General features: G+C 36.0%; 1 protein-coding gene across 2 annotated transcripts; it reads right to left on the reverse strand.

The window, feature by feature from the left end:
• Positions 1-19,994: 19,994 nt before the first annotated feature.
• On the reverse strand, positions 19,995-109,124 carry FRK (fyn related Src family tyrosine kinase). 2 transcript variants are annotated; one of them, XM_019741331.2, is made up of 8 exons: positions 108,314-109,124; positions 61,635-61,756; positions 37,592-37,755; positions 35,193-35,361; positions 30,674-30,832; positions 22,541-22,722; positions 21,213-21,381; positions 19,995-20,831 (listed from the first exon to the last, which is right to left on the reverse strand). In XM_019741331.2, the coding sequence occupies exons 1-8, from the start codon at positions 108,661-108,663 to the stop codon at positions 20,620-20,622; spliced, it is 1,527 nt and encodes a 508-aa protein (XP_019596890.2). In that variant the 5' UTR covers positions 108,664-109,124; the 3' UTR covers positions 19,995-20,619. The 2 variants fall into 2 exon arrangements, with proteins under 2 accessions (XP_019596890.2, XP_019596891.2); XM_019741332.2 differs by having other exon boundaries at positions 20,485-20,831; positions 21,213-21,378; positions 108,314-108,804.
• Positions 109,125-143,565: the final 34,441 nt, after the last annotated feature.

Here is a 143,565-nt window from a genome sequence, read left to right on the forward strand (position 1 = left end):
AAAATGTGGATTTTTAGCTTCTCTTGGCATAATTCAAATTGCACGGCAACGCTGGAGACTCCTTCTCATGTAGTAACAAAATATGAAAACAAGCAGAGGTTGTCACAATCCACATGTATCTCCCTATGACACTGTGCCCCCCACACTCACTTGATTTTCCTGGCTGGCCTTAGCACACATTTGAATTTGAGATCCCAAGTTTAAGCCGTATTGTTTATAAAAGTCTATGTTGGTCTTTGGGAGAGGTGTGTGTGTGAGTGTGTGTGTGTGTGTGTGTGTGTGTTCCTGTAGCTGTTATTTTGACAATGAGAAAAACTAAGAGACATAAACACAACTTATATTGATGGACAGACCTCAAAGGAGAACTGAAACTGGCGAGCACATGGTCACTCTAATGAGTTCTAAAAGATTTGAAATACCAAGATCTTTTCTCCCATCCCTGACTAGACTGAGGTGCAAAGAGTAACAAAAGCCACCCTAGACTGTCTTACTGGAATTCCCAGGGCATTATTCTAGACTGAATTATGCAGACACAAGAACATGTTATGTTTGGGGGGAAAATAGATATTGAGAAAGAACAATAAGTCCTAGATCTTTTTCATTGACTGAAATAGAAGTGATTCTGAAAATGAGTAAATACCCTAGGAGATTGATTACTATGTACTTTTTTAAAACATTGATTTCTCAGTCTTTAATTTCAGATAAATATTGGCTGTTTCTTAGTGCTGAGAAGCATAAGTAAAGATGAAACACTGAGCCAGAGAGCAGCTTTGAGCTAGAGGGAAAGAAATTCAAACTCCATTTCAAAGTAGTGAACCCAAATACTGAATCAATTAATGAGTGGTTTTCACCTACGTAGGTGCCTGGGTTCCTCCTACAACTCCTTCCGTTATTCACTAGTAACCCTCCAAGGGAATGTATATAACTTCATGTTAAACTCTGATGGTCTCTAAGTTCCCTGAAGGAAAAAAGCATATCATATTTTATTCCCATAGCTCTTAAAACGGGATTTTCACAAAACAATAGCTCAATAAATATATATGAAATAAATAGACTTAATTTCCTTCAATATATTCCTCATAGTTGAGTACAACACTTAAGTTAGCAAAAGAGCTGCTGACTAAAGGAAATGAAATTATGATAGGTAATCACACACACACAGAGTTAAAACACCTTCCCTTGTTTTTATTTAATCAGCATGGTAAATGTAGGAAGAGAGAGTCGATTCTCATATTTATAAATTTGTTCTCGGTCACATGTCCATAATCCTTTTGTAATACATACTAATTGAATTTTCCAAATATTTATAGATTCATAAATTAACATGTTCCCCCACGCACAACTAACATGTTCATCCAATTCATAGGTGAGGGCAATGATACACATGGCATCTCTGATTACTCCATGTGCAGAAAATAGTAAAAAAATTAGAAAATCAGGTACAGAAGACCCACATTGAAAAAATAGGAAATTAAGGGTAAAGAGAACAGAGCTAGATTGCAAAGCACTCTAATGATATTGTTTTCTTGGTTGGAATTGTGAGGACTTCAGTAGTTTTGATAAAAAGGTACTAACATGATGAATTGGTTTTCTAAGGAAGAAATAATCTGGCAGCTCTTTCAGACTGTTGCCTTCTGAGGCAGAAAGGAGAGTAACCCAGTGATGGGGGTGGGGGAAGAAATGAGTTTGCATTCGGGTATTGCTGGTGAGAATAGAAAGGCAGTCACACATACAAGAGATGGTTTGAAGGGACAATTGACAAGGGTTCATGCCTGAGAAAGGGAATGAGAGAAAAAAAGGATCGAGTATAATATGGAAGTTTCTACCCTGTGGGGTTGAGATTATGAGAATCCTATTGATATAATAAGACTCATAGAATTAGAAATGATGCAATTGGTCCTGGATCCGCCAAATCTGAGATGACAATATGACATAGCTTCTCTCTGCTCCAGTTTCCTCCTCTATAAAGTGGAGAAAATAGCATCTGTTTTTAAGATTTTAATGAAAATCAAATGAGATAATGTACAGCATTTACAACAGTGTCTGATACACGGCAAGTATAACCTAAGTCTTTGTTCAACATATAAATGTGCATCTATAAAAACTTTCAGATATAAGAAGGGGATTTAAATATGAGGTCTTCTACTTAGATATAGATTTAAGTATCCTGCCTTAGGCCCTTGGTATTTGCTGATTTTTTTCTCCTGTCCTTCAAATGGCTAGCTTACTTCTAATCATTGATGTCTTAACTCATTTGTTACCCTCACAGGAAAATATATCCATATCTAAATTAGCTCACCCTCCAATCCCCACATCTGTCTGTCCTTTATACCATCCTATTGCTATTATAAATCTCACCACAAATGGTAGTTGTTGTTTTTACTATTGGTTTACAGGCTTATTGACTATGCCCACACACTAGGATGTCAGCTCCACAAAGACAAAAACATTATCTGTTTTGTTCACCACTAAATCTCTACCACTTAACATGATTTCTGGTACTCAGTGAGAAGTTGCCTCCGTCAGGATCCAAAGTGTAGGCAGGATTAAGGGACTCAAAGGGACAGAGTTGGGGCAGCCAAATGGCTCAGTTGGTTAGAGCGAGAGCTGTGAACAATGGGGTTGCTGGTTCGATTCCCACATGTGGAGAGCTGCGCCCTCCACAACTACATTGAAGACACCTAGCTGCCTCTGAGTTTCCGGAGGGGCTGCCGGATGGCTCAGTTCGTTAGAGTGTGAGCTCTTAACAAGGTTGCTGGTTCAGTTCCCACATGTGTTGGTGGGCTGTGCACCCTGCAACTAAGATTAAAACTGGCAGCTGGACTTGGAATGGGGCTGTGCCCTCCACAACTAGATTGAAGGACAACCACTTGGAGCTGATGGTCCCTGGAGATGCACACTATTCCCCAATATTCCCCAATTAAAAAAAATAATATTTTTTTAAAAAAAGGACAGTCACACAAACTAGCAACAGAAGGAAGCTGCCGTTAGTTAACGCCAGATGCAAAGGAGCAGGAGGAGGAGATGATGTTACCTGAGCCAGAGGTCTGTGGTGGTGGAGAAGGAGCCAGCCTAAAGAGCTGAAAGAAGAGAAATAATTATCCCAACTCACTTTCCTCCCATCCTTCCATTGTCTAAACCCAACCAAAGCAAGGCAAACAGCCAGGGTGATGCAGCTTATGGAAACCCGTCTCCTATGGCACAAAGCAGGGCAGAGAAGAACCTGAGGACAGGCAGATACTAACCAGCACAGTATTCAAAGAATATACCTAGTTGTGAAATCCCCATAGTGATGATATTTCAAGCCAAAATGGTGGACCAGAACTTTAGCAGAAGTGTATTTAGAAATGAACAGAAAATGCACAAACAAATCTTAAGAAATGCCAAGTTTTAGGGAAAAAGAAAAGAAAAAAGAGTATGAAAAGAAGAAACATGACATTTGCTGAGGGCCAACCCATTTTTTCCTTGCTATTTTTCATGTGCTGGTTCTGTAATTTTATTAGTGAATATTTTCAATAACCAACTTTCCTATCCCACATTTTAATTGAGACAAATTTTGCATCTGTTTTGATGCTTATGCTATTCATTTGACTTCATTAGGAGGTAGAGATCTGCCTTTGAGTCCATTGGTTAATAAATAAATAAATAAATAAATAAATAAATAAATAAATAAAATAAAAAGGGAAAAATTTGTTCATAATCACTATATGTCTAAGCAAATTACTCTCACTACTTTTAAAGGCAAACTTGGAAAAAGGTGAAGTAATTAAATATCAAAATATACTGCTTTATCAGAGAAATCAGAAAAGCAAGAGAGTGAAAAATCACGAAAAACTTTTAAGTATACAAAAGAGGGAGGTCAATTTTCAACCTGAAGATTTTAAAGAGAAACTTCCCTGGTCTGAAATGGAGTAGGCTATACACTGAGTAATTCTAGGGGAATCATACCTATAGAGCACAATTGCTATCTAGAGCACAATCCTTACACAGAGTTAATTAGAAGTCCACAAAGTGTTGGAGACTCACAGTCCAAGATAGGCTCTAAATTTCTTAGCAACGAGATCTCATAAGGCCCTTCTCAGCTTTGGTCTACTAATCAGATGTTTAAAAGATCACAGAGATTTGTTGTGGTTGTTGTTGTTGTTGTTGTTGTTGTTATAGCCACAGAAATACTGCAGTTGGTAAATCTCAGATCCTCCCAATAGAACTGACTGAAAAGCTTGACTAGACATCAGTAGGGTTGGTATTTTCAGTTTCTCTTTAAAAAGACCTAATTGCCAGCAGTGCCCTAGTAGCTCCCTTAATGTAAACTATGATAAGCTCAACTTTAAAACATTACATTTTTTGCAAAACTATTAAACATAGGCATTTAGATCATTTCACATGAGCTCTTTTTAAAATGTTTCTAGAAATTTTCTAAGATGAGAAAAAAATCTGGTAATCTTTATTTAACCAAAAGATGGAATTGTCAAGTCTCTGTTTTCAGGCATAGGGATGGTGAGACTGACTTTAAAACAATCATCCCCTTGAAATTTGGTTTTAGAGAAAGTTCACCCATATGGCAGTGTGAGTAGACAGAGTCTTTTAGAACTTAGAAGATTGACTACATAATTAGAAGCATTTTAGCTCCATTTCACCTTTATATACTCACAATATTGCCCTTCTGGTTATGGAAAGTACAGGATTCAGGCATGAATACTGGGTCAGAGTAAGGTTAACATATAAATAACCTTTGGAATATGGGGCCGAGACTTTTTGTTTGCCCCTTTAGTCTCAGGGCCTAGAAAACACCTAGCACATAAGTACTTAATAAATAGTTCCTGATTGAAAAATGAATGAATGAATGATCACTTTAAGTTTCTCTAAAACATCCATCTCCAAAATCGGGAAGCACTAAGAGTGAATCATCCTGGGACCTTGAGTGAAGATTTAGCCTGAGGGTAGCTGAATTAGATTATAATGATACATTTATTTGACCTGAAATTTTATTTTATGGTTCAGGAAGTACTGCTTATAAAACCAGCCCATAGTGTGGAAACATCTCAGTCTAAGATTTGACAGAGTATTTCCTATCCTGACTTTTAAGTCTCCTTGAATTATTAAATCACAAACCTGACAAGATGATATCAACAATAGCAGGCTTCACGTGTACTTAATTTTTTTCTTAGCATGAATGAAAATTGAGACAACAAATTTCTTCTTTTATCTAGTTTATATAAGTGACACCATCCGTCTTCACACTAAATTCTGTCTCTGTTGATTCCAAGAACAGGTAACTTCTTTGATTTCACATTGAGAGAAGGGAATGGAGAGAAAGAATCCTTGAAATATTCAGCCCTGAAAAAAAATGAATTTAATCCATTTGTTTTTATTTATCGTGGAAGCCTATATTCAGATGAATGAGTCAGGAACTCTATCCTGTCTTTTCCTGTAGAAAGTTTTCAAGGAAAGATTCAGTACCACTGGATTATTTGTAGAAAACAGAGCTGTGAGTAGATGACTAGTGGAGATTATTTTTTGGTTTGGTTTTCAGGCTACCTTCTTCACATTTACTCTATGGCACTAAATACATGATGTCTTGAGGCAGAAAGTTACACCACTTGGCCACCAGACACCAACTGATGTGGGTATAAACAAATTACACAGCCTTCAGAATTCCCTTGGGGAAATGTTTAACTGGCCATCGCTGAGAAGCCAGAAGCTGTAATTTTAGCTGTGAAACTTTTTCAGTTGTCTCACTCCTTCATTTATTCATGCAAATAGTATATATTGATTGCCTACTATGTACCCGTATTATGCTAAAAGTTGATTCACCTGTGATGTGTGGCTAGCTCCCTCTGGGACAAGGAAATTGCTGCAAACTGCAAGGGGGTTCTGTTCAGGAGCAGGAACTAGATTCAGCTTAATGTTGTTCATAACCTTCTGTGTGCTGGCCATTTCATATTCACTGTTCCATGTGATACCCCCATTTTAGGAAATGTTAAAATGTGATTAGGGTAATCAATTAGTCAGCTTTATAACAGTTAGAGAACAGGCCTTCTCCTCCTCCACATACTGAGTTCTCTCTACCAAACCTCATTCTGCTGCATTTATTGCCCTAGGCCGGCCTCCCTGAATCAGCACTTTCTCTGCCACATTATTTGCCAGACTTGCAGAAAATGTGAGGCAAATAAACATATGTTTTGAGGGTCAAAAAAATTCCAAAAATCTGGAAAGAAAGATTAAATTTTTAAAATAGGAATTCAAATTTTTAAATAAGAATCAGAAAATCAGTATAATAATTTGAGAAGTATGGCAAATAAAGGTAGGTAAAAATAAACACAAAACTATTTTTTAAGATTTTGACGAGATAAAGGGATCCTTAAGAACTAAACCAAATCTTTAATAGACTGAAAGAGTTAAAAGCTAAAGATGTAAAACTAAATTCTTTCATGTCTTAAGAGAGGGGTCACAGGTTGAAAACCCTAATTAGAATTTCTGGGACAAAGATCTTCGGAGCTTGAACTCAGATTAGAACCTTATACAGAGTATACCAATATTTTTTTCAGACTAGAATATAGCTCCTTGGCTTAGCATGCAATTCCTTTCAAAAGCTGGTGTTAACCTTCTCTTCCAACTTGGATCAACCCTCCAATTTTATTTCAGTATGTCTCCAGAGCCCTCATAAAGGCCCATGCCTGTCTGGTCACAGTACTTGCCACACTATGTTATAGTCATTGGTTATTTATATATATTCCCCATAGACACATGACCACCTTGGAGGACAAAGACTGGATCTTCACAGCTAATATGTGTTGAGTGCATATATATCCCCATTTTTCACGTAAGAAATAAAAGAGATTAAGTAATATGCTCATGGCTAACAACTAGTAACTAGAATCTAGAATTCAAATCCAGTAAGTCTAGCTCCAAAGCTTTACCATGTAACCACACAGGGCTTTTTCTATAATTCATATTCTTATACCCAAGCCCTAGCCTGGTCCCTATATGGAGCAGGTGCTGAATAAGTGTTAGACTGATGACTGAGTGAGAGCCCAAGCCGTTCCTCCTCTACCACTCCCCTACTGCGTTATATCTCAACCTTCATAGCAGATTTACTGCCAAGACTAAAATTAAATTAGATTGCTTTCCTTAACTACACCCTGACTAACTTGTGAAGGGAGACAGCTCAGAAATATATGATGTGGCAAGGGGATAGCAGTCCAGAACTAAGTTCTCCACACATAATCCACTGAGTGGTATTTGAAAGTCGGCTGTCTTTGATAACATATACTTAGATCCAAATATCCCAAGATCTTCATGAAATATTCATGGATTTATGTTCATGAAACCTTCATTGCAATTCATAAATACTAACAATAATATTTTACCAAGAGCAAAAAAAGACTTATAGAATTAAGTGATTTGATTTGGCAAAGATCTGTCAGTAAATCTCTGGCTAAGACTGAAATAGAGACTGTAAATCTTACTATGTAGTCTCAAGAGGGAAGAACTTGTTTTCTCCCACTAGCTCACCATCTTGCTGCCTAACTACATTTTTCTTCTTCCTGGTTCCCTTTTTCTATTTTTCTTTGATCTCACTCTACCCTCTGCCAAACATAGGGAATATGAATTAGGGAAAACAGGACAACTCCGATAGGGTCCATAAAGAAGAAAATTCCTAAATTCCTCAGAGAACATCCAACCTTTCCCTTTCTACTACCCTTGTCTTTCCTAAAACTACTTAGTAGTTATAATGGTGTTATTGAAAACTGTAGGGTAAATAAAGTAGTCTCTTAATGGGCCAAAGGCAAATTTTCTCTATGCACAGCAGTTGTCAGAACCATGCTGGGATTCTAACATTCTCTATCTTCTCACCCATCTCACCCCACAAACATAAGACCAATAAGGTGTAAAGCCAACCTTCTATTGGTGTTTTTCCAATATTAACCAAGTAGTACTTTCCTTTCTTAAAAACCTTCTCACTATGTAAGAGATTGACAGAATGTAACCAAGTAATGTCAAAAATGAAAATATATATAATTCTGTTATTGATGCAGGAAAAGTGCATGAATCTTTCCAAGTTTTCTTCGCAGTATTAGAAAACTGATTATCATAATAAAATGAAACTTCTGGCCATAATCCTTCTTTAGTCAACAAATTAACTTAAAATCACGATATTGAGCAGATAATAAAGTACAAATCAACTAGTTTTCAGATCCACCAAAAAGAATCAATGTGATTTAGATAGCCTTAAATTGTTAACACAAAATCAATATTTAGCATATTAATATATTTAAATTTTATGCTGAGAATGCATTAAAGATTTAATGAAAGAAAATAAAATCATTTTAAAGTTCCAAACCAAATTAATACCACAAACAACATGTCATTTTCACTGTTTTCTGAACTAAAAGTTCTAAAGCACAATAGGAAAAAAACTGCACAATTTTTCACTGGTATAATAATAATTTAACTTTCCTATGATTGAAAAAATGAACTATTATTAGTTGTCAATTTTGTGAGTTAATATTGAAAATATTTTACATTTTCTATTAATAATCAAAATACGCGTAATTTTTAAAAATTAATTATACATAAGTCTACTCATACTTCTTTGTTAAAAGAGTGAATAAGCAAAGAAAACCAGTAAAGATATACAAAAGTATTTCAATGCTTTTGAAATATAATTGGGCATATAGGAAGATATTCAGTGTGCATTATAAAAATACATATGAAAATAACAGCTAATATTAGAATATTAAAATCTGTATATTAAAAAAGGAACATTCATGAGAGCTCTGTACCATTAACTCTACTTCAGTGAGGAGCCCTCAAAGTTACTTTCATAATTAGAGTTGGAAGTAGGAGTTGGAAGTAGTAGAGTAGAAGTAGTTTCATAATTAGAGTAGGAAGTGAACTATGCAAATTTGCATTTCTCTAAAACTGGAGCACTGCATTGTAATCTACAATCAATGCTTCACTACAGGTTTGAACGTAGTCATTTAAGATCAAGTGAGCTTACTCCCAGTATTTTTTTTTTACACAAACTGAATATTATATGAGAATTATTGATTATTTTTAAGGTCCTTTCCTTTTTTTCTTTCAATCATAAGCTCTTTGGCAGCAATCTGGGCCCCCATCAGCTAGTCAGCTTGAGAACTCATGAAATTAATTTATTCTGTTGCTTTGATTTTTGATTTTCTACCGTGTTTCCCCAAAAACAAAACCTACCCGGACCATCAGGTCTAATGAGTTTTTTGGAGCAGAAATTAATATAAGGTCTTATTTTAATATAATATAAGACCGTGTCTAATATAATATAATATAATATAATATAATATAATATAATATAACATAATACAATATAATACAATACAATGTAATATAATATAAGACTGGGTCTTGAATAGAATAGAATAGAATAGAATAGAATAGAATAGAATAGAATAGAATAGAATAGAATAGAAGAATAAAATACCGGGTCTTATATTAATTTTTGCTCCAAAAGACACATTAGAGCTGATGGTCCAGTTAGGTCTTATTTTCGGGGAAAACATAGTGGTAGCCTCCCATTATTTGTGGTTTCCGCCATTTTCCGCAGTTTCAGTTACCCACAGCTAACCTCAGCCCTAAAATATTAAATGGAAAATTCTAGAAATAAATAATTCATAAGTTTTAAATTGCATGCCATTCTGAGTCGTGTGATGAAATCTCAAGCCATCCAGCTCCATCCTACCCAGTTCGTGAATCATCCCTTCGACCAGCATATCCACGCTGTATGTGCTCCTAGCAATTAGTCATTTAGTAGCCAACATATCCCCCGTGAATAAGGGGGGAACCACTGTGTTTGATGTTGGCAACTATTCTTATTTGCACATCACACATCTTGCATGCTTTAAAGTATTTTTAATGTGCATCCACAATATCAAATCTTGAGTTTCATCTTTGCTATTTTCTCAATTAAGTGTCATAAGTTTCTCTAAAATACACTCAAAAGACAACTTGAGACAACCTTATTTATGTCAAGTCTTTTCTTAAAAATTTGCAAATAATTCTGCAAGGATTTAGAGTCTGTGAAACAGTTTTATTTGGGAAAAGAAAATCTCTCAAATGACTAAACACCCCTTGCTTTTTTTATCATTTTTACTTCTGAGTTTTGTTCCAAAAGAAGGGGGAGAACTCCTAAGAGACTGACTATAAGATCTCCAAGGTTCCTACCAGCTCAAAAATTATGTGGTTCTATGAAAATAAATTGATGAAGATAAAGCCCAAGAAAGATCTTATTGCAAAATCTCTTCCATCTGACTCAAGTCTTAAAACCTAGGGTTTGAAGGAAGGATATTTTAAAGCCAAATAAGAATGTTTGTGCATTGTTCATAAACCAATTAACCAGATAAATGAAGAAACATTCCTCCTCAGACTTCGAAAATATTTTCACAAAATAACTTTGTCTTTTTTTGTTGTTTTATTTTTCTTTCTTTTTCCTTTTCATTCTTTCTTATAATTATATTTTTGGGTTGGTTCAAATGTCTTTGCCCTGAAATATTAAAACTCCAGCTTCTTATCACCTTCTTGACACTATTTTAATGTGCTCTTAAATGAATTTCATAATTCATCTGCAATGAGCCATATTATTTCATTTTGAACAATTAGACCTGACGTCTATATCCTAGGAAAATGAATAGATATTTTACTTGGAATTACTTGATTTTTTTCTTTTTATTTCTGCTTCCCTAATCTAGATAAAACTTACATTTCTAAAGAAAAGCTACCTATCTACTCATAGAATATTAGCAAACTAGATCAATCTTGGTAAGAAAATTTCACCATGAAGAAAGTAGATGGTCCTAGAATAAGAGATATATCAGTTCAAAATATGTTTTTGCTACATTCCAGGTTTTAGTTCCCCTAAGGCAAAGATATTTAGCTTAACAACTAAATATCCATATTATATAATACATACAAATTCAATGAGCAAGACAGAAGTTATTCAGATTTATTTGAGTCATAAAATGTTCCTATATTATGTACTCCACTTCTGCTGAAATAACTTCCAACGACCTTCAAACATTGAATGCATATCAGAATTCAAACAAGACCTAGTCTCTCTGATTCCCACATTCCCTCTGAATCCCACATTCACTGTTAACTGCTGCTTGTCTCCTCTTACATTCACCGCCACATACTGGAAAAGCTGTCAGGGCCATAAATGTTGTCCCCACTCATCTCTTGTTTGTGCCCAGCCCACTACAGTCTCACTTTTGATCCCACTTCTCCAGTTAAAATACACTTCCTAAGAACCGCCATGTTGCTAAAAGCTAATGGAAAACTTTCACTCTCCTGATTTCCCACCCACTTTTCTGCCTTCTTCTCCACCCAACTTTAAACGTCCCATCTCTTCACAGACTAATGTTTCACATTATCGGCTCTCTCCCTCACTGGTCCTCTTTGCTTATGTAGTTTTCTTATGCCAACTCCTAAATTTACAATGGGCTTTGTATGTCACTTCTTAACTCCAGGTAAAAACATTCATCTCCTTAATTATCATGGATAATTCATAACAACTGATCAGCTCATTAGCTCCTATGAGCATCATCCTTCTATTGTTCCATATCTAGTTGCTCCTAGAGAACACACGATGTCATACTTCATACCTAATTATTCCTTGCCCACATAGCCAGTTATTAAATGCTACTTATTCTGCCTCTAAAAGTCTCACAAGTTCATTGTGTTCTGTATCTTCTGCCATCCACTCATATAACCCACTATTATCTCCCCCTCAGACAATAGGTCCTTCTAAATTGTCTCCCCATATCCATGCTCCATAGGTTAGTGAAAATAATATTTCAAAAAATCCAAATTAGGTCAATTTAAAAGCTTTAAATCTTTGCCTATTAGAATTATGAATAAGATTACTAACCTGAACTACACCCCCCCCCCATGATTGGGACAGGACTTACCTGGCCAGCCCTAACTTGTGCCTTTTCCCCTCACTCCACACACTTCAGGCAAACTGGATACCTTTCAGCTCCTCAGTTGTGCCACGCTCTTTGTCTATACAGAGTGTTTGTCTTTGCTGTGCCTACCTTCTTCCTGGAGATAGTGAACGCCTTCTCATCCATCAGACCACAGTCAAACATTACTTTCTCCATGTCTCCCAACCACCTGGACCTGGTTATGGGTACTTGTTATTCACTCCCACAGCACCACATATTTCTTTTACAAAATACTCAGCACAACCATAGTTATTATTTGTGTAACTTTTGTTGAATTTCCATGTGTAGCAGGATACTATTTTAAGATATTAATTGATGTTTTTCCCAGGTATTTTGCATTATGCTTTGGTCCCCCTACATCAGCCTACTAGATCATGAGGCATCTGTTATCTAAAGGGGGGGAATTATTATAGTATAAAATAAAGAAACAAGAGTCAAATTCTTGTCTTTAGAGTTTTAAAATCCAAAGCTTTTGCAATGCAGTCATCAGTCTTCTGGTTTAACCCACCCACCCTACCACCCTAAAAGACTAACAATTCTAAGGATAGGGAAGAATGGAGCCAAAGGAATTAACTTTATGTTGTCAGGGCCCTACTCTGAGATGTGAGAATGGGAGGACTGCTAGCTTGTTTGAGGAATCTGAGAGCAGTATTCCCAAGTAGATCCCGGAAAGGAGGAAAGCTTCAGGGTACTTCCTGACATATGGCAGGGTGCAGGGGAGAGCAGCTCTTGGCCAAGGGAGCATCTAGGCAGAGAGGTTAATGCTTCTTTCAGAATGCAGAAATAGATGAGAAAAAGCTGAGACCAGATGGGAGAAAATATATCTCAGTGGATGGTCACATGGACAGGTGATGACCCAAGAACACCAGCCAATTTGCCCTTCCCCAAAGCCTTAACATATCATAAGCACCTAGTACTTAGGGGGGAAAAATACCATAAATAACTGAAACTTATTATTCAGCAGTTGGTGGAATTGATGTTTTACTATTCAGAAATATGTACTATTCAGAAATTGAGTGTTCCAATCTTTAGAGGTAAGAGACTGGAAATAACAGTTACTTAAATAACATAATGCTTTTTTTTCTCCTATAGTACAATTTCTGTTGTTTCTCCTATAGTACATCCAAGGCAGGCATGGCAGCTTCCCTTTCATCAAGGACCCAGATCCTCCTGAAAAGTGACTTCCATCTATAAGGTTTCTTCATTATCTAATATGGCTACTGAGTTCCAGGCCTAAAATAAAACATGTAGATTACTTTTCCATGGGGTAGATATTTTTCCATGAGGACAAAGAAGGGTGTTACAATGAAGTCTGTTGCTTTAGATGATCAGTGGATAAACCCAGGCAAGAAGAGTAACTGGAAACAAGTGGGTTTCTCTTTCCTTATAACCTAATCTTATAAAACCTACATAGGTAGTGCCATCTGAGTGCAGATTGAAGCTAAACTAGTTAAAGGCTCTGAAATTCAGTGTTTACATACTACTTTTATCCTCCAGTTTATTCATAAATATAATAAATAACTTAAGAGGTTTACTATCACTTCTTTAATACAAAAAAGGAAGTTTAGTCAGGCAACATAGGCAGTGAAAAGGTGACACTGTGGAGAGAAGGATCCAAGATAGCAGAGTAGGTTAAACGCTCTGCATGCCTTCTCCCATGGTCACATTAAAATTACAAATAAATTATAAAACACCCAACCTGAACAGGCATCTGAAGTCTAGCTAAACAGAAGTTTAATAACTAAGGATATAAAGAAGAAGCCATGTTGAGACCAGTAGGAGCTGAGATGTGAAACAGGCCAGTCCACACTGGTCCACACCTGTGTGTGATAGTTAAGAATCAGGAGGGATATCTTGGCTGTGGATGTTCCCCCTGGAGGAGTGAGGGACCCCAGCACCACACCAGTCTCCCCAGCCCGGAGTACTGGTGCTGGGAAGAGACTGCCCCATGACATCTGCTTGTGAAAAACAGTGAGGATTCCAACCATCCGAGCGGGATGAAAAGCTGCAGGAAACCCAGATGTCCTCTTAAACGGCCCGCACACAGACTCATTTGCTCACAGCCACTTACCTTGGGCTCCAGTGGAGGGAAAGTGATCCAGGAGGTGTTGCAGACATTGAGGGATGGGGCAGATTGAGGTATGTGTCTTTGGGGGAGAACTGAAGGACAGCTGGCATTTTCCTGTGTGATATCCTCCTCCTGTGCAGCCTACAGGCAGGCACCATCTTTCCTCTGTTGATCCCACCCCCACAATGGCCAAATCTGAATCTGATTGGTCTGCTGAGCTCTGCTGATCCATCCTGCTGACTCACTGGGACCCTGCCCCACCCAATTCTCCCAACACCAAAGGCACTTTTTCCATGAGCATCCAACGCCACCTGCATTGCACTCTTTCTTGGAAAACTATGAGAGTCTGCAGGTCGCAGGTGGGCAGAAACTGGCCTCTGTGTGCTCTGACACTTTTGCTGAGTAGATCCAGGTTAGTACTGGTGCCAAACCAGAATCTGCATTAACTTGGCAAACAAAACTCTTCCCACTCTAGTGATTCCCTGAGGCTCTGCCTCACCCACCTGGTGTACTGCATGAGGCTTTATTAGTGGCTGAACCTTAAGGGAGCCGGCAGGTGGCAGCAAGCCTCACAATGTTCTGGCTTTTTGTGGAGCTACCTCAGGCCTGTAAGTGGTGGCAGCCATCCTTGGTTTGCAGAATGGACTCTCTCACATGCCTCCAGATTTAGCACAGGTAGTGAACAACCATGTATCTCTTTGTAGCTCCTCCCAGCAATCCTGAACACTCACAGGCAGACCTTAGCCTGCACCAGAGCACCTCCCAAGAGGCCCCAGAACCAACATCTTGGAGGATGGCTTCAGACCACAGCACAGCACTGCCGAAATAGTCCCACAAACTGCACACACAAAGGGCGATCTCAACAGGCACCAGATCCCACTGGGGCAAATCCCACTCAGTGGGGTAAACCCCCCGAACAGCAGCCCATAAGCTGTGGATGTGAACAAACACCACAGCCAATCAGCCTGAGGGTCAATCCCACCCACTGAAGTGCCAATAGCAATCAAGGCTCAACTATAACAAGAGGGCACAAACAACCCACACAAGGGACATTCCTGGAGCACCCAGAGCAGGTGACCAGGGAGACTATGCCAGGGCTCCACAGGCCACCTGGACAAGACTGGAAAATGTAACAGATCTACCTAATACATAGAAATAAACACAGAGAGACAACCAAAATAAGGAAATAAAGTACAGGAGAAAACTCCAGAAAAAGAACTAAATGAAATGGAGGCAAGCAACCTACCAGATACACTGTTCAAAACAATGGTTATAAGGATGCTCAAGGAACTCAGTGAGAACTTCAACAAGAGATAGCAAGGATAAAAAAAAAAAAAAGGACAAATAAAACATAAAAAATAACCAGTCAGAAGTGAAGAATACAGCAACTGAAATAAAGAATGCACTAGAAGGAATCACCAGCAGACTAGATGGGGTAGACGATCAAATCAGTGATTTAGAAGACAAGGTAGCATAAAACACCCAATCAGAATAGCAAAAATAAAAAGAATCCAAAAAAATTAGGGTAATTTTATTAAGACCCCTGGGACAACATCAAGCATAACAACATTCACATCATGGGGGTACCAGAAAGAGGAGAGAGAAAGCAAGGGATTGAGAACCTATTTGAAGAAATAATGACTGAAAACTTTCCTAACCTTGTAAAGGAAATAGATATACAAATCCAGGAAGTGCAGAGAGTCCCAAAAAAGATGAACCCAAACAGACCCATACTAAGACACATTATAATTAAAATGGCAAAGGTTAAAGACAAAGAGAGAATCCAAAAAGCAGCAAGAGAAAGGCAGCTAGTAACTTATAAGGGAGCCTCCATAAGATTGTCAGCTGATTTCTCATCAGAAACTTTGCAGGCCAGAAAGAATTGGCACAAAATGTTCAACATAATGAAAAGCAAGGACCTACAACCAATGGTACTCTACCCAGCAAGATTATCATTTAAAATCAAAGGGCAGATAAACAGCTCCCCTTTGTATAGGTGGGTACTAGACAAGAAAAAGCTAAAGGAATTCATCACCACCACACCAATATTACATGGCATGTTAGAGGGGCTTCTTTAACATGTGAAAAAAAATAAACAGCAAAAGCTACATATCTATCAAGAATTACTTTCAATGTAAGTGGATTAAATGCTATAATCAAAAGATATAGGAAGATAAGAATGGATAAGAATGGACAGGATGGATAAGAATGGATAAGAATGGATAATGAATGGACTCTTACATATCCTGCCTACAAGACACTCAATTAAGATTATAAGACACACATAGACCAAAAGTAAAGGGACGGAAATTGATATCTCATGAAAATGGAAACAAACAAAAAAATCTGTAGCAGCAATACTTATACCAGACAAAATAGAATTTAAAAGAAAGGCTATAACAACAGACAAAGAAGAACCCAGCAATCCCACTTCTGAGTACTTATCTGCAGAAACCCAAAATGCTACTTCGAAGGGACATGTGTATCCATATGATCATTGAAGCATTATTTACAGTGGCCAAGATGTGGAGGCAGCCGGAGTGTCCTCTGATGGATAAATGGATAAAGAGTAGGTGGTACATATACACAATGGAATATTGCTTGGCCATGGAAGGGAATGGGTTCTTGCCACCTGTGACAGCATGGATGGAACTGGAGGGTACTGTGCTGAGTAAGCATGTCAGAAAGAGAAAGACAGATGCAATGTGACTTTGCTTATATGTGGAATCTAAAGAACAAAATAAACCAACAAACAAAACAGAAACAAACTCATAGATACAGAGAACATTTTGATGGCTTCCAGATGGGAGGGGAGTTTTGGGTGTGGGTAAAAAAATGGGGAGAAATTAATAGTACAAATTGGTTGTTACAAAGTAGTTATGGGGATGTAGGGTACAGCATAAGGGACATAGTTAATAATATTATAATAACTACGTATGGTGTCAGATGGGTACTAGATTTATCGTGGTGATAGATGGGAGGGGGTTGGGGGGTAGGGTGAAAAAGTACAAATTGGTAGTTACAAAATAGTCCTGGGATATAAAGTAAAGCATAGGGAATGTAGTCAATAATATGGTAATAAGTATGTATAGGTGGGTACCAGACTAGTCAGGGGGATCACTTCTTAAATTATCTAATGTCTAACCACTATGCTGTACACCTGAAATTAATATAAAATAATAATAATAATAATAATAATAATAATAGACACTGTGAAAATTAAATTATTGAATTATTGTTGGGGTCATAGATTTAAAAGATTTGTAAGTATTCACCAAACTATCCACCTTTTTTATCCTACGACACTGAATTTTTGGATCACGTTTAAGGTTATAGACCAAAATTTCTCTGTAATGATGCCAGGAAACACAAGAACCAAATATTTCCAGATGAGCCCACAGGCAATTCCAATACCCATGGTTACAAAACTCATCTACATTTTTTAAGAGTGGCTTTTCTTTATGGAAGAACACAATGACACAATTTTAATAAATACCCAAATCACCACCATTCCAGTTCATATAATGTATATGTGCAGAGTCCTGAAAATGCAGCACACACACACTACCCACAAAGCTGTTTGGTCCAAAACCCATATGCTCAGTTAGACCATGAAAAGCATTATTGCATGTAGGGCATATCTTTGGCAAAGCCATGGCTCACCACCTGGGCCCTGCTTTTTCCAGGAAGCTCCAGCTGGGTGACAGTACGTCATCTTTCCAAGACAATTGATCCCTTTAGGCCATCATAGAATCGAAAGAGTTTGGGCCTCTTTTGGTTCAGTCAGTCCATGCAGTCGCCATGCAGACACATGTTGTAAGCAAACGGTGTGAATGGGCCCAGCCTAATATTTCCCCATGGCACGTTTTTTGGTGTCCTTTAAGCGTCCCCACTGCTATAGTGCAGTTTGCAGATTGCTGGTCACTTTGACTTTACCTGTTTCTCATGACACAATGTTCAGGTTCCACAACTATTAAAAGTCCATTCTGTGCCTCCTTTGATCTTAAGTAATGTAAACTTATTTCCTTCCTAACCTGAAAAGAGGCTTAGTGGAATTTTGAATTTTTCCTGTTATAAAAATTCTTAGGTTTTGTCAAAAGAGATTTGAAATACCACTTGAAATCATGTACTCACATCCCTCACCACCACTTCCAAATAACTGAATTACATAAATAAAACATTACACAGAAAGTGCTTTGCTACAATTTATGGGTGGTAAATTTAACAAGAGCTGGCTCATTGTAGGGAAATTCAACTTATCTTTTCTGGATCCTTTTATTCTATACGTGGAAAGAAATTCATGTCAGTTAAAAAAAATCTATTACTGCTTCTCATAACTGAATCCATTGTTTTTCACCATGATCCATCAGGTAAAAAACAAGAATAATAGATTGCTTTGACAGAACCTTGAACATAAACATCTCCAAGAATCAAGCATAGAAAGTTAAATGGGTTTCAGGTGGTATTAAAAAAAACAACGATCATCTTTATACTTTTGAAAAATCAGATCTTACTAAAAATGTGTTATTATTATCTGCTACAAAAAGATAAGTTATATAGAAGTTGAACTTTCACAATTAGACTTGATGATTTTAACTAAATAATTGAAGTCCTATACATAGTCAACTGATTACAAAGATTAGTGTTTACCCTATTTTACAAATATTTTCTGTTCATAAAGTAATCAAGAGACTCTATAATTATTAGTTCTACATGACCCATTTTAGTTTCAGAAAAGTTTCAGTGAACGTGCATACACCTACTTTACACACACACACACACACACACACACACACACACACACCCCTACCACATCTCAGGTGATTTTTCTCCTTAACTGACACCTATCTAGCATCTAATCTTTTCTAATTTTATTTAGATAATCAACCTCCCAAACTGTCTCCAAGAAAGATGACTACATTGCCAGCTACAGTGGCAGAACTCACCCTAAGTCAATCAGCACATAATATTCACATTAAGTCTATTATTGGCACAAGGCTGGGCATATGACCCCAATTTGTCCAAACAGAAAAATAGAATGATTTTTATGCAAGATGAAAACGCAGAGAGCTCGGCTTCCCATTTTCTCTTATCAGATGAAGAGGAGAGAACAGGGAGCTCCAGTTGCTAATGACAGTCATCTGTGACCCCGAGAATGAGGACCATGCTTGTGGCAGAGGCTACGGTCAGAAAGGATTTGAATCTTAGTTGACATCATTGAACTACTAATGGCATTGTGCCTGGAACCCTTCCTACTCCTGTCTTCCAGTTAGAGAATTTACAAATTGACTTAGTGTGTAATCCACTTTGAATGAGGTTCTGTAACTGCTTATATATGTTCTTCTTTCCCTTTAAAAAGAAATGACAGAATATACTCAAAATAATCTGCTTTCTCGTGGCTAGTTTCATTCATATTGCTTTACATCAGAAGATCATTGAATATGTATTTGATTTTGAAACTACCTTTGAGAACTCTCCCTAATCATCTAATGAGGCACAAAATTTGATACATCCATTGCTTAAAAAGACGATTAATATTCTTACAAACGTTAATGCAAATTTAAAATGAGTAAAAACCCTCTTGACAAAAAGTATAGTTTCACAATCAAGGTCAAACATTATTCCCAGCCTCAAGACCTGAAACAGCTTGACCTGTTTTGTAGTCAATTTTAAACTCTGGCCTATAATGCCAAAGGTATATTATTTTTTTAATTACTCAGAATTATTTGTAGGCCATAGCAATCCTATTGCTCCCTTCTCATTTTCCTAAACTATTTTGATACTTACTTCTAGATCTTGCTGGGTATTAGATGTTTCTTGCATATGTCCACAGATAATAACTCATCAGCTTTGCAATCTGATTCTTAACAGTAAGAGATTAAAACTAATGTAGATGATTCTCAGATGACACATACTGAGGTAGAGAAAAATTCCATCATTTCCTTCCACAAAATGAGAGAAATTTTAATTCTTTTTCTCAACAGCTGCTTCATATTTTTATGCATAGGAAAAAAATATGTGCAATTACTCCAAGTACAATCAAGTCATTTAACATGGCTTTACTATCATTGTAGTTGCGGGATATTTTAAAAGAGAAAAAAAGAATCTCAAAGCACAGGTCCTGCTGTGCAGCAAAGCAATCAAATTCCTTCATAATAACAGCCTGATGGGATTCAGCGATCTGAGGAATAATGAATAACCACTTTAATCAGTAAACAGGAAAGTGCTATAACAGTCACTGAGTAAAAATTGACTATCATTTGTTGATCCTCTTGATGAGCATTTCAAACAATAAATAGAATTGTAAGTATCTTTTAAAAAGAAAAATAACTTTGGTTAGTGCGGTTGATTTTGCCAGGCAATGAGAAAATGATAGACCATCTTAGATTGTCCTGCAGTGTAGCCCTATCAATAAAATGCACACATAATTTTTCTAAAATTACCTGGCCAAACTGACCCTATCACTTGAATATGTCAAGATGAAGTCATTTTGCAGTTGGTTAATAAGGTTGTATTTCTGGACTGATTACTGAACTTCATTCTATTTCATTAATTAATTCTCTTCTTCGCTGTTCATCTTATGAAGTTATTTGCATCTGAATATGAAGAGTCTGTTTCAAAATAGTCTTCAAGTTTAAAATGCAGTCTCTCAAATGTTGGCCGTTCCTTAGGCTCTGCATTCCAGCATTCCATCATGATGTTATAGAATTGCAGTGGGCAATTAGGTGGTTGAGGGAGTCTGTAGTTTTGACTCAACTTGTGGATTACCTGAGCACCTGTCATATCTGAAAATATAGAACGAAATCAACAAAAAACAAGTTTAAAAAAAAAAAAAGAGTATTAAATCCAGAGATACTTACACTATAGGAAATTGATTTTCTTGGTGAAGTTATGAGATCTTCCATCCCCTTCCCAGGCTGCAGAGATTAAACTAAATCCTGCATCAAGTAATGTCTATAAGACTGAAATTCAAGAGCAAAGGAGGAGGCAATAAACCACCTCATTAATGCAAATCATCATCATCAAATTTTATTTCTTATGCTCCCAAAGGCACATGGTGTGGTCAGCCTCATAACTCTGCCCTCTAAGTCTGGGCAAAGCAGTTAAAGTCACACCTAAGTAAGTGACCTGCAGCAGAAAAGTCCACTTCAGAATTAATTACTCACCACTATAAGGCATTTTGCCATAAGTAATGATTTCATAAAGAAGGATTCCAAATGACCACACATCGGACTTAATGCTGAATTTATTAGTACGAATAGCTTCAGGCGCAGTCCACTTCACTGGCAGCTTTATTTCGTGTTTAGATTCATAGATGTCTTCATTATCTACCTGCTAAAGCATTAAGAAATCAAACCAACTTAAAGTGATATATATATATGTGTGTGTGTGTATGTGTATATATATATATATATATATATATATATATATATATATATATGTTTGTTTTTTTTGCCACCCTCATTCATCTGTTACATGCTTCACATTAAAATTTAGAGGAAAAAGATTCAAGGTAAGCTCAGTTCAATGGATAGTTACAGTAGCAAATTCCAAATATGACATACAAGACTGAAAAATCTGTGAGAAATCATTAATAGAACATTATTTGAGAGCCTACTGTGTGCTAAAAATAGCACTGTTAGTCAATTCTACTGCATATGGAAAAATTCATGTGCGATGATACTGGCTTTTGATGTGGGCTTTAGTAAATTTAAAAAAAAAAAAAAAAAAAACGAAAGCAAAGCCTGTCTGTTTTCTGATTTACTGCTGGTACTAAAGAGCCACTGACTTTGGTAATTATCATGTAACCACTTTCTAATACTCAAAAGTAGGATCCAAATGATATTAATATATCATTCACTGGGGTTCTAATTAATCTACAGAAAGAAAAGATGATGAATTCATGAAATTCAAAAGAGAATCATTTATTTGTTGTGTTTTATGCCCCACACCTACAATTTTAGGATATAATGTAGAAATTAAATTTAGAAAAAAGACAATGAATATTATATCTCCTATATCAGTGTCTGTTGACATAATATCATGAAATAGGACATGGGACAGGAGGTGGCAGGAATTAAAAATTCCATGATTGCTGAAGAATTCTGGCAGCATGCATGTTAGCCTGGCATAAAGTGAGCAAATGCTGGTAGGGTAAATGTGTACAAAGTGTGACTACTTTTTGTAAAGAAAATAGAGGCAGACAGAGGCTACTGGTATTGAAAAGTAGATCATTAATTCAACCACAAACTTAATTTCATACTTTTCCATCTGGTTGGTCATCATGTTCTCAGTTTCCTTCTCCTTAGTGAAGAAACAGAAATGGGAGGTAGAGTGAGCCTTGGGCTATTGAAGGCCTTGGGCTATTGAAGTGTTCTATGGGCCACAGAACTTGGAGAAACATTATTTTGAAGAATAACAGTAAATCTATTAGTCTACTGGTGTGTTAGGATTTTGACCCATTACAAAAACTAATTAAAACAAACAAATTCACCTTAAAAACTCTTGCAAGTCCAAAATCTGCCACTTTGTAGATATTATGTTCACCAACAAGGACATTTCTGGCAGCCAGATCTCTATGTATATAGTTCTGGGACTCCAGATAGGCCATTCCAGAGGCAACTTGTGCCGCCATGTCTACCTGCTGAGGCAGATGGATTTTTGATCCAGCATCATCTAGGCAACAAGAAAAAATAAGAGATTTACTTTGGGGAATATTTCAACTATTGAAGTGAATTCTGAGAATCTTGATGAATGAGCTATCAGTTGTATTAAGTGCCATAGCACTGATCTGTTACGAAAAAAATATAACCATACAAATGATTTCACTTCCTGTAAAGGGTCAATGAGGCAATGATTTTCAGAGTCCAAACACATTTCAATGCCCTTCCCTGAATAAACATTACACAGAGAAAGAAGCAACAGTATCACATGATCCAAACACAGCTATAGCCATCTGAAAGAGTTGGGCATCGCCTTTGTCCATAACACATATCACCAAGCTCATCTCTTCATGAAAATTGTTACTTGCTCAAGTCTGGATTTCTTTCAAACATTGAAAAATTTCTTTTAGTCTTTGATCTTAAAAACAATGCTAATTTGCATGTCTGAGCAAATGAAAGTTCTCATTATTTCACTGTACTATTCTTCAAAACTAGCTCACTAACAAAAATGAAGAGTCAATCAGTAGTTATAAAATGTGTATATTATATTTGTACTCCATTAAGCTTGATACATTTTTTTTATTTCCCATTCTTAGCCTATTATTCTTAGAATAGGTTGTTCATCTCTGCAGGCATGGACATACATTTAATAAAAATAGTTTCTCCTACTGCTCATCCTGTATAACTAAATATAGGAAATTCACATAGTAGGGTCAGTGTGATCATTAGGAGAGAGGTTAGTTATTTTGTGATGACTTTGTGAAATGTGAAATGGAGTCAGCCATCCCTGGAGAGTGTTTAGCTACCACATTCTCAGTCATTGTCTTCAGATTTCTGAAGCATTAAAAAGGTTTCATATAAATTCAAACTATCATTATTCCCGACTAAGCCAAATATTACAAAAAGTGTTTTGGACTCATGGTCAAGAGTCTTAGGCACAACTTTTGCCTTGAGAGGCAACTATACAGTACAGAGGTTAGGAAGACTGGTTTGAAACTAGAGTGCCAGAATTTGGATCTGGGCTCTCTCTGCCTCAAATTTCTTTCCTGACTTTGGGCAAGCTTCTAAACACTCCTATGCCACCGTTTCCGCATGTCTATAGCAATAATTGTAATTATGGTATTAATTGTTAAAAAGAGAATTAAAATGAGTTAATACATGTAAAGCACTTAGGACAGTGCCTAAGCACCTAGAAAGAACTCAGTAAACCCTACCTGTTATTGTTATCATTGCTGCTGCCTAATCAGAATTAAATAGTTTAGGACTTGTTAAGCTAGAGATGCCTGTGGATTACCCAAATGGAAATGACTAACAGAAAAACAGTATATGGGTCTGAAGCTCAGGAGAGAGCATGCAGCTAGAGGTACTGATTTAATAGTGATAGTTTATGAGTGGGAGTTAAACATTAAAAGTGTCTGGGGTTGCTAGAAAGTGATAGAATCATGAAAAACCCCTACATTTAGGGAGGGCAAAGGAAGATAAACCTGTAAGAAAACTGAGAAGGATGAGAGGAGAATCAGAAAAGAACATCATTATAGTTAAAGGTTTTGAGAAAGAGAAAGTCACCACCATTGTCAAACTCCACAAAAAAGTCCACCAAGATAAGGGCTAAATGGCATATGTTAAATATAATAAGTAGGTACTCATTGGTTGCCCTGGTGGCAGGAAGAGCAGTTTCACTGGAGATGGACTATAAGGGGCTGGAGGCTGGAGGCTAGACAGGAGCTGAAAACATGGAGACAGTAAGAGGAGATGTCAATTCCCAAAACTCTAGTGAAGAAGGGAAGACCAAAAAAAGGGGGGGGGGGGGTCGTGGTAGAGGAAAATGTAAGTCAAGGGAAGCAATTATGAAATTTATGATAGTGAAGGTTTGTCACTGACAACATACTCAGGAGGTTTTTGGAGTGCTGGTCATGTTCTCAAGTCTTGTACAGTGGCTGCACAGCTGTTCACTTGCTCATTTTATAATTAATAATAAATTATACTATATGATATATGTACTTTCTACAAATGTGCTATCTTTTTAAATTTTAAAAAAATTAAAATAAACAGAGTCAAGGACATTTTTTGAAATGGTAAGGACCTACGCACAGTGTATGTGTGTGTATATGAATATATATTTATGATTTTAATGCAATCAGCATATTTAAATAGGATGTGAGGTGAAACTAACTAAATGCTCACTGATCCATTTGTCCTTTTATTCCTGGGCACACACAGAAAACTATATTCCCCATTTTCCCTTGCATTTAAATTGGACCATGTCACTAGTTCTGTGGACTGCAGTGTGTGCAGAGATATTCATCGTTTACAGGCCTGATTCTTAAAATCTCCCACATCTTTGTAGCTAGGAGAGATGAATTTTGAAATGACAAAGATGTGATGAAAGGAGCCTAAATTTCTGTGCCCTAATTTAAAGCCACCCAGAAGAGGTGGCTGGGGTATATCAACAATGCCTATTTTTATTATGTCACTGAGATTTTTGAGTTGTATGCTATAGCAGATCACGTTAATTATTCCATCTAAAATGACAAACTATAAGCAAAAAGACAAACTCTAACTTAGTATGCAGCATAAGGGTAAATCATTGTGGCACTGAGCTCTGATGGACAAAATAGCTAAGCTTTTTGATATCAAAGTCACTCAATAAAAAAATAAACATTAAAAAGTTTAAGATAAGCTGGTGATAAGTCCTAGACTACGTGGTAGGCAGCCTCAAAAGTAGCATCCAATATTCTCTGCTTCCTGGTATTCACACCGTTGTGAAATCCCCTTCTATTGAGCATGGTCTGAACCAAGTAACTCATTTTTAACACATAGTCTATGACAAAAGTGATGGGTATCACTTCCAAGAGAAGTTACAAAAGACGGTGACTTCATCTTGCTGGAAGTTTTATCTCCCTTGTTCTCTCGCTTGCTCACTCTGCTATGATAAAGCCAACTGCCATGTTGTAGAGGTCCATGTAACAAGGAACTTAAGGCTGCTTCCAGCCAATACCAGCAAGGAAATGAGTTCTTCAGTCCAACAGCCCCAGAGGAACCAACTTCATGCCAATAATCATATGCATAAAACTGAAAGTAAATCAACCTCCTGCAGAAACTTCAGGTTACTGGAGCACCTGGCAATGCTTTCACTGCAGACTTGTGAGAAACCCTGAGCTGGAAGGCCCAGCTCAACTCCACCTGTGGATTCCTGACCACAGAAACTGTGAGAAAATAAATGTTTGCTGCTTTAAAAAGCCACCAAGTTTTGGAGTAATTTGTTGTGCAGTAATAGATAATGAATACAGGTTGGTGTTAGGAAAATAACATCAGTCTTATGCATTTCATTAAAAGCTTAGACTATGAAGCCAGATTTCCTGAGTCTGAATTTTAACTCAAGCACCTTGGATAAGTTACTTATCCTCTCCATCCCCTAGTTTCTTCAACTATAAGCTAGGGGTGATAATAATAATAATTCATGAGGTTGTAAGAATAATGAACTACATTAATATTTGTAGAGGACTTAGAAAAATGCCTGGCACATAGTAAGTGCTATATAGTACTTTTTACAGAAAAAAATTAAAATGTGCATGCTCCTCTCTCACCACTATCCCATGTGGTGGAATTCTAGTAAATCACCTCACTTAATAACTCATAACAATTATATGAAGTAACTATTATTATTTGCCCCATTTCACGGGGGTTCCTGCTACTCTGAGGAACAGGTAATATGTTGTAGAGTGGAGATTGAAATCCAGGTATGTTTTAGGTCAAAATCGTATTCTCTCAAGAACTATTCTATACTGCCTGCCGAAAACTTACCTTACACATCACTCCTGAGCACCCTAATGTCAGGGACGATGAAGAGACTTCCATTCACACAAATGGCAACTCGTTATGTAGTTGTATTCAGTTAAAGGGTATCTCAATGGAAACACCCCTGTCCACATCAGTCCACTTAAGTGAACTGTCAATGAGAATGATGAACAATAAGAATGACACTAGAACTTGATTTATATTTTTTTAAAGGAAATATCCTGACATATGTCAGATGCTCTATAGGTATTTATTGGAAAGAAAACAAGCCCAACTAAACTGAAAAAAAAACAAAAAAAACTGCAAATAGTTATCCTCTTTAAACTTCAGTAGGAATTACCTGTATCAATTACCCTCAATGCTAACATTTTTTGACAAGCTTCTCCCATTTTGGAGAACTGTATTGCAAAAAAATATTCAGCCAAGCTTAGAGATTACAAAGATGGTTCTATAGGAAAATATGTATGTTATTTCAACTATCAAATACAATATCCAATCCTATTACAGTGGATATAAAAGGTTTTCACTGACAGGCACAATAGAGAAGGAAATTGACTAATAACACATCTCTTGCCCTGAAAGAGTGCAGTAGCTTAGGAACTGCTTAAGTCGACCTCAGAACACACTTCTAATAAAATAGCCAGATGTCAAAACTGATGTAAAGGTTGTTCACAGACTTGTGACAATTTACATCTGCAGCAAGAAAATATTTTCAATTATGTCCCATTACTCAAGAGTCTTTCAGCTTAATATTTATCATGATAGGCTGTTTAAGAGTGGCAGATTCATTATAAGATCACTTCGTTGAATTTAAACCCTCCTGATTGGGAAGGGATTGTCTATAGTGGGCATATTTTCATTACTCCTCCTTGCTGCTAAGTGTCCTGGAAAATGGTAGCTTTGGTAAATTGACCTTCATGTCCCTACCCAGAAGATGACAGGATTCATGCTCAACCCTGAGTAAAACACATCAACAAGCCACAGAAATCCTCAGAGGAGTTTGCAGTGTAATAAGGGATCTTTTCAAGCAGATACCAAAAGCCTCAAAACAAGCTTGACTCCAAGTCCCAATCTTACTAGGTTCAGGAGCGCCCCAACTTAATCTCTCTTTCAATTTATTCATTCAGTCAGTCAACGCATAATTAGTTCACACCTCCTGTGTGCCAGACACTGTTCTAGCACTAAAACAAAGAAAAATCTCTGCCCCCGTGGAGTTGTACTTTACAAGATACTAAAAATAAGCTACATAAATGTCGTGCATTATCAGATGATTAACAGATAAAAGAGAAAACAAAAACCAGAAAAGAAGAATATGAAGAGTCAGAGGGAGATTAAATTTTAGAATTTAGAGGGTGATCAGCAAAAGACTCACCATGATGAGGATGTCTGAAGATATTTCCAGAAGACTTTCAGGAAGTGAGGAAGCACACTATGTGGGTAAGTAATGGGAAACAATTCAGATCTAAAAATCAGCAAGTGTGAAGCACCTGAAGCCAAGCACATCTGGAAGATATGAAGAGCCGGAAAAAAAAAAAAAAAAGGCAGTGTAGTTGACACAGAGTGAACAGGGGACAGTGGTAAGAGATGTGGTCAATGGAGAGTCAGATCCTGGGGACTTTATGGGTCCCCAGAGAGAAGAACAAATAGGAGTCATTAAAAGTTTTGAGCTAAGGAGGTACAAGATCTGATTTACATTTTAACAGGATCTCTCTAGCTACTATATTAAGAAGAGACTGAAGGAGACAAGCACTAAAAGAGGGAGACCAATTAGGAGGCTATTACAGAATCCAGGAGGGAGTTGATTGACAACTTGGACCAGCATGGGAGGGTTGAGAAGCGGAAAATTCCAGGATATATTTGGAAAGCAAGATAATGGGATTTGCTGGCGGCTTAGAGATAGGATGGGAGAAGTAGAAATGACTCCACGATATTAGGCCTGATTGTTGACATTGTCAAAGAAAGAAGGACCACAAGAGTAGCAGATTACTGGAAATAATACAAGAAGATCAGTTTGGGTCATGTTGTTTTAAAATGTCTAATAGACATATGTAGTAGAAATTAGGGCTGTTCTCAAACATGTATTTTTGTCTCCTTTCAAGCTCTTTAGAGAATTGTGCTCCCCTACTCCTTTTGACTTGATTAGGCTGGATGGAAAGGGTACAAAAGTCACCTCTGTCACTTGTGGTCAGAAACTTTAAGAGCCAGAATAAGGTTAGTTATATCTCGTGCCCCCGCCAAGGTGATCAAAAGAGCTGAGCCACCAGTCAATCTATTTTTGTACATGTACCATGAGCAAAATAAATACTTGAGTTAAGTCTCTGGGACTTCAAGGCTGTTCCTTACTGCATCATACCTACATTATCCAGACTGGCATAACATTTAAGTAGAGAAGTTAAGACGGCAGTTGGATATATGATTCTGAAGTAATAGAAGGATATAAATTGGGGGAATTGTTGATACACAAATGTTAGTAAACAATGCAACTGGTTGAGATTATCAAGGGAACTAGCAATGTTGCAAAGGAGTCCTGGAAAATTGCAAGATACTGAGAGGTCTTGATACTGAGGGAAATGAGGGAAATCACATAAATTGAGAACCAGCGAGAAAGATAGGAGGAAAAGCCATTGAGTGAAGTGTCCTGGAAGCTAAATGAAGGAACTGTTACCAGAAGGAGATAGTGTCCATCAAATAAAATACTGCTGATAGGTCTGAGAATTAAAAATTGACTATTGACTTTAAAACTGTGAATGTTATAAGTGACCTTGACAAAGTACTTTTATTAGAGATGACCTAAGATGGCTCCTGTACTTTTGTCCCTGGGAATAAGGACCAAGGGGTCAATGGTTAAGGTTGGTATTCCTATGATGGATAACATATTCTGATGCTGTTAGATTTCATATCTTTTTGGAAGGGAGCTAGGTATATTTTTGTGGGTTTTCTGTTTTTTAAAGCATTTAACAGGCCTTATGTTTTTGGTTCTTCTAATCTAGTTGTACAACTTAATATCACCAATTTCACAAGTTACCCTGAAATAAGAGAATACTCTTATCTTTCTGATATCTTTGTTATATTATTCTCACCTACCTTTACCTCCATACACTATATCACTCCCACTCTGACATTTCAAGAAAAGATAGAAAAATCTCTTTTTTAAGTATGAATTACAGTTGACCCTTGCATAGCACAGGTTTGAACTGCACGAGTTCACTTATACATGGATTTTTTTTTTTCAATAAATACCTATACTGGTTTTGATCTGCAGTTGGGAGTCAGTCCACAGATACAGAGGGCCAACTAGATGCATTGATCTATGCCATTTTATATAGGGACTTGGGCATCTGTGGATTTTGATATCTGCAGGGGGTCCTAGAACAAATCCCCCACTGATACCAAGGGACAACAGCAATTGTTAAGTTGGGGGGTGTCAAAAGTTATATGTACATTTTCAACAGCCCGGGGGGTGAGCACCCCTAACCCCATACTGTTCAAGGGTCAACAAATGTATTTTCTCAGTACTTGATCTCAACTAGTTTTAACATTTCATTTTAATGCTTATTACATCATTGCTTATGACATTATTTATTAATAAACACCAAAATTTTACAATGCACTTAAGTCTTATCTGACTAGAGTAAGCAGATGTAGAAATAAAGCAATAGTACATTTCTGCTTTTTAGTCTGAAAATCCTAATATTGCCTAACAGTGAAAGTATTTTAAACACCAAGTACAATGTTGTCAAACACTGGCAAAGAAAAAAAATGATGGTACCTCTCCCTCTCTTTTCCCAAAAGTATTTTATGTCCCCTAATTCTCAGCCATAGAAAATATTGGTCCATGACTGATATTATTCAATTAGTTATTGTAGGAAACAAAGCATCACGCAAAACATTTGTTCTTCAATCTTCCACATTACGTTTAAGTACTCCAATATGTCCATTGTGAACAATTTGTTCTTCCACTACATAAATATTTTCCTCCCTTTGAGTACACAGTATATATCCTATAAAAGAGTAGTTAAGCAATTTAATGTTAAAACATTCATTCTCACAGATATACACATAGTAAATATCCTTTGGGTTATAGAAAGCTTGCTAAATTGACATTTATAGGACTTACTAAACTAAATGACTCTTTTTTTCTCCCTTTTATTAAGTCTTTAGCTTACTTTGGAGATATTCTTGCAGACTTCCATGTCTCATCAACTCTGTAATAATATAAATTGGATCTTCTAAAGTGCAAACAGCATAAAGCTGGATGAGCTTTGGATGTCTTAGGTTCTTCATTATCTGTGCCTCCCTCAGGAAGTCATTTGGATCCATTGAACCTGAAACAAGAAGAGGGGGAAATCACTTTCTGCTATTGAGACATTCCTATCCTCACAGCAGCCTGGTGGGAATCACCAAGATTGCTTCCTGCCTCTCAGTCAAGTAAGAACATCAATGTCGCAAATCTTCAGATTTATCAAAGAGGAGAATCAGTTCAGCCAGGGCAACCTAATAACTGATGTGCTGGTGCATGAGAGTGTGCAGTTTATGTGTTATGACCTGTAGGTGAAGAAAGGTTGATTCAGGTTCACATGAAAAATGAAGAAAAAAGGAAAGACTGACAGTCTAATTGAAAAAACAAGGCAGGCATCTTAAGAACACAAAGAGAAGACATTCTAGTAACATGAATGCTGGAAGACACTGAATGTTTAATTACTGCAGCCAGAGCTTTGTGGTCCAGGATCCAGGGAAGACCAATAGCTGCCCTGTCCTTAGTACCCACTGTGGTAACAGCTGAGTAACAATCCTAAAGTAATTACATTCGGCCATATTTATGCCCTTAATTCTGTAGGGACATACAGTATAAACTAAGGAGAAAATAATCAAAACTTAGTGTTTTTCCCACCAGTCTTTTGTGTCTAACTTGAAATTGATATTCAACATTTTCTCCTGTATTAATACTTCTGCAGTCAGAGTCTTAATAGATTGACCAAATGATAAGGGAGACAGTACTGGGACCTATTCTGAAAACTCATCTACAATTAAATTGTATTTAAATGGCTCATCTCAGACTCACCATGCAAAGTGGTTAACAGCAAATCAGATCTAAGAGGAGGAAGGATATCTGGAGTTTACATTTCATCAGTAATTTTTAAATCTTTCATTTCTTTTAGGATATGATGTTTTAGAGGTATTATTGTAATTTCACATTTCAGTATTTACTATGAATAGTGCAAATATTTCCATTGATGCCCAAAGAGAGTGTTCCATTTCATTCATCATGTTCTCATGTTGAAGACTTCACAATTGATATTTGAACCCAGGCATGGTCAACCTTTGACATTCTAAGGTAACATTCTGACTTATTTACTAATGTGAAGAAGAGTTATATGTTACCTGCAGATCATTTCACATAAAACATTTAGGCAGTCTATCCTTTGGTATATCCTTTACAGTCTAGAAGTCTAGAACCTAGGCTCAATCAAACTCCAGATTCTGAACAAACCCTGGCTCACTGTGTGATCTTTAGCAAGTTACCAAACATCTCTGTACTTCAGTTGCTCCATCTGCAAAGTGTGGCTAATAACTTACTGACATCATAAAATCATTATCAGGATAATAACAATGCCTGGCACATATGTATTCAATGACTGTTGACTATTATTTGTATTATTATTAATATGCATACTCTGGACTAAGCCAAACAGATCGACTGTATGTACTTTTTCACAGGCTGAAGAGGGGAATCGGTGATGACTTGAAGAGGGAAGATAAAGGGAAATGTCCTACTCTCTTTTTCATCACTTTTTGCTGAGCTCCCTCAATTTCATCTCTACGATTGGTTTGCTCCACATAATCAAATAGGATTGAAATCTTGAATCATAGTGGCAAAATGGATCTGAATACAAATGAGGCACCCAAACCATAATAAAGGACTTTGTACTTGGTTGGTACAACTAGTTTGGCATATGGTCAAATATGGATATATTGGGATCCTCCCAGCCCCCCCCCCCCAAAAAAAAAATAATCTGACTCATAAAACTTCCAGTAATGGCAGAAATTATAATCACCATTCAGACAATTTATATGTTTAATATGTTCTCTGTTGATACTTTGGGTGGGCATCAGACTCATGAAATACAGGACACTCAAATCACTGCCAAATTAGACTATGCATAATAGCTAGAACCACAGTACGTTCGGAGCCTCTGCAAGTGAAGGCTGGCTATGCTGGTTACAGCTGACCAGCTGCACAGCAGAGGAGACCCAATCTCAACTCAGCTTGTAATGCAACATTAAATATTAATTTTTGTCTGTCAAAGCTACTGTGGGAGTTGATTTCAGGCTCATCTTTATTGCATGGTAGTCTGCTAAGCAATAAATAGCTGCTAAGATTGATTAATGGCCCCAGTGAAGTGAAGACATTTAACCAATCACCAAAGCTGTTTGCTACTATCACACTGTAAATCAATAATAATCATTTCTGTTGGAGAGAAAACTATCATGGCATTTCTTTTTTTAATATAAGAAATCTGATTTTTTTTTTTTGTTCTCTTTTGACCTCCAGAAGGCCTTCCTTAGAGAGCAATGTTACGATAGATAGCTAGCTGCTTCTTTTTGGAAAAGAATAATTAGATTGGACGATAAAGTTGAGTCTCAGTTGTCAACAAGATTAGGATTCAAAATCACATACACACAGTGACTATGAAAATCTCAGGTGTTGGAATAGATTGTCCTCACCTGAAGTATTCACATGGCATCTGGGCACTTAAAAGTTCTGCTCCCTTGTTTCATGTGTCAGGTGTAAATGCCCTGGGCTCCTGCTCTAGCAAATTTGCACATCAGTGGACATCTGTCAGGAACTTATTAACATTTTTAAAGAACGCACTATTTACATTTTATGTACATTGAATCCTTATAAAACCCTATGAAGTAGGAACTAATATAATTCCCACTTCCAGGTGAAGAGATTCAAAAGGTGAAAATAGTCAAAGAGGGCAAAGCCAAGTTTGGACTCAGGTGTACCTCACACCAAACTTTATGCTCTTAACTTTTATACCAGAAGATCCCAAACTTTGTCAGTTCATGGCATACTCACTGTCTCAGTAACTTTTCTCACTTTGCCCCTAAGCTAAAATGAATACCCAACAGTTCTACTGATTACTTGGCTAAATCCAAACAACTGAAGCAGTATTTGTGTCCTAATGACTTAATACCCCTTTTTGAAAAGTAATACCAATCAATTGAAAGAGAATAATAATTGTTTATTTCATTCTTCATCACAATTACTTACTACAGAGATATATTCATTAACTGGGCATTGTACAATTTCTCAAGTCTTGGAAGCAGATAGAACACTGCTACCCAGAATTCCTGTTATTTTACACACTGATTTTTAGATGGAACTTGTATTTGATCACAGTAACCACCAAAAACCCAACTTCACAAAGATATGATGTCAATAACATGATCTAATGCTGAAACTTCCAATTACCTTACTGTATAGCAGTTTGTGCAGTATTTGAGGTGTTTACCTCAAAACTTCAAAATAACTGAGACACCCTGTGAATTCACTGTGGTGCCCCAATGTGCCTTGGCACACAGTTTGGCAACCATGGCATTACACTAGCCTGGAAGTCAGCAGTACCCAAGTGTTCAAGTGCTGCTACTAGGTGGCTTAATAAACCTCTAAGAATTCTGGACGAGGTCAATAATGGAGCCCCTCCCTCCCTAGAGAACTATATTCTAGTCTCTGGTTATTATTCTTACCTATGTTAATTAGAAATAGATATGAAGCTATTCCAGTAACATTACACTTTCATAGAATGTCACTTCCTTGTGGTGTGATACTATAGTAGCAGACGTGAGTTCAAATTCTAGCTCTGCCTCTTACTGATTTTGTATTAATAATAATAATGGTTAGCATAATAATAGTTTTTATTTGTCACATACAATGATCCAGATGTAATGTAAAGCATTTCCACTAATGACCTAATTTAATTTTCATAACAACCTTGCTAGGTTAGCGTTAGTATGAACTCTATTTTGTAAGTGATGAAAGTGAGGCATACCATGATTTGCCTCAATGTTATATGAGTAGTAAGTCTCAGGAAAGTTACTTAATCTCTCTAAATTTTCCTATCCCGCCTTTAAAATTGAGGAAATAATGTCTGGCAGAATGAATATCGATTTTAGTATACTTTCAATTTTCAGTACAGAGAGGAAAATGGAAAAAAAAAATTCCTACATTTTCAAATATGAGGTCTTTTAGGTGGACCACTTTACCTTCTGATCACACACAATTAATATATAATAAAATTGTTGTCCCCTTAATAACTCCAAGGTTCCACTGACTTTTTTTTTAAGTGTTTTCCATAAGTGAGTATTTTTTACCCAAATCTAGGGGAGAAAGGGAGAGAAGGGCACTGGAGGATTGAATATTTATTCTAGAGAAGAAATTCCTTATTGAAATGTTGCCTTGGGGATATCTTAAGACTTAGCTAAGCCAGGGAACATGCTCTTGCCTTTACATTCCAAAACCTTGGCTACAGGTTATGGTTACGTGGGTCAGACAGAGTGATTACATTTGCTTGGTTCCCACATTGGCTGTCCTGTGACCTCTTGGACATGTACAGTTGGACGCTGAACTGATAAAAATTAACATATGCCATTTAACTTTTGACAGTCTCATTTTTGTACCTGGTTTTAACGTTTTTACTGCTACTGAAGTGGTATTGTTCCAGAGGCCTTCCCACACTTCGCCAAACTGACCAGATCCTAATCGCTTCAGAAGCTGTATAGAGTTGCGGTCTATCTCCCACTGGTCCACAGTTTTGTAAGACAAATCGAAAGGGGCTGGTACTTGTATCTGTTGCACAGAATAATTAAAATGCGTGTAAGAAAAAAGATTTCACAATGTTTTATTAAAAATAATAGTCTACTTACCTTTAAAAAGATAGTTTAAAAATACAGAAGATTGTAAATTTTATTCTAATTACTTTCAAATGGAAAGCAGTTGTGGCAAAATCTGTATCATTACCTCTTCAAGCTGATCTCTCCCCCAAATCCTGCTAACTGAGGTACCTTGTTGTCCATCTGTCCCACCCCTCACCCAGTGCCTTCCTTGTACAAACAGGTTTGACGTGATTTCTTTCTGCCTCTTTGCCTAGCTAAATCCTCCAATTTCAAGGCCAAATTGAAGTTCCCACCTCATCCACAATTACTTCCCAAACTCTCTGGCCTATAGCATTTACCATTATGCATCATATATTTTTACATAATTAATCTTTTCGTATTTTTTGAAATTCATTTATTTGTTCATTCATTCATTTACTTGTCTATTTAATAAATAGATATTTTTCAAGCACCAAGTAGGTTCCATTGTGTAAACAAAACAGGCAAGGCCTCTGCTCTCCTAGAGCTCATAGTCTATTTTATGATTTACCATTGGATATTTATCTTATCTCCTCCACCAAGTCATCAGCATTTTGAGTGCATATAAGGCTGCCTTTGCTTTTTTTTAATTTATTAGTTTCAGGTGTAGAAAACAACATAGAGATTAGACATTTACATACATCACAAAGTGAGAACCCAATAAGTCTATTACCCATCTGACACTGTACATAGTTATTACACTATTATTGACTATATTCCCTATGCCGTACTTTATATCCCTGTGACTATTTTTTTATTATAGTTGACATTCAATATTATTTTATATTAGTTTCAGATGTACAGTGTCATGGTTAGATATTTATATAATTTATGAAGTGATTTCCCCCCCATAAGTCTGGTACCCATCTGACACTATACATAGTTTTTACAATATTATTGACTATATTCCCCATACTGTACTTTATATCCCCGTGACTACTTTGTAACTACCAATTTGTACTTCTTAATCCCTTCACTTTTCTCACCCAACCCTCCAACCCCCCTCCCATGTAGTAACCAGCAGTTTGTTCTTTGTAGCTATGAGTTTGTTTCTGTTTTGTTTGTTCATTTATTTTGTTCTTTGCTTCTTTGTAAACCCTTTTCCTCGCCAGAATTCAACAATACCTGTTAAACAGTATGTATTTTGTAAGCTGTATCTTTGTATATAAGCTTTGAATATAAACTATTATCTTTGAAGCTGTTTTTTAGAATGAGCCTAGATACTCTTGTGGGGTCATTCCTGCACCAACTAAGATGTATATACTTATACCAAAATTGCCTAGTAACTTGGCAGGATTTAACTCAATAAAGTTTGCACATACTGGACAAAATTCTTCAGCTTCTACTTGTCCATATATTTCTGATCAGGCATCACCATGACACTTTCACCAATCATCCAGGTATGGTATAAACCACAGGGCTGGCTGTCCCACTGACAGTATACGAAACCTGAGCTCTGAGGAGGAGCTGAGGGTTTGCCTCACTACAGTATATAACTACTACATAATTTTAAGTACATTTAGGTAAAACATGCAAATAACTAAATAATGGCAGGTGTGGATAAATTATATGAATGATATCTCCTCCCACCAAAAAGGCCAGGCCAAAAAATCAAACTGTTAGAACAATTTGTTAAATGATACCTATATGCAGAGAACTGAACCTGGTAATTTTGTATTAATATTCTTTAATACAGATCTAAGGAAGAATTATATTCTGGCACTTATTTTTCCTCCAGCCATATCATTAAGTGCTCCAATGGCAGGATACCAGATTAATTTATCAGTGCAAAGGATGAATATTTTCTGTCTTTAGGGATTGCCTTAGGTCAGGGATTGGCAAACATTTTTCTGAAAAGAATGAGGTAGTAAGTATTTTAGGCTTTGTGGGCCATACAGTCTCTGTTGCAATTACTAAACTCTGCTATTACAGTGAAAAAGCAAAGCCAATTTGTAAATAAATGAGCATGTCTATGTTCCAAAAAGACTTACTTATAAAAATAAGTGTTAGACAACATTGGCTCATGGGCCTATACATGCCTTAGGTAATCAAATGACTTTTTCTTTTTCTTTCTGAACTGACATATCACATGAAAAATACTCCGATATCTGAAGGAAGAAAACTTAACTTTAAAAATAAATGAACATAGCTTTAAAGCATTTCACCTTTAAGCATGGTTTTCCCAGCTTGACACATAGGTCATCACTTGTCTTGGTGTAGTGGCTCACAAACTCATTCAGTGTTAAAAAGGTTCTTCTCCGAACAAGGAAAAATCCCCCTTCATCCAGTCTTCTGATTCTGTAGTGTTTCACAACCCTTTCATCTAAAACTGGAACACAAGATAAATCCTGTTAAACTTCTTGCAAAACCACACAAATTTACTTATTTTGTGGTGATACTTTCAACGCATGGAATAATATGTGCATTTATATGCATTCAACATTGTTTCAGAAAAGACTTTGGGAAATTTACAAAGGACAACAGCAGAGTAAAAAAGAAAGTGTTGGGAAATCATATTTGAAAGAAAATATAAGATAAAAATAAAGGAGTGAGGTTAGCACTAAAAAAAAAAACACCTATGCTTTGAAGCCTACTATACTTGACTAACACAAGCCATAAAATTGACCCTACCATTCTATCAATGCAAAGAAGGAAACATTATCAGTTTCAGAAATCACAGTGTTCATAAGATGAAATCACAAAAGTTGTTTAGAAACAGTTCAACTCTTCCACGTACAGAGACCAAGGAGAATTTCATCCCTTGAAATCCTATAATGTTGACACTGAAATAGAATAAACAGTGTCCTCAGTACTATCCTACAATAATATAAGAAATTCTGCAGGGCCATTCATTATACTGTCTCTCAATGCAGGCTGATGACAGAATGTTCCAGCACAGTTCAATAAAAACAACTCCACAGGACCTAACATGATGCAGTCCATATATACAATTTTCCAGCAGTTTTGCTTAATCCAAGAGTAAGTCCTATCGCATCTAGAGGAACAGACTGCCTGCCCTTTTTTAAGTTGCCTGACTTGTAGTGGATATTTTGTTTCTTTTGCCTCACACTAACCATTGTCCCTTCTTCTGGTAATGGCACCTCAATATGAAGAATCATGTTTCTCTAAGAGCACGTGGCCCAGAAGGACCTAGTACCAACCCTGAGCCAAGGAATGTACAATCAAAGCCAAGAAGACTGATTCCAGGACTTGTTAGAGAGCTCTAGAAAGACAGGAAGAATTTTGTTGTTATTGCTGTTGTTTTGTTTTTGTTTGTGTTTAACAGCTGGAAGTTTGGAGCTAACCCGCCTAGCCCCTCCTCCCCACCGCGCAAAATTCTTGTCCCTAGGCAAAGAGAGAGATTGAGAAGAATGATTGCTCCTTGGAATAGCAGAGTCTTGATAAGAAAAGTGAAGCTTAACCCATGGAGCCAGCCAAGCCTTACTTGTCAGCTACAAGAGTCACTTAATGTTTTGTTTTTGTTTGTTTGTTTTGCCTTAAACTAGTTTGAACCAGCTATTCTGTATTTGTATTCAAAATATTGACTGAAGCACTTCATAGCTACTCCTTCACTGCAAAATTATGGATAAGTACTGAGCAGAATTTACCAGGAGTACAGATATTCTGAATTCCTTGCTAAAATAGAAATGTATGTTTCAATAATCAGTAGAGCCAGAGCAATGCTTCATGAAAGTAAGAAGACTGAGAAGAAGACATCCCAGTCCCAGACTAGAGGTTTACTAAGGGCATGCCAATAGCTACGACAATATTTTCCTCAAAAAATAACTGGCACACACCAGAGTAACTATAAAGAAAAAAAGACAATATCAAGTATTGGCAAGAAAGTGGAGTACCTGGAATTCTCTCTTCCTACATGATGAAAGTATAATTTTTACAACCACTTTGGAAACCTGTTTGTCATGACCTACTAAAGTTAACCATAATCAGACTTACAACATAGTAAGTAATTCTACTCCAAAGGGGAATTCAACAAAAATGCACAATATATTCACCAAAACACATGTAAAAAATGGTTTCAGTGGCATTGTTTGAAAGAACTTAAACCTGAAAAAAAATCTATATGTCCATCAATTGTATAATGGACTAATAAATTGTTATAGATTTATTAGTCCAGTACGATACTATAAATATTTATAAATAAACAAACTATACACACAATAACATGAATGAATCTCATGAACACATTATTTAAAGACATAAAAACAAGAAAAACTATTGATATTAAGAGTCAGACTGGGGTGTTGGTAACATTCTATTTCTTGACTGGATACTGGTTACAGGGGCATGTTCACTTTATGAGTGTATAACAAACTAAACTCTTATGAATTATGCACTTTTATTATGTGTGTCATAAATCAGTTGTTTTTTTAAATATAGGGGGAAGGGAAGTTTATTTGTTCCAGTTCATTGACAAATGGAAGATCAAGTCTCCAAAGTGCTACCTCACAGTGCATGCTGAATTATTTCAGTGTGGCAAGTTATTCAGGTAAATGTTATATGTTTATATAATGAAATGGTACTCAGCCTTAAAAAAAGAAGGAAATTCTGTCATTTGCAACAAATAACATGAATGAAAAAGGAGGGCATTGCGCTAAGTGAAATAAGCCAGACAGAGAAAGACAACTACTGTAAGGTATCATTTATATGTAGATTATTAAAAAAAAAAAAATTGAACTTCTACAAACAGTGAGTAGAAAAGTCATTGCCAGGGGCTGGGGAGTGGGGAGAATAGGGAGTGGTTGGTAAAAGGGTACAAGCTATCAGCAGCTATAAGATGAATAAGGTCTGTGGAACCAACGTATAAGATGTACAGTTGATAATACTGTATATTATAACTGAAATTTCCTAAAAGAGTTGAACTTAAATATTCTCATCAAAACAAAAAGATAAATACAATAGATGTGATGGATATGTTAATTAACTCAATGGGGAAATTCACAATGTATACATACGTTAAATCATGTTGTACACTTTAAATGTCTTTACAATTGTATTTGCCAATTATACCTCAAAAAAACAGGAAAAAATAATGATCTCCACATACAGGAAAATGCTTTCAGTTCTTTATTTTAAAATACATTTAGCTCCTCCAAAAGCCATGTAAGTTTCTTAAATTACAATTTTTTAAGAATCTGGAATACATCCTTGTACTCCCTGATTTGTCGAGTTACCATTCCCTTTGACTATGAATTTGGGGCAAGGTTAATTGCCCTGTACAATCATCACTATGTAGAGGGGTTTTATTAAAATATAGAGGTAAGTTCAGAACAGATTATTGTATATGGATTAAAAGGCTGATAAAAAAATCAAAGAGAGCTATAAATAATATTAGCCCCAATTCATTTCTCCACAAAGTAATAAAAATATTGGAAGTGGAATGTAGCTAAATACAAGTATAAAGTACACCTGCAGTTTATATAAATTATTGGCCTGAAAATTCAATCCTCGCCATTTATCAAAAAGAAAAGTGCATAAATTATAACTGAAATGTCTAGCAAGCCAATAGGTCTATAATTGAAAATGATTAAAAGCAATTTTTAAAATTCCCCCTTTTGAAACAAGATGGTTCTAAATTGAAGTGGACTACATGGGAATTAAACATAAATTTAAAAATTCCTTTTTAGTGCACCACAAAATACCTAATAAGTTTCAAGGTAGAGACTAAAGTCAATAGATGACTGAAGGGTTAAAATATTCCTTGTGATTTTTCTTAATAAGGAATGCAAATCACAATGATTAATATTGATTATAAAGAAAGACTAAATAAATGTTTGCCAACTATTTGTAGATAAAGGTTTAAACTCTCAATTGTAAAAATCAATACTTTGCAATACATCCAGAGTTGTCAAGCACAATAAAAGTAATTTTGTTTAATTGGAAAGGCTATAGATGGGAAAATGGGTGACCCAGGTTACAATTTAACTAGTATGTGACCAAAACATGTGAATTTCACTGGGCCTTGGTTTCTTCATTATTAAAATAAAAGAGCAGCCTTTAAGAAATCTCCGAATTTCCAAATGTTTCCACCTTAGTGTTCAAACATTTCCAATGGCTGTTGTTTGCTCTCTCTGAGTTCTCATTTCTATTTTAGTCCTTTTCACAAAACTTAATTCTCACCTCAGAGCCTTCAACACCACTTGAATGCTTTTCCTTAAATCTTCTAGTAGCCAATCCCTTCCTTCAGGTCTCAATTTAAATCCTCAGAACCAGGCTTCCCCACCCACCCTATGAAATATACCTCTCCCTAGCTCCTTTGTATCACATCACCCTATTTAATGGTATTTATGTATTTATAATACCTTGTGATAGTATTTATCTCAGTAGAGGTAGTTTTGTGAAGGGCAGGGGCTATGTTGTCTTAATCCAATACCTACTCAGAGTTTGGCACAGAATAACAACTAACTTAACCATCTGCTCCCGTGTTTCCCCAAAAATAAGACCTAGCTGGACAATCAGCTCTAATGTATCTTTTGGAGCAAAAATTAATATAAGACCCGGTCTTATCTTACTATAATGTAAGACTCGGTCTTTAATATAACAATATAAAATAATATAATAATATAATAAAATGTAATATAATACCGGGTCTTATATGATATAATAAGACCCGGTCTTATATTACTTTTTGCTCCAAATAACGTACTAGTGCTGATTGTCCAGCTGGGTCTTACTTTCAGGGAAACACAGTAGATGAATGAATGATGTTTCCCTGAAAATAAGATCCAGCCGGACAATCAGCTCTAATGCATCTTTTGGAGCAAAAATTAATATAAGACCCAGTCTTATCTTACAATAATGTAAGATTCGATCTTTAATATAACATAACATAACATAATATAATATAATAAATATAATATAATATAATATAATATAATATAATATAATATAATATAATATAATATAATACCAGGTCTTATTATATCATATAAGACCCGGTCTTATATTACTTTTTGCTCCAAATGACGCATTAGAGCTGATTGTCCGGCTGGGTCTTATTTTCGGGGAAACACAGTAGATGAATGAATGATGTCATTAAGTCTTGGATTTGAAGTGCAATATAAACTTCTGAAATGTCTGCTGCAAAATCAAGTAGGTAATTCTACAAATACTTTCAAGACAAGACTTCCCTGGAATTTTATTTTTAAAGGGAGGAAAGCAAACTTAGCCTCAGGATATAAATACTATTCGAGTACAGTCATTCATATTTATATCTAATTTCTTGATTTTTTGCTCTATAACACAGAAATAACTACTCCATCTCTTACTGACATCAAGGATATTTATATGTGGTTCATTCAAGTTTTCAATCTCAACAAGATTGAAAGATATACATAATTTAAAAATTAGACCACAGACGCTACATCAGGGAAATTCAATGCATTATAGTCAGGATGAAGGTACTTTTAATATCGTATTCCTGAGTAATCAAATCCAAAATATATGAAAATATATGGTTGCTTTCTAAAAGTGGTTTTAATTTTTTAGTAGTGAGTCCACACATTTTCATTGACATTCCTAATAAAGATTGAATTCAGGAGGTCTCAGAACTAGGGAGAAATAAATTTTATATTTCTTTTCTGGCTCACTATAATCTTTCCAAACCTATTCCAAATTCTATAGACTGTAAATGAATGATAATGCTTGTGTCATTCTTATTGTGAATTATTATGAGTTCAAATTAGTTAAGCATTTTAGTAGTTCAACTGCAAAAAATATATATAAGGCTAACTATAAAATATAATGAAATCATCCATCATAAAACTTAGTAGTACCATGATTGAATGAATTGAGTTAAAAGGCCAGGTATCCTGAGTTTACATCTTGACTCTCATTTATACTGCTTGACCTAGGGGACAATGTTTCACCTGTCAACTGATTAATCTACCAGAACATGTCCAAGAATTAGGATATATTGCAGAGATATAGGTAAGCATGTATGAGGAGTACAATAAAGATTTGTTCAACTATTTATTCCCATAAACTTCTATAACAACCACAACACAAGTTTCCTAATTATTTGGCCACCTCTACATCCAGAGTAACTGATTTGGGGCGAATTTATGTGATATCGATGGAGTCTTATTATTTCAGTCCTATTTGCCAGGCCTAAATGCTTTTTTTAGTTGTTGACGGCAGACATAGAAACCCAGCTTTCTCCTAACGGAGAGATCTTATTTTACGTTGTCTTTCCTGGTAGAAAAGGGTTTGTCTGCCACTGTACAAAGGAGTGCTATGAGATTTCATCAAAAACCAATTTCAAAGAGTTCTGTCTCCACTCTACCACATGACTAACATATTATTCAGAACGTTAAGTTGTTGCTATGAAATCCAAGCTATTCCAAAATTAGGTTTTTAAAAGACAGAACTTCTAGAAATTAACTTTTGAATGAAATATAAACATAGAGTTTGTGCCTGCCTGTGCCTGGGACACACAAAGACAACCCATGAAGCTCTGTGAAAAATATCAGTGTAACAAGGATTTTGGCATTTTAGAGATAAACAAATGGTTGATTGAACAGGTTTTCATTTTTCATCTGGTCTTTTGGCATCATTTGGGCACAGCCTTATTTCTACTGACTGATAATAATCTATTCCCATACTGAGTAAAACAATATGACTTAGATGATTGAACAAAGGATTGAAAATCAAGAACTCACTTCCCTAATCTTATTCTGCCAGTGATTTGTTCTTTGACCTTAGGCAAGGAATTTCATTTCAGTTTCCTTATCTAGAGAATGAGAATAATGATCTTATCTATATACCCCCACAGGGATAGTTTGAGTGTCATTATTCACAAAGGATGATAGATACATCTAAATGTGCAATGTGTGAATACTACATTAGAATATCAGTATTATCAAATAACATTGTCAACAAAAGAGACCTACTTCCAAAGTAAAAATCTCCACTCTTTGAACAGTAATGGCTACATAACATAGTAGTAACCAAATATATAAAGTGAAGAACTGGCTTTTTTAATGCTCTGTGAAAGAACGCCTGCACTTGTAAACTCGTTTATTTTGTTTCTCTGTGGAAGGTTTGTTTGTACTTTTTAAAACTGTTACATAGATAATCATGATAACTCCTCTCATACCATTGCCTTAGAAATCATGTTAAGATGGGTCTACACCAATAAGTAAATAAGACTTAATTGAGTTATTATATTTATCCCCCATCAAACCAGAATTCAAGACACACACATTTTACACTGCATTTTGTTCTGAAGCAAATGGTAGGATTCCGATATGAGTAGTTTTAAAAGAAGAAAGTACATCTATCTTAAAATGTTAAAGTATGTCAGGTAGAAGAGTTTTTCTCTCCTTTTCTGGGGGAAAAAAAATAATCCACTAAAACAGAAATGAACAAACAGAACTCTTTTTATGCATACAACTCAAATATGGGGTCCCTAAGGGCACCTGCCTCCCTTCCAGGCATACTCAGTGTGCTATGGACACCAGTCAGTAAGTCTGACTATTAAACTGGCAGGCCGAGTTAAGTGAAGACCCGTTAAGAGAATGTCTACATTAGGTGAGTCAAAAAGCTTACTAAAAAAGCTCTTTGAGGAATCATCTGATAGTTGTTACTGATCCAGGAGACCAGCTGAGATATCTTTATAGTAAAAGACTGACTAATCAAACCCTTACACACAAAAAGCAACTATCTCTTTCACATTATAAAGCACAGGAATCATGAGCCTTAACCATATATCTGTCCAAATAATAATGCTATTTTTGAGAAAAATGTTGGTCTTATCCTCAAGATCCTCATGGTCTAACTTCCTACAAAAATAGACCAACTCCTATCAAAGCTAATTCTTAAATTTCCAGAACAGAATTTCAATTTTATTGTTTATGCATATGATATCTTAAGAAGATGAGTAGCTCTTTAATTAACAATACATAATTATAACATTCAATATTTTATCAGATAATTTAATTGAAAGCATCTACCACAGTTTCACATGAAAATAGCATTTGTAACATCTGATATTACATAGAAAGTCTCTGGGAAACAACTTGACTCTTCATTCCTCAGGAATCTTACTTCTCACTCAATATTATATCTGCAATAAATCACCAGGAATTTACATACTTGGCTTATATTATCTCGGTTTCCTACAGAAAATCCTTCACTGAGTTAAGATTTAATGTAATATGAAGGCTAATACTTCTACTTTTCAAAACTTACCCTAAGGAAATAATCCAAATGTTTACATACATTTATTTAGTTATATGCCTGCTTTGTTCCAGAAAGATTCAAAGGCTTGCATAAGTTATCAATATAAAAAAAAATTTAATATGTGGATGAAGAAAATAGTGCAAAAAGGAAAGGGGAGGATGATGACTCTCAGAGCCAGGCTGGAACGCTTTATGTAAGATATTCTTTAGATTCCAATCCATGTTTGTTAAATGAGGGCCGAAGATTCGGCTGTCTGCATTTCTGGCAGCTCACAGCCATGAGGGAAAGATATCAGATATCAAACTCCCTGAAGAAAAATAGTAATAAACTGTTACAAAAAAAAAAAAAAAAAAGACACACACACACACACACACAACTATTGCTGTTACTGAAATGGCAATACATTTCTCACATAGGTCCTCATAAAGAAAACACAGAAAATGCAATGAGCAGTATCATCAACATTTGTAGTAGTAACCACACCAACACATTGCAAAGGGCTGGTCCTTATAATGTCCATTAATGTAGGCTCATTTCCAACATAAAAGTCAATGAAAGCATTTGTATGGGAAACTAAACATAGTTCATCGTCCAAAATAGGAAAAGCAATATGTATGAGGATGTTCACTGCAGCATTTTCATAGCATTAAATGACTGTTAAATTGCAGTAAATCTGAAAATTGAGTTAAAAACATAATCATAAACATAATGTAGTAACAAGAAAAAACATATGTGTTAAGTGATATAAGTGGAACCCCCAGCTAAACTGACTGCTAAACTGATAATTATCTCCCATTAGAGGCTTAGCAAGATCTATCGCTCTGTTCTTTTTCATTGATTTTGTCCTTTTTATGTTTACTTTTGTACTGTTCCAGTAATGTAACCTAACCAAAAACATTTTGCAAAAGTAAATAAACACAATCACAAATGAAACGATAAATAATCAAGTGAAATGACACATCTATTAAACGTAAGAATTTCTAATGAAATGACCTGCCCAACAATGGAACAGGCGGGTTCTCTTGGGTTTCTCTTCCCCAGAGGTATGGCACTACTCTTAGGAGCTTCAAACTTTAAAAGATTCTTCAGAAAGAGCACTATTAGGCTAAACAATCTTTGCAAGTCCTACTATTTGTCAATGAAAAGACAGAGAAAAGATAATATAATATGTAAATGATCCGTAATTTTAAAGACAATTTAGTCTAAACCTCTCTCTCTCTCTCTCTCTCTCTTTCTCTCTCTCTCTCTCTCTCTCTCTCTAATTCAAGTTTATTGGGGTGACAACAGTTAGTAAAGTTACATAGGTTTCAAGTATACAATTCTATAACACATCATCTATATATCACATTGTGTGTTCACTATCCAGTCAGTTCTCTCGGGGTGGTAAATCCCTCTTTTACTGATGAGAAAAACAAAGCCTAGGGGTCTGAAATAAAGTGCTAGTTGTTTGCAGGGGGAATCCATGTCTAGCTATCTAGGGTAGGAACAGTAGAAACATTTAACCACTTATTTCCTTTTTTTAAAGAAAGTAATGCTTTACTAATTTCTCAGTAGAATGTCTTAGAACTCAAAGCTTTCTAAATGCCATCTTTCCCCTCCCTCTCAAAAATCCCTAAACCCACATGAAGCCCTCCCTGAATTCCTCTTTTCCTTCTCCCTACCCAGTTTCAGTAATTAGCAGACATGTTAAACAGAGCGAACAAGAAAATCATTGAGAAATGTAATAAATGATCATTAAAATACTGTGAAATCAATTTTTCTTGTGAAAATACAATGGATTTTTTGTGTATTAGCTAATTTATTTTCATAGCTAAATATTGTCCCCTTCCATTTCTTCACTGTTTTTACAAGACAACTATTATGCAAGACAACTATTGGTAATTTGCTCATTATTCATTTGCATTTCCAAAAGCAGATATCTCTCATTCTTGGAAATGTCTTCATATTGAATGAGGACCCATGATATAAGATATGTTCCTGCTTTTTATTTCAGAAAAGTATTAGATGAAGCTTACATAAGGCAGGCTCTGTCTGATTAGAATCAGTTTGGTTTGTCATGGCTCAGTGCAAATATAGTTCAGGTCATGTTCGGGTAAACATTTCAATAAAAACAAACCATCTCCTAATCACAGCCTGCACTTCAAAGGCTAGCCAACATCTTCCTAGTGTCTCTTACTAGTTCAGGGGTGAACTAGGTGAGCAACCGAATACTCAGCCTGACCCATCACTACTCCCAGAAAAATAATTCAAAGCACATGTTTTAATGCAAGGTGGACCAATGCCTGTGTCTTTCTCTGCAAAAGGTAGTGCTCTTTATGCAATAATAATAAAAACAATTGGATTTTTATTGAGCATCTACCTTAAGCAAGCACTATGCTAAGTGCTTTTTTATGTAATATTTTCTTTAATCCTCATAACAACGCTGTGGAATATGGGTATTATTTTCATCATTTTACAGAGGAGAAACTAAAATATATAGAGAAAGTCATTTGCCCCTAGATACAAAGCAGGTAAATATTAGTGCTATGATTCAACACCAGGCAATGAGACACTGAATCCCACAGTCTGAGTCCTTATTCCAAATGGCTCCCTCTATTGCCAGACAGCCAGTATTTTCAGGCAGCTCTCACAAGGCACTGACCGATTACAGCTGTGGAAGCAAGTAAACGTATTGCTACCATTTAATAATAAGATGATGATAACACGGCAGATAAGGTTCTATTTCCGCAACTGACACCTTTTAGAGGGAAACCATAGGTTGAGTGTTGAAACATTTGAATCCTTCTTGAAATATTTGAATCCTTCTAATACTATGACTCTACTTTTCTTACTGTTTCTCAGGTTCTCCACCTCCATCTGCTTCTTCCATATCGAGTCTGACCCGGGACATCATATAACCTCTTACAACCTGTTCTTGGTAGTATGCAGATATTCAGCTTCTGATGACTGTAATGAATATGTGATGACTCCCCAGTATCTCTCTGCAATGTGGCCCTCACTCTTGCCTTCGACGTCCCTGCAGGCACCTCAAATGGACCAAGTCAAAAATTTAATTCACATTCTCTTATTCCCCAAGTTTCCTCCCCAGCTTTTATCTATCTCAGTGAATGGCACTTCCATCCTGATTCCCAGACAGTAAAGCTAGAGATTTGGGGGTCACCCTCAATTACTCTCTCTTCCTGACATCTCATCTCTGAGCATTATGTCCTACCATATGTAGTCTCTATTCTCCCGTTGTGGAGGGCCACCTCAGTTTCTCTCTCCTGGATTATTGCACTAAGCTCATATGCTGCTTTTCCTGTCTCTAGCATCATGTCCAGAGCCATCAGAGTAGTCTCTTAAAATGTAAATCTAAACTTGTTATTCTCCATTTTAAAGTTCTTCAAGTGTTTGCCGTTGCCTAGAGTTCAGATGCCTTAACAGAATTCTTTGCAGCATCCTACCCTCAAGGCTTACACGCAAGGCTTATCTGTAGTTTCCTGACTGCACCATGCTTTTCCTGTTTCTGAGATTTGCACAAACTGTTAACTTCAACTAGAATGCCATTCTGTTTATGTATTACTTGCAGATTCAATTTTCAAGGCCCAGCTCCAGTATCTCTCCTCCATTAGGCCTCCTGGCCTAAGCAAGCAGAGCAGCTCACTGGGGCCTTAGTATCCCGCTGTACAACTTCTACTATTGAATTCATTCCATAGTATTGTTCCTATATATTTACACTGTACCTCTCCTACTGGATTTTGAGCCCTTTGATTGCATTTATTCATATGAGACATAAGGTCAATAAATCATTTTCTCTTGGCCTCAGCCATGGCTTCCAATAGACGAAACATCCTTCCCCATCCCACTGACTTAGGACGTGGCTATGTGACTTGCTTTGAAGTGGGATTGAACATAACATTTGGCACATCCTAGCAGAGCTTTAAATAGTTTGATCTTCCCCCAGGCCTTATCTTCTGCTGTCCACCATGAGAGTGCCATACCCAGGACAGTGGCTGCTCCTTTGGCTTGAGTCCTAGGGTGGAAGATTCATGGAGAAAAAACGATGCCTGCTATCCCAGACAGATCCCAGCAGAGCACAACCAACTAATAGCCCTCAGGTAACATGAGTATACCACTGAGATTTAGGGGCAAAAACTGACTAATAGATGACATTGTAAAGAAAGCAGCATGACTTCTGAATAATATTTGAAAGGTGTCAAAGGATCCAATTTTGAAGCTAGCTATGCTCACACCTAATTGCATTACCTTGAACAAGTAACTTAATCTTATCTGGCCTCCAATTCACACAATTATAAAATGAGTGTTTTGATGAGATGATCTGAAAATCCTTTCTAGTTCAAATTCTCTAATTCTACTATTCTAGCAAGGTGCTTTACAGAAATATAGTCATCCTAACATTCGAATGTAGAAGAGAAAAATTCTGATTTCTACTTTGTGAAAGAGAAAACTAAGACACAAACATTTAGATGAAAGCTGCAAATTCTGGAGACTCAACACTGTGACAAAGGCACATCCAGAGAAACAAACATGGTGGGTTATAAGTGGAGTAAAGTGCTTGACTCTTGGGATTCTGTTCTATTCATTGGGCATTCTTCCTATCCCTGATAGCAGCTTCATTAGTGTACCTAAACCTTGTTTTTTTGATACCCAAATGACCAAAATAAGCAAAACAAAATGCTGAAGCTACACCAAAAATCTCAAAGAGAAAAGACCAAACCAGTTTCTTCTTTCTTCCATCACACACTGCAATTACCGTAGTTTCATAAAGTCCCTTCGTTATGCCATGACCCCAAGCTAGGATCATAGGACAAGCTCTCTAAAGGCTCATTACTGCTCAGGTTTTAATACTAATGACAATCGCTTATTTTGTTTCCAGCAGTGTTCTAAGTTAAGCAAGTCCTTGAATAATGTGGTTTCATTAAATGTCGTTTCATCATAACATTGATGAGATGCTGTAGCAATTTAACTCTTGTTTATATCAAGTACTCTATGGTAAAATTGTTTTCATTACATGTCGTTTTGCTTGAAGTTGCAGAGCCTACTGATGATAAGTGAGGACTCACTATACTTTTCACGTATTCATTCATCTAATCCAAACACCACCACCAAGAGGTAGATACTATTTTTAATGTTCATTTCGTGGAAGGAGAAACTGAGGCACGTGGAAGCTAAGTGATTCATCCAAAGTCACACTGGTAGTAAAAGGAAGAACCCAGACCCAAGCAACCAGGCTTCGGAGTTCATTATTGTAAACTGCAGTACCATTGATGGGAGAATCCAACTGAAGCTCTGAAGACCTCATCTCCCAAACTAGATAATCTTAGCATAAAATTCTACTTCTAGCTTTTTTTCAAATTCCAACATAAGAAAGCAACTCTCATTTCTACTTTAACCCATCATTATTCTGTATAGAAAAACAAAGTGTTTTCCTTGATTTCAATTATTTGCTTACTCTTGTAAAAACTAAAGTAATCCAATAAATAGATATGTTTCCTATATGAGTGTGTCTTTTCTAATTAGTGGACATCTCCCCTCCACTGCCAATTAGAATGTGCATTTCATGAGTATAGAAACAGTCTTGTTTGCCAAGGTACCCCAGCCCTCTCAATGCTAACTGTACATGGTAGGTATTAAATAAGTATTTGAGGATGAATGAATGAATGAAGTTCTTTAAGGCCTGGGTCATCATTTTGTTCAGGATTATACACATAAAAGATATAAAGAAAATGATGCTTACTAAAATTGCATGAAAACAAGAATATAATTTTTGCCTTTTTCATTCTTTTATGCTTTTGCCTCCTCTATATTTTACTTCTAGCAAAACACTTTTAAAAGTATCTGCAGGTGATAAGGAGATAACTCTGCAGAGAGAGGGAATTTAAAGAAGTCCCTACCTTGCTGAAACAAATATGAAAATAAATTTAGTCCCTGCCACGCATAGGCTTTTAAGACAACAGAATATTTTCTCAGATTGTAGTTCCTGTGCCAAGTGTCTAATAACTTAATGCAAAGCACGTTTCTGAAGTGTATTAGAAATGACTTCATGATTGATGCGATGCTGAAAAATAGTTATAAAGTAGCTAATATGCATATATCGGCTTAAATACATAGTTTAAAATTAGAGCTACTAATTTATTAAATTGAAATGCATTTATTTCATTCACTTTTTACATCATGAATACATTTTGTGTAACAAACACCACATAGAAACTAGATACCTAAATCATTAATATTTAAATCCTGGTCAATTTTTTGACATTAATAAAGTTACTGCCGAGTGTGGTTTCATTTATAGCACAACTTTCTAGAGCTCTTTTAAAATCATAAACTTGTTTTCAACTAAAATCAGATATTCGTCCTCTTCCTATAAATTAATAAATTGATCATGAAAACAAAACAAAGACCTGTATTGTTTCCATAATGGCATGTTGTTTCCTGAGGAACCACAAGAGGGAGCACATGTTTGATTGAAGCCCTCCAGTGGCCAGCAGTTGTAAAGAGAGGGGAGCGGAAAATTAAAACCAGCATGGTGTTTTGGTTTTAAAATAAAGGTACACAGATAGTATTCAGCGTTGCAGACAATGTCCTTGTTTATATAAATACCATATGAAATTTACTGGTTAGGCTTAGTTTTACAGTATTTTTTTAAATAACACATTTTTGCCACTTGGAGTAACAAAAAGAAATTGTTTAGATAATTTATTTGATTTAAGAATCAGACAGCCTTGAGATGCAAACGTTTATTTACTTATTATTTCCCTGAAGTATAAACTGGACTAAATTGCTCAAGGCCAGTGGAAAGGATGAGGAATTGGAAGGCCTGTGGGTCACTGACTTTTCATTTCCAGGGCCAAGATGTGTTAATTTTCTGTTCAATCCAAAACTCAGCACCAGGCCTTCTCAAATGTTCTTCTTTCTTCCTTTGTCTCCCTCTATCTTCCACCGCTCAACTCTTATTTTAATCCTTTCCATTTTTCCCAGTTTGAAATTATTAAACTTATATGTTATCTGGGTCCAAGACACAGAGAGACATGGGTTCAAATCTCAGCTCTGTCAGTGTATTGCTATCCAAAAATATACCCCATATTAAATTTATTATATTTATAGTATGTACAACGCAGTATTTTCTTGGTTATTCAAATATATTGGTGGTAATAGATGAACAATTTACAGATCTCCATTTTATTTGTTAAAGGGTTCCAACATGCATCACAGAAAAATAAATCCTCATTTTTAATCTAAGGAGCATCATCTGCTTTTTCAAAGTAAGAAAGGTTCTTAAGAATAGACATTATCTGAACAGAAAAATAAATTTTGTGCACACCATTTTCCATTTACTTTTACTCAATATTAAGTATGGTGTTAACTGTTGTCTCATTTCCCTGGAATGATTCCCTTATTAATCTCTTCCAGAAAATAGTTGTTTTCTTTCTGAGTTTTTAAAGCACTCTGCATATATGTGCTTTACATGCACTATAAGCAATTGCTTGTCATAGTGTAAACTAGTAGTTGTCCATACAATGATGCCACAACAAATAAAAGCTCTGCGATGAATGGGTGAATGAGTGAATAAGTGCAGAGTGAATAAATGAATGGTTAAAAAATAGTTCAAAATATTCCTTCCAACATTTTTGAAAATCACCTTTCTATATAAAGAGAAGGTGAAGCGAGGGGGGAAAAAATCAGTAGCAAACTATTAAAACAATTTAACCTTCAGTAAACAAATATTTATTTTAAAAAAAAAGTCTTCATGCCAGACACTGTGCTAAGTTCTGAGTACCTTGCTCAATGAAAGTGAAAACGAAGGTTAGGAAGACAGGATGTACAAGGCATGTTCATAATAGCTGGTGTTCATCTTGCAGGAAGCACAGTTTGACTTACGGGAGAATGAAAGATTAAGCGGGAAAATGAGTTTACAGGGCTATGAAGGGCTGAAATGTCAAGATAGATAAGAATTTATGTGGTTTGCAAAGGAAAGTTATTAAAGACCTTTGACTCTTCTAGATAAGAGACTAATGAGATACAATAACCAAATGCAATGCACAATCCTTTATTATATCAAAAAGCAAATAAACAGAGTTAGCAAGGACATTTGGAGAGATTTGAGTAGGCACTCTATGTAGATAGTATTATTGTATCAGTGTGAGATTTCTTGGATGTAATAATGGCATGTGGTAATGTCGGATAGTGTCATTATTCCTGGGACTTACATACTAATCCTAAATTTTTAAGGTGAAGTGATATATGTGCAACTCCAACATATATGTATATGTATGTCTATATAGAGAGGTACATACAGACATATAAATGATGGAGAGAGAAAGTAAATGTCACAAATTGTTAACAATTGGTGAATTTAGGTGAAGGTACAAAGTTATCTTTTCAATTTTAACAATAACGTTAGGGGAGAAAAGAAGAAAGATTCTCAAAATGTTTATATTGAGTTTGGGTATTTAATCATGTGGAGAAGAATTCTGAGACCACCTCACTTTTCATTCTTTTGTAATTTTTTTTTCCTGGATGCTCACAGACTTTTCCATTTATCCTTGATATTAAAGTATTTTGAAAAGATACCTTAGGTATGCATCTTATTTTTTCTATGGTTCTATGATCAAGCAGTTTGGGAAACTCTGGGTTGACAAGCTAAATTTCTTTGTTCTGGGACTTCTGAGACTGTAATGTGCTTTGTCAAATCAGGGTAGAGAGAATGTAATGTGAGGTCTTCAAATGCATTTAACTCCTGAAATCTCTGTTCTATGAAACACTTTGACTTATCAAAAAATTTATGTTATAGAACATAAGTCAGGAAATTTTGTTATACAGTATCCAGAATCTCATGACTTCTTTTTCATTCATTATATTCATTAAATGAAAAGAAACTTGGCATCTAGGAAGAAACATACGCACTGTCCTCCTCTCCATCCACTTGGATGAGTGTCCATTTCCCTCTCTTAACTTAGCACACACACCACAGGGCTGCTGACACACCAAACCTCTAAACACACTGCCAGTGTCTAGCCAATGTTCAGCCCCCACCCCTGGCTTTGCTGGAGGAAGGTGGGGGTCATCTCCTACACCTGTGGCATGCCTGCTTACAGTAAGAAAAAGAATTCAGTTCTTTGTAATTGTTATAGACTGAATGCTTGTTTCTCCCTCAAATTTGTTTGTTGAAGCCCTAATCCCCAATGTGATAGAATCAGAAGATGGGCCTTTGGGAGGTTATTAGGTTTATGTGAGGTCATGAGGGTGGAATCCTCATAATGAGATTAGCGCCGTTGTCTAAGAAGAGGAAGAGACCAGAGTGACACTTCAGTTTCTCTCTATCTATCTATCTACCTCTCTCTCACTCTCTCTTTCTCTCCCCTCCCCCTCCCCCCCAAAAAAACACATGGCAGCCATCTGCAAACCAGGAAGAAAGCCTTCATCAGACATTGAATCTGCTGGCACCTTGATCTTGGACTATCCAGCCTCCAGAACTGTGAGAAATACATGTTTGCTATTTTAAGCCACCCAGCCTTTGGTATTTTGTCATAGCAACCCAAACTGACAAGGACAGTGATGCTAAATTGTTTGTTTAACCAGAAGAATGTGTGAAAAACACAATCACAAGTTCGTATTTACTTCTTTCTATACGGTTAACTTCACCCAGTTTGCAACACAGTATCATCACCTGTCATCTTCTTCCCTTACAACATGTACTGTGCTGCAAGCTGCTGTCCCACATGGATGTAGAAAAGGAATGGGTTACACATGGATGCCTAAGGAAGGCTCAAATCACTGAGCCGGTGCCACACAGGAGACAGTGGCTGTCTGGCTTCCTGGTAGCTGTACTCTGCCTCGCTGAGACAGGGGCACGCGCCAGTCACAGGTCCAAGCACCCTCCCATCTGCTTCCTGACTAGTCCTGATCTAACATGGAAGTCAAAGTCAGCTCCAGCCACTTACTTAGTCCTATTCAGTTCACCTACATTTGCTCTGAAAGTAGGGGAATATTTACCCAGAGTCTTAAAAATACTCTGGTTCTCTGTCTCTAATGTATGTTCTTGAATAGAAAGTAGGGAGATGCTAACTCAAATAATTGTTACTTAGCACTATCTTCATCTAGAAGGACAACATGGGACAAAAGTAAATAAAGATCAATTTAATTCAGCAGCCAATAAAAAAAGAAAAAAATAACAGAATGGAACATGTCGTAAATTCCAAAAAGGTAGCAATTTCACTGACCTCCACATGACTTATCAACTTCCCACTTATTTATTTAATATCTGGAATTGATTATTATAAAGTTACATTCAAAGGGCAATAATATGCATCATTTATTTGTTGTGCTATTCTCCAAATAGCACAAAATACTCATACAGAAAAAAAAATTTAATAGCTAAACGAGGTAAGCAAAACCAGGAAAGAAAATTTAGAGGAGTCAATTTGTGGTGTTCATAGACAAGTAAGAAAACAACAAACAAACAAAAATCAGAATACAACCCCCTAAAGAGTACTATGGCTTCTAGAAATGCTAGTCATGGATTTTCAACAAGATAGTAGATTTCTCCATGAGCCAGTGCCTAAGGAAAACGGGTTTTTTTGCCTGTGGATCTGTGTGAATACAGACACAAACACAGAAATAGGTACTATATAATATAAGGTTAATTTAACTTTATAGGATATTTAAAATGTCTGAAATATAATTTATCAGTAGTTATGTTAAGAAAAGGCAGTATATACCGTAACTCATGAAAAAAGCCACTTGCAATGATATTTGCAATTCGTAGGCAATGATATTTGCAATTAAGCTGAACACAACTAAATTATGACTTTAATTAAAAGGCATTTTGTAAGATGGCACCAACATGTTTAAAATTTAATACATTTTATATGAGATACTAGAGTTATTAACATAAAAATTTCTTTCTGCAGCATGTGCATTTTTTTAAAAGCAAAATATTTTTAACCAACATAAAAATGCTTCCAGACTCCACAGAAGTTCATTGTCTAATAAATTCAAGGAGCAGTGTTTTCCAGCCATTCAATACTTGCCCCTACTTGGGATATACAATCGTGTTTATACTCATGATTAATAGTAATAGAGCTATCACACTCTTGTGGCCACGATGTCCACATTAATTTTAAATGAAGAATGAATGGATGGCTTAGGGGACTGATAATGAGACATACATCCTTTTGCCATTGGGCCAGTATCAGATTAGAATAAGTCAACAGATCTCAAAAAACTGGAGGGCAATAATGGTATCTCAGTCATCAGTGGAGAGTGAGTTTGGGTCTGAACCCTGTGCCAAGAAGACAGATAGAGGACCGCACTGCGAGTGATGCCCTTCTCCAATTTTGTCTACTCTACAAAAGTTTTATTACCTGGACACAACTAACCTGTCAAGGTGAGAAATTCTCTTTCTAAAACAAGTCTGAAACACAGAAAATCAGAGAACTGCATGGTCCAGACTTCAGAGGTTTAAGAAAGTGATGATGGCCTTGCTTATCTTTGCTCCTGCTGGAATACAGGGTAAAGAGATGAGTGTTTGAGCATCTATTTTCTTTATAACTATACTGGAAACTATGGAGATAGAGAAGAAGCATGAAACAAAAGTAATAAAAGTATGTTTCTTCTGCTCAAGGAGTTTATAATCTAGTTTGAGAAGTGCAATTTACCTATGGTGAGAGAGTTACTCATAAATATAAATGAATCTTTGAATAGTTAAGTTCAATATGAAGGATACACACAAGGTCTACATGAACAGTCACACATCTTCCCTAAATAAGCTGCTGTTGTTCTTATTACTTTTTTCATTGCTTTCAGAATTAATTCATAAAACATGCAGAAATATTTATAAAGTTATAAAGTCCATGATATTGCTCAGGTGAATTGTCCAGGTTATTCAGAAGTTGCTTCAGATAATTCTGGCCATTTTCAAATATCAAAGCTGCTCTTAATAAACACATAATTGCCCCAGCTAAGGTCCTTTAACATAAAGTGGTATCTTTTCTATAAAGACAGTTCTACCATTTGTGTACTACTTTGAGCAATGGCAATCTATTACTTTGAAGGATAAACATTTACTTGTTTTGAAAAATTCTAGTATGTTTATTTAAAAATTAAATTATGCTACTACAGAGGCATATCTTATATTCTCAAGAAGGGGCTTCATAGCAATCACAAAGTATTATTATAAAAGTCCTACATATTCTATGGGACCTGCATGTTCACTGTAGTGGTCATTTATCATAGTAAATACTCTGCTCAAAACCAGCAGAAACAAGTCAAAAACAAATTTCTCATTCATTCTCCACACTGCTATGAAAGGTCACACCAGATCACTTTCTGCCTAAGACATTCTTCTGTAGATAAAATAAGGTCCAAATTCCTCCACCTGATATGCAAGGCCCTGAACAGTCTAACTCCCACTTTCCTTTCCAGGCTCATTTTCTGCTATTCCTCCCCTCTTTCACCCCTGCTACACACACACACACACACACACACACACACACACATGCACACACACACGCACGCACACACACACGCACACACACCCCTGCGCTACCCTCCACTCTAGAAAACACCAGACGTAGTCACAGCTCAGTGCACTTACCTTACCAGAAATAATCGTTCCCACATTGCTACCTCGTAACACAAATTGGTACAGAACCCAGGTGCTCCCTGCTCTGTGAAACCTTCCTGACTACCTCTCAGAGACCTGGCCTCTGCCCTTTCCTGTCTCACAGCAAAACAGCTGTATTATAATCCCCCTGCCAACTGAGGTCAGGGACTGGGCCTGGCTGACTTGGCTGCTCTTCACCTAGCAAAGGCCTGGTGCATAGTAGGCACCTTGAACGTTTGTTGAAGAAATAAACAAAGGCATAAATAAATGATGTTGATTCCTAGGTGTATCACCCTGAATATTGCTGATGGGCATTTTTGCCTCATGTCCTCAATGTAGTGATTTTTCAACTACCTTCAATGTATCATCACTTTCTCTTGAGAGAGTTTCACTGAGGATGAATGCAGAATTCCCTCTACTACTCTGGAGGTTTTTAAATGCAGAGTTGTCTAAAGTAAACTGATAATGTGCAATGCAGAATCTCTTCTGAAAAATTCAACTGCAGCTCAGTTCCAGTCCTCAGAGTCCTTTTTCCTTAAAGTGTACTTTAAGCAACAATGCAAATGCTTATAGAACACCAAACAATTAATATTAATGGTAACAACAATAATAATTTCCTTTAAAGTAATTGACTGAAGTCAAGAAATAGCTAAACCAGTTGACATGCAGTCATAATTTTATATTTTTCATCAGAAAAACAATTCACTACCAATGACAAATTACAGTAGGGCCACTAAATCTACTGTCATGCATCTAATGAAGACAGATTCTGTGGCTGCCACATATAATATGTAATATCCAAAAGGGCTGCTGTAATTCACAGCTAATTAGTGTCTTGTGTTATGAGAGGTGTCATGGCCCTAACTTTCTCTCCAGATCTACTCAGACCTCACAAGAGCCGACAGCCATGCGAGGATCACAACAAGCCAATTAGCACCCACCCAAACTTTGGTCTGCTGCTTCTGGAGCCCCTCCTCCCAACCTCCATAAATCATGCTCCCTCATGAAGCTTTTTTTCTGACAGCTGCAAGCCATTGCCGCCCAAGGAATAAAGACAATACTTCTAAGGAAAAGTCATGTGGGAAAAACAGAGATAGAAAAGGGATGTTATTTGCCTTCCTTCAGCAGCACAGCAGTCAGCAAAATTGAAGCTCATCAATTCTGACTGATTAAGGAGACAACCGCACTAAGAAATAAAGCCATGAGGGGTATATCTGAAGATCCTTAATGGTAATCAACTGTCAGCAATTGGGTTTTGTTTGTTTGTTTGTTTGTTTTAATGTAGATATACTGAAAACCTTTTTCTTTCCATTTTTCTCCTGGACAGCCCTCCTTCTGGCTAATAAGAAAAATTTCCTTTCAGTGGAACTTAATGGTCTGCATTTACTTTGTCCCCCAGTGAATACACAGAAATCAGATAATTTGTTTGAATGACTCTAAATTGTTTGACTTCATTAAAAAGGATCTATAATGGTATGCTGGTCTCCAAGTAGTGCCTACAAAGCTACTAAATCCATAAGTAAGTGCTAGAGTATTCTCTCAGCACATAACAGCCAATATCCTTGTAAATTTCTTCTAAGCCTGTAAAGCTGTTTTGTTCCATAATGTTCTACTTAGAGAGTTTTCAGAATAGTCATGGTAGCCTGGGCATTATTCAAAGATATGACTCAGGTAATTCTACTTAGTTTGTTTTCCTCATGGAAATATTACTCTTCTATATTTTAATGCTAATCTAAAACATTGAACCTCACTTTTGGCTAAATAACGACTATCTAATTTGATATGTAACTAGGTAGGGTGGAGATGAAACCACACAATTCTGGAATACCGTATTGATTTGGTGCCAGAATAGGCAGGAACTGAAGGATAAACCTTTTGAAAAACATGTCTCAACACCACTGCCCTTTAATCACTTCAGTTCCAATCCATGTGTCCTGATATCTCAGCCCATCAGGTGTAAGGAAGAAAAATGGGTACTACCGTGTTTCCCCGAAAATAAGACCTAGCCAGATCATCAGGTCTAATGTGTCTTTGGAGCAATAATTAATATAAGACCCGATATTATATTATATTATATTATATTATATTATATTATATTATATCCGGTATTATATACATTATGTTATATTATATTATATTTTACCCGGTATTATATTTTATTATATTATACTCTGTATTATACCCAGAATTATATTATATTACATTATAACTATATTATATTATATTATATTATATTATATTATATTATATTATAACTATATTATATATTATATATATTATTATATATATAATATATAACTATATTATATGTATATTATTATAACTATATTATAACTATATAAGACCCAGTCTTATATTAAAATAAGACTGGGTCTTATATTAATTTTTGTTCCAAAAGACGCGTTAAAGCTGATAGTCTGGGTAGGTCTTATTTTTAGGGAAACACGGTAAAAACACACAGTCTGGCCTGAGTTCAGGTCAGGTCAAAGTTCCCAGTACATGTGGGCTCAGGGCCTGTTTTAGTATTGTGCCATGCAGACTGTCCTCACTTCCAGCTCAGTGAGCAGGCAGATACAATAAGGTGCACGGATGTCATGTTTAATAAACATTTACTGCAGGACAACAGGAATAAAGGAAGGCAAACTCTCTTCTCCCAAAAGGTTTACCTCTAGTTGCAGAAAGAAAAAAAAATATGTGCTTAAAAAGGGACAGTAACAAATGATTAGACAACACAGAGATCAGAGAAGGGCAGGAAGAAGGTCTAACATGAGAGACTGGAGTAGAGTCTTTAAGAAAGGACATTCTGCAGCATTGGATCATACACTGAGAAGCATAGAGTCATGCATGCCCCTGTCCCTCTTAAAGATAATACTCAAGTCCCCTGTGCTTCTTCTCTAGAGTAGTGTAAAGTAAATATGCACTTGACTCTTAGCTGGAAAACTACACTTGACAAAACATTACATGTCATGGAGTTAATTAAATGTATTTGCATTCGGCATTTCAACTCATTTTCTATTTACCAGGCAAAGACAAATGAAATGCAGAAAAGAACATGTATTATGGCAAGATCAAGTTTGACAACAGTGTAGCTTTTGCTTCTTGTTTATTATTTCCCATCAAGGATAGGATCCTTGATAATGCAAGTGAGAAAACACAGCCCATATGCTATTTTTATTTCTAGGGTGCATGTATTTGAAACTTTTATAGACTTCTAGGCATAGATAGAAATTTCTTGCTAATTTTTATATTACTCTGGAGTAGCTCAGTAGATACAATTTTGGTGCTATTGTCAAGATAAGAAATAAGGCAAATTTAAAATTAACATGTCCATATTCACACAGTAGGTTCATGACTACAGACTCTCAAATCTGTACTTAAATCATACAAAACAATACCCATACCTGAAAGGGAGAACTCTCCTTTCTGGCTTTCACTTTCTCTGATTAGAAAGGCACCCGTCTGATTTCCTGAATATAATAGTTGTTTTTCTGCATCTGCTCTCTTGATTGTGCCAAAGAACCACCTAAAAAGAGAGAGATGTAAACTTTAATTAACCAATCAACATTCATTTTTTAAGGAGCAGGAAGTTTGGCAAGAAAACATTCTAACATCAAAAATGTTTTATATTCACTGGTGAAATCATTACATATATAAATAGTAGCATTTGACACTAAAGATAATTTTTCAGGATGTCTGTAACTTCCACGAGAAGTCTTAAAAAAAATCACAGAACAGAAATGTGGCTGCTGCCATCTCCACATCCCTTGTCACACTTGTATTCTGTCTGAGAAGTCCTATGTCCTTCTTCTGCCAAATCCAAAGCCTCTAGGATGGGTCCACCACATAAAGCTGCTGCATTTCATGCTCTAAAATTACTCATCATAACCATCTAACTGTTCACGGCCTCACCTAACACCTCCTAGGTCTTAAGAGGCAAACATTGCAATCGAAGGATTCATATATTTCACATTAAAGTGTGAACGATTAAAAATGTATTTCTCTGGATATTAATTCCCTTCTTCCCCACCTCCATCACTGCCCAACCCCATGATAATATGGATGATTTTTCATGCTTAGGGGTAACTTATTACTATAAAGGCAACTTGTACCAGTGGAAAGATTATGTGAAAAAGATACTTCTGCCAGGGAAGTATCTTCTTAGTGCCACCTCTACTTAGCTTTACCCCCTTATTCTTTCAGATAATAAATAAACATTCCAGAAACATAAGAATCAAATAGTGAACACACAGATTTGTGAATGGGATTAACCAAACCCAACAAATGATTATGAACTTTAATGTCAGAGCCAGTCTAAGATGTATATCAAGTAAGTAGGCACCAATGGGATAAGGGGAAGATGAGAAAGCCCACTTTTCACTAATGACACCTCACGATCCAGTCATAAAGTTGATCTTTGTCATTAAAGATTGTAGGTAAAACATTGATCTTTTCAAATCATCTTTAAAAATGTAAACTCTTCAAGAAAGGAAATGCTGGCTCGAGAGAAGAAATACAAGCTGGGTTAGGAATTGCAGGCTGGGAGAGGAAATACATGCCATGAAAAAAATGGTTCCAATTGGTTTGGCAGGCCATGTGCATTGGGGAATATGAGTAACACAGTTGGAAGGAGGAGGGAGAAGGAGTTGAAAAGAAGAAGAGACATTAAATATAAATATCACGTACTAACAAATGCAAGGTGTTTGTTTACCATTTCCCCAATCATCTAACTGCAGTTGCATATTAACTGTTATCAGTCAGGATATGCCAGGTTATGTTGGAGTAATGAATAACTGCGAAAACATCAGTGATTTAAGACAATTAAGATTTGTTTTTCGCTCAGCTCCATGTCCATTGAAGATCACCTTGGGTTCTGTTCTATATCCATCTCTGTGTCTACCAGAGAATTTCCCTCTCCATGCTTCCATGATTGCCAAGGCAGGACTGAAAACTATGGCAAATCCCTGGAGCTTCTATTTAAAGCCTCTACTCAGGAATGAACCCATTGGCAAGTAAGTCATGTTGTTATGCCTAAGTGCAAAGACAGGAGAGAGTACAATCCCACCATTTCCTCGAAGTCAGAGAACTAGAAATACTTGGGAGATTACACTAATGACTACCATATTGGTTAATATGGTTAATATCAAGGGCCAAACTTATGTCCATAGACTACTGTTTATTCAACTGAAATTATGAAAGGCATGGAAACATTCTGAGGTAATCATGTAATGAATTTATAGAAAAATAGAAATGCAAGTTTTCTACCACAGCAAAATAAGTCAATAGAATATTGGAGCATAATAAAATATTTAGACAGACTCAAACATGTGAATTAGTGATGAAAGGATAAATTATTCAATAAATGATGCTGGTACTATTAATAATCTATATAAAAAATGAATTGATGCTACCTACAGCATACACAATAATTCTACATAAACACCTAATGAAAAATGCAAACTTTAAGACATTCTGAGGATATTGGAAAAGTTTTCTTAGACAAGACAAAAAGAAAATACATACAAACCACAATTACACCACAATTAAAAACTTCTGCAACAATAATATTGCCAAGAAATAAAATTAAAATACAAGCCACAGACCTGGAGAAAATATTTGCAAAGTATATAGCCAAGAATAGGATTAGTATTCAGATCGTATAGAGACCTGTAATCAATAAGAAAAAGACAACACAGTAGAAAAATTGGCATACGACATAATTAGACAGTTCACAGAAAAGGAAAACCCAGTAACTAATAAAAAATAAAGAAAAGAAGCACTGTTTCTATCTGTGCGGGTAATTAGGAATATTAGGTATATTAAATATAAAAACAAGAAAATACAATTTCACATTTTTCAGTCTGAACAAAATTAAACCTCACATTCTCAAAATTAAAAACTCTCATTAAAGTATTGGGGAAAATGTGAAACAAGAACCTTAATACAATACCAATGGCAATATAATTTGGCATAACTTATTCAGAGAGCAATTTCTCAATATCTTGTAAGGTGAATCTTTGTATACTACTTAATTTCACTTTTAGACTGTATGCTAAAGAAGATGTGCTACAAGAACAATCACTGAAGAATTTTAGCATTGAAAAATTGAAAATGACCAAATATCCATCATAGGATAATAGATAAACTTATTTATGAATATAAAATGGAATACTATGCATCAGTTAAAAATAAATTGTTGAAGGGCAAAATGTAGTTGAATGATATATACCATTATAATGAATTTATATCAAGTTTAAGCAAACCCATAAAAACACCATATATTTTTATGGATGCATGAATGCTTAGCGAAAGCTAAGTGAAATACTCAGGCATTTTTTTAGACTCCATTTCCAGAAACAGCAAGATTTCTTCACACAAATATTTCAAACAAAGAAGCAACAGAGATCAAATATATTGACAAATCCCATGCATTTTCCTGATTCCAAGTGCATTGAGTTTGCATCAAGACTAAAATGTTTGATGAAAATGTAAATATGTAAAACTTTACCAGAATAACAATTTATCTAGCAGATTAAATTCATAGAAGTATGATTATATCTCCTATATCTCATTAATCTCAAGAAAAAATATTCCATTATATAAGTTTTATGCACATACATTTGTATTTTGGATAATCAACTCTATAAATGATATATTTTCTCTGCCCAATTTTTTGTATAAGCAAGCAGTTTTTGTAAATCAAATGATTAAAGATATAGTAATTTTACTACATTTGTCAAGAAGACCTCTACAGTAATTTTTTAAAAATCCTTTCTGACTCACCAATTCTGAATTCTTATATAATAGATTGATACAATGAATTTACAAGGCAAATCACACCAGTACTGAATGCATAGTAACAATAAAATGCATGTAAATATGACTAGATGCATTAGCTCGGTAAATACCTGGAATTTAAGTTGGCTGAACTCCCATCAGGAAGTGAAGACTCTTAATAAAAAATTGTTTTCTGGATGTAGTGGCCTTCTAATGCAATCCTTCTACTCCAAGATGACATGACTGCCATAGATTGCAATCACAAGAGTAGGTGCTGCCGTAGGGACTAATTCTACTCTGTGGTTTTAGCCACTGGCAAAACTGTCCTTCTTCTCAATTCTGCCTTTTAGAGCCCCTGCTGTCCCCATTCAGGAAGGGCAGGCACATCCTAGCTCTGGTGGACCACCACAGCCGTTTTCAACGCTCTCTTTAACCTGTAGTTCGCGTGTGCAGTAAACAGTGAGTGCCGAGAAGGGATCAGGGTATCCTGGTAGGTAGAAAGCATCAGGGAGAGTCATGTCCATCTCTAATCCTTGAAGTGTGGTCCCTAGACCAGGAGCATCAGCGTCACATGGATACTTGTTAGAAATTAAAAGTCGGAGGCTTCACTCCATACCTACTGAGTCGGAAATTCGGGGGTTGGGGCCCTGCAATCTGGGTTTTAATAAATTCCCAGGTGAATCTGAAGCACACTAAAGTTTGAGAACTACTGATGTACAGAAATAGTCAAGAAATTAGAAATCAAGTATGCAAGACAGCTGAGAATAATTAGGTTTGGCACTTACATGCGAAAAATTATCCAGTACAATGACACCATACACACATACATTGTATTGATACTTAATGAAAATAATCTTTATTGCTATATCATACCTGCCATGAAAGAGATCTTAGCTAAGAATAACCAAAAAGGAGAGGAGGCCCATAATAACCTATAACTTTGGAAAAATAAATGCTTCAATTAGATTAAAACAGAGCAAGGTGTATGTAACTGAAGTCTAAGATTTGATTTATTTTGCAAACATTCATTAAGTATCTATAGTGTATAAATTCTGTGGCACTGACATAGAACGATCTACAAGACATACTGTTGGATGAAAAAGGGTAAATTACAGAGTAATAGTAACATTATAATTTTATTTATATTTTAAAAACCAACAAACTAAAAATTATATGTGCTTATTTCTCTGCAGGTTAGCGAGACATGATGGAATGTTGACAAAGGACTTTCACTTTTTACTCTGCATTCTTCTCTATAATTTATATATTTACAATAAGATATAGTTTTATATCATGTTATAATTTATTTAAATATAAACAAATTATTAGAAGCCAGTCAGGAATATGCTACAAAAATCTACATACTATAAAGACCTAGACTAGAAACTTTGGCAGTTAGAATTGACAGATACAAGAAAATCTCAAGGGAGTATGGGACAGGTGATAATGGATGAGCAGTGAAACAGATGGAATATCAAACACGACACCAAGGTAACAAATCTGGATGACTGAAGGACAAAACAAGCAGCAACACAATAGAAGGCAGAGTATAATAATGGTTAAGGGCAACCTACAGCATCTTATTGGCCAAGTTATTTAACCACCCTATGCATGTATTTCCTCATTCGTTAGTAGGCATAATAATTATTATCCTTTTTTTTTTGAGATTAGGAAAAATAAAACATGTGATATGCTTGATGCCTGGCCACATTTAGGCTCAATGAAGAGCACCTGTTTTAAAAGAACTAACTTAAGGAAGAAATGATACATTTGGTTTTCAACATGTTGGATTTGAGGTCATGATGGAATATGAGTGAATGTGTTCACATGATCTCATTTCTCTGTGTTTGTATTGAAAGTTTCCTCACAAGTGACTTTTCTGTCCTGCCGCCCATTGCTGCCACCAGGTGGCAGTAGGCCATTTTACTAATCCGAAAAGGCTAGTATAGAGTAATTCACTGGAGGTTCTTTACAAAAAAAGACAAAAATGAGTCTTAAAAAAACCAACAAGAACAACAAAAAGCAGAATTTATGCAGTGCTACTGAATATCAACATTTAAATAATATAGATACCAATCAAAGTCAGAGAAATCAACATAATTTCAGGCCCTCCACCATCTGGACACTAGCCATTTCTGCAACATTACCTTCACTACGTCAACTCTCTGCTCCAGCGAAACTCATACTCTAACCACTATTTCTAGTGGCATTACTTAAACTTGCCTACCCAGAATACCCTCTGGTTTGGCATGTAGCATACAAAAACTAGTGCTGCATTTAATTTTTTTTTTAATTTTAGATTATTTCCTGTGTTCACTTGAAGCTGCAGACTTCCCCAGCACAAAGACAGAGTCTGACAAGGCCACCATGCCTTTTGGAACAGTTAAATAATTGTTTAAAACAATTAATACATTGTACCTCGAAGTAGGTATTGCATATAGTCTTTTGGTTTCTATTGAATGTTGAACGTTAGATAATGTCAGTGTTTTCTGGTAATCTTTTATTTGTGCTTGCCACACAGCTTGGAGTGTAAAGTGCTTAAGGGAAAAGCCTTATCTGTTCTTGTCCAGTTGCAGCACAGATTCCAATGTCAATTGGCCTCAGACCACAGATTCCAATCTGGCCACTCTCTTCTCCCAAAGAGAACACTTGGCTATGAATGTAAAGATCATAAATGAAACTGACTTTTTTCTGTCCTCAAAAAAAGAAAAAAACCATATCATGGCTTCACACATGTAAAGTATGTGTGATAAAGTGACACTATCACATTCAGTATCTGAGGTAGAACCTGCAGTCACATAGAAACCAGGAAGCTCCTTGCTTGTGTCATTTGATAAAGTGTTTTTTGTTGCTGTTGTGTACCTTTATAGTCATCATAAAGGGGAATTTTGAAGGAACTTCCTTAGAGAGGAAGTTAGATTAACTACAATGATGCGTATTTGTGAAAGAATCTGATTATAACCTGGGGAAATACCTTACTTCATAAATACCACAAATGTGCATTCTGATTCTTTATATGAATAAGCTTTTGAGTACTAGTATGTCTTTTCAATAGTTATATGGGACATTAATTTCAGAGGTAACAGCCCACTTACTTTCCTACTCCCCCCAAAATAGTTTTCTCTTTTTGTGAATTATTTCCTTTCTCACCCCTAGAAGGTAAAAAATAAAAGCAATTTTTAAATTCACTTAATTCTAAAGAATTTTAATTCCCAGTGTCATAAATGATATTATCTCACCTCACTTTATTTAGGCACTGAGTAGTCTTTAAAAATCTACAGAATAACTTGTTCTTTGGGAATTACCTTCATGGAAAAGCAAGTCCAAACACTGAGTCTAGTCAGCTAGTAGTCCATGTCTGCACCCTGTTCCAGATGAGTTAATAATTTCATACTTTGGACTATGCAGCCCACTCTGCATTTCCCAGATCCAGGTTTTTCTTATAAAAATAATAAAAGGGAGCATCTATCATTTGTTTTTGTTTGTTTGTTGTTCTTTGCCTCTACCAGAGGTGATATTTAAAATACTTTGTGAATGACACAGCACATGTATCCACCATCGAATAAGCATCAGCAAAACATGGTACTTATGTCTATGTTTCAGCTGTGGTACCGATCACTTTAACACTATATGATGCCCTATGTCATCACTTTATTAAATCCTTTATCCCAAGAAAAAAAAAAAGCAAATATCTTAAAGGTATATTTCTTTTCTTTTTTCTTTCTTTTTTTTTTTTAACATCCTAAAGGTATCCTAACCTTCTTATTACCCTACAGGGTAATATTGATATAGTTGTCCATGTGCTTTCTATGCTGAAATATGTCAGTAACATTTATTTCATGTCGCGTCCAGCACGACATAAGCTGTGGGAAGCTAGAAGGAAGGTGCAGGGCTAAGAAAAGATAGTGGTCAAGAATAGGGTGCAAACAGGACATGGGACTCAAGCCTCAAGGACTGAGACCCGAATCGGGCCAACGCATAGCTTTTATTGGTTAACGTCTAAGGAAGTAAAAGATTGTTAATCTCAAGATCTGTATGTTATGTAGCTTGCTGGCTGTCTTTCCGAAAGTTCCCATTGTGTTCCAGCTTTTACTTTGCCTTCACACATGCACAACTCCAAGGAATCCATTGAAGGGGAGGGACCGATATAATTCCATGGGGTCTCAGTTTGCTGAGACTTCCCCTCAAAGGAGCTTTCCCGATATCTCTCCATCGGGCCTCAGTTTGCTGAGGCACTCCCTTGTGAAATCCTGAGAAGAGCGCGGGGAAACAAACGGTTTGGCAGCTGTAAGGCAACAATTTCATACTAACTATAAGGAGAAAAGATGAAAAAGCCAAAGAGCAAAAGAAGGGTATATTGCTTTTCCTTTAAGAATCTTAGAGTACCAAAGGAGGAATAAAAGACCATTTTAACTGAGTAATAAGTCAAAAGAGAGTGATCAAACAAAAAGAGCATTTAACTGGCAAGGATGTGCAGAGAAATGAACAACCAGCAGTGTGTCAGAGATGGAGAAACCTCTGAAAATACATTTTGTAAAACACAAAATGTAAAGAAAATACATTTTGAATATGGATTTGGGAATGATGAGAAATACAAAGAAATCCAGGACAAGGGCAGTGAAGAACCACAGCACATTGGTTTGGTGGGCAACAGTGTGGAGGAGGGTCCATTAGATGGAGAAGCAAGGAAATAGAGTTCTTTGATGTTTATAGGTAATTCTCTGTGGAAACTACTAACTCCATGGAAGAAGCAGATCCTTTGGCAAAATTTGAAAAGTACTCTAGGAGGATGTTAAGAAATTCCATTTAAGATTTAACTAAATAGAGAGTTTTAAATTCTGGACTCATCAGCAAAAATCACAGGAAAATTTGACGTGTTCTTTAAAAATTGTTTAATGAACACATTTTAGAGGTGAAGGTGTGGAGGGTGAAAGCAAGAAAGAATTCTTCTGTAGGAAGAACACAGAATTTTGGAGCTGGAAAGAAATTTTTATGAGGGTCCCTGAGTAAATCTCTGAAACTTATTGTAAATGTGTTTTCACGAATACATGCATTTTTCTGGGAAAAGGATCTGGTGTTTCATTAAACTCTCAATAATGCCTGTGACAGAAACTACTCGTCTCCTTCAATAAGGCTGAGTATTTGTACCAGGTTCACACAACAGCTGGTGACAAAGTTGTAACCATAGCCTACCACCATAAAATTCACTCATTCGTTTTTCATTCATCAGTTACTTATTGAGGACCTACAACATACCAGGCAGAGTTCTCGTTGGCAGAAGTACAGCAGTGAATGTCCTACCTTTGTGGAGTTCACATAATAATGGGGAAAGACAGACAACAAGCAAAATAAATGAATAATTATACACTGTTCGAAGGTGATAAGTGCAAAAGAGAAAAAAAATGAAGCAAAGTAAGGTGGGGGAGAGTGCATTTTTAAAATCACTCTTAGTAGGCAATGACATGTGGCAGGCAGAATTCCAGAGGGTTTTCCTATATGCTCCTAAAGTCAAACTAATCAGGAGAATAAATAGAGCTGTGGAGAAAAATTGGATAGAAGCTTTAAGAGGAGTACATGAGTGAGATTCATAATCCATGCTAGGATTGAAGCCAATATCCAGATTTCTCAACTGGTTGGCCAAGATCTATTAGCATTTTTTTCTAATTAAAAAATAAACAATGCCCATCAACTTCACTGGTTTTTATCACGGATGTTTATGAAAATGCAAAACAACAGAAGCTACAAAGCATCCTCCAAGGTAGGGGATATGGCTCTTTAGCCAAAGAAAAGTGAGCAATCTGTTTAACAGGAAGGATACTGTTTTATGAAAAATAACTATACATACAATAGAAATACTATTTCTGATTATAATAGAATAATTTAGGTAGGATTTCTTCATAGGTATCTCTTAAAGCCATGTAAAAATAAAAATGTTTAAATGAAATTGCTGTTCACATTTGGCAAACACAGTGAAGAACAAAATCTCTGCTGTCTAATCTTAATCCATATATGGCGCAGAGACACACACCTATATGTGTATGTATTGGGTTCTGTGTGTGTGAAGATGCCATCACATATGTGCACTAGTGTCCCTGCCTTTTTAGGGGTTTGAATGAAGCGGAGTCTCCAGGCAGACAAGTGGTGAGACAGAGTCTACTATAGGTCAGAATGGACACATCCATTCTCTTTGTCTTTTCTGTTTTTTATTTAAATAACTTGACCCTGTGCACCCAGCTATCCATTAAACATTGCTATCATTAATAATTACTAGTAATCACTCCAGCATTAATAACTGAAAGTTGTTTATAACCCACATAAATGCCACCCACTGGACTTGGAAATGGTCGAAGCTGAACGCTTCTACAAAGCAGCTCATTCTTGTCAAAAGACAAGGCAGAAGCAGTGCCAGAAAATACACCTTTTGTTTTCAGTGTCAACAAGCTATTTGTCAGGAAACAAAAGGAAGGCTCTGCCAGCTCTGGTGAATTTTTCTGAAACCTGAAAGCTAGTTTTCTGCTTGTTTTTACTTAGGATTAGAGGAAAAGGCAGTTGCGTGAGTATACTGCAGTCTCGCTACTTGGAACTGTTCCGGGGAAAGGTTGTCTGAGAGTAGGGAAAGTGTTCCTCTCCCCCTCCCCCCACCCCGGTCACCCCCACCCCCATCCCCAATTCCAACCCCCACACATATACACACACAACTTCCTCCAGGGCCTCAGTCCTCAAACTCCAGTTTGCCTAAACCTGCCCAAGAAGAGTGTGTACCAGGAAATACTCCCAGGTCTGAGGTGGAGCTGCAGAAGCTGCAGGTTCCCAAGTGCAGCACAGAAATCTGAGGCAGGGAACCTAGCACTCTGTTTTGAAAAGCACAGCCCTATTTTTTTAAGGGGAGGAACTTTCTATCACCTTTGCTATCACCCGTCCCAAACCTTTGTTCTCCCCAGTCCACCCTGTCCACACTGGACCCCGCTCTTTTATTTTCAACCCATCCAAAACCTTATCCATTCAGTCCAAATTTTGTGTAAAATTCGTGAAGAGTAAAGATTTAGTGTAGAAAACAAGTTCAAAGCCATATCAGAAAACTGTGCTCATAGAAATGTAATATACTTTCCCCAAAGAGGGAATTTCCCAAACCATCTGTTCCCTCAGGTCCAGGGCTCCCTGCCAGGCTGCCAGGGCTCCTCTTTTCTCTCTTTTGCCTCCTAACCAGACTTTTACGACAAAATCTCCCCTGCTTTTGTATGCAAGCCAGTTTGGTTCTCTACCCTACCTTCACTCCCAACGGTTCTTGGCCTCCTCCTGTGTACTCCAACAGAAGTGAAATTGTTCTGCTCAATAAAGGTCCTTCCACTCCAGGTTTTGATTCATAACGGCAAAAACAGCCAGAGCTTTGAAAATAGAATTTTCTGTAGCACATCAAAGCCTTAGGCAGAGTAGCTCTCATACATTGTCCATAGCAGAGAGTAGCAACAGAATTATGCGTACATTTGCTGTCAAGTAAAGGCCACATGGAGGATAAGGGTGAAAAGGCAGAGTTTCTTCCAGTTATATTTATACTTTAAATAATGCAGTTTTATTAAAACTTTAATCTCTTGAACTAGGTTAAAATTGTTGTTCTCTCAAAGTGTCTTCATAAGAGGATAGACTCTAATGATACACAACGCAAATATTATTTGCAAACAGCATGTAAATTATTTGCATACATGTATGTGTTCTAAAAAACTGAAATATACACTGCCTGATGGCCACCTTACTAACTAGCAAATTACAATTAAATAAGGTTTCATTTCATAGTTTTGGTGATACAAAAACTTTTCCAGGTACCAAGACACCTTGCTAGCTTTTTCACCTGGGATTCACTGAAGAAAGAACTCAGAAAAATATACAAAGTATATAAACTCTGACCTGTCAGTTGTGATCCCCCAAAAAGACTTTTAAATCTCATAGATTTTAGAAGTCCTACTGTTGGAATGAGAGCACAGGACAGGAACACTCTAGAGCCTTGAAATTGAGACTACAAGTGGACCTGAGGAGCAGGTTTTTGCAAGCGTGAGTGTTGATAGATTTACTACATGAGAGCTTCCCTCCCACTTAACTCCTACTTGTCCCTGGATTGCCATTCCAAGGTCTTGTGCTAGGAAATCCTTGTCCAAACCAGGTAAGTTGGAACACCATGTTCCTTTCCCTCACACCTCTTTCCTCAGTTTCCTTTTTTTGGTACTATTTGATTAATGCTACTTCCCCACTATACTTGTAAACTCAAGGGAACAAACTCAATCTTTTTGCTCATCACAGCAATTCTCAAAGCCTAGCACAGCACCTGGTATTAACTACACTCTCAGTAATTACCTTTGAATGAATACATAAATGAATGAATAAATTATTATTTGGAGATGTGAGAGTCTTACAGTTAATGGTTAAAGCCAACCAAATAACTTCAAAAAAACAGGAAAAGAACATAGAGAGAATTGTCTGAAAGTTTGGAACAGAGAGCAAAAGAATGTCAGATTTTTATCAGTCATGAATATCCTCACAGCCAATCAGATGATCAATCCTCTGAGGAAGGTGGCAGTAACAGCAATCACATAAGAGTAACATTTGGATTCCACTTGATAATTCAGTGCCCTTACCTACATTATGGCACTTATTCTCATGGAAAATCATGGGGTAGTCAAGCAGGTGCTTCAATATCCCCATTGTGTAGAGGAAGAAATTAGAGTTGAGAGAAATTGCATGACTTGCTCAAGTCATGGAGATAATAAGCAGTGCCAATGTGTTGGCAGATGTGCAAAGTAATTCCATGTGACTTCTCTAAGATTGTGTAGAATATTAAGTAGGAAATATGGACTTGTTCTCAAATCATAATTCCACTCCATGGAGTAGGTCAGAGATATAAAGAAACCATTGCATAAGGAAGAAACCCAGGTTGAAAATATCATAAATAGGTGTCAAAATTTTCCACCTAAATTCATGGAAAACTGCCCCACAATGTGACCTTAATAAAAAGTAAGATGTTTGGGGGCACATGCCTTTCATTGTGAGTAGATAAGCTCTCTTTTATGATATCTCTCAGAGAGAATGCTAAACAGTGTAAACCATTGGTTTTAACTAGTGTAACAAGTCATGTATTTTCATTTCTGATTTTTAAACTTCTCTTCAACTTCACTGATATTCTAGAAAGAAAAAAAAATCATATGAGGAGATTTACCCATTATTCTCTTTGATATTCTGCCTGAAAAAATAATATGTACAGTACAAAGGATTGATCACTTTGAATAGTTATGACTTATTAAGAGCCAAAGTTCAGGTTCTAAAAATGTTCCCACAGAATATATTCTTATAAAGTTAAATAGTAATTCCTGTTTGTTGTTTAGAGGTAGGCTTGGTTGCATAAGAATCAAATTTTGAAATGGAAACCCAAATAAGATTTAAATAAATATTTAAATAAGTAAAACTATCTTAAAATTATAGATGACAATAAAAATAATGAATTATAAAGCTGATAGGAGCTTTTTTAAACTATTAGAAAAAAATTAATCACACATTTCAAAAGTAAAAAAAAGTTATCAGTTAGTCTTTCTATAGAAAATGGTATTACAAAATCACTATCATATTAAGAATCAAAGAAAATGAAGTCAAAAATGTAGTGGAACAATTTATAGAAAAGGCAGCTCATTAATATTTTACTACTATTATAATGTTTATTATTTGTCAGCTTCCTTAAATAATTTGCAGTGTTTGTCTGCTGTTCCAGATAAATATTCCCCTTCTTAATAAATTTTGTCCACACAGTTCAGTTTTTTTATTTGTTTTCTTAAAAAGAACCTCCCCCCCACAAAAAAAAAAAAAAAAGAGAACCTCCCCCTCCAAACTATATTATCTATAGGCCAAGAAACATAGATCCACCTTTCTTCAGATATATTTTATTGGACTGGAATACTCAATGAAAAGATACAATTTGCCCATCTCCTTGAGTCTTCATACATGCACTCATATTAGACATTTTTAAAGTTTGCATTGTAGAAATTTTCTAACATATTCCAAAGTGGAGAGAATAGTATAATGACCCACTTTTATCCAACAACCAGCTTCATTAATCATCAATATTTTTCTAACCTTATTTCTTGTGGCATATACTTAAATAATCTGAATACAAATGGTTTCCAAAAATTTGTTTGGACAATTGGAGTGAACAAAAACAACTACTAAAATTTCAATGGTTTCATGGTAGTTTTTAAAAAGTGATATTTTATGATCGATTAACTTTTAAAATCACGTTATTCTTGTTCTTTAGAAACAAAAAGAATGGATTTTTAAATGTTTTAAAAACTGAGAAACGTCAAAAATGAAAAATGTTGAAATAAATCAACATTTATGGAGGTCTGCTATGAGATGTAGGAATAATAATAAAAAAAAGACAAGACTATGCTTGCTCACAAGTTTACATCATAATTGGAAAAACACATGTACACCGGTATAAAAAGAAAAAAAAGAGTCAAAAAGTATCAGCTACCTAAACAAACTATACATTATTTTGATGTCGGATAATTGGAGAAATATACTTTAAAAGAAATGGGTTATGAGGAAATGCTTCATAATTGACATGTATAGTCAATATGTCAATGGTGCAGACAAAATCTCACATAAATTACTGAGACGGCAAAGACTATGAAAAAAGACCTATCAGTATAATTGCCTGAAATATGTAGCTATACTTCCACCTTCAAATTAAAGTGCTATTTTTAGGAGTTTGGTTTGACAAGTAAAGAATAAGGATTTTATGCCTTGTGATATCGCTGTGCTGCCTACAATCTCCCTGTCCACTGCATGTAATTAATTGAAATTAAATTTACAGCGATGATTATGTTACTTTAAATACATCTCACCCAAACTAACACAAGGAAAAATAGAAAAATCTTAATAACCTGCAATTGTTAAAGAAATTGTATTTATAATTTAAAACCTTCTCACAAAGAAATCTCCATGTCCCCAAGACTTCAGAGGTGAATTCTACCAAAATTTAAGGAAGAAATAATATCAGTCTTACAAACTCTTTCAAAAAATACAAGAATAAAGAATATTTTACAATTTAATTAATGAGGTCAAATTACCCTGATTATAACCAAAGATATTTCAAAAAATAAAAACTACAAATACATATCTCTCATGAGCATGGATGCAAAAATCCTGAAAATATATTAGTAAATCAAATCTAAAAAACTATAAAGTAAAAAATATACTACAACAAAGTGGGGTTTATCCCAGGAAGAAAGCTGATTTCTATTTAAAAATTAATGTAATTGACCACATTAATGGACTAAAATTAAAAACTACATAATTAGCCCAATAAAGGCAGAAAAAGCTTTTGAAAAATTCAACATCTATTGGTAATTAAAAGCAAAAACACTTAGCAAATTTGAATAGAAGAAAATTTCCTCAATCTGAAAAAGAACAACAAAGAAAAACCTTCCTCTATCATACTCAAAGGTGAAATAAGAACAGAACAAAGATACAAGCAGTATACACCTTGAAGGAGACAGAGTTTACAGTTAGATTCCAGGCAACTTAACTGATGACTAAAACAGAAAGCCAATAATTCTCAGAATGTGACAGAATCTAGAGTAGTTACAACAACGTCCTATATTCAACTAAAAATTAGCAATATTGCTAAGAAACAGAAAAGTGTGATCCATACTCGGGGGGAAAAAATGCAGTCAATAGAAACTAACTCCAGGTAGGCCCAGATGTTGTGTTTGAAAACAGGCTAAAGACTTGAACAGACAGACACTTCACATTCACAACAGGAGATATTAGCTTAGCCAACAAATAGGAAAAGGTGTTCAACATCATTCGTCATTAAGGAAATGCAAATTAAAACCACAGTGAGATATTGTAAAATGACTAAATTAAAGAATGAGAATAGCAAACATTAGCAAAATATGAAGGAGTTCTCATATCTTGTTGTAAGAGTGTAAAAAGTACAAGCCCTTTGCAGAACTATTTGGCAATATTTGATAAAGTTAAACACACATTTACCCTATGACACAGCAATCAGCAATTCCACTGGTGGGTGTTTACTTAAAAAATGAAAACATATGTTCTCAAATAGACTTACACAAAAATGTTGTTAGCAGCTTTACTTGTCATTGGCAATGCTGGGAAACAGCCCTAATGTCCATCAACAGGCGAATGAAAAAATCAACGTGGTATACTCATATAATGAACTAGTACTCAGCACTAAAATTCAAACAACATGCTTGAGTCCCAAAACCATTATGATGAGCAAAAGAAGACACAAAAAAGTAAATTGCTTCTTATTGCATTTGTATGAAGTGCCAGAATAAACAAAACCAAGCTCTGGCAATAGAAATCACAAGTGTTTGTCCAGGGACAGAGGAAAGAGGGATGTCTGAAAGGATTATGAGGGAAATTTCTCAGGTGGTGGGAATGTTCTACATCTTAACTGTTGTGTTGTTTATACGGGTGTATGCATTTATCAAACTTCATTGAAATGTAAGCTTAAGATTTGTGCATTTTACTGTATATAAACTGTACTTCATACAATTTTAAAAGAATTATACTATGTCATTTTTATAACCCAAATATTTCCTTAGTCAGACTTGAAAATACCTGGATTACATTTGCGAAAAAGATTCAATTGCAAAGTTTGACCTCAGAAATCCCCCTATCATAAAGATGATGCCTGTGCTGCCATGGGCACCTCAGAATGTTCCTCCCCCACTCCTCCCCATATTAGGGCAGTGTGAATATAACTGCCCTTGTTCCTGCTTCCTTAGGATCCTATTCTCAGCGAAGAGGTGGTTATGGAAATGTGAGTCACTTAAGGATATTAATGTCTGCTTCTCTGGTAAGATACCTATCTTTTTAAAAAGATCTTTTGGAGAGAGCTTTAACTCAAAGGACAGCAAATATTTCAGACTCCATGGATAGGAGAAACTGGAATTAGTGAGACCCCAGAGAATCTTTCAAATGATACCACATCAACTGCCACTGCTTCTTTGTTTACAAAAGTATAGACATATTCACAATTTTCAGAGGAAAAGCTGAGGTGCACAGCCTGGAGTCAAAAAAGTAAATATCTAATCTGCAATATATTATGCAACATTATACTTTGGTCACCTCTTTTTTTTTGAGAAAGGAAATATTAAGACTGGAAAGTAAACAAAAATGTATTGTTTGTTTCACTTTTATTAGAAAAATGACTATAAACTTCATCTTAAAATATATATAGAATCTACACTATATTTAACTATTAAAAATTATTTCAAATTTCAGTTATAATAGGATACTCCTACCTGTACTGGTGAAATCATTATGAATTTATGCCTGAATCATAAACATATTTTTAAAGTAAGGAAGTCCTTTCTAGAAATAATAAAGCTTGAAGCCACACCCTTGTATTTTCGACTTTTAAAAGACCAAACTTACTAGAAAACCCAAACACCAAAGGTATCTGTTTATGTCCTTCTTTGTTATAATCTATTTCTCAACAAGGTCCTTACTATTACAAATCTTCTGAGTGTTATAACCCTTTGTTAGTAATGTGAGTCATCTACCATCGATACCATAATCCAGGATGGTAAACACTCTTAGAAGAACAAACTACAGTTCTCTGTTTCTGCTTAACTCCAAAGTCTGCCCTTCATCCACAGTAAATGAGTGTGTTTCACATGTTGCATGACCTCTGGCCTCAATTTCCTCCTTGATATTTCTATTGGATGACCCTCATTCTGGTATTCTACCAATAACTCTGTAAGACACAGAGAACAGGGATTCTGTCTTTCCACACTCTTCCTTGCTTTATGACAGTACCTACAGAAGAGGCATTCTTTATAATGCTAGAGCCATTAAAAATATGTTTTAAAGAGTCCAGCTATATAGACTATGACTAATTCATCCAAGTACTCATTTACATAGTTTTTAACTTGGAAATCAAGAATACTGATTTCAGTTGACATGAGTACAGCAAGTAACTCCCTAACAAAAATGTACTGATGTAAAAATAAACAAGGAGAAAATCTTCAGGGTTTAGGGCTAGGCAAAGAGATATTCAACTTTTCACCGAAAGTATGATTCATAATAGGAAAACATGATAAATTGAACCTCAGCAAAAATAAAAACTTTTGCTTTATGAGAGATCCTACTCAGCAATGAAAAGGAACAAACTATACTGACACATGCAACAACCTGAATGAATTGCCAGGGAATTACACAAAGTGGGGGAAAAGGGAGCCAATCTCAAAATGGATGATTCCATTTATATAACATTCTTGAAACAAAATTAAAGAAACAGAGATTAGTAGTTGTCCAGGGTCAGTGCCAGGAGCTGGAGGAGCCAGGGTGGGGGGGGGGGCGGGTGAGAAGCAGGGCAGTGGTTAACTATAAAAAAATAAGAAGAGGGAGACTTGTGGTGATAGAACTTTCTGTATCTTGACTGTATCAATACCATATCCTGGTTCAGAATTGCAGTGGAGTATAGCACAACCACTGTGCACCAGTTTTCCACTAAAATGTTTGAATTAGTGAGACAATGAACAAGACATACTAATTAGTAAGGAAATTTTAAGTAACTGAAGTAGAGATGAGTCTAGAGTAATTCTTGAGTGATACCATGTTTCCCTGAAAATAAGACCTCGCCGGACAATCAGCTCTAATGTATGTTTTGGAGCAAAAATTAATATAAGACGCGGTCTTATTTCACTATAATATAAGACCAGGTATAATATAATATATAATATAATATAATACCAGGTCTTATATTAATTTTTGCTCCAAAAGACGTATTAGAGCTGATTGTCCAGCTAGGTCTTATTTTCGGGGAAACAGGGTAGTGCCCAGAAATTTGATGTTGCTGTTGTTGTTGTCTCCACATCCATGGCCAAAGTATAACAGGGACAAATAGAAGGGCCAAAGTAGATCAAACATCAGCTACCATAAGAACTTGGTAGATGATAGATGATGATAGATGATAGATATAGATAGACAGATAGATAGACAGACAGACAGACAGACAGACAGACAGATAGGCAGACTATTAGGTTTGTTTTTACTGATGAAAAAGTGTTAGAAATGTGGCTAAGGCATCCTTCAAGGAGTCAAGGTCTTTGGGATTAAAGTTAGAGAGAGCTGTCAGCTCTTCCCACATGAGAAATCAAGAACAAAAGGTTCTGAGAGATCAAAAGGTGAGTAATTAAAGAGATAATTCTCACAAATGATTTACCAGAAAAAAAGAAGTGCAGAATAAAAGTGAATGATGCCATTAATTGAGACCTGGAAAAATGGAGTAAGACGTGTCAAAAAGGGGCAAGAAATAAAGATCTGGAGTAGAGAAGAGATGATTCGGACATCATAATAAATTTCAAAAAGTATTGGCTGCTGGTCATCATGTTTGCTTTATGAAGAACAATGTGCTCCCATGGGAATAGGATCAGGCCTTAAAGAGTTGACCATGGACCATCCTAAACTGTTAGATGTGTTGAAGATAATAATTACTATTTCACATGGTAATTGCAGGGACTAATTAGAGAACATATTTAAATCATCAAGCAGTATTCAAACCCTCCTACTCTTTAAGATAACTTCCTTCCATCATATAATAGAACAAAAGAAAACATACCCAAATAAAGACCCTCAACAGAAAAGAGACAAGGAGACAGAATTTTTGAAGTGCCAAATGGGATGATAAATAATATTTATAATAATTAATATTATATAAGCAAATGAATATAAATCAGCCAAAAAATCCCAATGGGTCATAGAATTTAAGATTGGTTTAAAAAATCAAATCTAACTGTATATTTATTTCTTGGGGCACCAAAGATAGAAAGAAACAGAAATTATAAAAGTAGAATATTAAATAAATATGTATCTATGACTTTTTAATCTAGAAAAAAATATTAAAAGTAGAGTTTAGAGTTTTTTAAAAAACATCAAAATAAAGAAGGTCATTATAATTGATAGCAGTCAGAATTAAAAATTAAAATGGTAATATATATAAAATGGGAAAATCAAAATAATATAAAGCAAGAACTATTTGAAATTAAAACTGAAAACAGGAGATAGCTCTGTTATAGGTCTAACAGATACAATTTAAAAATGCTAATGGCTTAAAAAAAGAATACAATTTAAAAGAATATAATAAAAGACATTAGGAGAAAACCTCAAAATGAAATAAGAACTTTGAGGTTTCTTTAAATGCTAATGTACAGGAATGAGGCAGGATAGTTAGTGAATGCTGGTTAAAAGGGAATTTTCAGAGATAGGTTCAGGGCTCAAGAGAGAAGCCAGACAATATCTACAGGAAAGGAAAACTGGAAATCCTTATAATATCTATAAAAAGTGTCCAAGGCAGGGACTGTTCAGTGTCATGTCATGAGAAGATGGTCGACTAAGGCACAAAGCCATTCTAGCCACAAGTTGCTTGAATAAAATTTAATGGTACAGATATTATGAATGAACAGAATCCACAAATAGTACCACCTGGGGAATGCCTTTGGCTGAGTTACTAGGTTCATTGGAAGTAAGTTAACAATATCATAGAGTGGCCAGGAACACCACACCAAAAGAAATAGCATTTTATGGGACACCTGAGAGATCATGCTCTCGCCCTCTGCCACTCCTCCACCTTTGGACTTAAGAGAAATTCTCTGAGAGTGGCTAAACTGTGCAGTGGCAGGCTTATGAGTCTTGTGCTATGTCTGTACTACGATGAGACAGGGAAAACCAACTCCGTACCACACAAATCTAAATTATATCTATTTACGAAGGGTCTGTAGCTCATAATAAAACTGATTATGGTAGGCTACCAAAAAATTCAGTAAATTTAAGAGGAAGAATTTACACAATGCTTTTTGAGATCGTCAGAAAGTAAGACCTGGAATTAATAAAGTTAGCTTAAAGAAAACAACAAAAATACAAAATAATTGGGAAAACAAAAACTTTTCCTAAGAAAAATTAGGTTAAAAGGACATTAAGAATGTAATATTGTATTTTGATTTCTAGAATGATGCCAAATGGAAGAATTCCCAGAGAACAAAAGTGGTGACTACAATATCTGGAGTTGCATTCCAGCCCTGACGCTTAACTGCTTCTCGGTCTCTTTGTCTACATTTGAGCAAAGAATTGAAGGAAGGTAAAGAGCAAACACAACAGACATCCAGTGGAAGAATATTCTAGTCATATGGAAGAGGAAGTACAGAGTCCCTGAGGAAAGACCATGCCTACTGTGCCCTGGAACATGAAGGAGACCAGTACAGCTAGAGCAGAATGTGTGAACTTTCTGTACAGAAAGTTCCACATCTAAACTTCCAGCTCCATGAGAGCAGAAACTGTATCTTTCATCTCTACTTCCAATAATTAGCATGAGGCTTAACATTGTAGGAATACCTACATAAATGTGCATTGCCTAAATAAATAATCAAAAACTATATTGATAAATGAATTATGGAATGTTATGAGTTGAATTATGTCCCCCTAAATTTCGTATGTTGAAGTCCCAACTGTTTGTATCTCAAAATGAGACCTTATTTGCAAATAGGATCATTTCAGATGTGATTAGTTAAGAGAGCGTGCTGCACTAGAATGGGCCCCTAATCCAATATGACTAATGTGCTTATAAAAATCAGAAATTTGGAGACTCAGACACACACACCAGGAGAATGCCACGTAAACATGATGGCAGACCCGGGTGGTGCATCTACAAGCCAAACCAAAGATTGCCCCAAACTACCAGAAGCTAAAAGAGAGACATAGAAGATAAATTTTCTCTCATAACTCTCAGAATGGAGCAATCTGCCAAGATATTGATCTCAGACTTCTAGCCTTGAGAACTGTCGGAAAATAAATTTCTATTGTTTAAATTTCTGTAGTATTTTGTCACAGCAGCCCTAGCAAATTAATACACTGAATGAGTGTTTTCTTTTGATAGAGCCTATACACAATGTTAAAGGGGAAAAAAAATTCAATTTTTAAATGGTCAAAAGACTGAAAATTCATTACAGGAAAATATAACTAGTAAAGAGACAATTTGTTAGTATAGAAAAAATTTTAAAAAAACAATTGTCATTTCCTTTTAGAAAAGTGATGGCAGTCAGTAGTGACAATGGTTTTGTGAGAATATAACCATTCTATACAGTATCAGTGGACTTCTTTTGAAAAACATTTGGCAATAAGCATTAAGAGCCTTAAAACTATTTATTATCTTTGACTCAGTAATTCAGATTCTGGGAATCTATCCTAAAGAAATTATACAAAATATGGAAAAATCTTTACGTAGGAAGATATTCATTGCTATGCTATTCAAAACACTATAAAAATAAAAAGTGAGGGGGAAATTTAAGTGCTAACTATTAAGAAAAAGGTTAAATAAATTATGGTGTCTTCACTGACAAGAATACTATGGAAATTAGAAAAATTAACATAAAGACGATAGGATCATAAAGTGCATAGAAGTAAAAAAGCAAAATATATACACTGATTAGTTTCATACAGAAGATATATGCATACAAAAACCAAAATGATATTTTTATATTTGTACATTTGTTGCACATGTATATCACTGGGAAACGTTTTAAATAATATGCAAGAATATCAATATGATTAAGTGCCAAAAATACATAAGAAAACTTCAGAGAAGGGAAAAATCACATCTAGCTGCAGTGGTTGAGAAAAGATGTAATGTAGCAAGTGGATTTTAACTGGACCCTTAATGAGTTTCTGTTTGTCTGTTTGTCTTGTTCTTTTGTTGCTTTCAGTTTTATATTCCCCATACGTGTGAGTGAAATCATGTTAGTCTTGACTTTTTCTGTCTAATTTATTTCGCTTAGCATGATAATCTCAAGATCCATCCATGTTGTCAGAAATAGCAATATTTCAGTTTAGTGGTTACCAGAGAATAAAGGGGTAAAGGGAGGTAAAGGAGGCAAAAGAGGGTGAAATATATGGTGACAGAAGGAGAACTGACTCTGGGTGGTGAATATACAATGCAATACATAGATGATGCATTATAGAATTGTACACTTTAAACCTACGTCATTTTATTACCCAATGTTTCCCCAATAAATTTAATAAAGATAAAAAAGATTTATCATAAAGCTATCAATAAATAAATAAATACATAAATAAATAAACAAACAAACTGGATCCTTAATTTGAGGTCGGAAACAAGAAAAGCATATTCAGAACAATGCCTTTAATTGATGTTTTAACCTCTATATCAGCCCAATTTGGAAAAGTAAGGAATCCACTCAGTGGATATATAAACATCTAAGCTAATCAGAATTAGGGTCCATACAGTCCCACAAAGTCATGTGACCTCTATCTCCATCATCAAAATAACATTAAGAGCCACAAGTAGCAGATTCAGTTTAGGTTTTTTTCTATTTGATCTTTGGAAAAGGAAACCGCCACAAAAATACATCATGATTATCCTTAACCAATTTATGTACAAATTCTAACACAATGGATTGGAAATAAAATTCATTTTAAGAAATGTCATGATGATGCACATGAAAAATGTCCCAAAATCTCTGATATAAGTTCCTAAAAGATGTTCACTGTGACTTCTGATAGATTGTTTAGTACAAGATGTCAATCTAACAAAGTAGTAAATAGAATACTCTAAAATCTACCAATATTTCCATTCTTTCCAGACAGTGATTTATCATTATTACATTTAAACAGAGCTTCACTATAATTCTGAAATTATAACTAAATTGAGTTACAACAAGATATATATGAGATAAGTTAACAGGAAAATTCCAAAAATATGTTTACTTCCTTATGGAAGGAGAATAGAAAGAATGTTGGGGGAGGGAGAATTAAAAAGAATGCCTTATTGAATTCTATAGTGTATGGGTTCAGGGACCAGGTCTCACTCCTCAGACTTGCCCACAATGAGTCTGAGGAGTGAGACACAGCAGACAATAAATTTCTTTTGGAGAAAATCAACAGAGGTAAAAATCATAAAATTAAAGACTTTTAATAATAGATAATATTACGTAAAAATTATAAACTTTATATTGCAAAAATACCATAATCAAAGTCAAAAGGCAAGCTACAAACTGAAAAAAAAACATTATTTGTAACATTCATGAGCAAAAAAAGGGTTGCTGTTCTTACAGTGTTCTCTTACATATGAGTAAGAAAAGATCCAAGAAAAAAAAGGGGGCAAAACTGGAATGCCAATTCACAAAAGGAAAATTTTAAATGACCAATTAATAAACTAAATATGTTTAATTCTACTAATTTTTATAAATGCAAATTAGCATGATGATACTATTTTTCACCTAATAGAAATGCAAAGGTAGAAAGGAAAAATAATCCTAAATCCTGGTTCAGGTATATGGTGATGGAATGAAGGTTTACATATTATACTATATAATAGATTTCATTTTTCTTTTTAAAAAAATCCATACAAACACATATATACATATATAAATAATTCCTCCATGATATAAATAATTCCTATACTATATATGTACATATATATACAATTTATATATGTGTACATATATAGTATAGGAATTATATATGTATACATATATATGTGTATATATATATATATATATATAGAGAGAGAGAGAGAGAGAGAGAGAGAGAGAGAGAGAGAGAGAGAGAGAGAAGACATATGGAACAAGAGAAAAATTTCTAAAATAAGATGTCATTAAAAATATGGACAGTTACTATCTCTGGATGTTCAGATGAGAGGGAATTTTTCTTCACATTTTTCAATGTCATCTGAAACATTTTGTAGTGAGCATTTATTAGTTCTCATAATGATAAAAAGTAAACCATGTCCATTTTGAAAAAATAAAATGCTAACATAAGCAAAATCAATAACAGGAGGCAGTCTGCTCCTCCCAGAACCACACCTCCAATCCACGGCGTACCCTGGGGTGGTACTTCTCTCAACCCTGCTGACCTAGACCATGGAACCAGACACCAACGCCACAAAATTTCCGAGGAAGGAGTAATATCTACAGAACAAGTATAGCAGAAATCTCAAGATTCGTGTAGTAGGCATAATAAAGTTGTTTAATAATGCAGCATTCAGAAAGAAATCTTTAATAAGCATGAGATATATTGATGAATGTGCCTAATCTACTAAGCATTATTACACCTCATGTTGAAAACACTTTTTATTGTTAATGTTGGTTAGTATTAGAAGTCCTGTTCATTACAACTAAAATGTCAAGTAGCATTACAGCAAACATATTCATTTGTATTTCATCTCTGTGTTTAATTTCTTAGGGGAAGGAGAAACATATTTGAGATACAGAGGGTAATTTTACATGACAACATACAATTGACTCATTTTGTGTGTGTTTAGAGCTATTTTTAGGTAGAAGAAAAAAAACAAATGCAATGTCAAGGATTTTGAAATGCTTAAGACTGACATCTAGATACCTCCTTATTAATAACAGACTTTTGTTGGTGTTATTACAAGAGACTTTTTGTTCAACTCCAGATTTTCCCTTCTTGCACTCAGCATCCTTGGGCAAGAAAGACTGTGTTCTCAAGACCACACAATAGAACATATATGGCCACTTATTAATGAGAATCAGTTTGAAATGACAGACACAGATGAAACATCAGCACAAGCTGATTAAAAGGCCATTCTTCACTTCCACAGCCTAAGTGAAAATAATAGTCTTTCCCATACTGCCAATAGACCTGAAACTGGCTATGCTCCAACATTCTTAGGATGAATGTACATATTCATACACGGACCAGGAAGGATATTTTCCCCCTTAATACCAAAATAAACCTTTTAGGGGTAATTTGGCCACACCCTGTAGATGACGATTCAGGGAAGAGCAAGGTATATCTCTGAGACCACCTGCAAAGTTCTTCAGTTTTTTTAATTCTATTCAAGCAAGTTCTTTTTCTCCCTATTTCTTACACATTCATTGAGCAATAATAATTCAAATTCCAGGCTCTACACAAAATTTTACGAAGTCATTTTAAGCTAGACCTACATTTCCCCTGTCCCCCCAAAAATTCTGTGGCAGAAGTAGTAGAAGCCAAGAGCAAGAAGTGAGGAATGAAGTCAGAGAGATAACAGTAGAGCTGAGATCATGGTGAGAAGACTTGGGAGTTAACTCTAAGTGAGAGAAGAAGCTGATGGGGAATTTTGAGCAGAGAAGTAACTTTAATTTTTTGGCATTTCAATCGAGTCATTCTGCCTGCTGAATTGAAGACAGACTATATTTAGGGCAACAGTCAAACCAGAGAGACCAATTAGGAAACTATCACACTAAACCAGATTGAAAGATCAAGATGAGTTGGACCAGATGGTGGCAGGGACTGGTGAGAAATGGTTAATTTGTGGATATATGTGGAAGGTGAAGGCAAAATGATGTGCTGATTGACTGGAAGTGAGGTACGGAAGAAAAATGGGAGTCAGAGTGATTCCAAGATATTTGGCCAGAGTAAATGGAAGCAGAGTTGCTATTGACAGAGCTGGGGAAGATTCTGCAAGACAGGTGTGGGAGAAATGTAGGAGCTCGGTTTTAGAAGTGCTTTCCGTATTTGGAATTTAGAAACTTCCATTTGGATATAGTGACATGAAGCGTATCATTGACCATACATGAATATATATGCCTCGAGTTGAACAAGAGGATCAAGATAGTGAGGGCAGATAGAAAAGCAGAGCAAGGTTAAGGACTGGGCATTCCAACCTTTAGTGGTGAGGGAGAAGAGAAGGAACCAGCAAAAATTATCTCAATCTGTGGAGTAGGAGGAAAACAGGTGAATGGCTGTCCTGGGGATCGATTAAAGGGAGTATATTAAAGATGGTGGAATTATCAAGTGTGTTAAATAGTGTTGATAACTAAAATGAAGACTAAGAACTGACCAATGGATTTTGTACTGTGGAGTTTCCTTCGTGACCTTTGATAAAAGCAGCTTCCTGGAATCGTAAGCTTGGATCAGCAAAATCCAGACTGTGGAAAATTCTGCAGTCAAAGGAAATAAATTTCAAGGAAATAAACACAGAGGAAGAGTCCATGTTAAAAAAAGATTAAAAGAGACAAATCAACTATTGGTAATGTATGGACTTTATTTAGATTCACAAACAAATCACAAAGCAAATCCACAAAAATTTGGATTCAAACAAGCAAAGCACTAAGAAATGTTTATAAGACTATGGGAAGTTTCACGCTGACTGGATATTTGATAATATTAGGGCTCTTATATTTTTTAGGAGTGATCATAATAATTGTTTATTTGTTTGATAAAAATATTTTGCCTTTTAAAGAGACTTTAAAAAGAATTTACAGATAGAATTGTGTAACGGTTAGGTTTTGCTTCAAAATAAGCTAGTGGTGGGGTGAAGGTAGGGATAGGAAGAAGGAGGATAAGGATGAAATGAAATTGCCGTGTGTTGGTAATTAATTATTGAAGCTAAGTGATGGTACATGGGGGGACTGGTTTCTATACTTTTGTAAATGTTTGAAATTTTCCATAGTAAAAAATAAAAATAAAAATGAGAGAAAGAGAGAGTGAGAGAGAAAGAAGAATAAAACAGGATCCCAGTACAGGTAACTTTTTCAATAGAAAAGGAGATTACTATGCAATAGGCAGAGGGGAAGATGAGTTGTTTTAAGAGTTAAGAATGTTGATTTTATTTGTTTTTCTGTTACATGGCTTTCCAAGAAGAAATTAGTTCTGAAAATAATTTAAGTATTTATAAGTAGAATTTAAATTATAATGATGAACTTAAGAGAGATCAAGAATTTTTATAAGAAATCAATATCCATATGTTCAATTTCAGTTCAACCCACAGAATGCTTAAGAAACAGACACAGTCTAAACTTGCTAATTTTTTTCCAATATGAACATAACCATTGCTCACTCCTACCCATCCATCAAAAACATATTTTCAGAAACCTTCTACCAAATAACTTTAATTGAAAACTCTCTTTCAAAATTATATTCTGTTAAAATATTTGATTAGCAAAGCATTGTGCGTGATAGTTAATAAATTTGGATTAAATGTAACAAATGCCTGAATCAAAAAGGAAGAAGCAAAGAAAACTGTCATATAATTCATGTAGCTACTTCTTGAAATCAAACTTTCCAACTCATTGACCTCTTAATAGAATTATAAAATGCTTTCCGTAATTCTCCACTGTACTATTTTTTTTTCTCAATATTGATGGCTAAGCTAACAGGTACAAAGTTTCTGTGTTGCAACAACTACCCAGGAACAAGTAGTGAGCAGGTGAATATCTGTTTCTATGGTTTCTATTTACAGTGGAGAAGAACTTTCACAGTGACTGACACTTTCCTTTAAGCATTGCTTTCTCCTCTCTTATTCCTCTCCTTATTCTCCATCTTGTCCTCATTCCATCTATTTCCTTTCTCTTCATTTGGCTCTCTTTCAATGGTCATTACCTCTAAGTTCCATTAAAGATTATTTAATTTCAGTTTTCCATTCTAGGGAAAGTATCTGAACAGAAAAAGAGCACACAGTATATCTATCTGCTCTTTTTTAGTAAGTTTGTCTGACCAAATATTTTGTTTCTGAAAATAGATCAACAATTTAAGAGGAAATGACAAAGTTTCCTTCTTTGCTTGGACAAAGCCTCTTTCCACACAAATCCTTGAGTAATAGGGATCATTTGCTACTCTCTGTCAGCAGGAGCTGAGATCCACTAGATAAGGCAAACTTCAGGAATGCAGTGAAACTTGCCAATTACTTGGATTGCCCTCAGCAAATATACTGACTTTCTGCTGAATCGAACTAAACCATTTATTACTTGTACTCTGATTTCTTTACAATGGCACAAAATTATAGCAACCAAAAGTTGCTAAATATATCCAACGGATAAAAACATAGGTTTGAAAAACAAGTTAGGATCATTTTTCTCATAATACTCCCTGTGCAAAACTAAAGAACTAAGTGTGTTCAGTGATCTCTGTCAGTTGCAACAATGCAGTCAGAATGCTAAAACAAAAAGCTTTTTGAAATATTTATCTTCCCAGAAGTGTTGAGCAAAGATTCCTGAGAGATGTTCTTCCTTTGCATTTGTAGACTAGCTTCTGTTAAGTTACTTTCAAAGTCAAATAAACTGAAAGTATGCATTTGAAAAGAAAAAAAAAGAAAAAATATTTCGTCCATTTAATAAATGACATAACTTTATAAACATCAGGCTACTTAAGTCCAAATGTCAATGTACAGATTAAGTGAGTGAATTAAGTGGGCTCCCTCCTAGAAAAAGTCAACAACGTAACCATAACCATGCAGAAGCTTAAGTAAACCTTTTTTGACATATGTTCAGCTATTTTTTTAACTGGTCAAAAAGTGATTTCAAATCTACCTGTAAACATGCCATCAGAATAAAAGTTGTTTTTATTTTTACTAACATAGTGTTTCTTATGATTTTAAATCAGCAAATAACGAATCCTACAGGTTTGCCCTAGTAAAGAATGTCAGACACACCTGAACGTGTCATTAACTTTCTTCAGGACACTTTCTGAATTACTGGGAGCCAAGCAAGGCTATTAACTTCCTCTAATCCCCTACAGAAGTCTTTTGTTTTACCACCTTGCCTGTATAGTCAATTCCCATTAGCGAATGTAAAACACTTCTTGTATGTATCACTATTCAGTTGCTTTAACCCAATTTGCCCACTGTATAGGAGATCAATTGATTTTTAGGTCCTAAGGTCACTTTCTTGGTTTCACTCTGTATAATACATATGTGTATTTTTGTGTGTCATTTTCTTTTAACATCGTGAAATATAATCAACTCCAAAGTGTAATATATCAGTTAGATGGTAGAAAGAAGGGAAAATGAGGAAAGAAAAGGGTTTAACTCACTTTCAGTAACAATACTTAGCATTTTATTTTCTTCACCGTGGACCCAATAGGAAAGCCTAACTTAAAAAGTTGCAAGACATGGAAACAACCAAAATGTCCTTCGATAGATGAATGGATAAAGAAGTTGTGGTATATATACACAATGGAATACTATTTGGCGGTAAGAAAAGATGATATAGGAACATTTGTGACAACATGGATGGATCTTGAGAGTGTGATGCTGAGCGAAATAAGTCAGACAGAAAAAGCAGAGAACCATGTGATTTCACTGATATGTGGTATATAAATCAAAAACAACAAAAGAACAAGACAAACAAATGAGAAACAGAAACTCATAGACACAGATAATAGTTTAGTGGTTACCAGAGCGTAAGGGGGTTGGGGGGTGGGAGATGAGGGTAAGGGGGATCAAATATATGGTGATGGAAGGAGAACTGACTCTGGGTGGTGAACATACAATGGGATTTATAGATGATGTAATACAGAATTGTACACCTGAAATCTATGTAATTTTACTAACAATTGTCACCCAATAAATTTAAAAAATAAATTTTAAAAAAAAGTTGCATCTGGTTATAGTCTCCTTAACATACGCTTGTGTAACACAAATGCAAAAGCTTCAGGGAAATTTTTTTTAATACAGTTAAAATAATATAAGCCAAGAATCATGAACTTCCCTACATGTCCACATTTTTCTGACTTATTTCCATTCTTAGCATAGTATCCTTATCTAGTCTGGCCGGAACTACAAACAAAGTCATGCTATTAACCATCTGCTCATCAATCCCCATTCTTAATCTCTCTAATTTCTAACATATTCTCACGATATTTGTTTTCCTTAAATATTAGTGTGGTTTTTTTTTTCTTATGGGATCTTCTGTTTATTCCTTACATCATTTTATTTTGATGTTTATTAAAAATTCATCAGCCTTTTAAAATCGCATTTTCACCATGTGTCTCCTCCTTCCCTTTTGTCTAGTTTTCTCAGCTCCTTGTATGTTGCCCCTCTAATACACATGGGTGTCACACAGGGTAGAAGCCCCTATTAAGGGTACTTTCCTGCCTCACTCTACAAATCAAGAGATAACCATGATGAATCTGAAGTAGCTGCACGAACACACTGACTGCCATCCTGGAAACAAAGAGAAAAGGGCAAGGAGGTTGTGTCAAATTCTCCAGCAGAGAATGATGTGTGCCCAGTTGAAATTGAAAAGAAATGAAACAAACAAGGGAGAGAGTTCCAACCAGTGTTAGAGATAGGAAAGCAAAGGGGGAGCAAGATAAGGGAGTGGCTAGGTAGGTTTTTGGCCAGTTGTCATTATTGTACTCAATCTGTCATGTTTAGCTTAAAATTAAGTTTCTTAACCAAGCTCAGAAGACAGTTTTTAAAATGTTTTCTTTTAATTAGTACACAGATTAAGACATAAATCTTTTTTTCTTTATTAAGTTAAGGCTCTAAAGCATAAAACATACCTAAGTTGATAATTATTATGTATGTATTAAGAAGGTTATAATAACAGACCCCTATAAAACTTAATATACATATACTATAGAAGGAATTAAAAAGGAGGATTCAAGAAAAGAGAGAAAAGAACAAAAATAAGCCAGACTTAAGGTAAATTATGGTTATTGAGAAGAAGCATTAATTAACTAGACTCTGAGCTTCCTGGTAGCTAAGAACAAAAAAAGTGATGTGTAATAAATTTTTATTAACTGCTATAAGGAAGTAAATTAATTTTTCAAGAGAAACAAACAAACTTTGCCTGTGCTAATTTTACAACACAGTTTCTTACACTTTTTAAACATGATTCTTTTTAGAACATCATAAAATCTATAACCCCTTATCCTAAAAAATGCATAGATATACACCAAACAGATTTTATGTACAATTTCAGAGGGTTCGTGGATGGTCTCAAGACTATCTCTGGAACCTCTAGGAGTTCATGGTCTACAGGATAAGGATCCTTGTCATTAGAATTTGGGGGAGGGGTGGCTTAAAAATCCTAGTGGATAATGAGAACAGATATTGCAAAAGCTGTATCTTTTTATGTCTTTCTTATTTATGTTAAGAAGATGATATTCAGTGAAAATACTTTTGTGAGGAAATAGAGTCATGAACTACGTATGTTCAGTCACACTGTCTATATTTGACCTTTTGACCAGTAGATTTGCTACCCTTTATTTTTCATGACATAAGTGACTTCTAATCATATCTTTAACTGTTCTGCAGACATGTAGAATATACAATTCTCAAATGAGTAAATCAAATAGCTCTGTTTATCATTCCCTTACTTTATTTTATATTTTACTAACATACATGCCTAAGCATTATTTGGTTTTCCTTATTTGTAGACGTTATAAAATAGAATCATAGCATATAAAATTTTCTTTTCAACATTATGCTCCCAAATTTACCCAGGCTGTCGCACGCCACTCAATTCACCATTTTCACTATTATATAATATTTCTATGAATAAATAAACCACAATTTATCCCTCTCTTATTAATGGACATTTAGATTGATTCTAGTCTTTTGCTATTAGAAATTGAGTTTCTATCAATACTTTCTAGGGAAAAGGTTTTACTCTGGGGACTGGGCAGGGGAGAAAATTATAGGCCCATTATTAGTAATAGTTTAGGTCATGGTCTAGCTGATTATATTGGTGTTCCTTAATCATCATGCTTTAAAACTTACCTTAAAGTTGCAGATATTCTTTTGTATTTATCAAACACATTTGTTTAAAAAATAAAGTTAAAAGAAGCCATTGATAAACGAGAATATTTTATAATATTAAAATGTTTGGAAAATGCACAATTATGCTTTAAAAGATATCAGGAGTTTCACTGCATCAAAATTATCATACGTGAAAGATCAACTGTTTGTATTCTATGATTTCTACTGGTGACTATGCAACTATTTTGTCTTCTACCATTTTACCAGGACCTACTTTCCATTTTCATAAACTTCTGTAAATTAGGCTTTTGGTAAGAGATAGCACAGAGTTCAAAGTGGATTCAGCATTAAAACCAGTATCTGCCCGTTTTCCTATAAACTATCACATAACACATATACAAGATATTGAGTCAATTTTATACTGTTTTTATCTGAAACAGCACTATATTCACTGTATTATAGTAGCCTGAAGCTTAACAAAGAATTATCCTATTACTACTGTATACAGTGGAAGACAATCTGGGTTTACCTAACCCACTCCCAATCTGTCTTCTAGGGAAATGCAAAGATGACCATGTATTCCTTTTTGTATATAAAATATTACTGGAATAGGTAGACCTGAGTGCATTCTTTTTATATGGTAAAATAGTACTACTACACCATAGAAAAGAAGTATTAAAAATGTAAGTGCCATGTATATAATTAAGTATTGAAATATTTTTAGGAACCGTTAAAGTGACTCAGTATTTCCAAGTAAGTTGTGATCATGATGCCTCCTTAATGTACTGCCATGTACCTCCCTTTTACAGACAAACTTCTTGAATAGTACATGTAGTTGTTGACTCTACTTTAAGACCTCGGACTGAGCTCAATTGTCCTCCATAACCCCAAAACTTTGGAGTAAAGCACCCAAAAGAAAACCTCATTAATTTTTCCAACAATTTTGGGAAGGTCAAACTGACTGTGTTAAAAAAGAACATTCAACCTATTCTCACTCCACCCCAACTTCCAAATGCCAAATATCCAAACCCACCAGAGAACGTTGGAAAAATACCAACTTTGATACCCTAGAGAGGATGAAAACTTCCATAAATCCCAACCAAACAGACATAGTCTTAGGACCCTACACACTCTGCTCAGAGATGGAGGGTTCCACTGCCTCTTTTGATTTTGCTTTCCCTCAGTTCTGACTCTCAGGATGAACCCAAGTCCCATATGTAGAACCTTATCATACAATACTTTTTCTATGGCTCAATCCAGCCTGAAACTCCCCATTCAAAGTCCCAACAGAGTGTGAAGTTCCTCATTATGAGTCTCTCTCTTTACTGCATGCCATCATCCATAATTACTTTATGATACTGCTTTTTAGTGTTACCAGTAAACTTCCAGCAATCTGTTGGCCTTTACCTCTTCCTCATTACTCTGACCTTTCTTTAGTGTTTGACCCAAAACCTCTTCCTTGACCATCTATCTTCTTATTTTGAAAAAGATGCTCTTTGTTTTTATTCTACTTTTATGAATTATTCTCATTGTTTCCTTCAGGGGAGCTTCTTTCCTGTATGAGTTAGGCTTTGCTTCATAACAGCTACTTAGTTAACTCATAAATCTAAAGGTGAGCAATTTGGGATGGATTCCACTGGTCTTAGCTGGGCTAAGAGGTTCAGCTGATGAGTCAACTGGGACAAACAGGGCCTTTCTTCCCACGGTCTCTCATCCTCCAGGAAATTTGCTTCAGTTTTTTTGTTTGTTTTCATGTTTGTTTGTTTGTTTTATGGTAGTTGTATAACTTCAAGAGCAGTAACAAAGCTAGCCCCAATATGCAAGCACTTTTCAATCTCTTTTTTGGTCACATTTGTCATTGTCCCACTAGCCAAAGCAAGTCACTTGGATAAACTGAGAGTTTGTGTGGGAGGAGATTTCCAAAGAATATGGATGCAAGGTGTGAACAAACCAGGCCATTACTACAATCTTCGAGCATACACTGTACTTACCTAAACTATGTGCATTTCTAAAGAATTGATCTTTGGCCCCTTCTCCTATTTCTTAGACTTTCACTCTATGGTTCTTATAATCCTTGTGAAGTCTACAATACTCTGCAGTTCTTATATTCCTGTGACATGTACAGCACCTCTGTGTGAATGCCTTCAAAAGTCCATCTTTACAAAATAGACTTGTCTCTTTGCCCTGCTTTTTGTATTTCTAAATTTCTCCTGGACATGTTCATTGAGATAACTTACTAGTACTTCAAATTCAACATACCAAAAAACTGAATATGTTTTCTTTCTGTTTCAACCATACCCCTCCCCAATAAAAGTTACTTAATGAAATGTATATTTCTTTTAATATTTCACCTGGCCTCAAATCACATATTTTTATAATCCTCTCTTTCTCTTACATCTAATTTGTAGTTTTCCCTCTACTATTTACCAGATAAAAATGTTCTTGGATTTATTTAAATTTCAGTTTCAATATTTCATCCTAAAAATAATAAGAAAAAACTTGCCCTACAGGGCTATTATAAAGATTAAACTAGCTCATATATACAATTTTGTGTGCTTAGCACATTGAAGGTACTTAAAAATGTTATTTCCCTTCCCCTAAGTCATCTTAACTTTTCATTCATGAGATTGTTCTTATCCCCACTCTTCTTTTCTATTTTCATTTATTTATTTTTAAAAACCACCATAAATTGAAATTAAACCCTTATAACCTCATGCCAAAGACCTTTGGAACAACTTCCCTACTCTTGCCTACCTTCTTGCTTCTCCAATCCATTCCCACATTATCACAGTCTTTTCCAAGCTGTGTTTTCCATTTATTTCCTATCAAACAAAATCTAAACTCTTTAACCTGGCACACATAGTCTTTTCCAAATACTCATCCCAACCTCTTTTTCCAGATTTATTTCTCATCGCTCTCTCCATGAATGCTTCAACTAAGCCATACAACTTACCATTCCCTGAATATACTTTCACTTCCCTCCCTCCATATTCGGCAACTTGTACTGAATTGTCCCATCAATAAGCATTGAGTAAAACTGAATAAGACAGCATGTTTAACTACAGGAAATTTACTATTTCCAGAGGAAATAGATAGTCTTACCCCCTGAGATTATAAATTCTCTGGTGCAGAAACACTATCTTGAACGATTTTCCAGGTATGATACAGGAAACATAAGTACCCTTTCCTCAAAGATATGACTTTTCTCAAAGTCTCAAATGAAAGATAGAAGTTTTACAACTAGCTATTACATGATAAAACACAGGCTCCGGGGGCAGGCTGGAAGCAAGCAAATCTCAGATCCATCGTTTGTTAGTTGTGTAGCTTTAAGTAGTTTACTTAAACTCTCCTAGCTTCTCATCTGTAAATAGAAATAATAAAACAACCTTCATAAGGTTGTAATATATAAGGTAATGCAAGTGAAGTTATTTACGTGGTACGTATCGCAAGGGTAAGCCCCCAGTAAACATCAGTCATTATTACCTGTTGCTCTACTAACAACAAATACAAAATCATGAGAAAAACAATGCATGAATTCTTCCTATGAAGGTTAGAAAAAGCTTCTTGGAAGCTTTTTTGGGGGGGGGGGGTGTCATGTGAGCTGAACCCTGAAAAAAATGTGTGATTTTCTCCAAACAAGTACTGATCTATTCTCCCTTTGGACATACTCATCCATGTATTTGTTTTAACATTCATATATTAAACAAAATTTTTTTTAAGTATATGCTTCATGATACAGAGTTTATGCTCCTCTTACAGCATTTATCAACATCTGCCTTATGGTAGCTGAGAAAGAGAAAAAGCAGCCGCCGACATCCAGGAGTTGGCCTGGCACTTATGACTAGGCCTCAGTGTTCTCCTGTTGAACATAAACAATCTCACAAAACGTCAACATCAGACAAGGCCACTTTGTGACCATGATGGATCAAGAAAAAAAACAAGATTAGATCACTCTTAATCATGTTTGAACACTACTAAAAACATGGACATTGTCTAATCACAAAAATAAACAAACACCCACCTATCTTGGTTAACACAAGTGACTGTTGTTTCTTTACCAATTATAGCTTTACTCTCAAGTTACTCTTCCCTTCTTCTCAAAAAGATTTAAGATACCCAGTCATACAATTATCCCCACTTCCTGAAAGCAATTAATCCAGAGCAAAGTCCCCTAAATCATATAATGCATCCTTTCTAATACGTTCTTACTGAGATGCTCCACCAATTGTCTTCCTTCCCTGCAATGAATAATAAACCTCTACAGTATGTTCCTGGTGGTCTTCGGCTGAAGGGCATCAACATATATTCTTGGTTCACTAGTCTTACCTCCAAGGATTGTAAAATTCTCTAGAGAAGCACTGTCTTATTCATTTTGGTATCTTTCATCATATAAAAACATTGTCTTTAATAAAGCATATATACTTAAAATGTTTATTGAATGAATCCCATAGATTCTATCTTGTTCAATGACTAGAAATACTGAAAAGATTTTGGAGAAGGTATCTTGAGTCTTACTTCACAGAAATGACACAGGCACCCTCCAGCACAGTTCTGGGACTTATGGGAAAATTGTACCTACCTCCTATAATAGGAATCTTGGTATATAGTAATTGATTAATATTCAGAAATGGCAAAAAGATGTATGTGAGATCAGAATAGCATTGGAGTGGCTTTAAATCTATCAAAAATACAAGTTTTTCATAGGAACCATAGGGGATTATTATTCTGAATCAACCAAAGCATGCTGACAATGTGGTGTGCAACATTTGTGTCAATGGAAAAATGTATTCTGATATAAGACTCTAAATGCCTTTCAAATTTGATATCTAATACAAAGTTCAAAAGTTCTTAGTAATAGCATTTCTTGAGTTGCAAGTTCTTAATAATAGCAGTTCTTGCATTTTCATTTTACCCTTAAAAAAACACGGAATTGATGAAAAAAATATCTCTAATTGAGAAATTTAATCTGAATTTAAAAATTGTACAAAATACGGCATATGAATAAAAAAAGAAATAAAAACATTAAAGAATCTGACACTAAATTCAAATTTTAAATAGGAAAATGTATAACTGAAAAACGTGATAGAAAAAAATGACACCATGATAAAAAAAAATCTTACACAATAGTCTTTTATCGCATTTGAATTAGCCAAATAAGCAAGAAGGTGGGAAATATAGATCAAATGATCTACATTTGTATCTATGCATTTTAGCGAAATTCTTGTCACATTAATCTTCAGAGAAACATCCACATAAACTAACACTAACTTTGCAGGCTTCAGGAAGAGAGCAATAAGGAGGTCATTCAAGCCGCTATTCATCTGCACAACTACCTTCCCCAGAAAAACTAGTCCAATCTTTCCAGTGCTGAGAAGTGCTAAGAACCCCCACTAAAAATGGGAGCCAGAGAACGCTGCACAGAAATTAGCAATTAATTAGTAAGAAAATTAGGGAAAGAACATATAATTATTTTGTTTGGTAATGTTTTAGAGTATAATAGTGAAAATCTACTAATATTCTTCAGTAAAAGAGTCAAACTATCATCATGCACAAACTGAAAAATATTTCATACATAATAATTTGAAATTATGTATGTTGAGCACAAAAACTGAAATTACAAGTCTGACCCCACAACATTAATTTTGCAAACTGGCTTTTAGTTTTCTGTTCATTTAAAAGCTTACACCAGTAATTCCTTTACCTTAATATAACCACGATATAGTTTAATATGTATAAATGTGATTTTTAGATACCATCTCAATGAGATTCACCATAGGGGTTCCTGGCTTGATATTCATTCTACATTACAAAGAATATTTGAATCTGTCTGTGACCCTTAAGTATTTTTCCCCAGGGGTGGACTACAGCCACTGATTTCTGGGAGCCTATAAATTATGCTGTTATGACTATGAGTCTAAACAAAAATTAAGGCATGAAGAATTCACTGAGAAAAGAACGCAAACGGCCTATGCCTCTAATGAGGAAACTCAATGGGTAAAAAAGCAACTCCAAGAGGAACAGTTGAAGAAAAGAGGTTGCTCTGTCAGATGCTCTTTAAAATACCTGAGATTTGTAAATAAGCAATCATTAATTTAATTATTCATTTACCCAACCAATATTGATGAGTGTTCATTATGCATAGGAACCACACTAAGCTCTGGGGCCAAACGCAATGATGCCCCTTCCCACCTCCCACATGCAGAGTTTATAGTCTTGCAGAAAATAAATAAGCAATAATGACAAAGGAGGTTAAAGGCTGAAATTATAATATAATATAATATAATATAATATAATATAATATAATATAATATAATAATGTCAGGAAAGGCTGCCTGGCAGATAGGAACAAACAAGGTGACGCCTGAAGAATGAGTGAGAGATGGTCAGGAAAAGAAGATAAAGGATTGGTTTGCAGGCCAATCAGGTGAACAGCCAACCCATGTGAAGCCCAAGACCACAGGTGAAGGAAAGTATGGAAAAAAGACTGAAAGATGCTCAACATGTGAGCTGAGGCTGGACTGGGGGTGTACAAAGTATGATCCATTTGGACAGATATAAAGGAGGAACTGCCCAACTAAATACTAAGCAACATTTATTAAGCCCTCACTATGTGTCAGGTTCTCTATGGTGCATGCTTTCTGTACAAGTAATCTCATTTATGTCACATAAAGATCCTATGGAATAGTTGTCATTTTTATCCCTATTTTACAGATAAGAAATGAAGGCAAAGGAGTCAAATAATTTGCTCAAGTTTAGCTAAGTCTTGACAAAGCCGGATTTAAATCCAGATCAGCTGGACCCATAGCTTGTGTCCTTAAACACATCCAGGCTAGATCAAAAAGGGGACCAGCATTATATTTCAATTAAAACTCTACCACTAATGAAACTGGACTGCTATTTGTCACCATGTACCAAAATTAATTCAAAATGGATCAAAGACTTAAGCATAAGACCTGACACAATAAACTGCATAGAAGAAAACATAGGTACTAAACTTATGGATCTTGGGTTCAAAGAGCATTTTATGAATTTGACTCCAAAGGCAATGGAAGTAAAAGCTAAAATAAACGAATGGGACTATATGAAACTTAAAAGCTTCTGCACAGCAAAAGAAACCATTGACAAAATAAAGAGGCCACCAACTGAATGGGAGAAGATTTTGCAAACAGTGCCTCCGATAAGGGGCTAGTATCCAGAATATACAAGGAACTCATGCAACTCAACAACAAAAAAACAAACAACCCAATTGAAAAATGGGCAGAGGACTTGAAGAGACATTTCTCCAAAGAGGACATACAAATGGCAAATAGACATATGAAAAAATGCTCAACATCACTAATCATCAGAGAAATGCAAATCAAAACCACAATGAGATATCACCTCACCCCAGTCAGAATGGCCATCATCAACAAGACAAATAGTAACAAATGTTGGAGAGGCTGTGGAGAAAAAGGAACCCTCATACACTGTTGGTGGGAATGCAGACTGGTGCAGCCATTATGGAAGGCGGTGTGGAGGTTCCTCAAAAAATTACGAATAGAATTGCCATATGACCCAGCAATCCCTCTCCTGGGTATCTACCCAAAAAATCTGAAAACATTTAGAGATAAAGACACGTGTGCTCCAATGTTCATTGCAGCTTTGTTTACAGTGGCCAAGACATGGAAACAACCAAAATGTCCTTCGATAGATGAATGGATGAAGAAGTTGTGGTATATATACACAATGGAATACTATTCGTAAGAAAAGATGATATAGGAACATTTGTGACAACATGGATGGATCTTGAGAGTGTAATGCTGAGCGAAATAAGTCAGACAGAAAAAGCAGAGAACCATGTGATTTCACTGATATGTGGTATATAAACCAAAACAACAAAAGAACAAGACAAACAAATGAGAAACAGAAACTCATAGACACAGACAATGGTTTGGTGGTTGCCAGAGGGTAAGGGGGGTGGGGGGTGGGGGGTGGGAGATGAGGGTAAGGGGGATCAAATATATGGTGATGGAAGGAGAACTGACTCTGGGTGATGAACACACAATGGGATTTATAGATGATGTAATACAGAATTGTACACCTGAAATCTATGTAATTTTACTAACAATTGTCACCTCAATAAATTTAATAAAATAAAATAAAAACTCTACCACTAATATTTGGACCTAATTAAAATATCTACCAGAAGAACACAAAGATTGCTCTGACTTTTATTTACCATATAGATTCTCAATGTGATCTTGGCAATTGGAAAATTCAAAGGGAATTTTCTGAACTTATAACCAGATAGATTTTATTGAGGCAAAGTCTTGTTTATTTTTTTCTTGGTAGCCTCAAGACATAGTAGACAGGATATAGTAGTTGCTTAACAAAAGTTAGTGTTGCTGCAATTCTATTTTAAAATGGTGGTGTAAGAGAATTTTCTTTCTGAGAATATACCAGTTTATTTCTTCATGCCACTTTCTTCAAGCCAGACAATGGCAAGGACCTTAAATTAGATAAAATCTTGACAGAACTATAGTCTGACGCATTAAAAAGTATAATTAGGAAAATATGCCTTAAACTACATGGAGAGAAATTCCATTGCATTTATACTTCATAAAATTTGAAAACTTTTATTCCATAAGCATAAACTACCAAGAAAATTACAAATTATAAATTATTCTTTCTTTTTCAATGCAGCCCATGAAATGGTAATAGGAGAATAACTGGAAATAATCAACCTTTACGTGGCAATAAGAGAAGGAGAAAAAGTTTTTCACAAAATACTTTTGATCCTAGTCCAATTTAGAATAAAGGTGTGTGGACATCACCGAAAGCACACTTAAACAATTAGGCAAAGAACTTTTTAAACTCTTTGTATATAAATGATGTTAGAAGTAAATTATACAATTATAGATCATTTTCCTTTTTATCAATATGTTGCATTACTTGAACTTTTTTACAACAAAAACAATGGAATTTAAAGCCATTGTTCTAGGCTCCAAGATTTATATGTGATTTCCATACCATTATTTTCTAGCTGAACTTTGTCTCTAAAAACACTGTGAATAAAAAATTAAAAGAGTGTTCTGAGTAATTAGACCATAAGAGTAAGGATTTGAGGGATTCCATGTTGAAGATATGGAAGAAAAATATTCCTCTATAAATCTAAGAATTCAAATTGAAAATAAAATAAATACAACATTCTTTGTAGAGAGTAAGTAAATCATTATGAATAGGTTTTTTCAATTTCTAGTAAGGAGATTGAATAAAAAATCTCCCAACAAATAAAAGCCAGATAGCTTCACTGCCGAATTTTACCAGACATTTAAAGAATTGACACCAAACCTTCTCAAACTCTTCCAAAATATTAAATATCAATATCAATACCCAAACCAGAAAAAGACAGTACTAGAAAAAGAAACTAACATGTGAGGTTAATATCCCTGATGAATATAGATGCAAAAATTCTCAAAAAAGTGTTAGCAAACCAAAATAAGCAGCGCATTAAGAAAATCATACACCAGACATGATTAAGTGGGATTTATCCCTGGGATGCCCCACTGGTTCAACATTTGCAAATCAATCAATGTGATATACCACATTAACAAAATGAAAGAAAAGAATCACATGATCATCTCAGTAGATGCCGAAAAAGCATTTGACAAAATACAATATCTATTCATAATAAAAACTCTTCACAAACTAGGTATAGAGGGAACATGTCTCAATATAATAAAGACCATATATGACAAATGCACTGCTAACAGAATTGTCAATGGTGAAAGGTTGAAAGCTTTCTCTCTAAGATCAAGAACACAAGGGTGCCCATTCTCACCACTCTTATTCAACATAGTATTAGAAGTGTAGTTAAAGCAATCAGACAAGAAAAAAAAATAATAGAAAGTCTCAAAATTAGAAAGGAAAAAGTAAAAACTGAATCTATTTGCATATGACATGATTTTATATAGAGAACATCCTAATGACACAACCAAAACCCTGTTAGACCTAATCAATGAACTCAGTAAAGCTGCAGAATACAAAATTAACATACAAAAATCAGTAGTGTTTTTATACACTAACAATGAATTTTTTCAAAAAGAAAGAAATCAATCCCATTTACAATAACATCAAAAACAATCAATTTAATTAAGAAGGTAAAAGACCTCTACTCTGAAAACTACAAGGCATTGACAATAAAAATCGAAGAAGATCAAATAAATGAAATGTCATTTCATGTCCAATGGCATTATTTTTTTAACAAAGTAGAAAAAGGACTCCTAAAATTTATATGGAACCACAAATAGTCAAAGAAATCCTGAGAATGAAGAACACCTCCTGATTTCATGCTATACTATAAAGATGTAATCATCAAAACAGTATAATACTGGCAGAAAAATAGACCAAAACAGACAAATAGACCAGTGAAACAGAATCGAGGGCTCAGAAATAAACCCAAGAGTATACAGTCAACTAATACATAACAAGAAGACAATAGAGAAAAGACAATCTTTTCAATAAATGGTGCTGGGATAATTGGATATTCACATTAAAAGAATGAAATGGAACCCGTATCTTATACTCATTCTCACAAGAATTAATTCAAAATGAATTAAAGACTTAAATGTGAGATCTGAAACCATGAAACTCTTAGAAGAAAACATAAGAATAAAGTTCTTTGACATGAGTCTTGGTAATATCTTTTGGAAATCACACCTAAATCACAAGCAACAAAATTAAAAATAAACAAGTGGGACTAGATCAAACTATTAGGTTGGTACAAAAGTAATTGCAGTTTTTGCAATTATTTTTAACTTTTAAGCCACAATTACTTTTGGACCAACCTAATAAAAAGCTTCTGTGCAGCAAGAAAAACCATCAACAAAATAAAAAGACAACCTATGGAATGAGAAAAAGAATTTGCAAACCATATCTCTGATAAGGGGTTAATATTCAAAATCTATAAAGAACTCATACTACTCAACAGCCAAAAAAAAGGCACAATTTTTAAAAATGGACAAAGGACTTGAATAGACATGTCTCCAAAGAAGATATATGAGAGTCTAACAGGTATATGAAAAGATGCTCAACATCACTAGTCATTAGAGAAATACAAATTAAAACCACAATGCGATATCATCTTATGCCAATTAGAAAGGCCATCATCAAAACAACAAGAAATAACAAATGCTAGCATGGATGTAGAGAAAAGAGGACCCTTGTGCACTGTTGGTGGGATTATAAATTAGTACAGCCCTTATGGAAAACAGTACAGAGGATCCTCAAAGAATTAAAAATAGACCTACTATATGATCCAGCAATTCAACCTTCTGGGAATATATCCAAAGGAAACAAAAACACTAACTTGAAAAGATATCTGTACCCCCATGTTCATAGCATCATTGTTTATATTAATAATAGCCAGGACATGAAAACAACCTAAGTATTCATTGATCAATGAATGAATAAACAAGCTGTAGTACATATATACAATAGAATATTATTCAGCCCTTAAAAAGCGGAAATCTTACCATTTATGACATGGATGGATCTTAAGGGCATTATGCTAAGTGAAATAAGTCAGACAGAGAAAAGTAAATACTGTATGATCTCATTTATATGTGAAATGGAACCTTAAAATAAAAAATATCCCAAGCTCATAGAAAAAGAGCTCAGACTTGTTACTAGCGATGGAAAAAGTACAAACTTCCAGTTACAAAATAAATAAGCACTAGGGATGAAATGTGTAACATGATGTAGAGCTAACAGTACTGTAGAAGTGTGATATATAGGAAAGGTGTTAAGAGAGTAAATACTATGAGTTCTCATCACAAGGAGAAATTGTTTTCCTTTATTTTCTTTGCATTGTACTATATGAGAAGATGGATGTTAACTGAACCTATTCTGGTAATCATTTCACAATATATGTAAATCAAACCATCATATGGTATGCTTTAAACATATACAGTGATGTATGTCAATTATTTCTCAATAAAACTGGAAAATAAACAAATAATAACCTTTCTGAGCCTGAAGAAAGAAGGTGGGGAGAGGAGAATATGTTTACTATATTGCTTAATGCAAGATATTCAGAAAAGGCAAAACAATTATACGTGGAAAAATAATCAATTATTACATTGGTTTATCTTTAATAATAATCTAGTTTTTTTTTTAGCATCTCTACTTCCTAGTATTAAAAGCAAATAAATAAACAAACCAAACACTAATACTTTCAACTGTTTGCCCTGGCACTAATAACTCCAGAAGTATTATTGTTTTCTTATTAATGAAGATTAAGACTAAAGATATAAACAGATGAATATTAATATTCATTGCATTAAACTAGTCTAATTAGGAATTAGATGACTCAACTTTCGTTGTTCTCCCATTGCTTCTCATCTCACACATATGAATATAAACAATAGTCTTTACTTAATGCCATATACTGAGTTCATTATAAAATAAACTACATTAACTGTCACAGTATTCATAAGGGAAAAAATGAAGCATAAGTTTGAAAAACTCAGTGAAGAAAGATACTAAAAAAGATGCTTTTGTACAATTTCCAGGTATTAAGACATGATGTGGACAACTTGGACACCCTCACTCAGAAGACTGTTGAGTTAAAATCACTGGTACTGAAATGGAGTGGAATTCTAGAGACCACAGCTACCTACACTAAAAGTATTGAAGCAGTTTAGCTATTTGGTGGCAAGAACCCTCATTGGTAACCTGGGTTCACAGGTGTACACTTAAATTGAAACAAGTGGCCCGTGCTGACCAGGAGACACAGAAGCAGTGTCTGATCAGCATCAAGTTTTTATTCCAGTGAATGTGAAGACTCAAGGGAAGCCCACTATAGAGATCTAGGACAGTAATGACACCTGGGAACACTGTTGAGAACCAATTCCAAGGAGAAAGGTCATTAAGTTATGCGCAGATGGAGAAAAGTATTCTTGGCTGCAGATAGCCCCTGAGAATCAAAAAATAACCAAAATATTTCAGTTGCTTTGTTTTCTGTTTGTTAAGAGAATCTAAATAAGTAAGGACACTGTGCTTGAGCCACAGAACATTATCATTTTTGAATTGCTTGCCTTGTTTCAGTATCTGCTTTCTTCAAGTATGTCAAGTATGAATGTAGCTGAACCACTACATATGAACCATGAGAGCTGATGTTCCCAGATAATCAGGGAATCTAGAGGTCTAGGCAACTCCAGAGACCTTACAGATGAGGAAAGAGAGGCCCTAAACTATAAAATAAATTAAATATATTTAAAAGTAGTATAGATTATGAGTTCAAGGCACTAGTATTATTATAGTATTTATTATAATAGGATATATGTGCTACATTGAATGTAAAACATACATAATACTATACATCACATGGAAATCATAGTGAAAACATACATGTTCATAAGTAAGCACTCAATAAATAAGCAAAGGTATTTCCTATAGATTGTTACAGAAAATAAATGTTCACACAGGTGATTTTCTCATTTGAGAACTTATCGATTCTACTTGTCAAAAGTCTTAATTTTAATTCAGTTCTAATTAGACATAAAATAAGACCCTTCTTTACATTTATAGGTTCTTAGTGTTGGAAAGAAGCACCAAACATCCTTTCATATTTGGATTTGAGTTTGGAAAGCAGCAACAATGCTCCATGGCTGTTCCTTACCATTTTATTCCCTGGGCCAGTAAGGGATGCTGCAGCTCACATAAAAAGAAGAAATACATGAGAAAATGAGTAAACCCCAATGGTTCCTCTACTTAGGATCCATCCTATAAAATGATTCCTGAGAGACAATGCCAGTCTTTGCTTTCATTGGACACAGGCAAGAGAGTTCAGTCCCCCGCTTACTTTTCAACCCACCAGATCCCAAGTATCCACTGTCAAGACCATGCTTTATCTAATTTACATTCAACAACCACTAATATAACCTTCCCCTCCCCCACTCACCACAACACTACTGTCTGGCACTTGCATAGATAGATGGATGAACAGACAGAAGAGCAGATGAACTGATGGGTGGAATAAGTACATAAAGAAGTGAATAAGTACATAAAATTTTCCTCTTTGGTTCCACTATAATTCATACGATTTATTCAAATATCTGGGCAAAGTCTTTATTTCCTCCTCTGGGGAAATACTATCATTATTTTTCTTGCTGAAATGTACTAAATATTTGTAGCTGGTGAGTTTCCAATCATAATAAAAACCAAAAGATACCACAATTTGGGTAGCATAACTCTGTATCTGGGACTCAAAGAAAAATGTCTAGTTATGAAAATGTAGTGAGAAATTAGCATCTTCTAAATGTTACCTTCTATGTTTGTTAGACCTGTGTGTGACTAACAGAATGAGATCCAAGATTAGAGTTAGAGCTGGAGTTAATGCTTTAAATGTTCAGAGTGAGAGAGACTTTAGATCTAAAAGTGTGGTTTAAGGGAGATCTATGATATACCTGCATATGAAATGCAGTTCTGTTGTTAAAGTGAAGCATGACTTATTTTACAGCCAAAGAAAAGGTAGAGTATTAAAGGCAGCATTTGCTGATGTTAATGAAAACACACCCAGGGCCTGTGGGTACACATACTGAAATAGAAATCATTTCAACAACAGCAACCTGCCTGGCTCACTCTCACTTAGCAGGGGAGGTGTGTTTCAATTAGAAGGTTCTTGCCAGTACTTCCTCATACTTTCTAGGCAGCTCTTTGGAAATTAGAGGCTTATAGGTAGGTAGGAAGGAAAACTCATTACGTGCCCTCCAAGAGTTGAGAAATAAAGTGTGGGTTTGTACTACTCACGGCTCTGCCTGTAGGCTCCTGTCCTCAGCCACATAGTTAGAAGGAATATAGCCCTGCAGCTGCTGGCCAGAGCCAACTCTTTTCTCCAAGTGCCTGGCAAACCACCAGCCTTCTTGGGAGGAGTCCAGGATTTGGAGCTTGTCGCCCACACAGAAGCTCAGGTCCTCTGCAGTCCGAGCCTGGTAATCAAATAGGGCCACAAAGTAGTGGCCATGGCTTCTCTTGGGCTCATGATCAGGGGAGCAGTAGGTCCCTGGGTTTTCAATCACCTCCGGCTTGTCTGCCTCCTTGAACAAGCAGGGGAGACAGGGCCGCAAGTGTGCCCAGAGCCTCCGGAAAACATTGCCCATGCTGCCCTGTTGGAGAGGGCTTCTCCCTCTCCCCTTTGTCTCTGCAGATCCACTTTCTCTTCCTCCACCAGGCAACTTTGAAATCAGCACCAATTCACCAGGCTTTCAAGAGTGGGCAAAGTGCCGTTTCACAACAGTCCAGCAGACCTGGCTGCTTTCAGAGACTCACCGGCTTGCTTTCTGTGGCTGTAGCTGCTGTCCCAGAGCAAAACCGAGTGAGAGCTGGGCAGCAGCTCTGTGGCAAAATGCCTTTTCTTCTTGTCTGCTTAGGAATCCCACAACAAAAATAAAATTAAGAGGGCTTTATTTAGACAAAAGTCTGAGAACAGAGAAGAGTCACCTTGCTGTATGTCCCAAGGAAAAGTTAACAAGAGAAAGATGGAAAGTCCAGGTAAGATCTCTGCTTCTTGCCTTTACCAGGAACTCTCTCCCAGCCTCAGGTCTGTCTCTACTGTTTGACCAGCCCTGGCCCCCACTGCTCTTTCCTTTTTGCTAATGAATGTCCAATCAGTGGAGGCTATTGCCTTTAATATCCTGGGCTATGATCAGGCTGTAATAATTTCACCTTACTTCCTGGTTTCTTTTTGTCTGTGATCTAAGTGACATTCCTGTCCTCTTTACCTCTCCCTTCTCCCGCACCCAGGAGAGAACAGCGCCCTCATCAGGGAGCCAGACTCTTAAAGCATGTGCCAAAATCCCTACTCCTGGACAAACAGGCCAGCCCAGGGAGCTTTTTGTCCTGCTATGTTCCCAGCGCAGAAATTAAGGGCAGAGGTACCCCTATACCACCCCTTAAAAATGAGGATTGTTTTTTGCACCACTAGGGGAAATCAAAAAGGCAAATTAAAGTGTTTAAGTATTTGTTGCTGGACAAAGGGAAATTTAGGAAAGGACCATTGAGTCCCTACCTTTTTTCATCACCATGAATAGATTTTAATAGCTTCAACATCTATTTACAATCTGGAAAGTATGAAAGCAGCTGACTAAAACGCTGAGAACCCAAAACACTGCCTTTTCCCACAGAGACATTTAATTTCCCATTTCTCGTGTACTATTTCTGAAACACACATGCAAACACAGACGAGGTGACCAGTGGAGAGAAAGTGTGGAAGGTCTGTGCATGTGCTGCTATGGAGGCTTTTTCTGTTAAACTCTGACTTCCAGTTCTACACTACTTCCTACTGACTTTGTTGACAGGAGCTCAGGACCTAATGAAGCTGAGACCAGGACAGCGATCCCCGCAGGCAATGGGCTTTGATCTACTTCCCCTACTTTAGGGCACCTGTCTCACATGTGTGTCCTGGATCCCAAGAATACCTGGGCAATGAGTTTGGATGGATCAACACACTGCCATTTCCACTAGCAGAGAGCACTGCAAACTTGTTTATGATGTGCCACTTATTTTTGTATATTTATTTAAAAGTTTCTCTCTTAAAACAATCTCTTTAAACACTGGCAAGAGCATTGAACCTGGCTAACCTAGCCCCAGAACAATCTCAAAATTCCTGTTCTTTGTCAAACAGCAGGCATTTTTAGTAATCAGAAAAATCCAACTCAAGGAAAAAAGAAAAGGAAAGAAAGACAACCAGAGAACCATGGCCCCACCTGCCATTACTTAATACTAAACGCAGGGATTGATGGTGGACAGATCATTTGGTTAGAACAAGATCTCACGTCACGCTCCCAGGTTTCTCCAATTTTCTTCAGAGTCAGAGAAGAGGTACCAATTTGGCAAGAATAGAAAAGCAAAAAGCTGAGCCAGATTTGTTTGTTTCATTTCTTTGTTTGTTTGTCACATGGTACTAAAATATAATTCCATATGTAAAACAGAGGAGAAAAATAGCCATTATATAATATTGCGATGCCATAAGAAGATTTTGTTCCAAAGAGAATATTAATTGTAAAAGTGTAAGATTCTATTAATGCCTCTAAACAGAGGCATAGATGCTCAAGTTTTTCCAGAGACATCTACATGATCTAGAAATGAAATAAGGTTTAGACGCAACTAAAGAGATGTATTCGAAACCAATTTGGAAGTAGAGTTTGAGACTTCAAAATTTGAAGGTTCTAAATTCAAATACGCCTTCATTATGGTTATGACAAGGCATTCTGGAAAAAGACGAAGTAGCAGACCTGCACAGCACACTCACTGAACTAGTGAATAAAATTGAAAAAGCAACCGATCACTGAAAGGTGTCAGGCAAGCAGTGGCCTGAGAAAGCTGAGTCAATGAGTGGGGACAGAAAGAGTTTCCTTGTGTCGATGATAATACCAGAATTCTGCAGTCACCCAAGCTTGAAGCCTTGCAGTCATCTTTTATTCTTTCCCTGGTTTCTGTGAGCTAATCAATCACCAAATTCTGCTCAGTCTTCCTTTTCATTTAGTCCTTTTTTTTTTTTTTTTGTATTCTTTCTGAATGACAGCTGGGTACTGGACAAAAAATAAATAAAAAATAAATAGAATATTCTTCACTAAATTATCCCAGAGACCTCCTACCTAGTCTCCCTTCCTCCAGCTTATCCCCTTTCTCTGACTCATTTTGCACAGTGCTTAGTTTTTATAATAGTAATAATGCCAGAGGTGATATGAGTAAGAGTAGCTATCAGTTTGGGGGGTGGGGGGTCAGGCATAGTGCTAAAAATGTTACAAATGATACATCATTTAATTCTCAGAAAACAAAAACAACAATACTTATGAGGAAGGTAATATTTTTTTTCAATCTTAGAGAAGAAGAGAGGTTAGGTAACTTGCCCAAAGTCACACAGCCACCAAGTGGCTGACCCATATGTAACAACCCTGGTTTCCGTCTGACTCCAGAGCCACAGAGCCTCAGTCTCCATGACTCTGAAAAAAAGCTAATGTCATTCTCTTATGTAAAATCCTTCAGGGAACCTCCAACATGTTTTGAATAAAACCTAAATTCTTCAGGAGGACCCACAAGGCCCTGCTAATGTCTCTAACCTCACAGCCCTTCACTCCTACACCCATGTCCCGTGATGCAGGTTCACTAAGTAACCAGCCACTCCTGAGGCCAGAGGCCCTCTCCTTTGCACCTTTGCTTCTTCCTCTACCTGCTCCCCCCGTGACTTCCTTGTAATTTTCCAGTGACTTCTTTGTGATTTTTCCAGGCTGGGTTCAAGTGGTACCTTCTCTGCCATAATAGATTAGAGGTCATCTGCTCTGTGCACCCCCAAAACCTGGCACACACTTCTACTTGTTTGCCTGTTGAATTCCACTTGGTTCCCTTACTTGTTTGATTTCCCTCAGGAGAATACAATTTCTGTGGATGGAAAGGGGGTTCTGTAGAGAAACTGACTAGTCCAGTGACAGAAAGTAGCCTCACAAGATGATCTAATCTTAAATCCCTAATTAGGCAGGTCTTGGTGGGTAGTCATGCCCCAGGCATAAATCTTTCTTGGCAAAAGGTTGATCTTTGCCTTAAGCAAGCCCTGTCCATTGTTCTTGTGCATCTAGGTTTGTATAACTTTGACTCATCCCCTTTCTCAGACACCTTGGAGGTATATCCACCCCCCAAAGGAGCACATCATCTGTTACTATTCTGTATGCAATCCCTACCTTGATTTCTCCCATCTTCATGTAAACCCTCCTCAATCCCAAATGCATAAAAGAAACCATATTGTCATTCTCCAGAGCATTTGAGTTCTTGTTGCCTGGCATATGTTGTCAGTTTGGCTCAAATGCTTGCAAAAAAATTCTCAGATTTGGATGCTCCTGTGTCGACATTTCCTTCTCAGAATTTTCAGTGAAGAATGAATGTCCAGTATGTAAGTAATAAATAATCTGTAAGTATTTGTGAAAAAAGGAAGGAAGGGAGGGAGGGAGGGAGGGAGGGAGGGAGGGAGGGAGGGAGGGAGGGAAGGAGGGAGGGAGAGAGACATGGATGAGGAAGGAAAGCAAAGGAAAGGAAAGGAAAGGAAAGGAAAGGAAAGGAAAGGAAAGGAAAGGAAAGGAAAGGAAAGGAAAGGAAAAGAGCCATTGAAGTGAGATAAACACTTATGCAAGATTTCACAATTGAGAGCAAAAGTTCTGTAGTGTGAAAAGTGCTGGGAGCACAGAGGAGTGACTTTCTAGCTATTGCCTCTCTCATTCCCCTTCTTTCCTGTCTTACTGTTTCCTGAATGTTGAATTCCTCAGCCAGCCTCCTAAAGTAGTTTTCCTGCCTACCATTCTTATATCAAACTGCCATCACTTTAATCTTAAATCACTCTCCTGCATAACTTTCAACAGATCCTCATTGCCTGGAAGATATGGCTTGGAATTTAAGACTAAAGAATTTGTATTTTCTCTGATCTTTATCGGATGTACCCTTTCAACAATCTCCTTCCATTACTGCCTTCCATTAGCCCTCCCACTCAGCCAAATTGGTTTACTGTGTCTCCCAATAGGTCTTGTCCATTTCCACAACTGAAACTATCTCCTTTGCATTCTTTTAGTTGGTGTTTCTTTCCCTCCGAACAGACTCCTCCCTGCATTTCGAGGTCTGAATAAAAATCCACATCTCCTTTAGGCCTTCCTTGTCCATGTCTGCCAAAATAATTTTTCTCTTCCTTGAAATTCTCTAGCTCCTGCAACCCCCAAATCCAACACATGCACAAACAACCTTACATAAATTTAACTGTGCTCCTATATCTGATTTGTTGAATAATGCAACAGAAAACTCTATAGCTGTTATTCAGTTTTATATCAGAACAAATTAATGATCTCCAACTCTTGCTAAGCCCTTAGTACTGCTCATATTCTTTTATACGCCAGTCCAGTCAGCTGCCATTCTCTTCATTTTCTCATAGCACTATTTCAAGTCATCCACCATTCTCCTCAGCATCTCTGTGGATATCCCCATTCTCTGATAATGACCTTGTCACAGAAATTCCAAATCTATTTGACATCAACCAATTCAATTTATTTTTTTGCATCAGAAAATGTATCCACATCTGCAAATCCTTGCACTTTCTTTCCAGGACAAACTCTCTACTTGCCTACCCAGTGTCCAGTTTCTCCTTCCTTTCTAATAGAACCTTACTTTTACAGAAGCAAAAAGCTAGAGACTACATTCCTCAGTCCTCCTTATAACTAGAAGTGGTAGGTACTCCTGGGACACTAGTTTCTTTTATTTTTTCTCTTTATATTTTTTAAGGTCCCCATATGGTCCACAACGTCTGTTGGAGGTCCAGCAATCTCAACTCAGTTCTGAGCAAGTGGAAAGACAAAAGAGAGAAGGGAAAGAGTAGACCTCCCAGCTGAGATGGGCTCCTTTAAGGAGCTTTCCTTAAACCCCACTCAATGACTTCTGCTTACTTTTGTATTGGCCACTTCTAGATGTTAGGAGGGCTGAGAAATGTACTCCCTAGCTTTTTGCCTCAGAGTTGTTTGCAATATGAAAAACAAATTATCTTCTATCTATGTAAGGTATAATTATTTTTACTTTTTATTGTATGTACCTAAGACTTATCTTAATTGATATGTATTTTTTGTTGTTGTTTTGCAGAACAGTGTGTTTCTCCAGGGCCCATCAGCTCCAAGTCATTCTCCTTCAATCTAGTTGTGGAGGGTGAAGCTCAGCTCCAAGTCCAGTCGTCGTTTTCAATCTTTAGTTGCAGGGGGCGCAGCCCACCATCCCCTGTGGGAATTGAACCAGCAACCTTGTTGTTGAGAGCTCACGCTCTAACGAACTGAGCCATCTGGACCACCCCTCTGGCAGCTCAGCTGAGCAGCAGCTCGTTGTCTTCGATTTACCATGTTTCCCTGAAAATAAGACCTAGCCGGACCATCTGCTCTAATGTGTCTTTTGGAGCAAAAATTAATATAAGATCCAGTCTTATTTTAATATAAGACCAGGTCTTATATAATATAATATCCAGTCTTATATTACATAAGACTGGGTCTTATATTAATTTTTGCTCCAAAAGATGTGCTAGAGCTGATGGTCCAGCTAGGTCTTATTTTGGGGGAAACACAGTAGTTGTGGATGGGGCACCTCACTGGCCCACGTGGGAATTGAACCAGCAACCCTGTTGTTCAGAGCTTACACTCTAACCAACTGAGCCATCCGGCTGCCCCTTAACTGATGTTTTAAATGACAGAATAGGTGGTTAAATCTGATGTCTGTGCTCTTGACATTATTCCCTTGTGGGATTTGATTCCATCGGTCTGTCTCTCAGGAATTAAAAAGAAAAGAAGGGAGAAAAAAGAAAGAGAAAAGGCGAAAAAGAAAAATACTATTAAATCCTTTATCCCATGTAGGTACCACCCATGTCACCCTTGTCTCTCTCCTCTTTAAAGTAGCCACATTTCTCAGAGAAATAATGAATGCTTCCTCTTTCCCATTCTTCTCTTCCTTTTTCACTCATAGACTTCCATCTGGCTTCGTCACATGCCACGTCTCTGAAGGCAGTCCACCTAATGTCACCAATACCTTGCCATTTGCCAAATCAAATCATTCCTTTCTCATTCTCATTCCACTGGACTGATCTTCACTAGTCACAAAGGGTTTTCCTAAGCCTTCCACAATGCTGCCCTCTTGATTTTCTCTTTTATCTGACAATCCTTCTCAGTATCTTGCAGGTTGGTCTTCCTCTTCCAATCCCTCAGTGCTGATGTCAACGAGGAATCTTCACTAGAACCCTTGGCTGGGTTCTTTTCTTCATATACCACTGAATGGCCATGGCCTCTGTATCTTTGGCTTCAACTGCTGATAACTCTCAAATCACCACCTCCACCCCAGACTGATCTGCTGAGATCCCAACCTCTATAGTCATGACCTATATAGAATGTCCCACAAACACCTCAATTCCAAATTCAGTAGATCCAAATCTTTATGAGTCTCACAAAAATCTTTCCTTTTTTTTTTTGTATTCTCTGCCTAAGTCAAAATCATATCAAATAAGAACCTTAAAAAGCACCCTAAACTCCTCTTTCTTCCTTATCCCCTATAGATGATCGGTGAACAAATTCTCTGAATTCAAACTGTTTAATATTTGCTCTCTTTATCTGCTTCCTCTCCACCCCACTGATACTGCCTTAAGTCAGGACATCTTTGGATGTTTCCAACTCTTTAACAATCTCCAAACTGTTGCTCTCCCTCTCTTCAGTCCTATACGCCCATCCTCCACTCTGTAGACAGAGTAATCTTACTGGAGTACAAACCTGTTCATATTGCACCCTTTCAACAATGCTTTAATAAAAAGAATATAGTGGAAGTAATCAGTCCACCTGATATCTAACATATAACTACAGTAATCAAGGCTGTGTAGTATTATCAGAGGAATAGACATGTAGATCAATGGAGCAGAATATACAAGCCAGAAATAGACCTACACAATATGCTCAACTGATTCTGGACAAAGGTGGAAAAGCAATTCAATTGAGGAAAGATAGCCTTGTCAACAAACAATGCTGGGGCCATTGGACATCCACAGACAAAAAAAAAAAAAAAAAAGAACCTCAACCAAGTCTCATACCTTACACAAAAATTAACACAAAATGTATCATGGACTTGAATGTAAATGTACTACTATAAAACATTTAAAATATATATAAGATAAACTTCAGGATCCAGGGTTAAGCAAAGACTTCTTAGATGTAGCACCCAAAGCACTAGCCACAAAATGCAAATTGATAAATTGAACTTCATCAAAATTGAAAATTTTGTTTTGTGAAAGAGCCTGTTAAGAAAATGAAAACACAAGCTACAGACTGGGAGAAAATATAAAGTATTTGGAACTCACATCTCACAAAAGATTAATAGCAGGAATATACAAAGAACTTTCCAAAATCAACAGTAATAAAACAAACAATCCAATTTGAAATTGGGCAAATGACATGAACAGACATTTCACTAAAGTAGATATACAGATGGAAAACAAGCACACGAAAAGATGTTCAACATCATTAGCCATCAGGAAAGGCAAATTAAAACCATAATGAGATACCACTGCACACCTATAAGGACGCTAAGATAAAAAAATAACAACACCAAATGAGGATGGTAAGGATGTAGAGAATCTAGATAACTTATACATTGCTGGTGGGAAGGTAAAAATGGTACAGTTACTCTAGATACGTTTGGCAATTTCTTAAAAAAACAAATATGTGACTATCATACAAAGCAACTATTGGGCAATTATCCCTGAGAAATGAAAATGTATGTTCACACAAAAACTTGTATACAAATGTTTACAGCAGCTTTATTCTTAATAGCTCCAAACAGAAAACAATGAAGATGTCCTCCAATGGGTGAACGGTTAAACAAACTATAACACATACATAAATGGAATATTTTTCAATAACTAAATGAACAAACTATTTATATACGTAACAGTCTGGATAATCTCCAGGAAATTATGTTGAGTAAAAAAAGTTGATCCCAAAAGGTTACTTATTGTGTGATTCCATTTACGTAACAACATAGCATATCTTGAAATGACGAAATTATCGAAGTGGAGACTCCATTAGAGGTTGCCAGAAGTTAAGGATGGGGTAGAGGTGAGAGGGAAGTAGGTCTGACTATCAAAGGATAAAGAATTCTTGTGATGATGGAAATATTCTGTATCTTGGCTGTATATCAATATCTTGGCTATATCTATGTCAATATCTCTAGTTTGCCATGGAAGTGGGGTAAAGGGTGCATGAGATGTCTCTGAATTATTTCTATCAAATACAAATCTACAATTATCCCAAAATTAAAAGCTTAATTTAAAAAAATGTTGATCTTTAATGGCTACTCATTGCCTTGAGGATAAAGGCCATATTTAAGATGTCATGCAAGGCCCTTCATTATCTTACTCCTGCCTAACTCCAATCTATTCCACTGTATACCAGTCAGAGTTCTTAGGCAAACTAAGAAACCAATTTTGGCCCACTTATGCTGAATAAAATATACACTGAAATAATTCAAGTGATTCTCAGAATTAACAGGGAAAACTAAAGGAAAAAGCTTGGAAAGACAGCAGAAATAAAGGGAAGCTAGGTGGCCAGTACCATGCTCAGAATCTTGCCACAAAAACAACAGGTTAGTTATGGACTACTACCACCAAGAGACATTTGGGCACTGCCACTGACTCCACCACCAGCTTCACCACCACTGGATATTAGATGACACTGTCCCCTCCAGAGGATCTCACTCAGACTGCAGCAGCCAAAGTTCAGAGAGAGCTTTCATAGTGGACAATGGGACTCTGTCTCCCCAACTCACACAGTGACAGATTTCCCACATGTAGAGAAGAGACATCCTAGGAAGCCATACGAAATAAAAATAAAAATCTCCACCACATCTAGTCTTCCTCTAAACTCTTACTCTGGACCAACACAAGTCTTAAAGTCTCCAATGTGCCTTACTTCCTCACACATGTTGACCTTTGTTCAAGCCTTCCCTTTTGCCTAGTACTGCTTTCCCCCAATTCCCTCCCTTTTGTTACACTTACTGGCCTCCAACTTATTTGCCAGATAAATATGGCTACTTGTTTATCTTTGAAGAGACAGAAAATGTATCTCACTCTTCATTAATTCTTTCTTGACTATTTTATTCAATAGAATTGACTACTTCCTCATTCATGCCCCCATGATAGCCTATACCCATTTCTATCATTTGTCGCACATCTTTCTCATCCAATTGATTCTAACCTTTTTACACACTTCTTTTAGCCTTCTTTTGTTTCCAATACTGACCTAACAGGTACTCAAATAAATATATGTTGACAAAAAACAAATTAATATTAATCATCTAAAACCTAACTTGTAAAATCTTATGCTATTTAATACCTGTTTATGTATAATTGTGTTGTTTTCCCCAACCATAATTCTCTATCCTTGAAGTCAAATCTGTGTCTCATATTTCTTTGTATCTCAGGGAGAATCTAGAATGCCATCCTATGCATTGGAAATTTCTCTGCTTTCACTGTTGCAGAGTGAAAATCTATTCTCCAAATGGCAGTCAAAATACTCTTTAAAAGTATAAATCAGATCTATTTTCCAATAGCTTCCCATTCACTTGAAATAAATTCCAAACCCCTTTCCTGACCCATCTCCAATCTACCTCCTCTTCCTCTTCATCTCACATTTTTCCATCGCCCAGCTGCAGTGGCCATATTTCTATTCACTGAGACAGCAGCAAAAGCCTTTTTCTGAGCAGCGACGTTTGCTTACCATTCTCCTAGCCAAGCTTCATGCACAGGGATCTTTCTGTGCTGAGCCTACATAATATATCCTTAAACAAGTTACCCCTAGCCATTCCATGTAAAGTAACAAAACTACCAAACATAGCGTCTGGCTTAGCATGTGTTAACTCTTTCTCTGCGTTAATTGATTTCAAGATTTTTTTTAATGTGTCAGAAATCCACAAATTTTGACTATTTTATGCATTTAATAATAAGAATTTGAGCTGTTTTGTATATAAATGACTTTATTTTCATGTATAAAAAATTTGGACATAAATGAACATCATGGCAAAAGGGTTAAGGTTTGAACTGTGTTCCCCCAAAAAGATAGGTTGAAGTCTTACCCCTCAATACCTCAGAATATGACCTTATTGGGAAATAGGATCTTCTCAACAAAATTCAGATTCTTCCTTTGGCTCCAGTATAGTCTGGTACCTTGACATCCTTTACTTGTTTCATTTTAGCCTTCATCAGTCCCTCATTTAGTCATTTCCAGTGGGAACAAACACTATCCTGACACTAGGAGAAATGACAAGAATCTGTTAGCATGAACTAAAGAATATGAAATATATTATGGAGAGCTTAAATTATATACAGAGGAAAATGATGATGATGATGGCGATGATGATGATGAAGGGATAGCCTTAATATTTGAAGCAAATAGTAACAACTAAATTCTAAATGTATATCCTAGTTTTCTCAAGAGTATAATCTCCAGGCTAGAAAAAGACCAGACATTTCTTACCGATACTTGACACTTAAAAGAAAGCTATGGGGCTGGCTCGGTGGCTCAGGTGGTTAGAGCTCCGTGCTCCTAACTCCAAAGGCTGCTGGTTCGATTCCCACATGGGCCAGTGGGTTCTCAACCACAAGGTTTTGCTAGTTGAATTCCTCGACTCCCGCCGGGATGGAGGGCAGCGCTTCCTGCAACTAAAATTGAACACGGCACCTTGAGCTGAGCTGCTGCTGAGCTCCCAGATGGCTCAGTTGGTTGAAGCGCGGGCTCTCAACTACAAGGTTGCCCCTTCGACTCCTGCAAGGGATGGTAGGTTGTGCCCCTGCAACTAGCAATGGCAACTGAACCTGGAGCTGAGCTGCACCCTCCACAACTAAGACTGAAAGGACAACAACTTGACTTGGAAAAAAGTCCTGGAAGTACACACTGTTCCCCAATAAAGTCCTGTTCCTCTTCCCCAATAAAATATTTTTTTAAAAAAAAGAAAGCTATGATTATTAGAAGCCAACATGGACTCAAAAAACAATGATGCCAGATTAACCTCAATTTCTTTTTTCATATAGAATTACTATTACAAAGGAGGAATTTTTCACTTAGAGCAGCACTTAGGAGAGATCACAGCCCAGTGCTGTGTTTCCCAACTGGTTATAACCTGCTGAAACTATTCAATGACGAACTTGGAGGCGCCCAGGCAAGCCAGATCCTTACTGAGGATCCCTCACTGAGGCATTCCTGAGGAATGACAAGGGACAACGGTAAGCATTAGCCAACACTGAAGAACACTAGACTCTTTCTCTCCTACCCAAAGTGTATATTGACATAAGAACATCTAAACCTGTAAAGAATTTTCATACGATTTTACTCGAGCCAAACTGAAGACAATTGCCAGGAAGCAAGATCTCAAATTCTCCGCAGAATGGCAGTTTGCAGCTTCTTTAATGCATTTGGAATTAAGGATGGAAAGTGGGAATGTGAGGTGGGTAGAAGCAAGGTGGGGATCAGATTACAGGATAGTTAACACGATTATGCGCTCTTTTCAGGGTGGTCACACTTTAGAAGGAGGGGTCTGAAAAGAAGCTTTTCAAAGGTGCATTAATCTAGATGCACAGAAACAATAAACAGGGCTTGCTTAAGGCAAAACAATAAGCCTTTTAACCAAAGAAGTTATATGCCTGGGGCATGACTACCCAGTGCCCAGTTAGGAATTCATAATCAGATCACCCTGTGAGGTTACTTTCCCTTTTGCTGACACAGGTATGTTTTCAACACTTAAAGAGCATAACCAGGTAACACAGTTTCCAACACTTCAGAAACCATTAACTTCTCTCTTCAGCGAACTTCTTGACTAATATGTAAATGCAGTAAATTTCTTTACTGATACAAGTTCCCTTGCTAACAAGTAAATCAATTCAGCTTTGAAGGGGGGAAAAAAACTCTTTAAAGCTCTTTGCTTCATTCCTTGGCACTGTCAAAGACATGAAATAGGTACAGTATATCTAGATTTCAGAAGCAACTGAAAAAAATATTCTAGAGATATCTGCAAAGGGGATTAGACAAAGAACCTGCTCTCCAAAAAGACTGAATAGTCTCCTATATACAATCTCCTAGAAGCAGCTGATAAGCCTTTTCTGAAATGGAGATAGTTTTTCATGGTTCACTCATGTGGTTTGCCCTCGCCTATTAAACAGATACTTCATTAATCAAAATTCTCATCTATCTAGCAGCAAAATTATTTTAATAATCCTGAGAAGACTCTCTAGTTTGTTAGAAACCATCACAATTCTCCAAAATTATAGAAAAACAAAGCACCTAGAAGTCTCTGTTTGTTTTCTTTTTCCTTAAGCTTTTCATATTTTGACAAGCTTGAGATAAAAAAGATTTGTGGTAGAATGAGCATCAACATATATATTATTAAAGTATTTTTCAATATTAAAGCTTCTTACTGTTAGTCTTATAAATTTCTCGGCTAATTCCAAACTCCATGTGCAAAGTAAGATTAGCAGAGCCATGCCTCTGTTGGGGTTCAACTCTTTTCACAAGATTAATTCTTACTCAATATTGCCATGGGAAAAAAAAAATCTTTTAATGTACATTAGATAACAGTAAAGTTAGATGCAATCACAGCCAGCTGAAGAGATGGACCTGAATAGCAGTGCTTGTTAATTGGTGCCTCCTATGCGCTGCCACAGGAAGACAACATAATGACTTGTGGGTGAGAATTCCTATTCTCTTGGCATTTTTTGGCTCTGTGGTCTTATATAAATTATTGATTACTTAGCTTCAGTTTCTTCATTTGTAAAATGTTGACAATTCCTTGACAGTAACATGTATCTCAGAAAGTTATTATGAAAATTAAATGAGAAAATGTAGCCACTGTAGAGGACATGCATGGTAGGTACCCAATAAGTATTAGCCACTATTGTGAAAATATGTGAGTACACCTGTCCTTTCCTTGTACCACTGAGACCAGCTATAGGAAATTATTAATTATCAGTTCACTTTCTATCTCCAAACAAAAGCAAAATGCACATTACACATCCAACTCCAAAAGCATTGCCACATATGTAGCTAAAACTATGCTTCTGTGAGCATCTATAAAAGACAGTTACATTGCACTATGCACAGGAAAACATCCTTTAAAAATCCATTTTAAACATCTCTTTTCCCCCAGAATTTTTCTCCATATGGCTACTGTCCCATCCATCATTTCTTAGTCAGCCTCCCCAACTATCTCCCAATCTCTCCTTCTCCCTTCATTTGTATATTCCTTTCAATGTTTATAAATTGAAAGTATCAATTTATGTTTGTGTGAAGTAAAATAAAAATTATACATGTACCACCCCCAGTAGATTAATTATATATATTGTGTTACAATTTGGTGTCAAAAGATTCCAAAATACCAAACTGCATTATAAAATTTAAAAGGATAAAATAATTTTGTAGAAAACAAAGTGCTTTTGTTCATATCCACTAAAACGCCAAAGTAGATGGATGCTTGCAATAGATTCATCTAATAGCAAAGTACCATATTGGCCACAGTATGTGGTTGGTCAGATACTATCCTCCAGGGGGCGCTCACCCCGTGCCAGGGCAAGGAGAAGGGGCTCTAATGACTGGGAAGTGCTTATAAAAGTGTATCTCTGCCTTCTGAGAGTGTTATGAACACTGGCATCTCAGGCTATGCAAGTTTCCCTTTTGCCAGAATCCTATTGGCTCCGAAGCAGCAGGTATGCCCTCCCCACAAGGACAAGGTGGAGGAGTCTCTTTCTTACTCTTGCTTTCAATACGGGGGGCCTCTGAGAAGTCTGAGGAGAGGTCTGTAGGAGTCATGTGGGTTGACAGACTCATTAGAAAATAGGTTACGTGTGTTCATGTGTGTGCGTGCGTGTGCCCCAACTTCTCTGGTGATGAGATAGGTTGGAACATATAGAAGGAGAAATGTATCCTAGATAGGCACGTAGGAAAAGAGAGTGGTTAGAAAAAAGAAGTGACATCTAAACTGAGACTTGAAGAATGAATATTAGTTACCCAAGTGAAAACTAGAATGTGTCCGAGGCAGAGGAAAACAAGTGTAAAGATACAGAGGCAATAGAAAAGCTGATGAGTTGTAAGAACTACCAGTTTCCCCGAAAATAAGACCTCACCGGAAAATAGGCCCTAGCATGATTTTTCAGGATGACATCCCCTGAACATAAGCCCTAATGTGTCTTTTGGAGCAAAAATTTATATAAGACCTGGTCTTATTTTCGGGGAAACACGGTAATGGCCAACAGTATTTCCAGGAGGTCTTATCCAGGTGTGAGGCAGGCTCAACTCTGCGTAATTTCTCACGTAAAACAAGAAAGGATTCAGGCCTGCAGATGGCCAAGGGAAACTTGCCGCGGCTTTGAGCTACTTTCTATCCCTCTCACTTCCGACACAAAGCACAGCTGGGTGGGCATCAACATTCATAAATTTGATCTAGCCGAAATGCTTCTCAAACTTCAATGTGCATGTAAACCATCTGAGGATCATATTAAAATGTAGATTCTGATTCAATAAATCTGGGGTAAAACTGGGGGAGGTGGGGGGGGGGGTCTGCATTTCTAACAAGGTCCCAAATGTAATGCCCATGATGCTAATCTGAGGACTACAATTTGTTTAGCAAGAGTTTAGTGACTCAAATCATAGCTTACCTCTCTAAGCTGGATATCGTCAACTCACAATCACTTACCTTGGAAAGTAATGGTATTGCCTAGTCTCTTTGATTTTTTACCCTGGAAGAGATTTTAAAGACCATCTGGTCCAATTATTTCGTTTTAGAATGAAGGGAAAAGCCCAGAAATGATAGGTGATTTGCTTCAAGTCACAGAGCTATTATTGATAGTGATTATTGATAATAAAATCAGGAATACTCAGCATTCTTACCAAGGGAGTCTTTCCTCTCCACCATACAGCTGCTCCTCTTCAAGAAGTCCAATATACAGATGGCCAATAGATATATGAAAAGATGCTCAACATCACTAACCATCATAGAAATGCAAATAAAAACCACAGTGAGATATCACCTCACACCTGTCAGAATGGCCATCATCAATAAATCAAAAAAGAAGCATTGGCGAGGATGTGGATAAAAGAGAAACCTCGTGCACTGTTGGTGGGATTGTAAATTGATGCAACCACTATAGGAAACAGTATAGAGTTTCTTCAGAAAATTTAAAATAGAACTACCATATGACCCAGCAATTTCACATCTGGACATTTATCCAAAGAAATCCAAAACACTAATTTGAAAACATAGGTACACCCCTATGTTCAATGCAGCATTATTTACAATAGCCAAGATATTAGAGCAACCTAAGTGCCCACCAATAGACAATTGGATAAAGAAGAGGCTGTGCATATATACAATGGGATATTACTCAGCCAAAAAAAAAAAAAAAAAATGAGATCTTACCATTTGCGTCAACATGAATGGGCATAGAGGGTATTATGCTAAGTGAAATAAGTCAGAGAAAGACAAATACCATATGATCTCACTTATATTTGGAATCTACAGAGCAAAATAAACAAGCAAAAGAGAAATAGACTCAGATACAGAGAATAAACTGATGGTTGCAGGATGTGAAGGGGGGTTGGGGGGGCTAAGTGAAAAAGGTGAAGGGATTACAAAGTACGAATTGGTATTTATGAAATAGTCAAGGGTATGTAAAGTACAGCACAGGGAATATAATCAATAATAGTGTAATAACTATGTATAGTGCTAAGTGGGTTCTAGACTAATTGGGGGATCACTTCATAAATCATATAAATATCTAACCACTATGCTGTATACCTGAAACTAATATAAAGTAATATTGAATGTCAACTGTAATTGAAAACAAAAACTTAAAAGAAAGGGCTTTGTACAAAAAACAATCCAGTCAAAGAGGATTCTATACAATCTGTGATTGGCATAGTTGGGGGAAAACTCAGGGAGTGGAAAAAGAAAACGATGTGGCCAAGGATGATTTTGATGTGACCCTACACAAGATCCTAGAACCCCGTTATGTTCGAATTGGGGTAGGACTGCAGGTTCCTAATTCTCAGTCTAGGCAATTTATTTTGTATCTTTCTATGTTGTCCACAAATCATATAACCTGAATCACAGGCTTCCCTTTCTTATAAGTGCTGCATTTATGATTCAATAGAAGCCAATAGTATTTTTTCAGCATTTTTAATAATTTTTAACGTTTGCAAACTTTCAAAAATATTAACAAAATCTTAATCCAAGAGGGGAAAACAACATATTACCACATGTCTAATCAGCATTCCCCAAATAAAAGAGGTATGTAGTATGTTTATATCTGTTACCTACGTTGTAAAAATTTTAATCACTAAAAACAGCAACAAATGTATTTGTCCTTGCTTATACATATGATTGTATATAGAAATAAACAAAAATTTCTTACACTAAACTTCCCACATTTAGAATTTTCCAATGTCCATGCCAAGTAATTGGGCAGAGCTTCAAGAATTTTCTTTCCAGCTAGGGCTTTTTTCTTTTTTCTTTTTGTCTTGATTAAATAAGTAGTATACTTGGCATTCTTTATTTTGATATTGGACTATCTCTAAGTAACCACATTCAGGTTTCTATTCTTCACATTAATGGTTATTGTTTAATTGTTCTCATATTTTTAAGCATTTCTTTTAATTTGTTTCTTGATTAAAAAGAAAAACAAATCCTATTATCCTCATAAATTCCTACTACTGAAAGTCAAGGTTAAAGAAACAGTTTGGTTAACTTCAGATAAATTTTTCTAATCAACTTTCAAAAATAACAAAAGACTCCTTAGGATGCTAAATGTTTTTTAAGGCCCTGGCATTTTAATAACTAAGCTCATAATAATGATGTTTTAACAATGGTTATACCTAAAATCTATTTGTTAAACCATACAATATGTACAGTTGCGGATATTATAGTAATTTACAGACTTGTAATTGGGGTAACTTGTGTCCTGGGCCTTGAAAGATAGTTGACCATTTGGGAAATGTAACCTAGTCTCAGGGACTTAATGTTCTTTGGAGAATCATCAAAGTAAATATTCTCAATATAATATATATATATATGAAGGTGGTTTGCTTTTCCTCATTTGAAGTAAAACTAAGAGTCACACCTTGTCTCCTGTATACAGAATAATATATATGCATTTGTTTCACTTTAGCACAAAAAGCCTATAATCTGTGAACTATGCTCATCTTCAGAAATATCTATTCATTCCAGTATGGTTGTGCACATTTTTACATCTCCTCAGTTAATAGAAATTTCAGAATATTGAACTTTAAAAGAGTATAGACAATTAATGTTACAAATCCATTGTACAAGCCTAGGCCCAAATGTACAGAATGTGACAAACGTCCCTCTTATCATTCTCCACTTTAGTCTCCAGCAGAGAGTCTATCACTGGAAGTCATCTGCTAAAACTCCATAGCCCAGTTAGTGTCAGATGCAATCAGAATTTTGTCCAATTACAAAAACACTCATCTGCTACTCTATTAGAAGCAACTGTGTGTAACACTCATGCTTTAGAAGATTAAACCATATGTGATTAATGGACCAGTTGAAGGAGGCACACTCTAGTGATTATTATTAAATAATAGCCTGTCTATTAACAATTTATTTCAGTAGTTCTTGGGGCTTACTTCCTTTGCTTCATTGAGTTAAATATTTACTGAGCTCCTACTATGTGTCAGGCACTAGGCTCAAGCTTGGGAATATAAAATTAAATTTAAAAAGCATAGCAGTGTCTCCTGTGTAAGGACATTATTGCAAACCAAAATATAACCAGATAAATATTGTCAGTGCAAGAGGAGATACAAATCTAAATAAGGTATAAATTTGTTTGGAAGTAATGTGTCCCTCCTTGACTTCCACAATAGTTTTCTTCTTTTATAATTCATTCAACACATAATCATCAAACATCACCTTTAAGTATCAGGCATGGTGCTTGCTCTAGAGAATATAGACATGAAAAAAGATACAGCTGTATCCTATATAGACTTTATATACTAATGAAGGAGATAGCCTTACACAAATTGTTACAGAAATAATGAATACCCATTTACTAAGAGCTATGAAGCAGAAATACCAAGTGCTGTAAGAGGATTATTGTGCACAAGAGTCTTTAGAACTATACTTGTTTCGTGTTTGTATCATCCACAGAGATTAGAAAAAATACATTGAAAAAAGAATTGACACTTAATATCTGCTGAGCGAGTGAGCCCTGAATTTGATAACAGGATCTGAAAATATCACTCTTTAAAAAAAAAAAATAATCAAAATGACTAGAGGTGGTATTTATTACTGCTATTCAAGGATGTTTCCAGTTCTTCTCTTCCAATCACATGGTAGAATTGTACTTTCTTATCCCTTTGAAGATAAGCATGACCACATGATTCGCTTTGACCAATGAAATATTAGAACAGATGTGTATCACTTCCAGGTAAAAATCTTTAAGAGGAGTGTGCAATTAAATGTATTTCTTTCTCCTACATGACAACAATGTTCCAGATGAGGGGTGATCTATTAGCCTGCTTTCCTGGCTGAGCAAAATATGGAGCAAAGCCTCACTACCAGACATATAATCTGATTGAGAAATAACTTTTGTTGTTTTAGTTCTCACAGATTTTTTTTTATTAGTTTCAGGTGCACAAAACAATGTAATAGTTAGACATTTATCATTTATATCCCTCACAGTGACAACCCCCTCCCCCCATCCACTATCCCTCTGACATCGCACACAGCGATTATATTTCCACTGTCTCTATTCCTAATGCTGTATTCCGCTTCTTGTAAATACATATATATATATACACACATATACATACATATACATATATACACATATATATCTACACATATACACATACATATATATATATAAACTTGTAGTTGACATTCATTATTGTTCAGCTTCAGCTTCAGGTGTACAGTGCAGTGATCAGGCATCTACATCTTTCCTGAGGTGGTCTCCCTAATGAGACAAGTGTCCATCGGATATCCTACAAAATCTTTACAACATTAATGATTACATTCCCCAAATTAACTTTCGTAACCCTGTGGCAATCTTGTGGTTACTGACTGTAGTTCTCACAAATTTTAAGGGTATTAAAACAACAGCGGTTATTTCTCAGAGATTTTCAAGGCTGTTTCTTGCAGGAGCTTAACCTACCCCATACTGACTGATAACCTAGATAAAGTTAGACATCTGTGGAAAGTGTAATGGAATGGGGGTGAGGGGCATCTAGGAGAATATAAAATAAACTACTGGTAAGATTAGGGCACTTCCTAAATCTCAGAAAAAGACTGAGAGTGTTCCCTGAAGGAGGGAATATTCTTTTGAAATGATTCTAGAAAATGTAATATGTTTGTCATGAGGAAGTTTGTTATGTAATCATAGAAGGATTTTGCATCTATGTGACAGATGAGGTACTAGATTTATCGGGGTTGATCACTTTGTAAGTTATATAAATGTCTAATTACTATGTTGTACACCAGAAACCAATATAATATTTGATGTAAACTGTAATTGAAAAATAAAAAATATTTTAAAATAAATTTAAAAAAAGAAACATTGAAAGAGAAGAGTACCTTGAAATAGAATGTACCAATGTGTCTCTATTGTACTCTGATTTTAGTTATCAGTTATTATTACAGAATTTTGGTCAGAATGAGAAAGGGTCACACTCTAGGACCTATTAAAGTTATCATCTGCTTGGTAACACCCAATTACCTTTTTCAGATTCTGTATGCACTAAGCAATTTTCTCTGTTTTGTATTCCTGAATGTATCTTACTAGCTTCCCAAGTATGTGTTTTTAAAAATTAATGATTTGACATTCTCCTATGAATTTGATTAACTAGAATGTATTTTATGAGGCTGATCATTTGGGGGTAATTTGATTTTTATAAAGTTTCTGAATATGCATTATTGAGAACCAGGCCTGGCATCTGTGTGCTTTCTAAGGTACTGACACAATCTGAAATGGCTGTCAGCCTTCTGTGACACATTTGGTGCTAGAGAACAACACTGTCAGTGTCTTAAGTAAAATAGCAACTATGGCTGGACAGAGTTATGTAGGTTGAAGTTATGAGAAATGAGAGAAACATTTACAATAATAATCTTGAGCTAAAGTTAGACATGATACAGAAGTTAAACTGTTAAAAGTTATTAAAATGACTTCTACCTTCGTGCTGTCACAACATATGAGGCAGAATGTTTAAAAGTAATCTTTCTGAACTGGACTATCTTTTAACATTTAATGTATTTATTGTTTACCATTTGTAAAATAGAACCATTACTAATACTTTGAGAATTGTTACTAATATGTATTTATGAGAAAGGTATCATTTCTCTATTTTATATGATTCATAAGCTTAACCAAATAAGTGTAATTTTATTATGTTCCAAATCCCATTTCCTTCCAGTTAAATAAACTTTTAATTTTTATACATAAGAATGTTAGAATGGGGCAAGAATTAATGTAACATAATTTGATGTGCAATGATTTTGATTAGATAAATATCTAGTCTCTTGAGCAATGGGTTTTAATAGTTATTCTTTTTAAGATATTTATGAAAATATAGCTAACATACAATATTATATTAGTTTCAGTTTAGTTATTCTTAAGTAATGACAGATGTCCCTACTGTACTAGACAAAATTTAATGGAAGAACATCATAGTCAATGATTTAGAAAATATTAACTGGAAACAAAGATGTATTGAACTTAACAGGAAATAAAATGCATCAATACAATAATAATAATAAATAAATTTAGCAGAAATCACTATTTAAAACATTAAATAACAAAAACATTAAACTTATTAAAGACGAAAGGGGAAGTAGATAACTGATCATTATTTCAAAACTGTTCCAAGAAGATACTGTAGTCCATGGCTTATTTTCCTTTTATGCATAATAACATGTAAGAAACAATTTTTCAACTCATGCAATAATATTTATACTTCAATTTTTTATTTAAATGTGTTCATAAATATTAATCAATTCCCACAACAACACTGTGAGATAGCTAAGAATTATCCAGAGATGACAGACTGAGAGCTTATAGTAATGTTTGGCTATGATGCCAAGGCCTGCTGAGAGAATTAATAAGAGAGCTGACAAAAGAGCCTAAAATCCTGGCTCCTGGCCGCTGCCAGGGTGAAGGAAACTGTCAGAGCTTCCTTATCCTGTCTTGACTCCTGTCCCCCACAGTGACACGAGAAGTCAAAAGCACCTGCTTCTGCACTACCCCTGCATGGTCTGTGAAGCTATCACAGATGCTCCTTCTATCCTAGCTCTTGGTGTTTCATAGAGTTAGGTGTCTCACTTCTCCTTAGAAAGCAAGAAAATTTTCAAATCCATAATTCAGAGACCTGCTTCAAAAAGTCCTCCGTAAACCCAAATGAGCGAAGTCTACTTAGAGTCTAAGGAGGAATATCATTTCATTCTGCAAAGCAAAAACCAGTCTTACTGGAACTGACTCATCTGAATTCTTAGTGACTACACCTTTGTTTACACACTTTTAATGTTAGGGAGTTTATGGTTTGTATGTAGCTGCTGATGACCGACTGTCCCAACCTACCAAAGACTGAGGATTTCCTGGTACAAACGACTTCTTGTGTTAACTCTAGGGAAGTCCCAGGCAAACCCAAGTGGTTGGTCACCTTACCTCTCTGAATAATAAAATACGCTGGTGCTTCCTTATTTTATATGACTGATAAAATGAATTTAACCACTTGTCTTATTTCTTCAGGTAAATAGACATACATGGGGCAAATTTAAATTTGAGCAATTTTTTTTTTAATATTTATTTTTTTAAATATACCTTTTAGTGAGTTATGGTCAAATTTTCATAGAGAGTAAAATTTCATGCAAGCATTCAATTTGGATAGAACCACCAGTATAAATAAAAATCCATACTGAAAACTTGTCTTAAGATTCTTTCCTTGCATAGGAGTCCTGCTGGAGAGGTCAAACTCCCCTTGTCCCATTCCAAGGCCTCTTCTCAACTGTGGCCCTCAGCCATCCTACCTTGGAGCCCTATTCAGGGACATAGAAAAACATCCTACTATTCTCCAGGATACAAGGAAATCTGAGCGGCTGTCCTGTTTTGTCTGCCATGGGTCCTCCCTGGGTCATGCCATGCTAGCGGAGGTTTTCTCTTTGAGATTACAGTCCCAGTCTTGCTAGTTACAACCTGGGAGCAAGGAACACTCCCTGCTCTGGGATCTCCCCATTCTCTCCTCCCTGGAGTCCTCAGCCAGGAGAGGAGGAGAGATCAGGATCATTCCAATCACCTATGGGATCTCAGCTCTCACCAAGGCCCCTTTGACTCTCTTCTTCCCACCTGCTTGTTGACCGCTTCTCTCCTTTTGGGAGAGAAACTGGCTCTTACGCTATCATCCATTCATTTCTCCAGAGTACAATAGAGACACATTGGTACATTCTATTTCAAGGTACTCTTCTCTTTCAATGTTTCTTTTTTAAAATTTATTTTAAAATATTTTTTATTTTTCAATTACAGTTTACATCAAATATTATATTGGTTTCTGGTGTACAACATAGTAATTAGACATTTATATAACTTACAAAGTGATCATCCCCGATAAATCTAGTACCTCATCTGTCACATAGATGCAAAATCCTTCTATGATTACATAACAAACTTCCTCATGACAAACATATTACATTTTCTAGAATCCATTTCAAAAGAATATTTCCTCTTTCAGGAAGCACTCTCAGTCTTTTTCTGAGATTTAGGAAATGCCCTAATCTTACCAGTAGTTTATTTTATATTCTCCTAGATGCCCCTCACCCCCATTCCATTACACTTTCCACAGATGTCTAACTTTATCTAGGTTATCAGTCAGTATGGGGTAGGTTAAGCTCCTGCAAGAAACAGGCCTGAAAATCTCTGAGAAATAACCTCTGTTGTTTTAATAATCCTTAAAATCTGTGAGAACTACAGTCAATAACCACAAGATTGCCACAGGGTTACGAAAGTTAATTTGGGGAATGTAATCAATAATGTATAAGCATCTAAGAGTATGAAGTTCCTTCCTATGTCACAACTTTACACATGCCATTACTTTATCATGAAAAATTTTTAAATTTTGCTCAAATTTAAAATTGCCTCATGTATATTCGATTAATCTCATTATGCCCATCTTTTAATCTCGTTTCTCATCTGTGAAAATGGGGATAATTATAGTATCTACATTATACAGATTATTGTGAAGATTAAATGAGTTAATAGATGTAAAAGGCTTACAAAAATTTTGACACAAAGTAAGCCCTCAGTAAAAGTTAGTTAATAATATTTGTTTTTATTTTATTGTGATTATTTAAGTCCAAGCTTTAAATTACAAAAATGGTAATAATAACTTTTTTTTTCTCCCAGAAGCTGGTTCTTACAATAGGAAATCTTTCTTTTAAGACTGTTGTTCCAGGTAAAGACATGCCTTTGTTGCATTTAAGTTGAGGATAAAAACTAGTAAGTGAACTTAACTGCTCAAAGGTCACACATTTCAGATCAACTCGCATGTGTTTTTCTCTGACTAATGTGGTACAGTGAGCTGGCTGTGCAAATGACCTGGCAGACCCAGGCGGTATTTATACTTCTGTTATCACATGAGTATTCTGTGCACTGATTCTCTAAAGTAAAATAATAACAATCATCATTATTGTTATTGTTATTATTTTAGAGTATTATTATTATTATTATTGCAACAACAACAAAGTGTCTTTCATTTTTCCAGCAATTTGAATCTGAACTTGTAAGAGAAAGGTATTGATCAGAGCAAGGAGAGTAGGATAATATCACAAAGTGTTTTCATTACATGGCATCTGCATTCTCTTGAGAAACTTACTTCCCAACTAAAAAACATTTTCAGCTACCCAAAGATAATTCCCAATTATCCATATATCAGATTGACTATCCAAAAACTGAAAGGAATGAAAACTAAAAAGTTTTAAGCATCTACCACATTAGATTAATAAATTCTATAGAAATAAAGGTACATTATGCATTCAATTTAATGTGTTTTACCTGTGATGTAGGTGTTGTCATTACCTTTATTAGAAAATAGAAAACTGAGTCTCAGAGGCTTTATTTAAGTATCTTACCTGAGGTCACATATTATGGGCCAAGCAGGAATTCATTCCCAGGGCATCTGTTTGATGCAGAAGTCCTGGTTCCTCACATGGCAGCAGGAGGTGCACTTCCCACAGGACTCCTTTGTGACTGTGAACATGCTGCCCTAGGACTCCAATCCTCCCCAGCTTGGAGTACCCAGGGCTGCCGGCCTTTCCTTTCACAAAGATGCCGCTTTACGCTTTACCTGCGTGGGCTTGCTCCTCAGGCAAAGTGGTCTTTAAATCCCAGGGCTTTTCACTCACCTCAATCAAATTTGGAATTTAATCCTTGTAGGGTGAATTCACAGTGCAAATTCAATTTCATCTTTCTCTAAATTAGGGCCTCTCTCTTCTTTAACTTAAATTGTAATTACCCTTTAAGTTCTTTCCCAATCATTGTATTCATTTACACATCCCTTACTCATTGAACAAACATTTTCTGACTACAGTTAAGTCCTCACTTAATGTTCTTGATAGGTTCTTGGAAACTGTGACTTTAAGCAAAACGAAACCAATTTTACCATAGGTTAATTGATATACACAACAGTTAAGTTCCCAGTTTCTGGTCAGGAAAACATCACCAAACTTTTAAATAAAGACCCAAAACACTTCTAATATTAAACATTTAAGTAAATGTGATTTATGCATATATTTAAGAAAGATCACTAAAACAAGTAGGAATTCTCTTCCTACCTGTTTATTCCAGTTCAGGGTCGCGGTGGCTGGAGCTTACCCTGGACCTCAGGGCCCAAAGTGGGAACCAAGGTGCCTGGACAGGATGCCTTCTCTCTCAGGGCCATTTACACCTACACTCACTCAGACTGGGCTGATGCAGACTCGCCATTTCACCTCATGTGCACATCTTTGAAATGGGGAAGGAAACCAGAGTCCCCAGAGAAAACCCACATAGACATGGGGAGAACATGCATACTCCACACGAACAGTGCCCTCCCCATCGATTTTTTTTCTCATCAACGTTATGATGAAAAGATGTTAAACAAGACCACGTTATACAGGAACCTGCTGGACTTCCTATATACCAGGGACTGTATGGGGCAATGGAGAAAGCCTGTGATTCTTTCAGAGAAATGGGAATCACCTTTGTTTGGTCATAGATCTCGATGTAAACACTGCCTGTGACCAGCTGCATTTACTTGTTCCAACCCTGTCAGATCAACTCATAGTCTTACAACAGTTACACTAACACTGACATTTCTTACAAGACAGTACACTGGGGAATGAAAACTGCAAGAAAATGGCTTTTGGACCCAGGAGCAGAGTACCACGTCTTCTGAATACCCTCAATATCTTCCAGCAGTTATGAACATGGCATCCCAGGATTTGTTAGACAGAGGTATTTAACTTGTCAGATAACATTGTTATTTATTTCCAAGGTATTTAACTTGTTAGATTGTTATTTATTTTCAAGGTATTTAACATGTTAGATAACATTGTGATTTATTTCCAAGGTCAAGGACAATAGAACACTTCAATGAGGACAGTCTTATTCTGCTTCTAAGGCCCCTTAACCAATGTCTAAAAAGTATTCTAACCAGCCTAGAGTCGTTATTGGAGATAAGAGGACCCTAAAGAGTTTGAGATGGGCACACAGACTCCTAATAACTGATGTTGGTCAGGAAGGTTTTATGTTGCCAGACTATGTCTTAGATATTTTAATCCTTACAACACCCCATATCAAGTAAATATGTTATTGTGTTAATAGAACAAACATACAGAAAAGTTCATTAGACTTAATTTTACAGCTCAACAAATTGTTGTAAAATGAACACTCATGTAACCCCTTCTCAGATAAAGAAATAATATTACCAGCACACTGACAGACCCTCTGCAAGACCCTTCCATATCATAGCACCAACCACCTCCCAAAACCAAACACTTTCCTGACTTTGATGGAATTCAACTTCCTTCCATTTCTTTAGTTTCACAACCTAATTAACCATCCCTAAAATGATCACTTAATTTTGCCTATTTTGGAGTCATACAATGACTTTTTTTGTTGTATCTGGCCTCTTTTGCTTAACATTATATCATTAAGAGTAACTATTTTGTAACATGTATCAGAAATCTATTCATTTTCATTTCTGCATGGTGTACCTTTGCATGGATATACCACAGTGGCTTGCTAAGGTAGAACTTTTGGGTTTTCTCCAGTTTGACCATTTTAAACAATACATAAATCTATATGCATATGCCCCCCCCCCCCCGTACACAAGTGTACATGTTTCTCTGTGGGAGCAAAATTCCTGAATTGTACGTTATGGATATCTTCATCTCCACTAGATACTACCAAAGAAGTTATGCCAGTCGGTAACTTCTACCAGAAATTCATGAGAGTTCCCATTTCTCCACATCCTTACATGACTTGTGTTATCAGACTTCTACTTTTGCCAATCTGGTGAAATATAGTATCTCCCTAAGGTTTTAATCTTCATTGTTCTGGTTTTCAATGATACTGAACATATTTATTTCTGTTCTGTTTATTCGCCCTTTTTTCTGACATGTCTATCAGAGCTTTTGCCCAATGAAGAAGGAATGAGGATTTCTATAAGCCAAGCGCAGAAAGTGTTTACCTAAGGAGGGAGTCATCAACTGTGTCATATGGTGATCATGGGTATAACAAAACGAGGACTGAAGATTGAACATTGGATTTAGCAAATGGATATCATTGGTGAACTTAATAAGAGTTTTGGTGGGGTGTTGAAGCAAACATTTGTCTTTGTGTACCAAAGACAGAATGGGAGAGGAAGGATTGCAGTGAGATAGACAACCTTTTCTACCAGTTTTGTTTTAAAGAGAGCAGAGAACATGTTGGTGGCTGAACAAAAAAGATTTGTGTTTTAAGATGGAAAAATAACATGTTTGTATGCTGATGAAAATGATTTAATAGAAATGAAAAATGTTAGAGGAAAAAGGATAAAGCACTATTTTTGAGAGGATGATATCTAGTAAAAAGTGGACAGTTGGCCTTACATATAAGCATTGATTCTCAAACTATAGGATACATGAGAATCACCTAGAGCAAAGGTGTCCAAACTGCAGCCCGCGGGCCAACTGAGGCCCATGATCCATTGTTAATTGGCCTGCAGCAAATTCCAAAAATATATTTAGTTTACTTAAATAAACGAGGTGAGGCAATACGTACTTCACCTCGAGTGAGTGGCCAGGTTGTTTGTGTATTTTACCGCATATGGCCATTGGTGAAAAACATTGAAAAAAGATTGGACACCCCTGACCTAGAGGTTTTGTTAAAATACAGGTTGCTAGCCCCTGCCCCCAGAGTTTTTGATTCAGTAGTTGTCAGGTAGGATTAAAGAATTTCTACTTGAGGACCACAGTATAAGAACCACTGCTCTATAATAACAGCAGGTGAGATAGAGTACCTAAGTATGTATGCTAGTCAGTAGTGGGTTATTTTTTCCAGAAAACTGGAATATTGGTCAACACTTGAGAGTGATTATGAGGGTTAAAATTGTAGCAGTTTGAAAAGAGGAAGACCGCAAAATAATGGTCTAGGATAGCAGTACAGTGACTGTTTCAGGGCAATAAAGTATGTCTGCCCAGTAACATTAAGTATTCATTGAAATGCAAATATAATGGTAGTGTGTATTTTCTTCAGCCATGATCAGGTGTAAATACAAAAAACAAAAAGAGGTCAATTTAACCTGTGTATCTATTAGCTACTGCTGCATAACAATTAACTCCAAAACTCAGTGGTTTAAAACAATATTTATTATTGTTCAGGAATCTATTGTCAGCTGGGTAGACTTATTGATCTGGACCAGGCTTGGCTGATCGTGGTTGGGCTCATACATGGTCTGAGGCTACATGCATAGGTCACTGGGGACTGACTAGGCTCAAATGACCTTGCTCACATATCTGGTAGTTCACTGATCATAGGCTGGGATGACTATAGGAGTGATTGAGCTAATATCTCACCATCCAGCAGGGTAGATGAGCCTTATTCACATGGCAGATCAGGGTTCCCAAAAAGAGTGCAGAATCCCTCAAGGTCTCTTACGACTCAGGCCCAGAACTGGCAAAATGTCTTCTACTACACGATGTTGATCAAAGCAAGTCACAAGTCTAGACCAAATTCAAGGAGTAGAGAAATAGACTCTTTCATCAGAGGGGTTGCAGAAACATATTGCAAGGAATATGAATACAGGGAAAGCATGAATTATGGATTGTTTCTGAAAGCACTACCAGGATTGTGATTTTTTTTTATGAGTTTGAGGAGGTAAAAAAGGAATACAGGATTTAAGAATATATCAATTAAGTGTTTCTAATGATTCTCCATGAATATTCCACTGGGCAATAAGAAATGAGAACATCATGACAGTGCAGGACAGTGAAAAGGAGGTGGGAATCATTGGATTGTGGATGTCACTGAACTCAAAGGATTGTTGGAGTTGGAAACTTGAAGAAATGAGCTGGAAAAATAGAAGGGGGTTGTAAGAGAGTGGTATGCTTGCTTTGGAGATGATGGAGAAGGTGGTAGTGGGTGGCTGAGCTGTTACACTATTTGCCTCTTTTTGTTGTTGTTCCCCAACACACATGCAGAGCTTCCTGAGCCCAGCCTGCCCCACCTTCCTGGGCTAGCTTCTTTTGTTTGCCCCAGTCTGCTAAATAAACATTACCGTTTTCTACATGAAGCATGATGTGAACAAATTTGGAAAGCACTGGGCTAAAACATCTGTGATAGTTTTTATTGAGTTTTATTACTTTACATTAGGGCAGAAAATACACAGAGTAGATCACAGATGAAACAGAAAGAGAAGATAGAAAATGAACAGTGGACAGGAGACAGAATGACAGACAGAGACACAATACCCAGATAACTTTTTATAGAGTAGAATAAATTTCCACTGAAGCTGACAAGCTTTCAGAACAGCCACTGTCGCAGACAGCACTGGTGACCTGTATCACACCCTCTTATCCCACTTTGTCTCACACGTGGTCATTTTCATGTGAGCTCACACACAGTGTCCCACTTCAGTTCAGCTCTGCAAAGTCTTGCTGCTTTAGGCCTGAGGGCCTTCTCCAAGGCCATAGGAGCTCTAGTTCAAGCACAGCCTGACAGTCGGTGGGTGGCTGACTGTCAAGTTTGAGAACCCAGGCGCAAGCAGACACTCAGCCTTTCCTACTGGGAGAGATACTCTGTGTTTCATGGAACATCCCCACAGAATTGAACCACTGTTGCATACAACAGTGACCTTGATGTCCTTTTGTATTATTAGTGGTTTTTACTCTCTCCACTACTTCATTGCTGATTTCTGGGATCACCTCCAAATAAACCACTGGCAGCCGAGTCTTTGTCTCAGGCTCTGCTTTTATGATAACCCATCCCTGAGAAAGATGTAGTACTTAAAGTAACCTTGAGTAATTATACGTTTTAGCAACTAGTAACAAGGGGACAGACCTGAGAACTGACCACTTCAGTGCACACTGGTGTTGGATAAGAACCATGAAACCAGCTAAACCTGGAAGAAGAGAAAGCTTGACCTAAGAGCATTCTCTCACCATAATAAAAAAGTTTCTAGTGATTTCCTAAGGACAAGGAAGTTGGAAATAGATGTCACAATGTTACCCTATGACATTTCTATCTCTATCATCCCATATCTCTATTTTGTCATATATGTTCATGCATGTAGTTGTGCACCACAGAGCATGTAACATGTGTTAAGTCACTTTCAGCTAAAATATTTGGTAGCTTTCTAAAGTCCCTAGTTCAAGATTCCCTTTTAGGTATTTGTCACAGTTCACTTTCTCAAATCTAGCTAATATTGCAGATAGGATTCTGGCGCTCAGAGCAAGCCAAGACAGGGTCACCTGGCATTCAATAGAATGTATAAATGGATCACCGATTGGTCCCTTAATAAAGTTAGCTCTTCTTGAGTGCAAATTCATTACCTTGGTTCTCAAACTGTACATGAAATCCTGGGCTAAACAGTACCAGAGGATGTATACCTTACAGAAGTGGGAAGATTTCTTATTACTCAACCTTATTTCTAACTAGTGCTCCCAACATGAGACAGAACTCTCAGGTGACCAAGATCGACAGAGCTTTCCTTTATCCCAATGAAAATGTTTTAAGGGTGAAGAAGCAGCAACCACAGAATGACCAGAGAAATCCTGCTCCTGACACGCTCGGACAAATTTCTGAAGAACCGTGAGCCACTTGTGACTGGGAATTGTGGTGATGGAAAACGGGGCAGACGTGGCATGGACAGTGACCACCTACCCTGTGGAAACCCACCTTGGCCAATCAGAATCTGTTTGTGGTGGTTGCTTTCCACAAATCCCCAGACCAGTTTGTGTGGATAGGTAAGTATGAAGGAGCATAAAGGAACAATGAGGTTAAAAGCAACTCAAAAACAAAGACAGGGGAAATAATACATGATTTTCTTTTTGGTTCCTGTCTCACAAATCTTTTGAGTAGTGAACTGATTTTCTTATATGAAAAGATCCAATGCTACAGACATTTAGAAATCTGAGCAATAGTCCTCCTTTGTTTGTATCATTTTGTGTTTCTAACAAATCAATTTAAATAGGAATCATGTTAGAGAAAATTAATAAAGCAGATCACTATATTAAAGTCTTGATGATGGCGCACCTGATGGTGCATCTCAAATTTTTTTAAATGTCGTTTACATCTTCATGTGTAAAATAGATTTCTTGTAGATAGCATATACTGGGGTCTTGCTATTTGATCAAGTCTGATAATCTCTGACTTTTAATTGAAATCTCACATCATTTACATAATTATCAACACACTGTGTTTAAATCTACCATATTGTTATTGCTTTCTGTTGCTCCCATTTGTTCAACATTCCTTTTATTTATTTTCTTTTTCTGCCCTCTTTTGTATTAACTGAATGTTTTTCAAGAATCCATTTTAGAGGAATGATGGTTGGAATGTTTAGCTGAAACACAGGAGTGGGACAAATTATGTTAAAGCATGTTATTACCATTTCTTAATACACAGATTGCTTATAGGATCATAATATGGTCCCTTCCTTCAATCACATTTTCTTTGAGATGGAATGTTTAGAGTCTTACAGTAATGCTATACTATATATACACTATATATTAGGTATAACGATAATTTGTTAATCTTTCTACTTTGCCAAGAAAAGATAAAACCATTACATAGTCAATGCCCAGAAGTCATCCTGTTGCCTGAGGTTTTTCTGGGATAGAAATCATAGAACAGATGTCTAGAATTGGATTAAGTATGTCAACGTATATAAACCATTTCTAAGACTCTTGATACTGATATTGCTGTTCAAAAGGGTTGGTGTGGAATATTTTGTTAAGAGGAGAATATGAAAAAACAATGGCGGGGAAAGGTGGATCACCAATGAGATACTCAATTTTTCATGTCATTTTTTTCAAATAATAAACAGATACCATTTTTAAGAAAAGTTTTAAATATCTGATTTTATAGGTGAGGGAACTGGGGCAAAGTAATTAAAAAATGAAACTATATCAAGTTAGGAGAGGTATTTGTTATTCATTTAATGAAACTCTTTGTACATCATTAGAAATACATGATTGAGGGAGATAAAAGATCAAAGATGAAAATACATGTGGGATATATTTAAATCATAAAAATAAACATGCTGCTCACGAGGTCTGGAGGCAAAGAAGTTATGGATTCATGCCTGAGCCCTGAGGAACTCCATATTGACTGAACCACAGTTTATAAGGGATTCCTGGGATATGTTCATATTTGGATGCCCTTTAAGTCTCAAAACCTTAACTCACCTAAGTATTTAAAATTTTGGAATCAAGACATACATGGTAAAAGAGGAAAGAAGGCCCACAGATGTAAGGACCATTTTACTAGGCTCACATATTATTTGCTATTATTACCCTCAAAATGCTAACCAGACTCCAGTAGTTTTTTCTAAGCCTATTTCTCAAGAGAAGATTTTCTACAGCAGGAAAGAGAGATTATTTCTTGGGTTTGTGTTCTAGAATGAACTCCAGACTCATATAGTATGGAAATAATCATGAAAGTTGTATTGGTTTGCTAGGGCTGCCATAACAATATACCACAGGCTGGGTGGCTTAAACAACAGAAATTTATTTCTCACAGTTCTGGCGGCTAGAAGCCCAAGAATAGGATGTCAACAGGTTTGTTTTCTTCTGAGGTCTCTCTCCTTGGCTTATAGACGGTCACCTTCTTGCTGTGTCCTAACAGTCTTTCTTCCTCTGTCCTTATGCACCCTGCTGTCTCTGTGTCCAAATTTCTTCTTCTTATAAGGATACCAGTCAGATTGGGCACCCTAAGGTCTCATTTTAACCCAATCACCCTTTTAAAGGCCCTATCTCCAAATAGAGTCACATTCTGAGGTACTGGGAGTTAGAGTTTCAACACAAGTGTTGAATGAATGTAATTCAGCCCATGGCAAATGCTAAGGAGCATTTGATTTTCAAGTTCTGGGCTTTCTGAAAGAAAAAAAATCAATTAAAATTTTTTTCCCAAAAATTTGGTTTCGAAATGGATGCAGAGCATGTATCTTGGATAGAGTTACCAGATGTAGCAAATAAAAATACAGTACATCAATTTAAATTTGAATTTCAGACAAACAATGAATTTTTTCTTTTTTAGTATTAGTATGTTCCATAGAATATCTGGGACATTCAGATTTAATTGGGCATGCTGTATATTATCTGATAATGTTAGTCCCAGGGAAACAAGATAGAGAAGATGATAGCCATTCGTATGGGTCCTAAGAAAGGGACCCTACAACCTGTCCCATTGCAAATTTAAATCCCCTGCATGGGATACAATTGACCCTCCCCATGAGGTTGGGAAGCCAAAAGCAGAGAGAATTGGGTCCTGATTCCCATCTGGAATTCTGAAAGAAGACAGCTTTGCAGAGTGTCCTATGACAATATGGGACAACCACTAAAAAAGTGGTGGTGGGTCACATCTAGATTGAGAGAGGACCTGAGGTAGCCACCCTGCCGTCCCCCACCCTGACATATACCCTCCTTTTCTGTGGCTGGAAAACTGAATGTTTGCTATGAAGTTTTCCTGAGGTTGCTCAAGAGAGATGCAGAGGTTGGAATCTGAAATGGTCTCAAGATTTGGGTCAAAACTAAAGATTTTTCTGATGACACCGTAACTAGAGGGGTTTCAGAGTTTATGTAGCAGGGATAGCTGCTGACCGTGTTGCTGGTATGGCTAGAGACAACCAAAGGCTGACAGGGATGACGAGCTGAGGAAAGGCAGTTGTATGGATGCCACTAACCAAGGACCCAAAGTCTCTCCTAAACGCCTTGACAACACGTTAACCCTTCTGCAATTTAGAACCCTCACATTCCCAGGACAGACAAAGCAAAGGGAAGTATGGTAAAGAGATAATGAGTTTAAACTGGGATTAGTGAGGTTACCTTGAATTTATCCACATTTTATTTCCACATTGATGTTAAATCAAGATTCCCCATCATATGCTGTTAACGTTGATTGTTTGAACCTAATCCCCAAACTTAACATTTGTCTTAACTAAATTTCAATCCATTACAACATCATTTGAGATCTTTTTTATTCACAATTCTGCCATTTCATACTTTAGCTCTTTCTCTAAGAGGACCTCATTTCATATTTTAAACACTTGGTTCTTTATTCAGACACAACTTTAATAAGAAATTCCCTATCAAAAGATTTCGTCCCATCACATCTGCCCTGTCCACCATCAAAAATAAATAAACACGCACAAAAAAGCACAGCAAAAATTCTAAGTAGGCTTCCCTTCTTGTAGCAAGAGCAGAAATGGAAAGAAGAAAATGGTGTATTTTTTTATTAAGAAACTTAAGGATTTTGAGAGTACTAATCAAATGAAAATATTCCTAATGCAGAACTACTGCCATCTTAAGGCCACAGCCCAGAATTACAAACCAGCTTTTGATTCTATTTAGTTAAATGGCTAATATTGAAATGCTGTAGAGATTTTTAGGCATTTGTATATTTCATCTTTTTTTTTCAAATTACTAAATAAACTGTATTGTTTCCCCTCAAACAAATTATCTGGTCCAGAGGAAATATGTAGATTAGCTAAGATTATATAAAAGGTTGAACATTAGAGTGTTTACTTTGGAGTATTCACAAAAGCAATTTTAAACTACTGAAAAATAAACAGGCCATTTTACCTCTCTCCAAAACAACAGTTTGGTAAATAACATTTACAAGGTAGATGTTAACATGCAGTATTATGAATCCACAAAAGATCATTTAATGAGTTATTTAAGAATCTAAAACTTAAGCTAGCTGATCACAAAGTTATTTAGGTCAATAACAAATTAAG

The sequence above is a fragment of the Rhinolophus sinicus genome, linkage group LG05, assembly GCF_036562045.2.
Source record: "Rhinolophus sinicus isolate RSC01 linkage group LG05, ASM3656204v1, whole genome shotgun sequence".
Classification (NCBI taxonomy): Eukaryota; Metazoa; Chordata; class Mammalia; order Chiroptera; family Rhinolophidae; genus Rhinolophus; species Rhinolophus sinicus.

Bases quoted from the DNA above. Each gene is read 5' to 3' on its own strand.
- FRK (XM_019741331.2), bottom strand. From the start codon at position 108,663: ATGGGCAATGTTTTCCGGAGGCTCTGGGCACACTTGCGGCCCTGTCTC. The intron at 37,756-61,634 runs GTATGGGTATTG...CTTGTGTTCCAG, and splicing joins AGGAGAGTTCTCCCTTTCAG to TTTTAGATGAAAGGGTTGTG. The intron at 30,833-35,192 runs GTACAAAAATGA...TTCTTGTTTCAG, and splicing joins AGTAAAAACGTTAAAACCAG to GTTCAATGGATCCAAATGAC.